The sequence below is a fragment of the Mauremys mutica genome, chromosome 6 (genome assembly GCF_020497125.1).
Source record: "Mauremys mutica isolate MM-2020 ecotype Southern chromosome 6, ASM2049712v1, whole genome shotgun sequence".
NCBI classification, from domain to species: Eukaryota; Metazoa; Chordata; order Testudines; family Geoemydidae; genus Mauremys; species Mauremys mutica.
In genome coordinates, this window is record NC_059077.1 from 31,848,023 (window position 1) to 31,992,201 (window position 144,179).

At 39.6% G+C, this 144,179-nt stretch overlaps 2 protein-coding genes across 5 annotated transcripts in view; both read left to right on the top strand.

Moving 5' to 3' along the window:
- FST (follistatin) overlaps positions 1–3,267 on the top strand; it is a 6,688-nt gene extending 3,421 nt beyond the window's left edge. The window contains exons 5-7 of one of the 3 annotated variants that reach the window (XM_045020207.1): positions 4–228; positions 1,256–1,486; positions 2,206–3,265. In XM_045020207.1, the coding sequence (XP_044876142.1) occupies positions 4–228; positions 1,256–1,486; positions 2,206–2,288 (539 nt within the window). In that variant the 3' untranslated portion in view covers positions 2,289–3,265. Of the gene's footprint in view, positions 1–3; positions 229–1,255; positions 1,487–1,962 lie in introns of all 3 variants that reach the window. The other 2 variants (XM_045020208.1, XM_045020206.1) reach the window with 2 other exon arrangements.
- Positions 3,268–28,664: 25,397 nt separating this feature from the next.
- Positions 28,665–86,686, top strand: NDUFS4 (NADH:ubiquinone oxidoreductase subunit S4). 2 transcript variants are annotated; one of them, XM_045020076.1, is made up of 5 exons: positions 28,682–28,856; positions 57,138–57,216; positions 78,282–78,454; positions 82,420–82,493; positions 86,470–86,686. In XM_045020076.1, the coding sequence occupies exons 1-5, from the start codon at positions 28,768–28,770 to the stop codon at positions 86,571–86,573; spliced, it is 519 nt and encodes a 172-aa protein (XP_044876011.1). In that variant the 5' UTR covers positions 28,682–28,767; the 3' UTR covers positions 86,574–86,686. The 2 variants fall into 2 exon arrangements, with proteins under 2 accessions (XP_044876010.1, XP_044876011.1); XM_045020075.1 differs by lacking the exon at positions 57,138–57,216 and having other exon boundaries at positions 28,665–28,856.
- Positions 86,687–144,179: the final 57,493 nt, after the last annotated feature.

Sequence of the window (144,179 nt, forward strand, 5' to 3'; positions counted from 1 at the left end):
CAGAGACCTGCAGGGATGTTTTATGTCCAGGTAGTTCCACGTGTGTGGTTGATCAAACTAATAATGCCTACTGTGTGACGTGTAATCGGATTTGCCCGGAGCCTACTTCCCCTGAACAGTATCTCTGTGGGAATGATGGAATAACGTATGCTAGTGCTTGCCACCTGAGAAAGGCTACCTGCCTACTAGGCAGATCCATTGGATTAGCCTACGAGGGAAAATGTATCAGTAGGTATCATTCTTTGGGGGTGCTTATGGGGGGAAGGGAATAGCTTTTCAAAACTAATTGTTTCACAGTTTTGTAGCGGGGTTTCTGGATGCAGATTATTTCCTAGAACTGAATGTGTTGTCCAGTCCTGCAGTTTTTACTCAAGCAGAAGGGGAAATTTTGCTTGAGTGACACCTGAAAGATTTTGGGCCCCAAGCGGGGACAAAGGGTTCAATCCTTGATATCAGTGTGAGTTTTGACCCTGTTTTCAGTGGGAGCTGGAGTCAGGCCCTAAAATGTATTATGATATGTCAACAGAGTAACACAATCTCAACATTCAGCTGAACTGGGTTCTTGGAAACGTTTGTCTTCAAGAGGTCTTGGCAAATGTTATTTAATGTCAATCAGATACATCTGATAATTTTTCCCTCTTAAAAAGTTTTTGGAGTGATTGGGGAGTGCTGTTGTGGATTAAGATAAGAAAATAACCTCAAAACAAGCTGGTATTTTATATGAATTGTTATTCTTAACAATGTTTGTCACCACAATATGTTTGTTTTTATCATACACATTTCAGGTAACTTCATGTCTGAAAAATTATCTTTACAAGTTAAAGATCTCAAATCTAGTTCCATTGTGATAGCATGTGGTGAATTAACATTTTAATGACATAAACAACTATTTTATAAGGTTTAGCTGGAAAAATAATCAATTTAGAAATGTTTAATTAATTGGCCAATTATAGACCTCCCATTTAAGACACCGGGGAGAGGGGATTCCCATTGATTTCAATCAGAGAAGGTCAGGACCTGGTGTCATATACAATATGCAAATTTAATTCCGCCTTCCTGAGGCCAAATTCTATTGCTTTGCTCCTCCATACCTCCCTTCCCACACACAGAGACCCACTGATTTCCAAAAGCACTATGTGCTTGAGTAAAGTGAGCAGGATTTTATCCATAAACTTTATATTCATTTTCCTATGAGTTCTTGATATATGAGAAGAGAGATTCTGCTTTACTCATGTCTGGTATCTTGTATTTTTAGAAGCCAAATCCTGTGAAGATATCCAGTGCAGTGCTGGGAAGAAATGTTTGTGGGATTTCAAGGTTGGCAGAGGTCGGTGTGCCCTCTGTGATGAGCTGTGCCCTGAAAGCAAGTCAGATGAAGCAGTCTGTGCCAGCGATAACACTACTTACCCAAGCGAGTGTGCCATGAAAGAAGCAGCCTGCTCCATGGGTGTGCTTTTAGAAGTAAAGCATGCTGGATCTTGCAACTGTAAGTGAGATTTTAAACCTTGCAGATATTTAAGGCTTCTGAAGGCAATCCCTAGGTAATGAAGACTTATGCCTTTAAAAATGAGAATTTCATGTAAAGATTTTCCCTTAGAAATATATATATATATATATATAATATATATTATACACATGTGTGTGATTGGTAAATTGCAACAGATAGTCAACAGTCTGTGGCTTGGACACTTTCAAGATACCTGTTTTTTGAGGAAAAGTCCTGTTATCAGCAAGGGGTTGCCCTAAGAGCATCATGCTAGCTATTTTTCCTAATTTGTTTGCTTTAGTGTGCTTCGCTGTTTGCTTTATTAACACTTGGATATAACCTAACTCCAGCCAAAAAAACAAGCTTACTGTTAGCACATGGGCTGCTGTCTTAGAGCAGTTGCCTCTACTAACTTTGAATGAAGGACACAAAGCAGTTAAACCTAGAACACAAGAGCACTTTTTATCTGATTTCAGGAATCTGCCAATAAAACCTGAGCCATTGATTCTTCAGAACTTTCTGCAGTTATGACTTCATAGCTTATGTATAAAAAACCATATTACATAACAGCAGATGCCAAAGAGCATCTCACTACAAGTCACGTAAAATGCAACGCTGTATTATGGCTGTTCAGAGGGCTTTGAAAACATGCACTGAGCTGCTTCTGCGCTGTTGTTGTCCTTATTTAAACAACAGCTCCCCTGTATTCCCCCATCTAGCCATTAATGAAGACCCCGAGGAAGAAGAGGAAGATGAAGACCCGGACTACAACTTTCCTATATCTTCCATTCTAGAGTGGTAAAACCTCCATCACTATTGGAACAGCCATTGGGCAAGAAATCAATGTCCATACTGTAAATAAGTGTATGCTTATTTATTTTGGGGAGAAAGAAAAGTATACATATAGTTGAGTCTTGTAGACATTTATTTATACTGTGTCATGTTTTATAATTTATACATAAAATGTCTGGTTGACTGTACACCTTTTTTGAAGAAATTTATTCGTTACGGGAAGAGCAGTGTTATTTATTGTGAGGTCTCTTGCTTGTAAAGTAAAGCTTTTTTTTTTTGTAAACTATAAAAGTCCATTCCTTAGAGCTTACCCATATGACTCTCATCTCTTCTTTTCACTGATGTTAACTCCTCTCCACTTTCACAAACTTGCATGTCAGTTTCTGTTATGTTTATTTATTGGATTTTCTTCTTACCCGTTCTGTACATAAATGATCCCTCGGGTTTTTGTTTACAAGGAATCTTGACTGACCAAAAGGCGCTGTAACTGATTTAAATGTACTTTCTGGGTGCAGTGAGACAATCTTTAAGGACACCTCTTCCACTTCACTTTTCTCTGCTTCTAATCACTTCATGTACTGACATGCTCTCAATGTGCTGAGCATTTATACTGTACTATAAGAGTTCTGGACCCAAAGAAATCGAATTATGAAGGTTGTTAATAACTACATGGCTAACAATAATGAGAACAAAGTTCTTATTCTTTTTTATTTTTTGTAACATACATAAATGCTTTATCAGGTGGTTCCTTTAAGATGGTCCTGCAATACCACTTTTTAAAGTTCTTTTAAACTGTCACTAAAAGGTATATCAAAGCTTTATCAGTTCAAGTTTCTTGCTTTTCATAATACTTTTTTTCTGATGCAATTTTATATTTTCAAACATGGTGAGTTAAATATAAATTCATTTAAATATATAGTTTTGTACTTTTCTACCATGTAAATGTGCAATGTATATAAAAGTTATAATGTGTATTTGTAAATAAATGATGAGTGAACACAATAGAAAAAAATGGAATTTTCCCTGTGTGCAGTCCTCAGTTACTGGTTGTAAAGGGTTTGGGGAGATTTGTCCCTGTTATTCAGAATGGTAGTGATGGTATTAGGGGAAAGGGAATTGTGAATGGCATTGGGATGAAGTGGAGTTGTTCAAGGATACAGCTCTCAGCTGAAACTCAGTATCCACGACACTATAATTCCAGCTTGCTAAATACATTTCCTTGATCAGTGTCACCAGTGCACTGACAGCAAATAATTGTAAGTCCATATACGCTTCTGAATGAGAATAGATATAACCCTTTTTTCCTTCTCTCTATGGTAATGAGATAGGTTTGTCATTAATTGAACCTCTTTCATTTGCATCTTTCTGGGATAGTTTGAATATCTATTTACATTCTTGCTAAGTTTCAGATACATGCCACGTTTCTAAGGCACTGTGTTGAAGCTCTATCCCTAGTCAAGGTGACAAACACAAACATTCAAAGGTGTTCCAGTTGACCAAACAAAAGTTAAAGAGAAGAACCAGAACAATAATCAGAGAACATGAAAAAAATGCAACTGGCATAATACCTCTGGAAGGTGATTTGCTTTCAGAAGTAAAGTTCACTGGGGGATTTCTTTTAATGAGCTAATACTGTATCTTATGCTCCTGGTGAATGTCTATAAAATGTCTATATTTAGAACACTGTAAACTTTATCCAGTGAACTGAGCAGGAAAAAACAATGGTAATTTCCACTAGTATTGCATGGACCAGAATCCATTTTTCAGGTAACTTCACTGGGCTATATTGTGCTCTCAACTAAGGCCCCCATTCTAAGCACATACTTAAGTGCCTTGCTGAATAGGAATATATTTTAGCATGTGTTTACGCAATTTTCTGAATCGGGGACTAAGAGAATGATTTGGCTCAATGGTTTTAAGTCTTCACTGTCCAAATACAATCACAACTAAGGGCCAGTTCTTGCTCTCATTACTCACCACAGTACTCCCCTGTATTCCATAATATTTTAGCTCCACAATTTCCCTCTGTTAGGATTAATTTAGAGAATAGTTTTCATTTGTTTGGGACACATCAATTATTCCTTTTGTAAATTAAGAAATAAAAATGATGGGTTTTTGGTTTTAAATAATGTAGAATTTAAAAATAAGAGCAGATATTTCCCCCCTCCACTTTATCCAGACAAGTAGTCCTTTTAGAAGAGGGAGGCTGGGTCAGGGTGCTAGTAAGCTGAGCAGGTTTTTGCTCCACTGAAGATATCACCTGGAATAGAAAAGCAGGAGGGAGGGAAATCTATCAGAAACAATGCCTGACTAGGAAGAGAAAGGCAAAAAGCCTAATGGCTGAAGAAGAAAGATATAAAGCTATATCACATAAATTTTTGCCTGACATGTGGACACCTTAGTCATCCAATGATGTAATCACTACAAACTCTTACATCTGTAACCTCTCAAGAAAAAAAAAGCATGATAATATAAGGAGAAGTAAATGTTTTAAATAGATACCTAGAGTGATCAGAGACGAGAAAGGAGAAATTCTCTGGAAATTCAGTTAAGGTGCATCTTATTTCATCTCTGACAAGAAGACAAATTAAAAAGGCTATATTGTTATTTTAGTTTTAAACAAGAATTTTGACTGAACATAATCAGAGGGAGTGCAGACTACGGTTACAGTAGTCAAGCAGAAGTCTAGACTTCTTAGTTTGAAGTTTCAGCTTTGCCACTGACTCACAAAGTAACGGTGGGAAAGTCACTTACGGTCAAATGAAAGTGGCTGGCTACTAGTTCTGGGTGTCTTAAAGTTTGAGTATGCAATTTTAGTCACTAGGGCCAAAATGTACAACTTGGATATCTGCAGTTAGGCTTCTAAGACCATATTTTGTCACCTAAATAATATCATGCTACTTCTTGGATTTAGGCGCCTAACTTTAGGACCCTAAATTTGAGGTGTTTGGCCCATGAGTTAGTTAATTATAAGTATCAGGTGACCATGTTTGTTTTTGTGTGCATATGTATATGTGTGGGTCTGTAAGTGTGAGTGATTTTGCTAAACATGAAATACATTTCCTACATCTACATCCATGGGATAAATTCAAGAACCATATAACATGGTTGTACCTTTTACCTCTTTCCTTTTACTTTACTCACTATTCCACCTCAGCCAGATATTCCAAATGTCTCAAAAAATTTCAAACAGCTGCCATGTTTTTTTTTTCAATTATAAAATAATATGACATGAAAATGATTCCTTTTTTCACTCCACATGGGAATCAGGTGAAATTAAATTTCTATTTTTGCTTGTATAGAGTGCTGTATTCTAGACCATGACGTTTTAATGTATCATGAATCACCAGGGCTAGAAACATCAGTACATTTTCACTCTGAAGAGATGGGATTCCAGGCTTTCTGCTGAAACGTAACGTTTGTTTGAAGACCTGAGAGTTCACAAGACATCAGACTTTAAATTCATAACTCCCTGATGTAAAGGTGCAGGATTTACATTTGTATTTTGAGATTTCTGTAATTCAGAGGCCCGCCTTTACCTGATCACTAAGACAGCTTTTGCAGATAGAAGGATATGAAAAAAACCAGTACTAGTAAACACTTTTAAAATGCTCTGAATTTTCTAAAATAACATTTCTTCCATACATAAATGCATAATGGTGTTTGATGCTAAGAAGGCCTTGTTAGCATTCATTTGGGAAGACCTGAATAACTCATGGCTTCACTTCTCCTGACTAATATGACCAATCATGTGCTGTGGGTATCAAAGGCTGGGGAACGCTGAGTCTCCCCAAACAACCTTGTGTGTCCCTGCACATGCTCCGCCCGCATGCTCCCGCCTGCTTCCCAACACTCTGCAGCGCTTCCCCTGTGGCCTGGGCCCTGGGCTGGGGCTGGAGCTAGTGGGAGCCAGCCTGCAGTCAGGGACTTTGGGCAGCTGGAGTCAGTCCACATGCTGCCTGCCTGGCACTCTGGTGCTGGGGGCTGTGCCACTCTGGTGCTCGGGGCTGTGTCACCCACCCACCCGGCACTCCGGGGCTGGGGGGGCTCTGGGTTCCGGTGGTGGAAAGGGGGCAGGAATGGTGCAGCCTCAGGCACAAGGGGCAGGATGGGCTGGAGGCTAGCCTCCCTGAGCCCACGGTTCACCAGTCACCCATGTGGCTAATAAAGCCATTGTAACATCACATACTGGAGAGATCAGGATGAAACCAAAGGGGTATTTAAGTCACTCAAGGTCATGATGTTCAGCTCTGAGATTAATTTGGGGTGAAAGCCATGTTGCATAGCTGTTTTTCTTGTAATTTAGAAATATCTTGTTTTGATTTCTTAATCTTCAAATGGATTTTGCCATAAGATTGAAGAACACTCTCAAATGTGTCAGAAGACAGAAAACTGAGGCGAATTTTAGACTTTGATGCTAAAAAGTTGGAAGGTAATCAGTTTTTTTAAAATGGCTATAATTTTCAAATTTGAGTGTCTGAAATAAGGCTTCTTAATTTACATATTCATATTTTCATGTATGAAGAGCACCTAAATCTCCCATTGACTAGTGGGGATTTGTAGATATTCAGCATTTCTGAAAATTGGGTCATTTTTATTGAGGTGTTTAAATGTGGATTCAGGAACCTAACTCGGGTTTGAAAATTTTGGCCTAAATTTTCTTACAGGTAATTCAGGAAATACCAGACATTGAATGGAAGATGCGCAGCGAGGCAGCATGTTAAGAAATCACTGTCCTCCAGTGAAGTCTGATTTTGCACCAAACACCATATCACATGGCAGGGTCTAATCCTTAGCTTGAATGGTCAATTTACTCTTAATTTGGCTGATTATATTCATAAGCACAATTTTAATTTGTTTCCCATTGGGATCCAAATGGACCGCTTAGCACCATGTAATGTTGTATTCAAACAAACATTGCTTCCATCAATCTTCTGCTGAACTTCATGTAGGCAAATGTATTCTAAATTTCAATCACTTTTTATTTAAGAGACACGTGAAACCAGAAGCATGCCACGTAGGAAAGGATAGCTATTGTAAAAACATTCTATTTAATCGTTTAGAAGATACTAAAATATGCCACCATTTGACTTCTGAATTAGAAACATTGCTAACAAAGGTCACAGGACAAGATATGTAGCTAAACAGATAGCAGAGCACAAAGGTGAGACTGATGACAGTATAGTATTCTGACAATGAGAACAAGCTTTCAGAGGGAAGATCACATGTTCCAATATTCCAGCATACAAATATGTTGTTACTCTGTGTCAAATTTAAGGAAAAAGTATTGTGAGTATCACTTGGAGGGAAAGTCTGTTACTCAAACCTGCACATGACAACATGGTATCTAAATGAGAAACTGTTAGTTAAACTGAAGTGCAATATGCATGAGGTTTAAAAATAAAATCAATGTTAACTCCTGAGACTTGGGGACTCCAAGATCATGGAGAAATAACTAACTGATAATAAACAATTCTTAATAGAAAAATGTGCATGCAACGTTCCACAAGAGCAGCTGAATACAAATAAAAGGATGAAGTATGGACTTTCAAAGGGAAACATACAGTGTTCCTTCTTTTACATTTCTTATCCTTACAGTTTAGGGACCTGGTCCTGCATTCCTTGTATAGCCCATTGTTCCACTGGTTTCACTTGCAGTTTTTGATGAGCAAGGAATGCAGGATCCAGTCAGTCCTGATACATGCATTGTTATGCGTACTGTTAATGGAACATTTAAATTCAAACACAAAATTGAGTTCCAATTTGTATTTTAAAATTTAAACAAATAAATAAACGCAAAGGAACCAAGTAGTAGAAATATGTAATTTAAAATGAGGAAGTTGTTCAACTTTACAAATTTGTTAAGTCTGAAAATAATTGTGGAAGAGGCAATAATGAATGAGACCTAAACTGGTGAGGACAGCAAGAAGAGCAAAAGAAAACAAGTACAGACACTTTGAGAAATCATGGATAATGTTTCACACAATACTTTTCAGCTGATAGATGATTTAGGCAGCGCAACTGAAAATTCTATTTTACACACTGGCCTCATCAAAACTGCAATACTCATGAAATGGATGGAATAAAGAAGGAGCCAAGTTACAAACTGTTGCATGTGGAGTAACAGGATTTTGTACTTAATTTTGTAGTGAAAAATTATACTACAAATATGTCATCTGCTTAAGACGTCAAAATTGAATGTTTCATTATTTCTTCTTTTGGAATTTGACTTAAAATTATTAACGTTCTCACTCCATTTATGCGAAGGTTGGGGGGGAAGGGAGAACAACAAATTGCACTTCCCAATCCAATCTTCAAAGAAATCAAGTAACGTAATGCTAGTCATGTAGATTTCCTACTTTTTAAACATTTTAAATATTGGATTGATTTAGTCCTTGAGTTCTGCAAGCCGAGCCCAGATTACGGTCTGTGGCAGTGGAAAGTTTGTCCAAAGTAGGGGTGCAGTGACCCAACCTGCCTGCAATACTATTCTGGGCGGGTGAGATGGAGCAGGTATCCCAAAGACAGGTGGCCAAGCCAAGCCCACCGAGTGTGCAAGACTGGTAGGGGAGGTGGGGCAGAACAGTATGTCTGGGAGTTGTGATGATTCATTTAATGTCCCAAGCATTCTCCACTGAGCAGCTGCAGCTGAAAGCTGTCTTCCACTGAGTGTAATACAGCAAATTGCATCCACGTGCGTCCACTGGGGTGAATCAAACCAAGGCCCAAACCAGAAGCCTAGATCTAAATCCTCACTCCTAACTTGCTGAAAGTGCTTTATCTGGATCTGACGTGTGCAGTTTGGAGCTCTCTCTAGAGAGGGCCCTACATGGAACCCCAAATCTATACCCCTCCAAACCTGAGGAATGGCTGCATCTAGATCTGGACTTTACAGCCCATGTCCATTTCTTGTTTACATTTTGCTTAGTTATAAAGGAAATCAATATATAATAAAATTAATCTGTCTGGAGACATGCTCGTTTGCATGTTGAGCTCATCCGCATGGATACTGTAAATCAAAAATAACTTAGAAAGCATAGTCTTTATCTTATTATTGCAAAAATATGTGGTGCACAGGCTGCAGGACCCATCCCTGAGGCAAACACCATTTTTGTTTTTAAATACATTACCAGCCTGCCTGGTTATAATTTGGTGGCACATTATGGTGCTTTGTTAGAACTAAAAGATCAGATACATATCCTTAGGAATTTAAAGACATCAGATGTTTGAGGCCAAATCCTGCCCACCTTGCTCACTGGAGTAGCCCTAAGGAGTATATTGTACAGTACCTAGCGCACACCCTTCTGAACAATTAGTGGAGGATAATGAACACCCGTCTTATAAGGTTGTTCTCATACTGTCTCTTCTCTCAGCCAAAGAAGAAAGTGGCATTAGGGGAAAAATGAGGACAGGAGAGGGCCCTGAAAATCAGAGTGTGAGGGAGACAGAAAGAAATGGAGAAGTAGTAGAAAAGATAGTGTGGCAAGGGCAAAGAAAAATAGGAAAAGGGAAGAAAGGTCAAACAGGGGAGAGCAGAAAAAGGGATTAAAAAAGTACAAGCTGCATGTAAAGAGCTGCACAGAGGAAGCCACAAGTTTTATTGTTCCCAGAAAAGATGTGAACAATGCTAAATACTCTTGAGTGCCATCTACTGGCACATTTGCTATTAGTTAACTGTATTGGCTAGACTGCAGCTGGACGGGACTGGTAACGAGGATACCAAAGTTCTATTTACTGGCCTGCTGGATGTTCTTGGGCAAGTTACATCACCTCTCTGTGCCATAGTTTCTCCATCTGTAAAATGGGGATGGGTCATGATACTGAGCTCCTTTTATACAGTGCTTTGAGATGTATTGCTGAAAGTGCTGTATAAATGCTAGGTATTATTAACTATTACTATATATATCCATTGTACAGCACTCTAGTAACAAAAAGTAAAAAGAAAGAAAGAAGCAGAAGAGATAGAAGAAAAAAAGGAAAGAGTGGAAGAGGAAGAAGGTAGGAGGGGAGAAAAGAACAATAGGGTAGATGAGGGGGAGAATAGATTAGGATATAAGTAGTTAATTGCTAAGGACAGCACAATTTCCACCGTATATTCCTCTGTTTGTTTTACTATTTATGTGTGGGGAACAGTAGTGACCCACATCTATCAGAGGAGGCTTCTGGGGAAGGCTGAATACATGGAGTTCTGAATAGAGTGGGATGGGTTTTGTTCTGCTGCTATATTTACTGGCTGATGTGTTAGCTTTATTGTGAATGATATCGCTTTAGGGATTGTGAGTTTAACTATTGTCAGGTGTCAAAGTTTTCAAAAGCATCTAAGTTTCTTAGGAACCTAAATCCCATTTTCAAAGGTGACTTAGGCACTGATGGCCGGATTTTTAAAGATATTTAGGCACCTAGAGCTCAAGCATATTTATATTAAGACTAAATAGTAAATAGATATAATATTGACTCATTCTAATATCCTTACTGTAATTACAGTCCCAAATTACAGCATGCATACCCACCAATAAAATGTTCTTGTCCTTTTTCTACTGAAACATTTTGAGATGTGTAGCATGTCACCTCAGTAAAGTGGCAGGCATATCACAAGCTGATTTTTGGTTGTGACATATCACTGTTTCTAACATTACTTACATTGAAATACCAGGATTGATTATTGATTTAGATATACTATCCATATTTTTGCTGTCACAAGTGAAAATAAACCTGGATAGATATGAATAATCCATGGTTTATGGACTGTAACTTCCCCAGAGAGCATCAAATATCCACCTGCTGTCCCTGAGCGCTAGATTTTGCAGGTAGATCTCTGAGTTAGCAGATGTGTACAGTCACATACAGGTGGACAGTCCCTTATCGGCAAGTATCAGAGGGGTAGCCGTGTTAGTCTGGTTCTGTAGAAGCAGCAAAGAATCCTGTGGCACCTTATAGACTAACAGACGTTTTGCAGCATGAGCTTTCATGGGTGAATACCCACTTCTTCGGATGCAAGTAGTGGAAATTTCCAGGGGCAGGTTTATATAGGCAAGCAAGAAGCAAGCTAGAGATAACGAGGTTAGTTCAATCAGGGAGGATGAGGCCCTGTTCTAGCAGTTGAGTGAAAACCAAGGGAGGAGAAACTGGTTCTGTAGTTGGCAAGCCATTCACAGTCTTTGTTTAATCCTGAGCTGATGGTGTCAAATTTGCAGATGAACTGGAGCTCAGCAGTTTCTCTTTGAAGTCTGGTCCTGAAGTTTTTTTGCTGCAGGACAGCCACCTTAAGATCTGCTATTGTGTGGCCTGGGAGGTTGAAGTGTTCTCCTACAGGTTTTTGAATATTCCCATTCCTAATATCTGATTTGTGTCCATTTATCCTTTTCCTTAGAGACTGTCCAGTTTGGTAAGGCATGCGAGGAGGCTCATGAGCAAGTTCATAGGATATATTGCACTCGTAAAATTTTCTACAGCTCTACTAATGTCAGGATGGGATAACTAGATGGGCTAAAAGAGCATTGTGACAGCCAATTTTCTCAGTAGTGCCAAAACACAAGTGTTCAGAAATCATGAGTCAAGCTCCAGAAATCATGAAACTGACTTAAAAATAATGAGATTTTTAAAAATAACAACTTTGGGGTTATTTTGTTTACCTTCTGAGGTTTTGGGGGGGAGTTGGCTTTGAGGTTCATGTTGTCAAGCTTGCCTCCACAATCATGACTGCTGGAACCTTTTATTCTTTTTTTAAATGAAAGCTGAGATTCTCACCTAACCATATCATTCCTTGAGCTGGTGGTGTTTTAAGGACTAACAATACATATAATAGACTTGTGATAAAATTGTGAGAATGGGTAACACTAACTGCTATGCCAATGTAGAGAGCACTATCTCTGTAAAAGTGTTGCCGCTCTATGAAACCAAGGTTTGTCTACACTTAAAAGTTTTTCTGCTTTAATTATGCAGCATAACTAAAGTGGAAACTCCCAACTCTAATGTAGACACAGCTGTATATATCAGTATGAAGTGCTTATAAAGTTATAGTTTATTAAGCTATAATTAAGCTAATAAGCTATGCCAGTATAAAGTGCCTCCTACCAGTATTACTGAATCTGATAGCACTTTTACCTATGTCTGTAGAAAAGCACATCTCTAACCAATATAATTATGCTGGTAAAACTTTTTAAGTGTAGACCAGACCTGTGTTCAATATTTTCTGGGTCCTGCAGGAGCCACAAAACCCAAGCTGACATTTGGGATTTGCTATTTCTGAAGAGCAAGTAGCCATAGATGCTTATAAAGTTTTAACAGCTTTGTTTTCCACTACAGTAGCAAATCATATATTAGCATATCAAATAGACTTTTACTGTAGTCTCACAAAATAGTCCACAAAATGTAACAGACCAAGCACAAAATCTGCTCACCCAGTCTCTGTCTTGATTATTGTGATTATGAACATTTTTATATTTTATGTGCTTAAAATATATATAAATGACCCAGAGAAGGGGAAGAGTTGAATTTGCAGTGACATTTTGATATTCTCAAATCTCCTTTTGTAACAGGCAGCAAAGTTCTCAGGTTCAAATTTTTGCAGCTGCACATGCAAAAATGCATGCCTAATTTGCAAATGAAAATTAAGTAATTAAACAATCAGTTAGACACACAAATAGCAATTTACATGGGCAATTCCCTGACTTTCACACTCAGCTGCAGTGACTTCTCATGCTAATTAGGTGCAAAACAATATGCACATAATTCTGGAAATCAGGTCCTTAAAGCTTTACTAGTGTGCACAGGACTTACTTCTCTGAAACTGTGAATCCTATATGATATCCATGAATAAATTCCCATCCCAAACCCCATTTAAAGCTTTCCTGGTGCTGAAATATATCATTGCAACAGAAAACAAAGCACCGAAATTGGTGCAATTCCACTATACAAGGGTAGGAGTGCTAGATAGAAAAATGGGGCATGCAGGGATTGAAATTCATTGCCTTGGGTCTGAGGGGTTGGGCAACCCAGAAGATCTGTTTTGCCTGCATTGTCTGTTTCTTCTCCAAAGGCAGTGGGACCTGTTTTGGAGTTGTTTCACAATCAGTAAGTAGCCTTAAGATAAGAATTCCTTTTCTTCCCACTCACTAAGTATGGACCCTCTCACTGTCCACCCCAGCTACTTGGGCTGGACACTGGGCAGTGTACTTGGGCCTAAGTTCCTCAGGGCTTGGCTACACTTACAAATTTGCAGCGCTGCAGCAGGGTGTGAAAACACACCCTCTCCAGCGCTGCAAATTGCGGCACTGCAAAGTGCCAGTGTGGTCAAAGCCCCAGCGCTGGGAGCGCGGCTCCCAGCGCTGTCCGTTATTCCCCACAGGGAGGTGGAGTACGGACAGCGCTGGGAGAGCTCTCTCCCAGTGCTGGCGCTTTGACTACACTTAGCGCTTCAAAGCGCTGCCGCGGCAGCGCTTTGAAGTGTTATTGTAGCCAAAGCCTCAGATAGAAATGAATCTAGAATGGTAACCAAAAGCAGTGTGGTGGGTGTTCATGACCCACTAATGGTTGAGGGTGCTATGGAATCTTCAGGTTTGTCATTTGTTTAAAGTGACAGCACTGTATTTTATCAGTATGCTGACTGTGTGAGATACTTATTTTTATGATCTAGGGGTTGACTGCATAACTTTTGAGTGATGGAATGAAATGACTCAAAGCCACAAATGAGTTGTGCGTGATATATGCATGTTAATTTTTCAGCAAATGCATAGGCAACTGTTCCATACTTTATTAACACTAGGGAGATTTTTCTTGGAAAATCAGAAGGTGGAATCAGTTGGGGGAGGTGGGAAGAGCAAGTAAATGAATATACTCAATTAATACACTAATAGCATATTATTTGTATAACAAGAAGTGAACTTGTTATTAGTACACTTGGAAACACAATTCATATGGCCATCACCGTTGACTGAGATCCCTTTCACACAAGAAGCCTAAAGGAAACTACTTTTCACAATTCTGGTGTTTATCCTGACCAGAAAATTCAAAATGGGAGGTTTACCAGAGCCATTCAAACCATCTCATTTTATGCTGCTATTATTAAGCAATTCCATCTTGGTGTTCTGAATAACAAAACACTTTAATCCAGTTCCTGTGGTTTACAGAATCACCAGATTTCCTCCAGAGTATTACACTTCTCTAATACATGATTATGTAGAATAAGATTGGTACTGTGTTTTAACCAACAGGATTGCTGCATGCATAAGGAGAGAAAAGAAGCGAGCAGCATGGGGAGAGGAAAAGAAATGAAGGGCTACAGGATACACTTCTTGGGGGCCTGATAACACTGGTCTACAATTTTTGAGAAGTCGTCTGCTTCAGAGATAAAATGTGCTATTTATTATGTATTTTGATGTGCTGAATTCAAATATGACAAAATAACTGATTGGCTACTGTTTTAAAGTTATTTACGTTTTTACATTTTATGTCTATGTATATTGTGTAGATAGTAGAGTTTTAATCATAAATTGTAAACCTAGGTCTTTTCATGTGTTTATGGTTGCTTTACATGATAATATTTCACCTGTCCTGTTTATGTAACACTTTAAAAATAGCAAAAAGGTTATATAACTAAAATTTATTATGAAACAAAAGGCAAAAAACTATTATGTACATAGTTTAGTCCTATTCAGTGTCTACTCAGCGCTTCTTGGCTTGTCTCTTGTATTCATTAAATGGAGCATCTCTTGTCACTGTCCAGCAATCGTCTGCAAGCATTGATGGGCTCCATTTGCCCTGATAGCGTTTCTCCATTGTTGCAATGTCCTGGTGAAATCGCTCGCCGTGCTCGTCACTCACTGCTCCGCAGTTCGGTGGAAAAAAATCTAGATGAGAGTGCAAAAAATGTATCTTTAGTGACATGTTGCAACCAAGGCTTTTGTATGCCTTGAGGAGGTTTTCCACCAACAACCTGTAGTTGTCTGCCTTGTTGTTTCCGAGAAAATTTATTGCCACTAACTGGAAGGCTTTCCATTCTGTCTTTTCCTTTCCATGCAATGCATAGTCAAATGCATCATCTCGAAGAAGTTCACGAATCTGAGGACCAACAAAGACACCTTCCTTTATCTTAGCTTCACTTAACCTTGGAAATTTTCCACGGAGGTACTTGAAAGCTGCTTGTGTTTTGTCAATGGCCTTGACAAAGTTTTTCATCAGACCCAGCTTGATGTGTAAGGGTGGTAACAAAATCTTCCTTGATTCAACAAGTGGTGGATGCTGAACATTTTTCCTCCCAGGCTCCAATGACTGTCTGAGTGGCCAATCTTTCTTGATGTAGTGGGAATCTCTTGCACGACTATCCCATTTACAGAGAAAACAGCAGTACTTTGTGTATCCAGTCTGCAGACCAAGCAAGAGTGCAACAACCTTCAAATCGCCACAAAGCTGCCACTGATGTTGGTCATAGTTTATGCACCTCAAAAGTTGTTTCATGTTATCATAGCTTTCCTTCATATGGACTGCATGACCAACTGGAATTGATGGCAAAACATTGCCATTAGGCAGTAAAACAGCTTTAAGACTCGTCTTCGATGAATCAATGAACAGTCTCCACTCATCTGGATCGTGAACGATGTTGAGGGCTGCCATCACACCATCGATGTTGTTGCAGGCTACAAGATAACTTTCCATGAAGAAGAAATGGACAAGATCCTTTTGACGGTCACGGAACATGGAAACCCTAACATCACCTGCCAGGAGATTCCACTGCTGTAGTCTGGAGCCCAACAGCTCTGCTTTACTCTTGGGTAGTTCCAAATCCCTGACAAGGTCATTCAGTTCACCTTGTGTTATGAGGTGTGGTTCAGAGGAGGAGGATGGGAGAAAATGTGGGTCCTGTGACATTGATGGTTCAGGACCAGAAGTTCCATCCTCTTCCTCTTCCTCATCTGACTCAAGTGAGAATGATTCTGGTGCATCAGGAACCGGCAGTCCTTCTCCGTGGGGTACTGGGCGTATAGCTGATGGAATGTTTGGATAATGCACAGTCCACTTTTTCTTCTTTGACACACCTTTCCCAACTGGAGGCACCATGCAGAAGTAACAATTGCTGGTATGATCTGTTGGCTCTCTCCAAATCATTGGCACTGCAAAAGGCATAGATTTCCTTTTCCTGTTCAACCACTGGCAAAGATTTGTTGCACAAGTGTTGCAGCATATGTGTGGGGCCCACCTCTTGTCCTGATCTCCAATTGTGCAGCCAAAATAAAGGTGATAGGCTTTCTTAACCATAGTGGTTATACTGCGCTTTTGTGATGCAAAAGTCACTTCAGCACAAACATAGCAGAAGTTATCTGCACTGTTCACACAAGTACGAGGCATCTCTGCTCACTTTGGCTAAACAGAAATGTGTGCCTTTGCAAAATCAAACACTCACAAATAAGAGAGCACGACACTGTATGATTTCTAGAGCTGATATAGGGCAATTTGTTCAGCAGAGTGATGTAAGCTTCGTTATGATTGCATCATCCATGACTTCTAGGAATAACATGATGCAATTCATATCATGTATGACGCAATACCAGCTTCAGATTGCATCATTCATTGTTTTGCCTAAAAAGCAAGTACTGTCCAAACCCAGTCATAGATTTATTCATAGATCCAGTCAAAGATGTATTTTAGTCATTTCTGGTTTAAATTGAGATCCCTTCCCTTTATAACTCACTTATCCTCCGCTATTCCCAAGTCAAGGGTCGTATATACTGACCCAATAGCATAACTTGAAAACTAGAGTCAATCAACAATTTTAAGCATCATTTTCGTTCTCAGTGACCCAGAATTAGTAAAGTTTGATTACATTTATTTCAGAAGCATTTTGGCTGTAGAGCAGTGTAATATTATGATAACCACAACAGCATAGCTCATAGTCTAAAATGTCATCCAAAATATGGAATATGGTTACAATATTGACATTTTCTCTCCTGTGTGTCACTGATCTGCTTCAACTTTTGTGAGCATGATTTCTCTGACCTTTCTCCACAAAACATAACTAAATCACACTACACTTTTTAAGAAGAGTCAGAGCAAATTTTTACAAGCTTAACCCAAATATCAGGAACTATCAGTGCAGAATGGAAGGGAAGAGACCATGTATAACGATAAATTACATTAGACTAGTCCAATGGACTACCAGTGCTAGCAATATGTGTAAACTGAGTTAAAATCTCCAATGAGTCTCAAGCTTCATCTTCACTGCCCAAAAGGTATGGTTTTAGCACAGGATAACTAATGTATGTTAGCTGTCCTGCTCTAAAATCTGAGTGGAGAAAAGGCAATGTAGTCTTTACTATGAGATAGCTAAACAATGTCAACACTATGACCACACCCAGGGTTGACCAAACTGTATGGTTGTTGAAAAGGGAAAAAATAATATCAAACTAAGAACTAAATTGGACTAGGGTAACACAAACTTGCTAATAATAACATTCCTAGGAAAGTCTGTTGTTTAGAGCTTATTTTTGCATAAGAGTATTTCAGCTTTAGCTGATATTGGAAGTTGCAGACATCCAAACACTAAATCTTTTCTTCGCTGACCCAGGGCTAAAGACTGTTTCACATAATTCGGGTGGCTAACATATCAAATGGCAGAAATGTAGGCCATAGTGAGAAATCTACATCCAGAAGTCAGATTTTTTAAAGCTTTGGTAAAAAAGGCTTCAAGTCTCATGAAGTGGATATGTAGATGAGACACTAAGAAAGACCATAATACCCAGTGATTACCTCCCAACATGTTACTTACCAGCACAATAGCCTGCAAGTAACACTCATTCACCAAATCTGGCTTTCTGTGGAATTCATTCTCTTGTCCTAGATCTTCTCATTGAAAAGCCATCTTTGCAAAACCTTGTGGGCATTCAAGGCAAGGGAAATCTGAATACAGAAGTCCTAATTGTGATGGAAGATTTTGAATCTGATGAAGTGACAGACAAATCACGTAAAGTTAGGAACCAAACTATGAACTTTGCGCTTTTGGGGAGATCTTTATAACCATCTCCATCAACACTACTTTCCCCTTTAAAGATTATTATTCCAGGCAGAGCTCAAAGTAGAGGAAAAGGAAGTTTCTTACTTTAATCCTGAATTTCCTAATTAGTAGTAAATCAGTAGGAGACAAATAAAGTTGAATATGAAACTCAGAAACTCTGTTTTGTTGGTGAGTTAACCATTTTCCTTGTTGATAAATCTAGCATGTTCATTAGATAACCCTGGGATCTGTTGATTTTGTGGATGGACTTTATAATTTTGCAATTAGCTGACTTTTTTCTAAGTTAGAGACTGAATACTTATAGCCACATTATATCAGATTTCAGCACTTTGAAACAGATGTAACCAGTGTTTTGGATGGCACAGGAACAAGGAGGGAGAATGTATAATGGGAATGTCTATGCATTGTTTCCTATAATATGTGACATTGGTCACACTTGGGTATTATAAATCTCAGAATTTGTGAATAAAGAAGATACTTCAATTATTGCAAAACTCTGGTATTTATTTCATAATAACAGGGGGAAAAGTTTGTTTTTAATGGTGACCTTTTTCTTTAAAGAGCCATCTGTAAATTGATATAAATTGATTCCCATATCTAAAGATCAGAACCAACAAGGGAAATTAAAATTATAGAATTTTTTTCTAGAGGTCTGTGTTATCTTTTAGAATTCTCATGACTCTCTCTGTAGTTCAAACTCACAAGCACTTAAATATAGTGTCCATTTTATTAAGAAATGTATTCCTATATTTCATCATGTGTTCCGTTTTCTCAAGGCAATCACCTCTCCTGCAAAAAAGGAAACATCTAATAGCATTTCCTCCAGTGAACTCCAATAAAAGGGGGCAAGGAATAACAGAGGTAAAGATTCACGGGCATTACCATGTAAAAATTAATCTTTATGGCTTACTATGAATTGTTGGAAACACCAAAAAGCTCTGAAAATTATTAGTTCCATGTTGTTGTTACAAAGCTACTGTTCAGGGAAAGCTAAAACAGCCTTTATTTTGTCAGGCTTGCTCTGAAACTAAGCGTCTGGGAAATGTACTGGGCAAGTTAAATGATAAGCTTAAACACACACACACCCCCCTACACACAGCACAAAACTCTGTTATCCCTATGTAATGTTTCTCGTAACAATTTCTCTGGCCACTGAAATATGTACATCTTACCAGGGCAATTTTATTACAGCAGTGTGATATTTTAACTCTTCTCTTTCCCAATATAAAAATGACACAGTATACAATTATAATGGGAAATGAAAATTAGGAAGGGCATTCAAAGACAAATAAAAATGCAAAGAAGCAAATGTGAGAGTAACAGTGACATTTTAGTATGTTGTATATGAAGAAAAAAGAAATTTGTAACTTAAATTACTGTATTAAAGTTGTCTGTTTTTTCCACTATACTTAGATGGTATAAGAACAAAAAATAAGTGAGAATAGTAGTTTCAACGTGATGAGTTGTTTGTCATTAAATTCTCTGAATTGATGGGTTAGAGTACACAGACACAATAGGGATTACACAAATCTCTTGGTTGAAGTCTCCCTCATTTAAACCTGTTTCTCCCTCCTTCCTGGAAAAAAAGATAGTTTCCCTGAAATTAATATTTCCAGCTTTTGAAACAATGACTTAAACAAAAGATAATAGGCAAAGTAAGGTTTAGAAACCAGAGTCAATACTGGGGGGTGGGGGGATAATAAATACATACATAATCTTGGCCCCCTGCTAATTTTATGAAATTCCACAACCTAATGAATCTGTCAGCTGAGTGGCTGCTCCACTGAGAAGCCGGAAGACAAAAAGTACAGGTTGAACCTCTCTAATCCGGCACTCCCTGGTGCAGCAACATCCATGGTCCGGCTCAGGAGCTGACTCCAGGGGTGCTCCAGGGCTGGAGCACCCAAGGGGAAAAATTAGTGGGTGCAGAGCATCCACTGGCACCAAGCTCCCTCCTCTGTCACTCTCCCCCCGTGCCTCTCGTGTGCTGGCGGCCCTGCACTTACCACCTCCACCTCCTCCTCCCTCCCAGCGTTTTGGAGCACTGCAAACAGCTGATTCGTGGCATTCAAGCTCTGTGAGGGAGGGGGAGGTCAGTGACTGGACCCCAGGCAGAGGGACAGTGGCTGGGACCCTCCCGCACCCCTTCTTCCGGCGCCTGTGGAGACCCACTGGCATTCTGCATTGACTTCCCATGGTTCGGCAAATTCTCTGGTTCAGCACCGGTCAGGTCCTGAGGATGCAGACTAGAGAAGTTCAAACTCTTAATGAGTATATAACCTCTTGTAATTTACAAGTTAAGATCTTGCTTTGACAACACATGGATCAATTATATCCTCCCGGATTTAGTTTTGACATGTTAATGTTCGAATCAAAAGAGGCAAGTGTGAATAACTTAACTGTTTATATTGGCTAAAACTGAACTCACATAGGATGCCCTGACATACTGATCTGGAAAAAAAAAGATGTATATGGATCTTTCATTTTCTGTTTCAGATTAAATGTGAGTTTAAATGGTTGTAGTTGTGTTGCAATACTAATGTCTTTGCTGAAATTAAATTTCATAAAATATCTTAGTTAAGCAAAATGTAGCAGAAAGTTACCCTAAGTAGGCAACTGTTTTCATATATGATATATCTCAAAACAATAGTTCAGTTTCATTTAACAGGGAATTAATGTCACTTTTGCTTTGCCAGTGCTTCCTGTTGCCAGTGAGTAGTCTATTCTTCTGTATGACAGAGTCCTGCAGTTGAATGACTGATAGTGTCAAAGGGCTATTAATATGCTAAGCCTTTTAGTGGCATGGGATAGCTCCATCCTATTCTCCCCAACTAGGGTGACCAGATGTCCTGATTTTATAGGGACAGTCCCAATTTTTGGGTCTTTTTCTTATATAGGCTCCTATTACCACCCCCCACCCGCGTCCCGATTTTTTACACTTGCTGTCTGGTCACCCTATCCCCAACTGTTGCAATAGTGTGCTGTAACTCATCACTTGATTTGAGGAATTTAATGTCTGATTTTGGTATTAATTTAATCTATAGGCTCCAAAAGTAAGAACATTTTTACTGTATAGAAATAATGACAATCTAGTGTTCCAAAGTAATTTCACATAAACTTAAATAGAATAAATTAGTCATTTCACTCCATTTTTATATTATTTTGTATACCATATTCGCAAACCTACCTGTGAGATAGAAACTGCATAGCTTCTAGAATGATAATCCCATCAGTAATTTTTTATGCTAATACATGATTCAGTTTAATTACAAAACAGATTTCAGGCCTGCAGAGAGAGAGACTACACTGAAGTGCATGAGTGAGTAGTTCACTCTTTTCTGATCTTCATTTTTGTGATGAATTAAATACAGGTTACAGAATATCACTTGGAGGAAAAAAGTGTAGAAATTACATCATAAATGACACTGTGAGCAAACACCTGCAATACAACTAAATATGATTTTAACTATAGCTTTTTAAAAACTAAATCCTGTAAAGATGATCTTAAAATATCCTTTAACATAATCTCAAGAATTTAGGGGAGTACACATTGTATTGACCATTTCATAAACAGGTGAGGGTCCTACTCTCTCAAGATTTACATCCTTCATAGTTGATTTTTCAGATACATGGGAAAGTGATAGAACACAAGCCTCCTATTTAACATTCATGAAATTAGCACTCCCACCTGGATTTTTTTTAATACAAGATTTTTGACCAGTAAGAAGAGAGGCTACAAAAATCTAAAGAGGGTCTGAGAAGGAGCAAAAATTGGAAGATTAATTCCAAATAAACAAACCACAAGCACTGATTTACAAAAGCAATGAATAACAAATCTTGGGAAAAGTGTGATGTGCAAATTAAACTACTCTTGGCCAGATTCCAAATGCATGAAATATATTCATATAGCATGAAACCTGACCTTCAGGCTATTTTTTGGTAAGGTTTAAGGATTCTTTTACCAGTGTATGAAGCAAAACCAGATTTCTTTTAATGTTTCCTTACTGAAGCTCTGCAAATGTCTCATTAGAAACTTTGTAAATTTTATTTAGAAAATATTCAGTTCACAAATAAGATTTTTGATTTTTTTTAAATTTTTCTTTCAGTACTAGGGATAGTTGCATGAAAACAGTACTGCTATTCTTCAAGAATTTATCAATCATTGTCCTACAGGAGTCTTAGTCTCTTTGTGACATCATAATTCTCTTTGCAAAAACTAATTGTGACACCACAAACACAGACTGCAACTTCAAATGCAGTTAATCTGGTGAAAGTCACTGTCACCATTTAAAATATGTGAGGCTGGATTTTAGTAAAAGATTCTGATTGCCCCTGCTTGGGTACACCAGGAAGGTGAAGAGGCTTGGGTGGCCTTTTCCCCACCCACCATACCAATGCATGAAGGAAGCAGCCAGAATGTTACTGCTTACAGTCCCTGAGTGGCAGGATAGGGAATCAAAAGCACAGACAAATGCAAGCAGTTCTCCAAATGTGGGATTGCCAAGGTATTTCGCTTATGACCCTCTTTCCCTCAGAAGTCCAAGCTGAGTGGGGGATGCACCCTACTCTTCTATATAGGAGATGTTGCAGAGTTGCCAACTGTCACAATATTTCATGATTTACTTAAATTCCAGCTTCTGGAGGCATGTGATTAGGAGAAAATGTCAGTTTTTATTAACATAAAAAAAGTTTCTAGCCCTCACGGTTGTGAAGAAAAGCTTCAAACTGCAAGGTGCAAGTGCACCCTAAAGGCTCCAAAGGAAGAAGGCTAATAAAATGAACCCAGACATTTATCATTTTAAAAAATCTCAAGCTTTTAAAACTAATCTCATGAAATTGTGGACCCTGACTCCAGACTTTTAAATTTGGGATTGGCAAATAGGGGCCTGTCACATCTAAATGTGTTCTTTCCAGTACTCTTAGATACATTGGTCCAAATCCTAGCCCACACTACAGACTCCTTTTCACCTCGATAGGTAGCTGGGGATTTCCCTTGCATGTGGGAACCCTAAACTGTTATGCACCGCCCTCTTCCAAGGCACCCCAGTGTAGGAGATATGTTGGGGACATGCTAGTGGTGTAAGCGGCTGAGGATGAGGCTGCATTGTGCTGCATTCAAGTGGGGAATCAAAACTGGCATTTTCTTCAGCCTGATCCACAAGAAGGAGCAAAATAGCTTGCAACAGATGGCTTGCTTAACCTGGAGAGAAAGCAAACACATCCATCTTAAAACATCTCCTGTAAGCAGTGCAGCAAGATTGTCAGTTTCTCAATTCATGATCCTATTTCTGAGTTTGGTTGGGCTGGGGTGGAGAGAGACAATGAGCCTTGATATTTCTCCCCTTCCTCTGAAACTGAAAGATGGCATATTCAAAACTCAGAAGAGGAAATATTTTCCACCAATAATTAGACTGTGGAACTCACTGCCACTGGATGTTGTTGAAGCCAAGAATTTAGCAAGATTCAAAGATGGATTGGACATTTGAGATGAAACCTACTGTTTCCCATCTTAAATAACAGAGTAGGATAAGACCTTCATGCTGGGAACAAAACACCTGCCTATTTTGAGGTTTCTTTAACTTTCCTCTGAAGCATTTGGTGCCAGCCACCGCTGGAGCCAGGATGCTAAAATAGATAGACCCTGAGTCTGACCTAATATAGTAATTCCGACGTTCCTATATATCTGCTCTAATATAAACTAGACAAACAAAAACTTGTGCAAAGATACGATCAATGTATACATTTAAATAACTGATCGGTTAATCAGGGAGTCTTTTCTGTTATTTATTTTCTAAATACTCAACTTTTTTTTATTGTTTATTTACATCTACTTTATATGATATAGAAAAATCTGCTTTTATGGCACTGTGTTTGTAATAATATTATTTTATTCAAGAACTCAGAATCCCTCTCTTTCATATCAAACTGTGTTCTCTTACAACCAATGCCCTTTGTCCCAAACCACTTGTGACCTCACTGGCCAAGTTTAGTTTTGACAATATATTCTTAAACGGATCAGTAGAGATTCTAAAGATGGATGAACTGAAGAGGTTCCATTTAATTTGGGACTGAAAATTGGTAGGCAAGGCTCTAATCAAATAGCAGTTTTTTTCAATATTGGATAGAAACATTTCCTGAAGTCTCAATTTCAAATGAAGAACTAGGCAAGGGTTTCTTCTCAGAAAAGATGGTGATCAGATAGCATTATCTATCAAGGTGTTTCTGATCTGGGCTGCTTACAGCACTAGAACCAATACGAATTGCTCTCCTTTTATTGCTCTGAGACATCCAAAATGGCTCAGTCAGGGAACCAAAATCTTCCAAAAATATGAGAAAACAGATGGCTATAAAAATTCAGACTAAACTCTGCTTTGCCTCCTGCTTCAAGTAAAGAAGAAGAAGCAGAAATTATCCCACAGACGTTAAAGTTGTGCGCCCCTGCCCAAATAAACAATACAAAAAAGATTAACTGATCTCTGCTGACGTCAAACAATAAAAACAGTTTCTCAGCATTGGCAAGCTAGACAAGCCTGAGGGTTTCTATTGTAAATCCCAGTGGCTTGACGTCACTCACTGGGATGGTGTGTGTGGAAGGAGTTCTCTCTCCACCATGGCAGCAATATCCGCCTGAAAGGGATTTTTAAAGCCCTGTGGGTTATGTCACTTGCGCCAGTGGTGGATAGTGAGATCTCTCAGGATGGCAGCTATACAAGCCTGAGGGAAGTGAGCTGCCATCCCAGCAGCCTCCCATCACTCACTCTGATGTTAGTGGGTCAGTTGGGATTCCTTGGCGGCCTTCAGGGCAACAGTTAAAATGATTTTGGCTCACATGTCAATGTATCACTTGAGAGCAGTGGGTACAAAAAGTGTGTGGAGGGGGAGGTTGCTTTTGTTTTCAATTTTTAGTTCACAAGGATGGACATGCAGGGAATAAAGGGAGTTTTTCTGTAAGTCTGTTTGCATGTTAGACTTACAATGGAGCTGAGATTGCCTGGTTTTAATTTTTTCCCCTCCTGTATGAGCTGTGGTGTTTCATTGAAGACCCCTACAAAAGGGAAAAAATTAAAACCAGACAACTCCAGCTCTATTGTAAATGTCACATGCAATCAAACAGACTTGAAGAAAACTGTCCCTTTCCCCACCAACCTGGCTACCATTTGAGGATTGCACTTAGATACACCATATCCTCCCACACCCCACATTTTTATATTCACTGATCTTTTAAGATAGAAATTGGCTTCTGAAGCAAAATCCTCCATTAAATAGCATCTTGGCACGCACACTTTAGAAGGGTTTACAACAGGAGAAAAGACTTTCCTCCACTGCAAACACTTGCAAAAAAACTGCAAGTAGAATTGTGGCTGACGTTTCATCAGTGAGATAAAGTTTTCTGGCTACAAATGGGACCAAAGAAGCCAGTCTTTCAAAGGAAAGCCCCAAACCCTCAAATACTTATGCATGTGAGTAACTTTTCACATGTGAGTAGACCCATTACATTGGGACTTCTCACATGCTTAAATGTTTGCAGGGTCAGGGCCTAAGTCAGGATGGCCACTTAAACTACAGTTTCCATATATAAAAGCAATAGAACAAACAAATAAAAACAGAGCTAATATTCACATTAACTGTCATCACTGTGATTGGTTTACTTGTATGTTGTATCCTTCCCTCCCAGTCTTCTTCTGTTCTTTGTCTCTTTAGGTGGTGAGCTCTTTGAGACAGGGGCTATGTCTTCCTACATGTTTGCACATTGCACAGCACAAATATTAAATAATAATAATTTAGGAACATCCGTAGAATTTTGCTTTACACTGGTTACTCTGCTATCTATTTGCAGCATTGAATTCTCTGTGTCAGATTGATCTACTTGGATGCGGAGTAAAACCATCTGCATGAATCTTATTCCTACAGAAAAGGAATAATAATAAAAAGTTAAATTTTCTTCTTGAGTACTTACAAGATGTGTGCAACAACCAGTGAAATCAATGGGACTTGCTCACGCATATTTAAAAGGAAAATATTACCTAAATCTTTATAGAAAACAATAGGAACCATGAAGATAAATATTACTCAGCACAATTAGTGCTGCCATGCAGACTGTTTCAGTCTTGACGGATTGTTTTTCATAGTACAACTGTGATAACAGACCAGCCTGTAGCCAGCATTATAAATGAAATGTTTAAGTCTTCATTAGAGTGTGGACGTTCCCAAAGTAATTCCTGTTTTGCTGCTGTCTCAAAAATAAAGACTTTAGCTGAATTCTCTTTTTGGATGCATGAAACACATACATTTTCTAAGTAGTTAACTTAGGTCTGGACTGCACATAGAAGTTGCATCAGTTTAACTAAAGGAATGATGTAGCACTGGTTTAGTTAAAGTGGTGCAACTTTATGTGTGGATACACATCATCAGCTAAACCAAGGTAAACCTGTTTGAAAATGATGTAAGAGTGTCCACAATAAACTGCACCAATTTAACTAAATCAGTACAATATCATATCTTTAATTAAGCAGGTGCAACTTCTATGTACAGCCCAGACCTAAGTTAAGGATTTGCTATGGATCAATCGGTCGACTTAAGCAATGCAAAAAAAAAAATTATGAAATTTTGTTTGACTAACCTCAATACAGCCCAGTGCAACAGCATTGCAAAACTCTGGATCTGACTCTAGGATACTACTGGATCCAGCCAATTTTTGACAACCATCCCTTAAATTATAATTCCTAAACAGAGAACACATATAGCTGCTCCTACTGCACCAATAAAATTAGTACACATCCTGGCATGATGGGGTCACAGAACCCTGGATCTGGCGCCTCAATTTTTGGTTTCATCCCTCCTAATTCTACTGCACAAATGTAGAAGCAACTCCTATGGGGTAAAAAAAAACTTTACCCAGCACATCCCAGTATGATAGCACTGCATCCCAGTATGATAGATCTGTCCAGTTGTGGGTCTCACCTCAAAAAGTCCATTGTTTAAAAAGAGAACAAGTGTGGTTGTTCCTGCTCCTACTCCCTCAACAACAAAATAAAATACCCAGACCCCAGCGGATCCCAGTACAATAGTCCCAAAGAACTTGAATCTAGCACCTGGGCCCTGCCAGTTTTTGGTTCCAATATTCAAAGTTCCACTAAATAGATCTTTAGCTTTAGCTGCTCCGGCTGCACCTTACAAATATAAACACTGGTATGCCCCAGTAAATCAGCACTGCAAAAACTTGGATTTGGCATCTGGGTCCTTTCAGAACCTGCTAAATGCTGGCCACAAACCCAGAAGTTGTATCGTCAATTTTGAGAACAAGTGTTGTCCCTACTATTTCACCAAAAAAAATCAGGACACATCACATTCTGGTACAAGAAAGCTGCAAAAATTCTAATTTGGCACCCATATCTTCCTGGTCTTGTTAGCTTTTTGGCAGTATGGCCTCATTTTTATCATCTAAATAATTCCCTCTAGCCTTCCGAATAATTCAGATCTCAGTATACGATGGTACCGCAGAACCACACAAACATGTATCCAGCCACTGAATCTGTCAAGGTTCACCTGGTTTTGGCAGGGAAGACCCAAATAGTATTATTACTAACCAACTGCATTTGAGTTTTCCTTTACAGGAATTCTTCTATATTTGTAGCAACATACTATGTTCTTGGCTACAACATATATATGTCAGTAGTGTAATTTACCTCCCTGGTTACGGTGATGAAGTAAAAAAATTCACTCCACTTTTAGAGATATTAGTGGTTCTAATGTCATTCATTGTAGAAAGTGAACCACAACATGCATAGGTGCTGGAACTAGGGCTGCTGGGGGTGCAGTAGCACCCCCTAGCTTGAAGTGGTTTCCATCATATACAAGGTTTATATAGTTTTGTTCAATGACTTTCAGCACTCCCACTATAAAAATTGTTCCAGCACCCCTGTCAACATGTTGAAATATGGATTATTTTAGTCGGCTAGGAAAAACTGCACATCTACTACATTTAGATGGTAAAATGAGTTTGTAGCCAAAACTTAGCCGGATCTGGCAGGAGCCAGGTGCTAAATCAGGATATTTGTAATGCTGTTGCTTCCAGATGCATCAGGGTCTGAACTGTTTGTGTAAGAGGAGCATTCTTTTGTTCTCTGTTTATGACATATAATTCGGAGAGGAATAGGCCCAAAAATTCCTAGGTGCCAATTTGCAACAATTTGTAGTGCATTTGCACCACACTATGTCAGGGTCTGGGATTTTCTGAAACACAGAGAATGCCTAGACTTCTTTATTTTACAGATTAGGGGCTTGGATGTAAAGAGTCGGAAAGATCCAGGCATCTCCCTGCCTGGTCTCCCTCCCCGCCCTCTTTGCCATTCCCTCTTCCCCTCCCCACAGCCCCCGCTTGCCGGGAGGGGGCTGATGATTGGCGCCTTCGCGTTTCCTCGCTGGGCGGAGGAGTTTTGGCCCTGGGAGGCCGCCGTTTTGCAGCGGTTCTGGCACCACCAGCATGGCGGCGGCGGCGTTGTCAATGTCAGCGGCTCGGAGGCAGCTTGCGAGGGGGAGAGGCGCGTTCGCTGCCTGCCTGACTCCGGCCAGGTAACAGGGGCCCTACACACCCCTCCCGGCCCGCGGGGCGGGGTCTGACGGCCTCCGGCCGCGGCCCGTTGTTGTCAGCGGGGCGCCTGCTCCGGCCCCGCCGGGGAGAGCGAGCAGCCCCGTGGGGCTCAGTGTGAGCGGCGCTCGCAGCCCCTGTACTGGGGGGGAGGGGGTTCCCGGGGCCTGGCCTCAGCGCTTCGGCCACCTGCCACGACTGGCCCCTGGGCTTTGCTCGGCGCTGCTGAAATACAGGCCCAAGGTGCCCGGTTTCCGCGGGCGATGGCCGCCTGCCGAGGGGTGAGGAAGACGGAGCGTGGTGTTGTTCCGTATCCCGCCCCCCGGTACGATTCCCCTGCCCTCCTGCTGTGCTTTGGCTTTATCTCACCCTTCCGGTGTTACAGATCAAACAGAGCGGCTGTTCGCCTGGGCACTTCCTCTGACCAAAGTTTCTTATCTTGGTGCCCTTTCTTCTACTTCGGGGGAGAAAATGAGCTCCACGCGGCTCGCTGCGAGGGAGGTCTCTCCCCAGATGTGTCTCAAAAACAAAAAGAGCCTCTGTGGAACATCAAGGATCTATGGTCTTTTCTGGACGAGTGTCCTTGGTCATGTTAACCTTCTCTCTTTCTCTCTCTGTTGTTTTGGTGCGCTGGTTGTCCTTTTACTCGGTGCCCTCCTCCTTGAGGTGACAGCGGTTGAGCACTGTGTAAAATTATTCCTGCATCTGTTGTGAAATTCTTTAGAATCTGTTAATAAAAACTTGACTTATTAATACCTTCTCATGCACAAAGGTGAAACTTGAGTTAAAATTACATCTAGCAAGAGATTCTAAAATAAAGATAGCACTGAAAAATACTTCAGGTTTTTATTTAACTATGCAAAATGACCTTTGTTTATACTTAAGAAGAAGAAGGATGGTGGATAGTGCACTGGCCTGGGACTGGGAGACCCAGGTTCAATTCTCTTCTCTGCCTTTAACTTCTTGTACGTTATCTTGGGCAAGTCACTTGGTCTCTTTGTTTCTCAGTTTCCTATCTGCAAAATAGTACTTTCCTACCTCACAGGGGTGTTTTACAGACATGAGGCACTCAATTACTGTTGTAATGGTGGAGGGAGTCATATAAGTAAAAAAGGAAAATAGAACCTTTATTCTGTGAGGAGTTCAGGGTTTGTAATACTTTACGGTACACAGTTCGTTGCATGATCATGGATTGCTATGTGCACACAGAGCCCCGTTACATTTCTGGGGCTCTGCATGGGCACAGCAGTAGACTGGTGCACAATGAATTGGAGGATGAAGGCCTGATTCTGAATAATTTTAAGATTGAGTTTAAACACCCACAATCAAGGAAATTCTGAGTTCAGCCTGAAACAACATTCATGTTTTTTTATCTATTTTTTTTTTTAGACCCAGCAAAACACAGGGTATCAGAGTCCCAGAAGATTCAGGACCCTCATAATTCTTCACAAATAAATTGAAATTAGAGCATCCAGCTTCATATATACCAAGTTGTGACCATTTTCTGTCCTGAGGTTTTTTGTTTTGTTTTTTTAAACCCTTCCATTTGATTTTATCTTTGTTTGAATCAAGTGGCACTTAAGTAGAATAAGAGGAAAGTGGAATGCATATGAGAAGCTTATTGGAGCAAATTACATAAAAATTCCTCAGGAGCCCAGAAAAGTGATGCTGGAAGCAGGGCTGCCCTAGACCAAATGACATCCCAGAGGAGGAGTGTCTTCAGTATGTTCCCCTCCCACTTGTTAAAAAATAAGGCATTCAAAAGTTTATTTTATTTGCAGCCCATTTCACGACTTTGCATAATTAATCCCTGTCATATAAGACTGACTGGCAATGCCCCGCCCCTAATATACCCACGAGGGGATGGCTGACAACATTCTAGGAGGTTTGTGGAAAATGTAGTTCTCAGAAATTTTGGAAGGTTCCACAAGATTCTACAAAGGTCCAGAACATTCTAGGACGTTAGTGAAAATGAATCTACATACGGAATACTTGAAACATTTTACTTGGAACATTCTATTTTCCCTTTTGTCACTAACAGCAAAAATAGGACCCTGAATCGGCGTCCCCCAAGCCCGGCACCCCAGGCAATTACCTGCCTCTAAATCCAGTCATGGTGGGAAGAACTTACACTTTAATAATAGTAGTTGTGAAAATTTTACTCTGCTGTTTTACCCAATCTTCCCTTTTTACATAAGAGTATGTGTGGGTGTACGGTGGTGGAATCTCCTAAAAATAGCATTTCTTAATTGAAATATTGTAGCATTGCAGTGAAATGCCACCCAAATAGTTGTATGAAAACTATCTTAGCTGTAGGAATTTTAACAGCAGCCGCATTCGAGTCCTTCAATGAGCTCTGCATGGGTGCACCCATATACAGCAACTTTCAGGATCAGGGTCCTGGTATTTTGACACACACCCCACCTGAAGAAGACAATGTGCCAGAAAGATACTGAATTATGATGCTAGTGTCAGTACACCTTCATAATGAGCTTGATTTTAAGGTGTTATATCTCAACTCTTAAACTTTGCTGCTTTTAACAAAATAATAATAATTTGCATAGACCTCGGTCGTCTAGATGTCTTGTATTGAAATTGTCATGAGATGAAATTTTTTGAGGGCTTGGAAGAAAAATCTACAGAGACTACATCTAAACTACATTTTTTCTAGGATTTTCTTATTCTAGTTGAAATGCTTTGGTTTTGCTTCCTCTCTCTCAAGAGATGAAGATAGGAATTTCAGACTTCACATGATATTTATACAAGGACTTTTCTGTCTTGTAGCTGGATGCAGCTTTTGTCTATTTAATTAGATATAGAAATAATGTAGCAGGCTTTGCCAAAATCTTCAGAGCCTGAGGGTGGCAAGAGTTCTCTTAAGTCTTGATCATGCACTCCTTTTATAACTAAAACTTTTTATTAAAGTAAATGAGAAGTTTTGTCCTGCATACAGGATTGGCCAGTACTGGCTTCTTTTAATAAGTTCCTGGACACTACATTCCCCTCGGCCTGCCTGTTGTCTTGGTTCTCCTTTTAATAATTTCTTGATATATATATTTGTACCTTTATATTATGAATTGTCTTATGTTAGTGCAGTGTGGCATTCTCCTGCTTTTCTTCTGGCTTTTACTTATAGAAGAGCAGCCAATTTAATTTTGTCACCATAATCTTAAAGGAGCCTTAAAGGAACACTTACATTTTTTTTTAATGTAATAGATGTCATAAGGTCCTGTGGTAACAAGTGACTTGCCTACTATATTTTGGGTCCTCAATTTAACACTACCATTCAGAGTTGGCTGAGTTTTAGAGAAAATGTTTCCTATAAGGAATGTCAAATAGGATAGCTTAATATCCTATTCTGGAATAATTAGTTGGTAAAGCATTCAGATACCACGATGCTGATTCCTCTATAAGGGACATACTTAGGTGGACTCTGGAACCTTCGATTCAGTTTCTAGCAAGGTTGACATCATCCTTCATCTTTCATTGGCAGATAAACTGTATACCTTGCAGTTTATTGTGTGGGGATCTCTTTTGGATGAGAATTTAAACTGAGATCTTAGCTGCTCTGCATGGATTCTGAAGTGTCATAGTGCTTTTGGTAAGAATATGGGTATGCCATTGTCCTTGGTTGAAAAATGTGTTCCAGGCCTGACTAGGGCCACTGTCATTCCACTAAAAGGTAGTGTTTTTGTCAAGAGAAAAAGATGCTAGAATTTTAAATTATGAGGGTATTTGAATGATTGGCTTGATGGTCTTGTAGCAGCACAATGCTTTCTCTTATCCAAGTTCAAAATAGGGTTTGGTCCATACTGATAGAAGCTTGATGCAGTACAAAAGTGCCTAGATTATAAAAAGAGAATTTCTCTGGTAGTTTGAATTGAAGCTGTCTAGAATTAGAATGAGTAACTTCAAGCATCAGGCTCATTTGCAGTGGCCTAAACGAATCTTACAGTCTTGTGCACATGAGGCTTCTGATATTTCTCTCAGTTTTTGGGCAGGACAATATGGGTGTCGTCTGAGTTTGAAAATTATTCTTGGGATCATTTTCCAGTAATCTGATGAGAAGTTCTCCTCTGGATTCTCTAGATGACCTTGATTGTTACTTATGACTCCAGTTGAAGTGGTTTATCATGCCACAGCAGTTAGGTACTTTGCAAAACATGTGCCATATTTGAACTTCTCAACAACGTTGACCTAATCATTGAAAGCACAAGGTCACAATACTCGACTATCAGTATGTGAAAGCAGAGATGTATTTATGGAGGTGGTGTAGCAGAAATTCTCCGAGCTTGTCATTAAATGCATGCTTTGCGTCCAAGCAAAATAGGAAACCCAGAGTAGTAGTTGAATCTTGTTCTTGAGTTTGTATGTATTGTAGCTATGCAATATATGTTCACAATAATTAGAAACCAATCTTGAGAACATAGAGCAGGAGTTGGCAACCTCTGGCACGCGGCTCACCAAGGTAAGCACCCTGGCGAGTCGGGCCAGTTTGTTTACCTGCTGCGTCCGCAGGTTTGGCCGGTCGCGGCTCCCACTGGCCGCGGTTCACCGCTTCAGGCCAATGGGGGTGGCGGGAAGTGGCGTGGGCTGAGGGATGTGCTGGCTGCAGCTTCCCGCCGCCCTCATTGGCCTGGAGCGGCCAACCATGGCCAGTGGGAGCCGCGATTGGCCAAACCTGCGGATGCGGCAGGTAAACAACCTGGCCCAGCCTGCCAGGGTGCTTACCCTGGCGAGCTGCATGCCAGAGGTTGCTGACCCCTGACGTAGAGGAATGACAAAATAAAAAGAAACCCTGTTCATTTCCTCTCTTTCTGCTCTGCCAATCACAGAGGGAGAGCATGGTAATGAATATAAAAGGTAAGGTAATCCCTTAAAATTTGTTTCCATAAACATACTTATCAGGTAATTTCATTGTTTTTGTTTGTTAGTTTAATGGAACGTTGAGTGAAGAAAGTGGATTATATTGAATGAGCTTCAGAGATCTGGAGCTTGGTAGACCATACAACTGTGAAAATTATCTGGTGGTATACAAGGATATGAGCAGGCTTAACTCTCCCACCCCATTATTTTTTTTCTCTCTCTCTCTCCTGATTCTACTACCCCATTCTTTTCTCTCTGCATCTAGTCTCTCTCACTTCTTAGTTTGTCCAGTTTAGAAGTTGAAGAAAGAATCCATTTGCATAACCCTCCGATATTCAAACACTTCCAGAGATGTGGTTTCCAAGATCAGACTGATTAGCAATATGCGTTTCTAGTTATTTTCTAGGCTAGAACAGTTCTTATGCCTAGGATTTTTGAGCAAACTGAACTGATGGATTTAAAAATCTGCTTATCTGTGCTCTACTAGTGCCTGTTTGAATGTCTATTTTATGTGGCTATCTGTATACATACAAACGAACCCTTGGAACTGGTGACAGCTGCCATTGCAAAAACAACGAGTCCTTGTGACACCTTAGAGACTAACACATTTATTTGGGCATAAGCTTTCATGGGTTGTAACCCACTTCATCAGATGCATGGAGCGAAAAATACAGTAGACAGGTATAAATATACAGCACATGAAAAGATGGGAGTTCCCTTACCAAGCGGGGGTCAGTGCTAACAAAGCAATTCAGTCAGGGTGGATGTGGCCTTCTCAACAGTTGACAAGAAGGGGTGAATATCAACAGAAGGAAAATTACTTTTTGTAATGACCCAGCCACTCCGTCTTTATTCAGACCTAATTTGATGGTGTCAAGTTTGAAAATTAATTCTAGTGCTGCAGTTTCTCCTTGAAGTCTGTTTTTGAAGATTTTTGTTGAAGAATAGCCACTTTGAGGTGTGTTATGAGTGTCCAGGGAGATTGAAGTGCTCTCCTACTGGTTTTTGAATGTTACAATTCTTGATGTCTGATTTGTGTCCATTTATTCTTTTGCATAGAGACTGTCCAGTTTGGCCAATGTACATGGCAGAGGGGCATTGCTGGCACATGATGGCATATATCACGTTGATAGATGTGCAGGTGAACGAGCCCCTGATGGTGTGGCTGATGTGGTTAGGTCCTATGATGGTGTTCCCTGAAGAGATATACAGATAGAGTTGACAGTGGATTTTGTTGCTGGAACAGTGGTTCCTGGATTAGTGTTTCTGTTGTGTGGTGTGTAGTTGCTGGTGAGTATTTGCTTCAGGTTGGGGGGGCTGTCTGTAAGTGAGGACTGGCTTGACTCCCAAGGTCTATGAGAGTGAGGGATCATCCTTCAGGATAGGTTGGGGGCTGTAGGTGATGGCTAGTGGTGTTCCATTACTTTCTTTTTTGGGCCTGTCCTGTAGTAAGTGACTTCTGGGTACCCTTCTGGCTCTGTCAATCTGTTTCTTCACTTCCCCAGGTGGGTATTTTAAGAACACTTGATAGAGATCCTGTAAGTGTTTGTCTCTGTGTGAAGGATTGAAGCAAATGCGGTTGTATCTTAGGGGTTGGCTATAGACAATGGATTGTGTGATGTGGTGTGGATGAAAGCTGGAGGCATGTAGGTAAGTATAGCGGACAGTAGGTTTCTGGTATAGTACACCTCCCATAATTCCCAGCACTGCTCCAAACTACAGCACAAAGAGAATTCTTTCCTGGGTGCTAGCTGGTGACTCTTGCCCACATGCTTAGGGTTTAACTGATCGCCATATTTGGGGTCGGGAAGGAATTTTCCTCCAGGGCAGATTGGCAGAGGCCCTGGAGGTTTTTCGCCTTCCTCTGCAGCATGGGGCACGGGTCACTTGCTGGAGGATTCTCTGCAGCTTGAGGTCTTCAAACCACAATTTGAGGACTTCAATAACTTAGACATAGGTTAGGGGTTTGTTATAGAAGTGTATGGGTGAGATTGTGTGGCCTGCATTGTGCAGGAGGTCAGACTAGATGATAATAATGGTCCCTTCTGACCTTAAAGTCTATGAGTCTATGACCATCGCATATTTGCACTGTAGTGTCCAGGAAGTGGATCTCTTGTGTGGACTGGTCCAGGCTGAGGTTGATGGTGGGATGGAAATTGTTGAAATCATGGTGGAATTCCTCAAGGGCCTCCTTCCCATGGGTTCAGATGATGAAGATGTCATAAATGTAGCACAAGTAGAGTAGGAGCGCTAGGGGATGAGAGCTGAGGAAACTTTCTAAGTCAGCCATCTGTTGGCATACTTTGGGGCCATGTGGGTACCCATAGCAGTGCTTCTGACTTGAAGGTATAAATCGTCCCCAAATCTGAAATAATTGTGGGTGAGGACAAAGTTCAGCCACCAGGTTTGCCGTGACATTACTGGGGATACTGTTCCTGATGGCTTGTAGTTCATCTTTGTGTGGAATGTTGGTGTAGAGGGCTTCTACATCAATAGTGGCTAGGATGGTGTTTTCTGGAAGATCACCAATGGATTGTAGTTTCCTCAGGAAGTCAGTGGTGTCTCAAAGATAGCTGGGAGTGGTAGCGTAGAGCCTGAGGAGAGAGTCTACATAGCCAGACAATCCTGCTGTCAGGGTGCCAATGCCTGAGATGATGGGGCATCCAGAATTCCCATGTTTATGGATCTTGGGTAGATGATAGAAAATCCCTGGTCAGGGCCCTAGGGGTGTGTCTGTGTAGATTTGTTCCTGTGCTTCTTCAGGGAGTTTCTTGAGCAGATGCTGTAGTTTCTTTTGGAACCCCTCAGTGATATCAGAGGGTAATGGCCTGTAGAATGTGGTGTCAGAGAGTTGCCTAGCAGCCTCTCATTCATACTCCGACCTATTCATGATGACTACAGCACCTCATTTGTCAGCCTTTTTTATTATAATGTCAGAGTTGCAGTAATTTGTGTGGGTTTAGGTGCCCAAATATGAAAATTTGGACCAGATTTGTTTGTTGGTTTGCCCAAGGTCACAGAGTGAGTCAGTAGCAAAATAACTCACATTGCCTAGCTCCAAATTCTGTGCTCTCAATTCTATTAAGACATGCTTCTTTTCAGATATATAAACTTCTGTGCCAAATTTTATTTTTTCATTTGGAAAACAGATTTTTTTTCCACTCTTTTTTGTGTTTAATGAAGTTTTGGTTGCTTTCTTGTTTGTACTCCAGTATTACCAGTCATGTTGGCACACCTCTTAAAATAGTGTGTGTTAGTTTGTGCTTCTCCCGTTGTCTGGAATAACTACAATGTCAAACAAATCACTAAATACTGAAGTTCTACAAGTAGTGACGTCGTTTTTTTCTTAACTATGGCATAGTGGATTTGTAACAATATTTTGACTCTGAAGGTAATACTCAAAAGGTAACTATAAATCATAGGGTAGGACAAATATTTATTCCAATTTCTCTTTTAAAATATGGATATTTATATATATATGTAAAAAACCCCACAACAACAGCAAGAAAAGTGTGTTTGTTTTCTCACTAATGGCTCACCTCAGCACACCCAGAACTAAGCCTAGGTAGGTTAACTGTGCCTGAGATACACCTGTGCATATCTTGCAGTTGGATGTTTGATATTGTGGTTGTAAAGAAGATCTTGGGGACCAGAATCACTGATAGTTTATGCACAGAGAGAATAGTATTTATACAGTGCCTAGCACAGTGAAGACCTATACCAGAATACAAATAACTAGTAATAAGCAATCAATTGACATGTCATTCTCTGCCAGTTGGCAGATGAATCATATTCATGTTCTCTTGATATCTGGTTATCATAGAATCACAGAATATCAGGGTTGAAAGGGACCTCAGGAGGTCATCTAGTCCTACCCCCTACTCAAAGCAGGACCAATCCCCAGACAGATTTTTACCCCAGTTCCCTAAATGGCCCCCTCAAGGATTGAACTCACAATCCTGGGTTTAGCAGGCCAATGCTCAAACCACTGAGTTATCCCTCCCCCACCTGGTTATTGATGGACTATTTAAATTTCTCCATAATTGGGACTTTGAGGAGATAGTTGTATCTAGTATTAAATGAATTCAAGAACCTGTGGCTATCTTGGTTTTTACAATTTTTTCTCTTTAACTTAATAGGTAGAAGAATATTGGAAAGGGGTATTGGGTCACTTACCATAGCTGAGATTTTTTCAAGTTGGGAATGGCTAGCATGTTGCAGGAAGTACACAGCTGCATCTAATATTAGTGTATGACAATTGCTAACCTGTTTCAGGTACAGCATCTTAGAGAAGATGTGCCATCATCAGATTTAGAGTGAGCACCAGGAAGCCTTTCTTAATGCAAATGTAGACATAGGCTTTGAAAATATCTGCTGTGTCAATAATGCAAAAGACACATCAGAGGTTTTATTTTTATTTAAATAAGATTGTTAGAATACTATTCTTCAGGAGAGATTCTTTTAAAATTGTTCTTTTGTAAGAGGATATAGCAGGAACAGCAGATAAAGTTAGTAATGCCCCCCCCCAGATTTGTTTAACACTATGGGTATATCTGTTGTAGTTGTTAGTGTGTCTGTAGGGGTGCCTGTGACTAACATTCTTTCCATTTGGCATTGTCTGAGACGAATAATAAACACTTTATATTTTCATAACATTACATAAACTTTAATCCTCAACTCTCTTCTGAAGGTCAAGTAGCTATCTTCCGTTGCAATTGAGAAAATAAAGATACACAGTGCCACACAAGTCCGTGACTGGATTAAAATTGAAGTGCTGGAGCCTGGATGAGACGCATACTACAAACTCTGTAAGAGAGGAGGGGGGCTCTTGCCACTCCAGATGGAGGGTGGGTGAGGCTCTGGTGCGTGAGGGAGCCATGCAAGGCCCCATGTAGTGGTGTTCTCAGGACTCCAGATTGCTTTATCCAGCCCTGCATATTTGCATCCTATGTGAGACAGAGCTCTGACCGAGACCTTCAGCACATTGGCTTGGCCCTGCAACTTCCATGTTCTCTCCTATGGTACACATCTTGGTCCTGATGAGCCAGGAGAGCTATTGTCCTGCTTTTTGGCTTCCGCTTTTATGGGCAATAAGGGTGTGAGAATGTTCTAGTTATGTAATTCATTCCCTCTTGTGGTAAAAGCTGCATGGAAAGAAGAAACTGTAGCCATGTTCTGACCCAGGAATAGGGGGAACAAAATGTTGAGCTTATAGCTTCAGTAAAATAATAAATTCAGCAGCCAAAATTTAGAATTCTGCTGCCATTGGGCAAATTTCCAAATACTTTCAGGGGAATTGGAATCCCAGCATATGCAGGGCCCTGATGATAGAAGTTAGGGTGATGGTAGAACACCTTTTATGTCATCTATTTTACTTCCTTGGTAGTACAAATTTTTCCAAACAGTCTATTTTCTAGTGCTCTCTGTGTACTAGATCTTAAATTACTATAGTATTGGGGTTTCTATCATTTATTTGGAGGAACTATTTCACAGACTGATAAATCTGGCCAGAAAGAGATCTCATTGTTTTCAGGCTAAATTTCCTTTTCTTAACTACTTTTCATTACATCTAGTTGCACCTTTTTGTCTCCCTAAATATCCTTAGAGGGGCAAAGACACCAAGTTTTTAGTTTATAGTGGGAAAAATATTGCCTTTTGGGTTACAAAAATGACCTTCAGTAGATGTCTCCTGTGGCCTTGGGCATTATAACTCAAGTCAACTGTGGAGTCACAGTTTTCCACTGCAGATTTCAACTCCAGACAATATTTACCTCAATATGTAATCAGAAAAGCTAAAAAGACAGCTTTTTGGGTGCTGCTTGTCTTCAGTGACTGGTAGGAGCTGTTGCCTCCAAAGCAATCATTTTCCAAGTAAGGTTAGCATCAGAATTGTTATGGCCCAAAATAACTTTTAATGGAAATTCTGGATAATTAAATGTAAAACGTGTAAGAAACAAAACAGTGCTTGCTACCTCTTTAGGATGCTTTTTATGGCTCGTCGCAGCATGAGACAGAACAGGCTGTGGATGAGTATCTAAAATTTTTATTTTTATTGGAAATAAAAGCAAACCAATGTGATAACTGTGATTGTGTTAATACCTATGTACTCTCTCACGACTGTCACCTCAATATGTTAAGATGATATGGGAGTAGGACAAGGCTGTGCTAAAGTGTTAAAAATTTAACTCCTTGGCTGTGTCCTAAGTTATTTGAAAACAGCTATCATGTTGCCTCTGTATACATAATTTGTACTACAGATAAGGCAGTTAGTATGGTACTACTTCCATGTTCTAAACTTTAAAATTTTCCCATTTATTTAAGTAAGCTTCAAAACAGGGTTTTACATAGCATAAATTTGTGGAAATATTAAAGAAATGGGTTCTTTCTTACTTATACTATTTATATATGTGGATGAAGGGAAGACTTAATCCTGTTCATAGCTGTTTCACTTATTTTTGATATTCAGATCATTTGTATACCAAAATAGTTTCCTTACAGTGCTTTTTTGTGCATTGCTGGTACTTTAGAAACTAAAAAATGAACAGTTTTCATTTAGACTCCATATTTTAACATGGGGCCAGTGTGTGTGTGTGTGTGGGGGGGAAATCACCTTTTGCACGTACTGTTAACTTTCCTATTATTGACTGGATTGTGGGAATGAAAAACCATGTTTACTGTAATCCTGAGAAGCTTTACATACTTTTATAGGGAAGCTTAAACCTAATCTTAATATAAATAGACTACTGAGTGAAATCTGTGCAGTGCCTTTACTCTCTGCACTATTTTATCTAGCAGTCTTAGTAGATTTGGTTGAGTCCTGTGGTGATATAAACATTTTCTTTAAGAATTGTCTGCGTTTACGTTACTTTCATCCTGTTACAAAAATGTGAGGAATTTCAATTTTTAAAAAAAGTTTTAGTTCAATTAAGTGAAAGCAAGGCACTGTCACACGGTTAAATGTTTTGTTTCTATAATGAGGTTCATTGTTGTCTTCTTGTAAGAACTTAACTCTAACTACTTTACAAACGTGTATCTCAAGGTTGGCCAGAAGTGTCATATATATAGTCTTCTGTAACTAAATAAAATAGGTCAATCTAGGAGGGGATAAGGTCAAAAATGAATTTCACCTTCTTAATGTATATTCAAATTTTAAAATTAGAACTAAAGTTTATATCAGATGTACTTAGGGACCTGAGAGGTCTCTCTTTAAACTAAAAATATGTGTAAATTTATCTATTATGTATTTCAAGGTGACATTGTTCCTTGCTGGTCAATATGGTATATTTAGATACCATTTTGATAACAAGCCACCTCCAGCTGCTGTGATTTATTGCTGTCTGAATCTTCCCTAGACCTGCAACTGATGTAGAGAAAGTAAATTAACTTTTGACTGTGCTAGACAGACTGTAGGCAGCCACAGAATTCGTGTGGGCAAACATTTCTTGCAGCTGTTTATAAGACTGGACTAGTAATATAGAAGTTTATTTTCATACTGAACCTTAATTCACTATTTTAAAAAATTGACTCTAAATTTACAGTTTACTTTTAAATAAATATTTGAAGGGATATCTTTCATGAAATTTGTGCTCCTTAATATTTGTATACTTTTCCCAGTTGCCATCTTAATATCAATCTAACAAAGTAAAAAGCCTCCCACAAAATGCTAATGATAAAATTTGTATTAATGTAAATAAATATTAGGTTTTAATTGACATTTAAGTAGATCTTTTAATCTTTGATAATTCATGCACAGAAGCTCTTTGGGAGATATTAAAACAACATAATTGAGAGACTGTACATGATTATAGTAATGAAATAAGGTATTCTTTTTAGATATTTGAAGGCCTAATGCAATGAAAAAGAGTGACTTAATTTTTTTTGTAATCCTTTTTTAAAACAACAACAACATAGAGCTTTTTCCTGCAGTAGTCTGACACTGCTGTGATGCATTCAAGGAATCTTTATATGCTCTCTGAAAATTGTCTGAAGTGCAGTTTCACAATAGTGATGTTTTATCTAAATGTAGATGTGATTGTGTTGAAAATGAGAAGCCACAGGTTAGACTCTCAATATTGTTGCCTGTGTTTTGAATTGGAATTTATAGTAAGAGTAAGCTTTGCATCCTGAGCACTAGTTTTGCCTTAGGGGTTTATTCCACTTTGGAAACTAGTCAGCATTAGCAGGTAGTCCTTTTAAGGAGCTAATAGCTGCTCAAAAGGCAAGAGCATAGAGAGAGAATACAACAGAGGGAAAAGAAAATACAAAGAAAGATCAACTGGGGTGGAGGAAGGGAATAATGCAGTAGAGAACAGGGGACCATAAGAAAATATAGAAAAGTAAACTATTTGAGTTTTTTTTTTAAATGTGTCTTTCTCAGTACTCTAGATTAAGCAGAAGAGCAAGTACAGAAATTAGCTGTAAATAGAAAATAAGAAGGGGAAATTAAGATACATGAAGTCTGGAGAGGAAAAAGGTGGAGTGAAAATATAGTTTAATTTGTCTCAAAATAAACTACAGTAAAATCACCTTATGTGCTAATAACATACAATAATGTATCCCTCATCTGTCTAAAGTATTATTGTCCCAAGAGAGTAGATATTTACATTATATAGTGTTCTCCGTTATATATATCAGGCTAGTCTTCTGAATTAGTTTTACATAATGATTATTTTCAAATGTGTCCTAGAAAGTTTGTTGTATCTAGATGTTTGATGTAACACTCTGTAAAACGATAATAGGAGACCCTAGCAGGAGGTAACTTGCATTGCAATTGGTCATTTGTTTCAAGCCAAAGGAAAATGTGCATGATAGAAGTTAATTATTTCACAGTTTTGCCCACAAGAAAAGAGCATTGTGATTAGACTCTTCGTAAAGAAAGATGTAATACTTTTTATATTCTATGTTATCTCTGACAGGTTTTAAATCTTATTGATACAGTGTAATGAGGTTAAAGATCAAAAGCAAATATGCTGCACACCCTAATGTTCCACCAGAAGTCCAACTGGAACTATTGACTACTGTAGTCTGGCCAAATTCTGTCTTAAGAACTCTAATGATATTTACAACACAACCTGACTTTTATTGGATGTTCAGTTAATTTTAATTCCTGGATGTGGGATTGCACCATTGTGCGTGTTGTCTGGATGCAACACTAAATGAAGCATACTAAAGTGTCATGATGGTTGATCCACTCTCAGTACTGTAAAATGCAGGTCTGCAGCAGCTGAACAAACTGGAGCTGGAAACAAATCCACAAATGCATAATAAGGCTTAAAATCAAATGTGATGAGTAAGCAGCAAGGTGGATAATTATGGTGGGAATAGTGACAGAGAAATAAGGTTGGGGTGGAATTGAGGACAAAAGCTATAGGTCAGGAAGGAAACCAAAGGTTGGGGGAGAAAAGCAGGACAAAGGAGATGGAATAAGAATGAAACAGGACAGGATTTCAAGGGGGTCCATTAGCTTGATAATCCCACTGTCATGTCTAGAGTGAACTCTGACTGCAGACAAGTCTGCGAAATGGTAAGTTTCATTTAGTTACTACTTCCAGAATGCAGTGCATTTCTTCCTTTCATTGATTTTATGAAGTATTTCAAAGTGAAACGCTGTGTGTGTGTGTGTGTGTGTGTGTGTGTGTGTGTGTGTGTGTGTTAGCTGTCTTTGCAATTGTGGCTCTCTCGCCAAACAAGTTGGCTTCACTTGCGGACTGAAAATGTGAAACCAAGAAGTTTCTCAATAACATTTTAAAAGATTATTTCACACACAGTTAGCTATATGGTTTTTAAATGGGACTATTCTGGGGATATGGAAGGCAAGGATGCACAAATTTACAAGCCAGGTTTTGTGGCCCTCACTATCTTGTGTTATCTCCAGACCTATCAATACAGTGCATGTTACTATAAATGCTCAATGAAATGAAAAGGAAGGCAACATCAAGAGGAAAGGCTAGACATGCAGTAATGTAGTATAACCTAAAATTTATATAAAGTTTCTAGTAGTTTTTTTGGTATTGTTTTTTGTTTAATTTTATACAATTCAGGATACATTTTATGCCAGAAAAAGAGCACAGACTTTCCTGCTACAGAGATGGGTTATAGATAGAGCCCTGCGTGGATACAAAATCTGCGATCTGCAAAAATGGTCTGTGTATATTCGCGGGTGCGGATATAAAGCAGATATCCACAGAGTTGTAGGGCTCTAGTTGTGGAACTTGAGTTTCTTTCATTCCTTGCAGTGTTGGCATTAAACCCTGGGACTTTTGTTCTTTTTACTACATAGAGAGCACTGAGCAGTTTTTTATTTACATTACTACTGATGTGGCCTGAATGTATGTATGTGTGTGAGGGGAGAAGTTTGACATTCAGAAAACAGACATAGCATACTTAGATCACCTGTGTTTTAATTGAAATTCCCTCCACCTTCAGCCTTCTCCCCATTTCTCGACCCTTTCCAAAAATAGATAATCCCCAAATCAATTGATAATTAAGATGCTGCTGCATGGGCCAAATTAATTAAATACTAGTAAATGTTTCCCCTCTAACATCCAAGTTTCCACTATTGCATTGAGAATCTGCCAACTCAGGATTATGATCAGAGATTAATTTCCAGACGTGTGTCTTCTGGTTTAGGGAGTAGTTGCATAATGCCCTTCCCCAGTTACACACCAAATTGCTGATCAGAAGTTATACTACAACAGATCGCAATAGTGAAAAACAATTCAGTCACTTGACATCAGTGGAACATCTTATAAATGATCCCATTGCTAAAGAAATTAATATCCACAATCTTGTCCTTTTTACATCACATGTTCTGTGACAGCTACTATAGTAATTTAGAATTGGTCTCAGATTGCTTCATTCTTAGTGTGCTGAGCCATACTGACGAAAGTGCTTATTTCCTTTTTAATAAAGTATTTAGTACTTACAAGGTCATGAGTTCAATTTCCAAAGACAGGTGATCTTCTGTACTAGTTGGCTTTGATATATGATACTTGGTAGTTAGTAGCCAAAGGTCAAACAATGTTAATTTTTTTTTTATTTTTTTTTTTGTATTTTTTTAGGCACACTCCAGATGAGCAACACCTGTATACCTAAAATGCAGTCTTCTCTAGCAGAAAAGCAAATTCAGTTAGTCCATGTAAATTGGGATATATATTACATTATACATCAACTCTTCATCATAACTGCTTATACCTGCTATACTTTTGAATGTTTTCATTTTCACAGTTTGGATTTTTTTTCCATTTTAAAGTAACAATTTCTGTAGTTTAGATTAGACTAGAACAGTTTTCCTTTCACCTATCTCAAACTCATTTTTCTGTTTTTTTCATTTAACCTAATTTTGAAGACAGAGGAGAAATTATGATGTGCAAGTATTGTCTAAGAATGTAGCTACTTTTAAATGGGGGACTTGCTTCTCCTCCAAAACCAAGTTAGTCATGCACTATTGTAATTGTAATACACAGACTTCACCTAAGTTGTTTTATAAACAGATATATATATATATATATATATATCAGATAGATAGATATATATAGATAGATAGATAGATATATATAGATAGATATATATATCAGATATATATATAGATAGATATATATATCAGATATATATATAGATAGATATATATATATATAGATAGATAGATAGATATATATATATATATATATATATATATATATATATATATATATATGAGAGAGAGAATTTTTAGATCCATAAACTCAGTGTTTACTAATAATGTTATTATATCATAACATCCTACATGAAAAAATGCCCTAGTTCGTTTTGAATCTACTTCTTAATCATAATATATTTCTAGCTATATATTATTTTACTTTTAGAATATAAAATGCACCATCCTGGAGCTTTTGAGCTCATGTACAATAAATACTGCTTGGTGAGTTACATTGGTTTAATGTATAACTTTGTTTCACATTCACATCCTTTGTCTAGCTTTTTCTTAGATTATTTCTGCTTTGTCCCTTTCTATGCAAGGTTCCCAAGAGTAACTTTCTGTTCTGCGTATTCAAGAGTTCTGTTTTGAATTTTATTTGTTCTAGTACCTACTGTTATTCAGGATTGGTCTTCTTAAAACTCCCTTAACGCTTGATCAGAATACATGCTTTTTCATAAGTGCTTTCAAAACCCTACTATTATATGATTAATGAGACATGGGGTTTGATTTCAGGCTTTCCTCTGTCTTCCTATTATGATTCAATTTTCCCTTTTCGAAACATCAAATTTTCTTCAACATACCTCCAACCATTGACCAAAAGGCAGTGCTAAAAGATCAGTCGGATGTCTCTAGTGGTTAAGTAGCAATTTTTTTTACAGTGAATTCAGTCTTACCTTATTGATTAGATCAGAGGAGTATGAATATTCTGCATGTGGTCATTCTGTGTACCAGCCAGGCAAGCACAGTAATTTGACCTCTTCTAAACATGGCTTCTTTACATTTTCCTTAATTTTTTTAGATAAGTCTCTATTACTTCAGTGTCTGTATCAGTCTTCCCAAATGTGTAAGTTTTTAATTTTTTTGGTTGTGTATTTAAATGCAAAAAAAGAAATGGAGTCTTCTTAGTATCATCTAAAATCAGTTAGTTGAATCTTAAAATCTGATTAAAAATAACACATTTTCAAGACTTGTGTTTAGGCCAAATGCCTTGCTTAATTTTAATGCAAAATTTAGCTAAAATATTTATAAAATGTAACATGTTTTTCCATATTTAACAAATCTGAGGCAAAGCTCAGGTCTGGTAACTCCACTTGGCACTTCTTGATCTTGAATGGCACAAAGTGGATTTAAACTAGCCAGGAACGATCAGCAGAGAGTTCTCCTTTACAGCAGAACTCTCGGATGGTGATGGTATCAGCAGAGTTGGCTCCTCCTTCCCTGATGTAAGGAGGGAAAGTGGTCATGTTGGGAATGAGCGCTGCTGTGCCTTATTTTCCACAGATATAAGGTTGCTGTTGGACCTTACACCAATGGTGTAAATTAGAGCTACTGCTTGGCCAGGATTAGGAAATTTGAAATGACTCCCTGATGGGCACCCTCACTTCCTGCGCAGGTGAAATGGAGAAGCTGGACCTCTATCACATGATAAGACGGTTTTAAAAAAATGTTGTAAAATTAAATTTTAAACAAACTACATATTACAATTAGAATCAGCATTTAAAATTTAATCCAAAAAAGACATCCAACAGGATTTAAGGACTGCACACTTCTCAATATGAAAAGCTAAGTAGGAGTTAAGATAAGTTGAAGCAAATCAAAATAAGCAAGGACTTAAATAGCTTAATCCTAGCTGAGGGCTCATAATATAGGCAGTGGATCTTATTATGCATGTCAAACAATATTTCTGAATTTAAGTGTCTAACTTGTTAATGTTTGAGTGGTTCTGTATCTTTCCACTTGGTTGCTGATTGACATAAGAGTGATTCTCACATCATAGTAGGAGTGAAAAAAAATTACTACTTGTTATGTCTGTGGTGAATTGGGGCTATATCTGTACAACTGATGTGTTCCATGTTAGATTATCTACACTGTGTGTCTGTCAGGCTGCAAACTTCATTTTGAATATGTAGCCTTTTGCTGTCTCCATGATTTGTTTGCCTCCAAGGTGGGTTGAAAATTACAAAGGCTGATGGAATTATCTAGTCACTGGAAATCTATTCACTTTTAATAAGACTGGTTCCTTCCCAGAAGAACTGGCTTAACGGGGGGAAGTCACCTCAGCAGCAATCATCTGACAGAGGTTCATGCTGATATGGGGGCACTGGCCAGAGTGTCACCTGACATGAAGCTGAAGGTTTTAAAAGGATAGAAGCTGATCTTCTCGGGGTCAGTTCTACAGTCCAGGTGGGAGAGACCATCCAGCATGTAGAAGTATCATGGTACAGGGGGGCCCTGACTGCTTTCCTGAGCCCAGATGGCCTCTGACTGGACAATCCGAGGGACTCGGACCTCGGGCTCAAAGAATGCCCTGGAGTGATGAGGAAATTGAGGCAATCACATGTGTTTAGCATTTGTTGTTTTGTATGGTTTGTACTGTCTTTTGCTTTACATAAGTATAAAACAGCATAAAACTGTTAGACCGTACAAAGTGTTTGTGTATATCCTTCACAAACTACTGCATTCTCTTGAGAGAATTAAACTCCAAACCAAAAGTTTCACACCTTTGAGGTGGAGTTTGGAAGAGAGGTGTGTTTAAGTACTGGGAAGTTTGAAGGATCAGTGCTCCACTCAGAGGGGCTAGGCAACTGGACAGTAGGTCCTAACTCTCAGAGGAGAGTGTCAGATAGAAGTCTGTGCCCTGAGAATGTGCCTAGGGATCTTAACATGGGGCAGTGGCTGAGCTTTGTTGAGGCTCCAGAAGCTTAATGCATCCCAGAAGATTCAGAGCATATAAGCTTGGATCCCCCCCTCAGAGCAGTCCTAGTGGAAGGTCAGGAGGGACTCTGTCACAGATCCTAGCAAATGTCAAATGGAGGAAATAGAATGTGTGAATTAATAGAAACCATTGCAGTACACCATTTATGACTTCACTAAGCAAACTTGTACATGGAGCAGTTGCAAAAGGGAATAGACACTCTTTGCAATAAGAAATGTGCCTGATTAGTTGATCATTTGGTTTTGTCCTTTGAATAACCAAGGGTTTGATGACCTCTAAAGACCGAAGTTTTGATTAGTGTCGCTTTAACTGTTGGTCTTCATCTGTGATGTTAAAAGCAGCTGCATTGCCAGGTAATAATAGACACCATATGCTTGGGAAACTATCTAGTGTGGGACAGATCTGCAGTACTAAGAACTGGACATTTTACACCAAAGTGTCAGTGAGCAGTGGCTTTATCCATGTACATTTGAGAACATAGTTACAATGCTTGTGTATATAAATGGTAGATGGCTACCCATTTGTGCATAAAAGGGCAGACATATTATTGCTTGCAGACCTCTGGCTTCTTAAAACCTTGTTTAAAATTGATCTCTTTATGCTATGTTGCCAAGAATCTGTACGGTGCTTGTGTAGGATACCTACCCTTTTGACATTATTTGAAGTGAAAACAGAAGTTCTTGAAAGAATTCTTAGATCCTCTGGAAGAGTTAAACCACTAGAGTTAGCAGCAGGTTTATGTCAGACAGATGGTTATGTTGTCACTTTTACCAATTAAGTTTAGAAGGCTCTTTAGCTAATCTGGAAATAAAATATAATGCCAGTGGTCTATAGTAAAGGTTCCCAAACTGCTATGATCTAGAGATCACAAGTATTCCATGGAGAGTGGCAGGTCACCTGGTGCTGGCTGCTTCATATTTCCAGCTGCTAAATTGCAATAAAAGGAGCAAAAAAATTTATTTATTTATTTTTTTACATAATCAAATAGATATGTCACAAAAGTTACGTGATTGCAAATGTGAAGGAAGTCTGGGAGATAAATCATGTGGTTATATGGTTCACCTTTATGAATAAGGTTTGAGTACCCTGAACTATTGCAATTTTGGGGTATCTTTCCAGCTGTCTCCTGTAACATTTTTAATATGGAGTCCACATTTGAAAATTAATTTACTGGGCCAATTATTTAGTCTGTTTATTTTGTGTAAATATTTTGTATTGCAGTGATATCTAGAGGCTCTGTTCATGGATCAGGGCTCATTTAGACTCTGCACTGTACAAACAAGTGAAACAAAGACTGTCCCTGCACCAGATAGATAAACACAAAAATGAGGGTGGAATGGGATAGTGTGAGGACAAGGACCACATCTTGGACGATGCCACTCAAGAGAAGAAAGGGTGAAGGCAGGTGACCTGCCAAAAGAGACACTGAAAGATCAATAGGAGAGGGAAGGAAAAGCCATGCAAGGATGAAGCCATAAAAATCAACAGAGGGCGTGATTTTTAAAGAAGCAGGGATTTGTCAATAGAGTCAAAAGCCACCAACAGGTCAAGGAACATGTGGATGGAGCAGAGTAGAGGTTTGGCCAAGAAGTGCATCCAAGAATTGAGTGAGAGTAGTTTCAGTGGAGGAGATGAAAGATGGAACTCGAAGAGGGAAACTTCAGCAGTGTTTTTAGATGGCATGTTTTGTTACTTTGGAAGTGAAGTAGGATAGGGAGACGGTGTAGTAGAGGCATGCAGAGTCAAGATTGTGCTTTGCTTTTTTTGTTTTTACGAGGAAGGCTGAGATGTGCCTGTATTTTGAGGGGAATGAACCTGAGGATAATAAAAAGTTGAAGGGGGGAGAAGTTTTTGAAGCTCTGAGTACAAGTAGCACCCTGTGAGATCAGTTTAGTGAGATTTTTTTGGTATTTGACACCTTTGAAATCAGACCAAAACTTGTTGCGATGATTGTGAACTTTGAATAGTCGGGTTACTCCTACTCAAATTATCAAATACTGTAGAATCCAAATCAATACCAAGTCCCACAAGTTAATTTCCCATGAAAGATAAAAATCAGTCAATAGCTTCTATAGTTCAAAAAATTGTTAAGCCTGAAAGATATGCTAGTATCATGTATTCTACTGACACGAAAGACTCTATATGCTTCTACTTCAAGTTCCAGCTATCTCTTCTCTTGGATGTTCATTTTCAGCCCCATTTCAAATAAAGAGCTCCCAGACTGTTCCCTAGCCTGGTAGCAAGCAAGAACAGATTCAAAGAGGTCATCTGACTGAGGAAACACATAGGCTTATGATCGCTATGATTGCCAGTCTGTTTGGCTGTAAATCCTTAGTACAGGGAAGATAGTCATGAAAAGAAGCAGAAACTGGCTAGAGACCCAAGCTATTTGACTAGCTCATCTTTCTCTTACAAAAACAGATGTAACTTCAACCTGTCCGCTATGATGGACAGCACTATCATGATGGCCTATACAGACAAACAAGTGTAACCTCTTCTTGGGGTCTGCATAGCAAAAAATCAGCACAGCACAACTGGATAAGTAGACAAGAGGTGAACTCAGTGGAGTCTTTTTGTCCATAGCAAAACTGGGGTCTTTTTGTAAACAGACTGAAATGACAGAACAAGAGTTTATTCCTGACCTATTAGGCAGTGGCTCTGAATATACTGTTTCAAAAGTAGTCAGTCTGCCTATTTTACTCCTTCCACTCCTGAAGAAAAGTAATGAGTAATTCCAGTAGCTCTCTTCTGGGCTGAGAGTTCATAGTTTCTGGACCTTGTGGAATTGTCCTTGCACATTTTTCTCTCTCATTCCCTAAAGAGAGCCCAGAACTATCAGCCAAACTTAAATAAACATTGTCAAAAGGTTTGGATGTTGAATGCAAATAACTGGGTTGTGGGGAATAGTCCTCTGTAGTAACTGATACCCTTTCCATCTGTGAGGAATAGATTTGGAATATGCTTTATTTGGCTTCCATTTGGTTTATAGTATAGAAAAGAAAAAATATATCGAACTCCAGGCGATATAATTCCTCAAACACTAGAAGTTTTGCAGGTTGATCTGCCATTAGTTCTGAGTGAAAACATCCTAAAGATTCATGAGCCATGCCCACAAAACAGAGGTAAACAGGGTTTATTGGATTTTTTTTGTTTTTGTTTTGTTTTTTTGTTCTCGTATCATAGATTTGTAAGGCCACAAAAGACCATTGTGATCACATAGTTTGTGTTACGTAGGAGGTAAGACTATCAATTTCCTGCCCTCCTTTCCCCCTAGTAATTTCTGCATCAAATGTAATAACATTACATTGCATTAGAGCATATCTCTTAGAGAGCCAACCTTAATTTAAAGACTTCAGGTACTTTCAAGAGAATTCACCAGATTTCTTGATGTGGATTACCCTCGCTGATTGAGTGATTGATTACTCTCACTGATAAAATCTTATGCCATAATGCAAGTTTGAAATTGTGTAGTTTCAGCTTCCAGCCATTCAATCTCATATATGTTTTTCTGCTAGATTAAAGAGCCCTCTAGTATGAGAGATCTTCACCATGGGTAGCTTTGTTAGCTTGGCCAATGCCAGCCACTCCTTTTTAACTTAATGCACTGGTGATCTGTCTGTTCCATTTTTTTTTTTTAGTTTTTATTTACCTACACAAAGAAAAAAATGATTGGGTGTCTGTGTGAATTTTTCAGAGAGGAAAAATCCTTAGAAATTTCAAGACCAAAACTTCATTTAAAAATGAGCTAACATTTAACTACTCATAATTTCCTAAACACAAACTTCCTAAACACAAACTTAAAAGCAAGGAATTGGATTGGCTCTGAACAATTGGTGAAAACTCATGATCAAATGCCATTTGGCACTAAATTTGTAACAACTCTGAAAGAGTAAAGAAACTAACATGGAAATTATAAAGATATAATATAAAATGAACATACATTAGCAATATTTGTAAAAGTGGAAAAATTGTAGTAGTGTAAAAGAAACTTGAGAATATTTGATATGCAAATTAAAAGAAAAAACTTTGGCATCCATTATGCCATTTTTAGAGCCACCTTTTAAAGTAAAACATCAGTTTAAGTCTTGGTTATCCACTGATCTCAAGAACAACAGATTTCTGCTGGTGCTTCATGATCAAAATGCTATTGCATTAAAAGAATTATTTATCTAAGCCAAAGCATACCTAGACTAGTATGCATGTCTTATTAAAGTGAAGTAAAAAGTTTTTTTAAAATCAAAGATTAAAATAGAATGAATACTGAGTTCATGGGTTTTCAGTGGTCTTCTAACTTCTTTTCCTATATACCAGCAGTTGATATAATTCCTTTTCGCAGTTGATGAATGCAAAAATAAACAAAGGACTTGTAATATTTTTACCACATAGGGTTGTTTGAACACACTCAGTACTTCTGTTTCTAGCAGGTACAGCTAGTTCAGTTAAACATTTTTCTGTTTTTTTTCTCTTTAGTGAATCTTTATTCCTATTTGAAAATACAATGCTTTGTTGCAAAGTTATTTTTCTTTTGCTCCTCAGGAGTGCTCTGTGGGCAGCACTCTATTGGCCACAAAATTGTTCTCCAACTCCTATACAGTTTCTTTCTGACCTAATAGATGGGAGCATTTGAACAGAAGAGTAATTGCTGAAAACTCTCTGTGACACTATACCCCATATCACTGTGTAGAATATTATTATATGATTATGGTATAATTATGATGTATTTTGTACAAGACAGATCATGTGAGGTGTCATTGGAAAAGTGATAGTTTGCTGAATATGATTATCCTATTCGTTTGCATGTATCATTTTTGTATCTAAATTAGGAATATTGACTATTTATCTGCATTTCAATTATGCTTACTCTGGGTGACACCCACAACTAGCCTTTCTGGTACAACAGTGAAGAAGCCAAAGACAATGGACCCTGGAAGAACTTAACCTTCCTGTGAATGTTCTAGACAGCCTGTAAGTAATGGCTGCTATAACTCAGGTATGCAAGGTCATGTGACCAGACCATATGTCTTTGGACTCCATCTTGGGATGTCAGTATTTTTCCACAAACCGGACTGGGAATCAAGTTTTGAAACAAAGGGTTCCGCCATATGCTAAAGCTATATAAGGCAAGGAGTGACATCACTCCCCACACAAGAACAATCCTGGATACACTTGAGGAACAAAGACTGAATTGAGGGAAGTTCTGGACCCAGACTAAAGGGATTTCTAGCCTGTGTATGAAAGACCTGGGATTCTAAGCTGTAAAGCAAGTGCAGTTTGTCCCTTAAGAATCTGCAGCCTGCTTGTATCATCAGCCAGGGTGAGAATTCGCTAATTCATATCTTTTGAGGTTAATAAACTTGTTTTTGCTTTATCTAAACCAGTGAGTTGGAGTGAGGTGCTTGGGAATCTTAGCTCAGAGAGGCTGTTGCATATTCCTCTCCACATTGCATGGTGGGGACTCTATGAGCTTACACCGTGCAGTTCCCTGTGCAGCACAAGACAGTATAATTTTGGGTTTATGCTCCAGAGTGCCTAGGAAGCTGAGAGTTACTGTGGCTTTAGCCTTTCTACTGTTGGTTGGTTTGTGCAGTGGCTAGTCCGAGAGCCTGCATGTAACTGCAGCTGGGTGTGTCCCTACCTGTGTGCATGCTGGTGGACGTGTAAGACCGGGAGCAGGTCTGCAGCTTGTCACAGCAGCACAGTCTGAGGAGCCTAGGCTGGTGGGTCAGAGGGCTCAGTGGTACCCCAGTTCCCAGAGGGAACCTATTACTCTCTCTTCCTGGTAGCTTTCAGAATGAACAGAACTGAGAAACTTCAGTAACTAATCTACATCTGCAGTGTCCACAGGTGTATCATCTGCACTTCGTGGCCAGTTGATATTAAAAAATGGCTGATGCATCTCAAAATTTGCCGTGGGTGTATGATTTTCATCATCATAAGATGATCCTCAACCAAAAAAACCACGGCCTTCTGTGTACTATACCACATTTGAAGATGTGTGGGATCAGAGATTGGAGGACCACAGACAATGCTGTAGTTGCCTTGCTAAACCATTTTAAACTTCTGGTATGTCTGTTTCAAATCAGAGTGAAATTGGACTATTGTCGGCATCAAAATGGTTTCTTGAGCAAGGGTCAGATAGCCTTTTAAGCAGAGCTGATATCTTGCTCTTCTGCAGGAAGTCGTAAAAAATCTGTTCCACTGGCGGTTTTCTTATCTCCCCACTGTCCTTCACCAGCCAAGAGAGACCTGGATCTGACTAGCATGTCTTAGTGTGCACATCCCTAGCACTCCAAGAACCTCAGGAAGCAGCAATAGTTGAAACCCAGGTTGTGTACTGACCCTCCCCACTCTCTTCCAGGCATACCTTTCCTACCATGCAGACAAACAGATCAGTCTGATCTATGTGATCTTATTGTTAAAATAGCTTGAAAATTCTTTAACTTTCTGGATGTAAACAGCTTTGATTTAACCTGGGGGGGTTCATTCTCCTGGACTATTCTGCTGATTGATATTGTGAAGGTGAAGATATCCATATAAGCTCTTTAGTTTCATTTATTCCTATTTGGAACAAGACTTCTCCCCCCAATGCTCCACCCGTATTTCCTTCTGCTTCATCTGAAAAAAAAATACTATTGTGTAAGATGGAACCAGAGAAGGTTGTGTTCATGAGTAAAGGATGAAATATCATTAAAAGGTCCCAGTAAGCCATTCCTTTATTAGCCTGCCAATTTCCTTTGAGCCCTCTGAAACCCATTGGATTATAGTTTATTATTCGTACTGCAGTAGTATCTAGGAGCCCCAGTCATAGATCAGAACATCATTTGGCTAGGCACTGTACAGGCACATTACAAAAGGCAGTCCAGTAAGCCTGCAAGGTCAGACCATCAAGAAAGCTTGACAGAAGTAAGTGCTTCAACCAACAAAACAGAGGTGGATAATGGTCAGTCTTTAAAGGCATATCCCCTTTCTCTCACCCCTCCACCTCCAATGTCAGTCCCAAAAACAAGATCCAGAGTTCAGCCACTTGCTAGAACTGAGCCAGAAGCTACCTGAGACAGACACACAGTTGTCACTATAGCCAAGAGATCTTAAGCTAATTAAGAAGGTTCGTCATCTGCATTTATGCTGAAGTCACCCAGAACAATTGGTCTCTCTTATTCCAGTGCTGCCACAGAGGAAATCTGTCAGCTCAAGCAAGAATTATGAGTTCACGTGGTCAAGTGGGATGATGCAAGAATTTTTGTACTTAAAAAGGCTGCATTATCATGAAAAAGTAAAAATAATAAAAGAAGGAATTTGTTTTGTAATTGATGGCAAACTGCTTTTTTGGCAAATCAAATTTAATATAGTTAAATATGAACTGCATTAATGCACATTAAATAACATAGACCAATGGGAATACACAACTGAAGTAGAATTGCGTTGAGCTTGAAATAATAGTAACATAACCTCTTGGAATGTTGTTGTTTTCCTGGATAAATGGAGTTGGATCCTACTAATTCCAATTATAACTTTGCATAAAATAGTTGTGGCTTGACCTGTGCTCAGAGATCTCAAACTCTTCCAAGCAATAATAGCTAGAACTTTGTCAGCATTGTTAAAATAACTTTTTCAGTCACTTTAAATGTCAATTGGACTGTTTTCTCTAAAATGGAGGAATTAATGTAGTTGATGTTACAAAGTGCAGTAAAGCTGGTTTATTACTAAATTTTGGGAATAGATGAATTTATAATAGCCATTTGGACCCTATACCTTCAAAGCACTGTACATCATTATAAGACGTGCTTTTCAAATTTGTTCCTGAATGCTTGTATGAAAACTCATAGGTCTTAAACTGTATTTCGTATTGTAGCCTACTAAACAAATGTACATAGTTGTTGGCTTCTATTTTTGGCTTAGATTGTATTTTAAAAAAAATATCTGAACATACTGTCATTCTGTTCGTGAAAAATTTGGATTTCAGAATGTACTCATATCGCATGGTTGGCTTTCAAAAATTGTGTAATGTAGTGATAAAAGATATGCCAATAAATCACCAGCAAGTCAGCCATGACACCTCATAAACAAAAATCTCATAAATTTCATTTGCATTATGAAGTGTGTCTAACTTTCTGAATTATGTAACCTCTGAAGGACAATCGAAAACTACCGTAGTCTGGTCCACTCTTCTATATTCTCACACTTTAATGCGTCATTTGTTTAAAGCAACCTGAATTAAACATGAAGCACACTATGAGTTAGCAGAGAAAACTGCCCTTTCACTTGCTGTTGTACTGTTTTGCCAAGGGACTAACTGCTTTTGTAGGGCCCAATCCTGCTCCCAGTGACTCCATAAAAATTAATGGCAAAACCATCACTGAATTAACTGGGAGCAGGATTGGCTTCGTAGTTTTGCCCATACTTAATGTTATGGGTTTTACTAATTATGCTAAAAGGTTAACCAAAATGTTCGGAAGTTACTAAACAGATCAACAGTTGAGGTAGAAATGAATCAAAATGAGCTGTACTTAGTCATAAAGACAGAATTTGTATCTGAATTATCAGTTAAGAGGAGTGAGTTTGTTTGTTTAATATCCTGTTATTAAACGGTACAACTAGCTTATGCCATTGGGATAGAATTAAGATTGTTTTCCTCTGATGCCATCATTTAGGGATCAGAGTTCCTGAATACTTGCAGCAGCTTTGTGTTTTTGTCTGTTCGTGACAAACCAACTACTGTACATTCATATAGAGCAGTACAGTCCTTGCCACTGGCAGTCTCTCTGTGACGAGAGCCTGTAGGCTGACATAAAGTGCAGCCTGTTGTGAACTGCTAAGTGGGAGTCTGCCAAAAACTCAGCAGACAGAACTAATTGGGGAGAAAAAGGATTTTTGTGCCCTCATCTCTCCCTCTTCCATTTTTTTTACAAGATGGATATTGATAAAGTAACTTGTTTATGTAAGATTTGTCTGCCTCTATTTTCTCATTGCATGAATCATTTTTTAACTTCAAGTCTTGCACTGCAGGTCACTGAGCACTTCCACATGGCGGCTGGCACAGGACCAAGCTCAAGACACGCAACTCATCACAGTTGATGAAAAATTGGTAAGGGTTTTCTACTGCACACTGCTATGATACTGCCTTCAGGGTTATTTCTACACAATAGGCATTCAGTATGGTATTCCATGCTCTTGTAGGAAAGCCATATAAATGTAAACTACAAAGCAAAAATCTCTCATACATTTTAAAGTGAGAATATTAGTGAGCCATAAGGAAATCTGTATGTGAAAGAAATTCATGGTTACAAATATTAAACAATACAAAATCATGAAACTACCTTGGTGTTGATTATTTTGTGGTCAAGAAACAGTAAGAACTCTATTTTTGTAATTAAAGTGCTATTTTTGAAAGCCATACATTTGCCTTTTTAGTGAAATCACATAGAATTTGCCACTGCTTCCTAAAATTAACTTTACTGGGTTCTACAGTGCTGAAGAAATAGTCTAAAGAACGATGCAAAGTTAGTGTTACTTTGTACCTATACTCGGCTTTTGAATATGCATGAGGGTTAGATTACAACTAGGAACAAATGCATAGCATTCTTCTCCTAATCAGTAGCAGATTAGAATTTTGGCAACCTTCTCTTATAAATTTTGCAATGTGTGGTCCGTTACTTTAGATGCAACCTGATACTTATGCTTACAATATACAATAGCATAAGTTTTGTAAGACTTCCAGGACTTCTGGTGGGAATGTGTCATAGCAAAAGCATGTTTTTCATTGGCTTTCTTACCACTTTTGAATCTTAATTTTTAAAAAAATCCCATAATAGATGGTTCATATTGTATTTACCTTCAGGCGTACAAAAACATCTTAACTTTTTGGGAATAAAAAGAAATACTTGAATTTTTTTTATCTAAATTGAAAATGTGTAATAGTAACTTCAGTATTGAGACATTTTAAAGCTTTTGAACATCTTTTTGAAACTTTATTTCCCATAGTTTCCATAATATAAATATGGGTCATTCTTTCCTTTTCTATGTCAACAGGTAACTGTTCAGATTATCTGTAAATACATTTCAGTAACCTTAATCATTTTACCTGAATCTCATTTTCAAAAATAATAAACATGACACTAAAGTTTATAAACTAGAACTAAGCTTTTTTTTCTCTATTTTGGCAGATCTGGTTATTCAGTTGGACAAATGTGTAACTTGTTGTGCAGCATGTGCCATTTTATGTATAGAAACTTAAATACAATATTTTCAGTATATGGATAAAAAGTCACTGGATGCTGCCTAAATACTCATGTTCCTGTTTTTCCTAGATTTAATAATTATCTTTTGAATTGCATTTCATATAATTATTGTAGCACTGTTCCCTAATCTAAAGATTTAACACTGGAGTGGTAATTTGTATTGTAGCTACATGTATCTTGGCTACAAAGGGGTCAAGTTCAATTTATACATTTTGTGGACTTTTTGGTATTATGTACAATACTTTCAAATTTGATAATGCAATCCCTGATTAATTCTGTAAATACAGTATTAATCTGGCAGCCCTTTAAATAGTAAATAAGATGATTAAATGTTCATTTTGTCCAGGTCTTCCCAGTACTATGGTAATAGGTCTAACCAAATACTGTCATTCATTTACAATTTATTTGTGGATTTTACTGGAATATTTTTCTTCTGTGCTCATATAGGGCTTGAGATTAATTTTTGTAATACTATGAATCTTTTCAACTATTGTGTCTGTAGACTTGGTTACAGTCTGAATTAGATTTGTTTGTAATGGAGTCAATGTAGAAACCATTTCAGAAAAACACACACCTGAATAAAAATAACAGGCCTTTAATAGTTCATGTTTATAAACGAGGAGGGGTTTCAAGTGAATGTTTGATGTAGATTAGGTTGCTGTGTAAATAACTTAATTTTGGTTGTTGACACGACTTCATTTTTATTAAATCATACATTAATTCAGTCGTAAATTAGGATTAAATCCCTTATTTATCAGCAAATCACTTTTCAGAGACTTCAATACTAAATTTTCTGTTAGTTTTTTCAAAAATTAGTGCTAAGCATAACGAAACCACGCTGTATCTATGCATAATTATATAGTTAAATTACATTGCAGAAATTGATACTTTTTTCTTCCTGGAAAAGTTTCACATTTGCTGCATGTGTAGATATCTCCTCATCAGAACTCATTAAACCAAATTGTGCAATATGAGTTGAACTCTTATTCCACCACCCCTCCCCCCAATTTTGTCATAACCACTGTCACAGACTCCCAGGACTCATGCTCTCTCTCGGCTCCGTACGGTCCCTGGGAGGAACCCCCTTCAGTGTCACAGCCTTTCTCGAGGGTTCACTCTCTCTCTGGGGGTTAAACCTTGTGCTTCAGCGCCTCCTGGATCCGCAGTTCCCTGAACCTTCAGCATGCATGTCTCCTGCTGTGGGTCCCCTCAGGGAGTCCCCTCGCTCTGGACCCCCAAGACCTTCATACCCAGAGGGAATAATGCAACCCCGATCTCTAGGCTGCAGTGACTCTCAGCCAGCGTAAAACAGAAGGGTTTATTGAACATCTGAACACAACACAGGAAGTTCTCAAAGCCCTTGGGCCTAGCAACCCTCAACACAGTTCATCTAGGTCTTTCGCCCATCCAGGTGGGCTCTGGTTGCTCTCTCTCTCTCTGCAGTCCAGAAGCCCCCTTCTTTCAGCTGACCATCCTATATCACCTCCCTGAACAGCCCCTCCTCTGTCCTTTGTCTTCGGTCCCAGATAAACAGGCCACCTGGGCCCTCTTTCTTCCATCCTTTGTTTCCCCACTGGCTGGAACCGTCTGGTCAGGTGACGGGGTACTCTCTCCTCAGCCCATTGTCCTCCCACTGACCTGAACCAGCTGACTTCCAAGCTGGGGTGGTCTTCCTGGTGACCAGTCACTAGGGTACCCAATCTCCAGGCTGTTATCCAGGGTCCCGACTGCTAGGCGAGGTCACCGCTGGTCCTATGCAACAACAAACCCCCTCTCCCACCACCTCATTAAACAAGCAACACACAGGGAAACCAAGTCTGTATGCAAACCATTGAAAAAATAAGAAAACCCCTCGCTTTGTTACAACCACATTCCATACATCTGACACATCTTTCTCAGTAGATCAGTTGCATATATGACAATATCTAGTAGGGAAAATGTAAGATTACTATAGGTATTGCTGATCTACAAACATATGGCTGTAATGTCAGTAAGGCATTTTGATTATAATCCACAAGAAGAAAATTAAAAGTGCTTTATAACTACACTGCAGCCTGAGGATGGAATTACTTTGATCATAGAAATGTAGGACTGGAAGGGACCTTATTAGGTTGTCTAGTCTAGTTCAGTGCACTCGAGGCACGACTAAATATTATCTGGACCATCCCTGGCAGGTGTTTGGAGGTTTTTAAGAACAGGTTAGACAATGATGGAGATTCTGCAATCTCCCTAGGTAATTTGTTCCAGTGCTTAACTACCCTTGCAGTTAGGAACTTTTTCCTAATTTCTAACCTAAATCTCCCTTGCTGTAATTTAAGCCCCATTACTTCTTGTCTTGTCCTCAGTGGCAAAGGAGAACAATTTATCGCCCTCCTCTTTATAATGTCCTTGTACGTACTTGAAGACTGTCATCATCTCCCACCTCAGTCTTCTGTTCGCCAAACTAAACAAATCCAGTTTTTTCAATCTTTCCTCCAAGGTAGAACCCTACCAAATTCACAGTCATAGTATTTTTAAAATAATAAATTTCATGATTTCAAATATTTTAAATCTGAAATTTCATGGTGTTGTAATTATAGGGGTCCTGATCCAAAAGGGTGCTTGGGGGTGGGAAGGGGTTACAAGGTTACTGTAGAGTGTCACAATATTGCCACCCTTACTTCTGCGCTGCTGCTGGTGGCTGTGCTCCCTTCAGTGCTGGGCAGCCGGAGAGCAGCGACTGCTGGGTGGGAGCCCAGCTCTGAAAGCAGTGTTGCCACCAGCAGTAGTGCAGAAGTATGGATGGCAATACCATACCATTACTTCTGCGCTGCTGCTGGCAGGGTGCTGCCTGCAGAGCTGGGCATCTAGCCAGCAGCCGCCACTCTCCGACCACCCAACTTTGAAGTCCGTGCCGAAATAAGGTTGGCAATACCATGACCTTCCTACGATAACTTTGTGACCCCCCCCCTTTAGGGTTGGGACCCCCAGTTTGAGAAACACTGGTGGTCTCCATGAAATCTGTATAGTATAGGGTAAAAGTACACAAAAGACAAGATTTCATGGGGGAGACCAGATTTCACAGTCCGTGATGCGTTTTTTTATCACGGCTGTGAATTTGGTAGGGCCTTACTCATAGGTCATGTTTTCTAGAACTTTAATCATTTTTGTTGCTCTTTCTCCAATTTGTCCACATCGCAAAGTGTGGTTTCCAGAAGTGGATACAGTACTCCAGTTGAGATCTTATCAGTGCTGAGTAGAGAGGAAAAATTACATTTCGTATCTTGATTACAACACTCCTGCTAATACATTTCAGAATGATGTTCACTTTTTTTTTGCAACAGTATTACATTTTGACAGGCATTTAGTTTGTGATCCACTATAACCTTCAAGAAGTGATGATGCTCTAATACCCCTGTCATGATTATCACTTTCATTTCCTGTGTAGTCCAGATGTTAAGGTATTTTCAATGAATAACCAAAGCCAAAACAAAACAAAAAGTATATATAAAATAAACAAAGCTAAACAAAATCACGGGTGTTGCATCATATCCTGAATCTGTGGTCAAACTCAGGGTCACCAGCACGGTTTAATTCCAAAGGCCTGGCGTTTTACCCAATAAGTTTACAGCAAGGGCATTCCATCTCTTCTCAACTGCTAGGATAAATGGCAGTGAGAGAAGGGTTCTGAGACCCAGGGCTGTTACTGACAAGGTCTTTTAGCAATGGATCTCCCTCAAGTGATGCTTAAAACAATGTAACTGCAAATATAGACGGGACAACATAGTTTGAGCATCATTGCAGAAAGTATGATTAGTATTGCATAAATTAAAAAATTCCACTATTGCAACTTACAAGCTTCATTTGTACTGTTGTACGCCTGTTTAGTGTGTCTGCCCCAAGCAGGCCTTGCATTTCATAGATTCTAGGAAGTCGAGAGTTCATCGAGTCCAGTCCCCTGCCCTCATGGTAGGTCCAAATACTGTCTAGACCATTTGGCATACTACCATTGTATAGTGGGTACCTATTGCATAGTTTCCAGCAAAGCATAGTTCTGTGGAAGTAGCTGTCCACAGTTGAAGAGGTGCTGTACCAAAATTTTCATAAAGTTTTTTTAAATGGATAAGACTGGTTGACATCAGTATTGCATAAAATATTTTTAAACAAGAAAATCCATAATATTGCATACTTTATACCGTTAAAGAGAAAACTCATATAACTGTACATAAGTTACAGTAGCGCACAAAACAAGAAGTAAAAATACAGGAGACATGGCAAGAGTCTCTTCTAGGTGGACCATAGGTGCTGCACAAGCTACAGGTGCTACACAAATGCCTTTTGTTATGGAGCACAGTGACCTGCTGCGGGATACAGCAGTGCGAAGCCTGGCTTACAGTTGCAATTGTGCTGTGAACACTTTTTACATTTTTTTTCTTTTTTTGTACATAGACAGTGAGATGTGTTACAAGCATGACCAGCTGCTTGCAGTGGTGCTTGTAGTGACAAAATCCTGTATGTGGCTATGCTATTGACATTTCAGCAAGTATGCTGAAATGGCTTTGCCCTGTCTATATATGATCAGTTAAGCTGTTTTCTTGGAATCGGTTTAGAAGAACTTGTTACTGAAAACTGTCAACGAGTCAGTTTCCTTCTGTAGACAGGATTTCAGAGAACTGGCATTTGAAGTAATTGTACATGTAAGTGAACGGGAAGCCAGTGCAAAAATGTAAGCACTTACTCCAGTCAAGAGGTAGACAGTGGCATACCTCACCTGCTGTGACTTTTAAGAGGTCTTCAGGTGTACAGCACTTTACAACAGTCCAGCCTTGAAATAACAGATGGATGACTACAACAAAGGGGAGTAATAGTGGCAACCTATTGGCCATCCATAGGTGGTAGTGATGGCCCGTAGTGATTTTTACTATATGAGAATCCAGAATTAATGATGGATCAATAGGATTCCTAGCATGTGAGCCATTTTGGCATGCATATACTTTCAGTAACCAATTGTCGAAACCATCCCAGTCCACTTCTCTAGAAGCTTGCCCTACCAGCAAGCATCATTTAGCCTTGTCAGCTTGTAACCAGTTTACCTTCATTCATTTCCCTGGCTTGGAAAGTCGTGAAACTATAATTTGGGTTTGATTAAAGAAGACGTAGTATGGAGTATATTAAACAGTGGTGACACTGCAGCACAAAATAGAAATATGTACCCATATGTGGAAAATTATCATGAAAAGTTAAACTTTTTCAAATGTCTCATATTGTCTAGCGTGCTGTTGTATAAAGGACACAGCAATAAGAGTTTTAGCACACCCTTAAAAGTTTGGATCACTTTCCAGCAGATCCAAAAAAAAACCTAAAAAATGTGTGGTGGTATAACTTCTTGAAAACAAAGCATGAGTATACTGCAAAGTTAGAGGCAAATCAGTGTGATATCATTTCTGGAATTTGTCTTAGAAGCTATTGTGAATTGAAAGGAGAGACATTTGGCAAAATGCAGCTTTATTAAATATAGGCTTACTGTACTTTCAAGAAGAGGAAATCTTACTTAACTGGAAATTCTCTGAGCAATACTACAGCATTTTACAATAGGGATACTGTGGACATGCTGTATGTTGATTTTCAGAATGCTTTTAACGTAGATCGCTTGGGCAGCAGTTGAAACTGCTGCTAACTTTGTGCATTTTACAGTATCTGGATAAAAAAAAATTAAGGTAATCTTTTAGTCTTTTGTGCTTTCTCCTATACTGCCTCTAATCTGCAAAACTACATCATTATCCACCTTTAAAATTCTCTTTTGTTGTGATACCTACCAAAACTTGACAACCATTAGGTCACTGGTTTGCTGAGACCGCTGGCTATCATAGTGACTGGTATTATCTCATTATTTTCTTGTACTCGTCATCTGTCTGTATTGCGTCATCTGTTGTCTCTTATCTTATACTTTAGTCCCTGCCCCAGAAATATTACAGTCTGTCTTATTTTGTATTTGTACAGCGCCTAGCACAATAGGGCCTTGGTCCATGACAAGGGCTGCTTGGTGCTGCTATAGTATAATAATTTAGAATGGATCCACATCCACAGATTTAATTTTAATTTTAATTTTAAATTTAATTTTAAAATTATATATAGTTAATTAGGGTATGACCCTATGCTATTTCCAACAGCGAGATTAAGGGAATTGCTGCCTTAATTAAATAATTTGTGCTTTCATAGTATAAGCAACACTGTGCATGCAGAAGAAGCCTCGCGATTACCTGCAATTGGTTTCTTGTTATAAGATCTTTTCCTTAAAGCTTTACAGGGAAAAACTTATTAATAACTGAGTGCTGGTCTCTTTTCTCCAGCCAGTTTGTTGAGACCTGTTTTTTTTGTGTCCAGTAAAGTGAGGGTTCCAGAGATAAGAAAAGAAAGAAACTCCACTCACCAAAATGCAGTTTCAATCCACCTCACGGGTGCAGAGAGTTTTCCCTCTTTTTAACTCTTCCCTCCTCCAATCCCTTTCCAATCTTAGTCCTAAATGTCCCTCAGATGAATGTGTGCACACAATGCTGGGATCACATGATCTGTATGACTCTAGTTCTGTATACAAACTAGGAAGTGTGTGTGTGTGTGTGTGTGTGTGTGTGTGTGAAAATACACACACACACACACACACACACATCTCCCTCCATAACCATGTCAGCATCATAAGTTTTCTTCCCTTTTCCTCCTCACACCTGTGGTGTAGAGTGCATGCCTCTGTCACATGAGCAGCATTTCAGATCTGGCTATGTAAACTAATTGGAGATGAAAATTTGAGGTAATAAATGCAAAAAAGGGTAAACGTGCAACATAAAATAGGCAAAAGCCAGAAAATTGGGAAACCGATCCGTTGCCTTTTTGTCAGATCAGTAGAAGTGCTGATTTTCACTTCCTTCTTTTCCTTCCCTCAAAGTACAAACAGTGAAAAACTGAGAGTCTGTCTTTGGACAATCAGATTTCATGACTTTTTTTATATTTACAAACATACAGTCTTATGGTTCTAAATTCTATCTTGATTAGGACAAACTTTTCACTAAATCTGGAGGGTGACTCACATTTTGATATTCTGCTTGCCTTGTGCATGGAACTCCCCCTGATATCAGTACAAGTTCATCATGTTCATCATATGTAAGTGCAGGCTGTCAGAATTGATCAATCCGATCTATTTCTTTCGTGCTAGCTGGACTGGTACAGTTATCCTGTGGAAGAGGAGGCAGAGCTAGAGATGTATACTATCCATTCTAGTTAGGGATGTAAAATGTTAACTGGTTAACCGATAAGCATGAGTCTTATTGGTAAGGTATTCCAATTAATGTCCACGGCAGGACTCTGCTGCCAACCCCTGGGATCCCGGCTGCCGGTCCCCACGCCCAGATCTCTGCGCACGGTGGCAGTGGAGCTTAATGTTTAAAGGTTTAACTGGTGCAATTTTAATAGTTTAAATGTTTTTAAAAGTAAACACTATTAGCATCCCTAATTCTAGCTTCCTGCACAACTGGAGGTGCTACAAGTGAGGGTCATGGGCGAAACAGGGCCAAGGTATAAACTACTGCTTGGTTTTTCAGTTCTTATTAGCAAATAGACCTGGCGGAAGCTACTTTAGCTTGTAGCCTGAACAATGTGGCTTCACTGAGGCTCCTGTGGCATGGGGCCCCAGGCAGTTGCCCTGTTTGCCACCCCCTGACACCGACCCTGGCTTTTATATGCAGAAAACAGTTATTGTGGCACAGCTGGGCCATGGAGTTGTTATAGCATGTTGTGGGGGCCTCAGAAAGAAAAAGATTGAGAACCCCTGTCCTATTAGATTGATTGGCTCTACTGTTTGGGGGAGGATCTCCTCCCATCCCCACTGCATCTAATCATTAGCTGACCAGACTATTTGAACCAGATCCTGGGCTCTGGAGTGAGCCTAAGTGAATAATTATTTGCTAGTGGACTAGAGAAGACGTTGACTATATAAAAAAAAAAAAAAAAAAGTTTAGTACAGTCAGTATTCTGTTGTTGTCCATTGTTGTTCTTAGGATAGTGTTTTTATTTGCATTCTGTTGCCTCTTGTTCTGGTGGTTGTCACTTTAACGTTGTAAAACCTGTAATGCAAAAGGTATTTCAAAATTGAACAATCTCCCCCCGAATGATTTTGAAATTAGATGTATCCCTCCAATAAATTTGAAAATTAAGAAATGGAGGACAAAATGAAAATAAGATACATGCAAGTAAAAATGCATATGCAAAAAGTGAAGGTGGTAATTATAGTGAATATGCATTTGCATGGTTAACCTGAAGCCCACACACTTGGATACAGTTATTGTTTATGGTGACATTTTGGTGCCCAATAGATTTTGTGCTCTTAAGCAAAAGCTGTTAGTGCACACAAGCACAATTGCTTACTCAGTTAAAGGCTGACAATTTTTGCTATGTAGTATTAAAGAAAAAGAGCCTGAATTTGATAGATTTGTCAAGCCATTAATATTATTTAAATATAATCTTTCATTGTTTGAGAGTTTTTTCTTCTGCAGAAAATATCAACCTGTTGTAAATGTACGCTGGTGACACACTTGATCACCAGAACAAACATTTATTGCTAAAATAGTAATTTATATTAAAATGTTGTTTGGTTCTTTTTTGTTTGGTACAGTTGCTGCTAGAAATATCTTAAATACAGCACACATTTATGTTTACAGATCATCTAATATATTGATTGTTAGTTCATTGCATTTCGCTGCCTGGCAATTAAATCCCTCTTTAATTAGAATAACCTATCTCAGTTCAGCCTCTAGTGCTTGCTGCAACTTGCTTTTGTAAGTAATTACTGTTTGATTAAGCATGCAGTGGTGTTAGCAAGCTCAGTTGGCTGATAGTGATATATATGGAGCTTTCTGTAGAATGTCTGCAGGAAATAAGTTATTCACCAGCAGAGAGGAGAAGCTTTCTGTAGCTCTGACAGTGCAAGTAAAGAAATTACTGAATCATCCTCTTTTGTAAAGAAGAAAAAATTGATGTGAACAAGCTTTGGGGAAAAAACAACAATAAATATTGTTACATGAATGTATTGGTGTTTCTAGGATTAGGATAATTTTATTTCATTATGGAAAATACTTATAATGCTAAATTTGCAGAATTTTTAAAGTAGCCCCTAATTTATTCAGAATTAATTTCTACTGAGCTATCTTGAAACAAATGTACCGTAGTTATGCTGATGGGTTACATTCTCATGTGCATGTTTTTGAGGAGAAGGTAGAGGAATTGGTTTTCTTTCTGAGATCCTTTTCTTGTGGTGCATGGTAGCACTATCTCTGCTAGATTATTGGAAGGAGGAGTGTCTGAGATTGGGGTTATACAACCTTCTAACATCTCAAGTGTCTGTTTTGTCTGGACTTCCCTCATGCAGCATTCTTGTGCAAAAATTTCAAGGCTTTAGTCTGAAGCACTGGGTCAAAGGATATGTCTCTTTGAGGGGGAGACAGGAGGGTTTTTGTTTTTGTTCACTGTGTAGTATTTCATTTTACATCAAAGAATACTGGTCTTCTAGAACCTGTGATGGTGGCAATTTAGTACAGCTTTTTAAAAGACATATACTAAATATGGCAACATTTTACAGTTAAGAGTTTTCATCTTGCAAATACTTGTTTTGGTTTTATAACTAAATATGCAAACAGTAATTTGACTATATTGTAAATAATTTAGCCAGCCATATAATTCATTCAAAAATGAATACTTATGACTCAGTTTTGTTTTAAAGAATAATTGTGGCTATTTTCACAACTCCAAATACCAATGTGACTAGCCAATCCCTTTTCAGAATTGCTTTAAGTAAAGGCTCTGTCCATGTTGCTGTTGCTTGCCCTAATTTACTCTTAAGTATCTATTCCATTCAATATTTGTGTCATAAATACGAGGTAAAAGAACAACTCCAGGACAAACTGCTTCCTATACAGGAAAATCTTGCATAAGGAACAAGAAACTGTTTCCACTCATCATGTTTCCTTTTGAATCATTCTGTTGGGCTTGGATGGGAGGAGCATGATTTACCCCTCAGGAACAGATTTAAGGGCCTGAAACCTGTAAATCCCCATCTCTCTTGGTGGCTCTGTGCTTCTGCATTAGTTCTGCCAGCTATCTCCACTTCCACAGTCAATGGGAGAATGGCTATAGTTGCACCAGTATTTTTTGGCATCTTTTAGTTACTTTTGAACCACCCTCTCAGGGCTAGTTTCCCACAAAAGGGGCAACCTTATAATGTATAATGAGGCTGGATGGATGTGGCAGAGAATATCAGTTTTTCAGCTCACAGGCTCTCGCTGTGAGGCTTACGCAGTGTCTGTCTTGGTAAGAATATGCTTCAGAGAAATTGCTCCTCCCCTTTTGTATGGTTAGTGCCTCTTTTTTTCACTCCATAAAGTAGAACAGAGCATGTGGCCCAGTGTCTCTACCTTTTTCATGAGAAAATAATCTTCACTGAAGCTGGAAAGAATTGTTACCCTTTTCTGTGACCGTTGGGTAAACAAGTGAGAGAGGGTATGCTACAAGTGATCTCCACTAAGTGCTGACAAAACATGTTGAATGTGGTTTCTGTCTCTCTTTAAGAGGATTAAAATTTGCCACTAATCATAAAAACTTGCAGGTATCTACTGTAAAGACGTGTATGATATTACTGTTCTTGCATATGAGGAACTGTTCACTTTTCTTTGCAAACAGTTTAATAAATAATCTTTTATTCACATAAGTATGTATGCATATGTAAGTGATTTTTGCAGTATGGAATAGTTTTGTGCATCATTTGACATATTTTAAAATGTAGCAGTCTAGAGGTAATAAATCCTATAGGCAAAAACTTCTTTAGATTATCTATAGATGTAAGGAATCTTCATTTTACATTACTTGTATACATTGTAACATTAAAATATTTCACTTGTAAATGACCAAAAAGTTGTTAATGCAACCATATCTGTGTCTGACTGAAATTCACCTTCAAGCCCATTAATTCTGTCTTTCTCATAAGCTAGTAGCTGAATATTGCAGTACTAAAACAGAAATGTATTTTAACATAATCATCTGTTTTTTCCCCAAACTCAACTTTTCATGTTTATAAATGAATTATGAATATACAATTGGTGTAAAACATATTCTTCTGTTTTTATTGTTCTTTACATAGCAATAGAAAATTAAAGGCAAAGATACTGTATATGACATGTCTAACTTCAATACCTGTTAACTTTTTAGACCTAGATTTTTCTCTGTTGCATCACAAAAATTGCATGGAAACAAGATTTGTTTCTGTCAGCAACTTGAGAAGGATAAACTCTGAAAAACACAACTCTAACTAGACCTTAGCTTGACCATAAGGCAAACAAGGAATAATCAATAGGCTATATTAGTGCACAGTTTTAAAGAAATTGCAAAAAGTTTCCAATTGACTAATCTAAATTAAACAATCATACTGTACATACAATAAGTTTGTTTTATTTTGCAAGATAGTATTCAACTATAGCTTTCATCAGTGATGGTTAAACATTGAAGCTTTGTTTCTTTATTTGTATGGAGAGAAACATGACTGTCAGAAAATAGAACCTTCTAAAACATGTTAAAAGCTTAAAAGTTCTATGCACTAATTAACAAAATACAGTGAAAGTTTAAACTGTTAATAGCTGCAACATCCTTGATGCATAGAACTGCAGTATACCAACACTGTATAACCGTTCTCTATTTTGTACCCTTTTAACTAGGGTAACTGTGTCCATTTTTTTTCTTTACTACCTGCTGTATATGGAAATTGTGCACACTATTTGGAACTAGCTTTCAACATTTAAAAGCTATGCATATTATTGCATGGAAGAATTACATCTCACATTACAGTTGGGGACAACTTTTAACATTCTGAGGGGTTTCTTATAATTCCTAAAATTTAATAATGCCTCTTAAACAGAGGTACAAAATGCCTCCTTCAACATCACTGCAATTTGTAATATTTGATTTAGGATTTACTTCCATTCACTGTTCTCTCCCAAATTTTAAAACTGTTTTACACATTGTAGCCAGGACTTACTACAGCAGTAGGAATTGCTTTCTTTATTGTGAGAGAAGCAAAGAATGAGGAGCACATGTGCCAATAAAAAAGGGTCTTGGTTTACATGGGAGTAAGGTCTTCTGGGAATTATACTTAATTGAAGTGAAACAGTAGTATTTGCTGTTATTGACAATATTGGTCTTTAAAGTTAAAAATATCCATTTTCACTTTTGTTCCTGCTAGCTCCTGTGGACTCGCTCAATGCACTACTTTTTGTTTAAATAAGACTTGTGCAAGGACCTGGATAGCTTATTGAATTAAATTCCAAGCCTTTGAGTTACGACTTTACACCTAGTTATGAGTTGTTCCACAATTGCATGAATCAAAGAGGTGATGATTTTAAAAGCATTTCATTATTGTGTAAATATAATAGACTTTTAATAGACTTTAAGGTCAGAAGGGACCATTATGATCATCTAGTCTGACCTCCCCCTGCACAACACAGGCTACAGAATCTCACCCATCCACACCTGTATCAAACCTGTGTCTGAGCCATTGAAATCCTCAAATCATGGTTTAAAGACTTCAAGATGCAGAGAATCTTCTTTTTACCATATTCCACACTATATCATCTGACATAAATTAGCATTAGAATTCTCTGATTTTTATAGGTTTCATCTATATAAAATGGAACTACTTTAACATGGTGCAGTATGATTTCTTAGAATCAGTATTTAGAAAAGACCATTTAAGGTCATCTGGTCCATATTTGGACCAATTTATACTGGTGGATGCCTGGGAATGGATGCAGAAAAGGAAATGCCATAGGGCTCACTATTGTCCAAAGAGGAACAAAGTAAAGCAAAACCTGCTCAATTTGTCTTGCTTCTGATTTTATTTCCTATGAAGTAGTGACTTGATATGTTAATATAGGCATGACATCTTAGTGATTTGTTTTTCAGGAGTTTTGTCTGACTGCTATTCTAGTCTCATGAGAGGGAGATCGTTTTTGTTTTTTTTTTAAAAAAAGGACATACTGTGTGTGTAACACCTGTAAACTTCAGTGGCCATTACATGAGCCAACAATCCTATTACACAAAGTGCTGCTGGACCTTTAATGGAAATAAGTGGTCGAGACCTTAGTTTTGCATCTCATCTGAAAAATGGCATTTTAAGCTAGTGCCTGTGGGTTACTGGTTAGTAGTGTCACTAAGGCCTGGTCTACACTGGCGGGGGGGGGGGGGGGTGTCGAACTAAGGTACGCAACTTCAGCTACGCGACTAGCCATTAAAAATGCTGTTGCATTATTATAAACTAGAGAATAAATTCTACTCACAATGGCAAAACTCCAATTGACTTCAGTGGAAGCAAGTTTGGGCTCTCTCTCTCTTAGAGAATACAGGCCTAGTTTTCTATTTTTTTTCCATACAGTTTCACAGAGATTCTCTTCTTTCCACTCAAGTAGAAACATTCATAACTTCTTCCAGGAATTAGTCAAATCAGGCTGATACAATTTTTCTTTTTAATTTCACTAAACTTATCAGGCCAGTTTTAACAAAATTGGAAAGCAGAATTGTAGAAATTAAAAATGATTTTATTTCAAAATAAAGATTTCATTTCCTTTGCTTTATTCTTGCTGTTTTGTGGTTCCCAGCAAAAATATATTTGAGCGCGAGATCTCTTTATACCTCATGTGGAAATAGGTGGAACTTACTGCTTACATTTCCAGATACTTTATTTTTAATTTCTCAGACACTATTATTCTATCCAGCAACAGACTGAACCCGTTATACTTTTTAGAGCTTGCCTTGTCTGATGCAGTTTTGTTGAATATACTTTGATACTTCACTATGAAGTTTATCAGGACTCCGAGGGAAGCAAAATATTTCTATTTATTTTTATTTTTAGTACTGTCTTTAAACAAATCTTTAAAAAAGAGAGACACTTATGTAAATATCTTTTTTGTGATTTTGTCACAGAAAACCAGCCTTTGATATGTACATTTTTCTATGAATATAGTGCAGTGTATAAATAAGGTAGTTTCCTGTGTTCAGATTAAAGCATGAATTTTGAGGGGACACCATTTTACACCCTTCTCTTCCCTTCATGTTTCCCACTTGAGGTGAGAATTAATGTATGGAATTAATGTGGATCTGCAGTCAAATATGTTAATGGATTAGTGGAATGTTTTTAGAATGGTAATCAAACATGCCACTGTTTGCCATTTTATTGCTCTCTCTCAGGACAAAATAACCACAAGTGATATTGACCAAATGGTCCAGGGAAAGGCATGTTATACTCTAGTTTTGGAGTGACTTTGCGTGCCAGGCTTTTTTTTTTTTTCTGGTTAGACAGAAAACAGAGTAACTGTTAGATTGGCATATGCATTGAAACAGGAGGGGGAAAGGCTGCTCAAAAGGAGTGGGTGTTTGCAAGCTTCACTCAAACCAGATAACTCTGCTCAGAGACCTCTTCTGGATGATGACTGCTCCTTTGGCATATGCTGTGTTAGGGTACATCTACACTGCAATTAAAAACCTATGGCTGGCCCATGTCAGCTGACTTGAGCTTGCAGGGCTCAGGCTAAGGGGCTGTTTAATTGCAGTGTAGACATTTGGCCTCAGATTGGATCCCAGACTGTAGGACCCTGCAAGATAGGAGGGTCCCAGAGCTCAGACTGCAGTCAGAGACCAAATGTCGACCCCTCACTTAAACAGCCCCTTAGCCCAAGCTCTGTGAGCCCGAGTCTGCTGGCATGGGCCAGCCACAGGTGTCTAATTTCAGTGAAGACACGCACTTAGTGAAATAAAAGATATTGCAAGAGGAGCTTCTATCAAAAACAGATTAGAGCCCAACTGACAACTCCCACATCTCTCACAGACATGCTCTCCAGAGTATGTCTTTTGTAGATTCATCACCCTTCTTTCTTTACTTGAATATTTTTCACTTTTAGCAAAAAAAATGTTTTTATGTAAACATGAAATAAGAGATTAGTGAAGGTATAGACTTTAATTTTTGTGCTATGGTACTGTATTTTTCTTTTAAAATATAATAGTAACGTCATCCTGCTATGAATATTTAGATGGAGGAACACATTATGGGTAACACATGTTGTCCACAGAATTATTATAGTAATGCAAAAATATTCTGTATGCCTTAAAGAGAATGCTGTGTTCCATGCAGTATGGAATTTCCAAAGAGCAAATATGTTCTCTCCCCGCTTATGTCTATATCTATCAGATAAATGTTTTCTGCCCATATTCAGCTTATTCTGCTCCATCTTTCTACTTGTGCTTCACATTGATTTATTTTCTTATATTTGTTTCAAAAGGACCATAATGAATTCCAGAAATGTACATGTTCTCCTCACCTTTATTAAAACCCAAACAATTTAAGAACAGTGAATAAAAACTCTTATTTACAGCAACTACATAATATATGCGATTAAAATTGCCCAGTGGCCTGTTTTTGTGTGTTAAGTCATAACCATGTTTTGATTTAAACTTAGAAAATGTATTGCAAAGGAAACTATGATTTTATAGCAAAACTTGATGCAATTTATTACTGACCTGTCAAAACATATGGGGATTGGGGGAAGAACAAACTCTCTTAAACTCCTGTAAAGTGCAGAAAATGTCTATTTATTCTTGTTTTATAACAAGTGTAAACTGTGGAGGTTAAGTAGGGGGGGGCAACCGGAAGTAATTACTAAGGCCAGTGGCATTTCTGTGGTTTAATACAGGCAGAAGCTAATTATTCAGTTTTTATTTAAGTGAAATGATGCCAAAAAGGAGGGTCCTGCAGAGCAGCTGCACTCCTTCAGTATTGCCCTAATTTACCACAGACAACTGTCACAAACAGAACTTTTAAACTTGATATATAGCCACGAAAGTAAGGAGCCTTTTGTCTGGAGTGCATGCAGAAGAACTCCTTTATACAAATCAACCGGCAGATGACGGACAATGATGAAAATTTGATTCTTTGAAGTCATAATGGTCATTGAAATGTGTGAAATTCTGGTATTGAAAAGAGAGCGGCTAGCAAGACTCTAAATCCTGGGTGGCTCCTGGAAGCTTACTGGGAGGTTTTTCTGCATTTTGACATCAACTTCCCATTGCTTGTTCCCTGCTTCCTTTATTTAAAAAAAAGGGGAAAAGTTAAACAGTAGATATTTGATAGCAGTATTTCACACAATTTTTTCATGTATGTATGAGAGTTTTCATAGTGGAGAGATGAAACTTATGCACACCTGATTCATATGAGCCAAAAATGCTTACTTTCATAAATATTAATATGTTAAAAAAATGTTTTGCTTTCCTCCCTTGCCTTATTAGTTTCTTTTTTTCAAGACTGTCACCTTTGGAGTTTGCTATAATAGTGGGGTACTTTAACAGCCCCCTCAGAAATGAAGTAGGTCACTTTCATGGTGAATTCTACTTCCATTAACCTTCAGTCTGTGAACCAGTTTTTTCCTCTTTGGATTCTGTAGCTCATCAGTAGGAAATGATACAAGTGTTCAACGGCCTGGATTTTCAATACTACAAATCTTTCTAAATAGCATAAATGAAAAAGAAACATCTTTGATTGGATAGACAATAAGGATTTTTGAGGGGGGCTAAAGATAGACATTACCAAAGTTTTATGATCTGTTGCAATATGCTGTCAAAATGATAAATCTTTTTTTAAAGTTATTTTCTTTAAAAAAAAAAAAAGAGAGAGAGAAAATATTGTATATTCATCATGCAGTACAAGTCCTAATTTGTTTTTTGTATGGTCAGATAAATAACATCAACTAAAATCTGATTCAGTTTTGCCAGCCTACTTAATTTTAAGCATTGAAAAGTTCATCTCTTTAATCTCAAATTTCTCAGGTTTTTTTCTACTTTTAATATTTGATACCTTTATCATTTTATTGTTTAAAAAACCCTAACACTAAGTATATTAATACAAAAGCAAAAATTTGTAAGAAGCACAATATTAAAAAGAATGAGAGCAAATTGAAAATAGCTGTCAAAAACATCTTTGTTTTGGAGAGTTTGTTCACAGGTAATTTCAATGAGAACTTGAACTCAGAACAAAGCACTGAAGACACAGAGAAAGTTCAACTTAGTGCAGCATAGTTCTTTTCAAGTATTATATTGTTTTAATGGAATCTTTGAGCGGGAGCTTTAGCCCATTGAAATGTCGCTTAAAGGACAGGTTCTTCTGTCACTAGCTGGAACCGTGTGGATGAAATGATCACAATAGAGTGTTGTAATGCATTTTAAAAGTGTGAGAAATCAGTTTGTCTAGACTAAGAGTGCGCCTACGGGGAATAGGAATTTTAGAGCTTCTGTGCTCTTTAGGTGTCAAGTATGTGATAGATGCCAAGCCTTTTTATTCCATATCTTTGGCAACAGCTCAGCTATGCTACAGTACCTTACATGTCTACTGCAAGCAAAAACAGTGATTCTATGTCAAGACGACTTGGGCTTCAAAATCCAGAAACTCATTGTCCTAACAACTGTCTGTTCAATTGCCAACTTTAAACTGGGGAAGATATCAATAAACAATTGCTAGATTCCCAGAAGGCATGGAAACTTTAGCTATAATGAATCAAAAGTATGGAGAGCTAGCAATATCATATAGCTATTTTAATGTCTTAAAACAGGCAGTTTTTATTTGCACTTTGAAAAGATCTTCATAGGATGAATTGCATGCTGCTAGGAAAGTAAATTTTATTATTTGAAGCCAATCAAGTGCCCCAAAACTGTGACTTTTTTTTCTTTCAGATAAACTAGACTGGACATTTATTACAAGAAATTTACAAATACAGTAATTACTGGGTTCTGAGGGCAGCATAGTGGAATTTTAAAATCATATTCAACATATGCCAGTTTTAAAATTATTGCATTATATGCAATACTTCTGTGTTCTTTTTGGGGTGGTGTTTAGGGCTCTGGGCGGAGTTTACTATCACCAAAAGAGAGAATTTAAAAAGTGTCCTTAAGTTTATTGTAATCTCATTTAATAGAACACCTTTTTATCCTGGAGGATAGCACTTGCAAACTTGATACGCCATAGATTTGGTAGATACAAGAACTGTTTAACCATCATCAAAATCCAGACATCTCTCTGAATCACTGTAGATGAAAAAATTAGTTACACCCAATTTGTGAGTGTCAAAATAAATCACAATTGTGAAAATGGCAATATTAATGAAATTAAAAATGCTTTTCATTGTACAATTTTTGTAACTATCTTTGCACATAGTAGGATCAATATTATTTCATCAACTATAGTGTTCAGTTTCTCTGTTGCCCACACATACTTGCCCCCGTGTGTGTGTGTGTATATATAGATAGATAGATAGATATAAAAAAGTATGGTTTACTACTTTGTTTCTATAAACAGACAAGCCGTAACAGTAAAGCCGCACCTAATTTTTGCTGCAGATGAAAAAGTATTGGGTTGGTTAAGCACAAAATTTGTTGCCAACTCAAATAAAAACTTCAAAGTATTTCTTTTTTAAATTGTAGTTTGAGATTTTAGAAGAATTAGAAATGTCAGTCTGTTACAGTATGTTTTGTGTACATGTTGCAACATTTGAGTAATTGTTAGTGGTGGTTTTTTAATATCATGGCTAGACTGGTATTCAAAATAAACATTACTTGGGCTTAAGGAAAACACTTATGATTAAGTTGTTAAAATATTTTGACATTTGCTTTAGGTATAGTCTGAGCTCAAATTTTACAAGTTGGAAACTTCCTGTGTTTTTCTTTCATTCTGTTTTAGTTATAAATGCAGGACAAACATTTCACTCTCACTCCCTGATTTAGTTCAGACAGACTGATCTAGTTTATTTTGTGAAGTGAAACAAAAAATGAAATTCCTCATTTCTAGGGATGATCTGGTGACAGCATCAAAAGCTTCTAAGTTTGCCACAGAACAGAATCCTATGGAGTTGGTAGCTGAAGACTTAAACCCAAAATGACTTGTTTGCCTCTTCAATTCAAGTCCTGTCACCACTGGCAAGATTAGTTCAATATGCCCGAAGTTCAGCTGCACATTTCTGGACCTTCACCAAATGAGCATTTGTTCCTGGAGAGAGACAAGGAGAAAGAGTCCAAGAAGCTCCCATTGGCATTAAACTTAAAAGTATCTGAAGTCATGAGTTGTTAGCTGGCTTCTTTCAGCAGCTTTGGATGAAGAATTTGATGATCCACTTTACTCTGTTCAGCAGGTGTCACAGTGCTAGGATGAATTGACATGCTAGTTATATTTAATTGCTGTTTAGTTTTTAAAGTGTGTTCATTTCAGTTATATCCAGAAAAATTACTTTCACCGATGTCTCTCTCATGAATAGATTGATTCCTTGATGATTATTTTTTTGTCTATTTTATTTTTGTTACCTATTAAAACTTTGTCTCTCTTCATGGTCTTTATCTAGTGCTTTACTGTTGAGTACAGTTAAATCTGGTTACAAGACAATAGCTTAATTAGCTACGGCATTCTCCTACTAACCTCTTCCACTAAAACTTGTAAACAGTTTTGCTTTTTAAATTATAAGGTTCCTGCAGACTTCTTCCCCTTATAAACAAAAAATATAATCCCAAAACATCAATACAACAAACACTGCATGAGCCTTAGTGAGAGATTTCCCAAACAAAAATGTCAAACAGAATATATCTTTAAGTGAAATGAGTCATAATATCAGAAACTCATCAAACTGAGCCTGCTGTTTGAGGAAAGATGAATTTACAGGGTATACCTTCATGGGGTTTTTTATTATAAAAGGTTAAAGGAACATTCCTTCTAAAATAAAGAAAAAAACTGTGTGGGAGGTAGTGAACATTGATACTTATATTAGCTTCTTTAATAGAGTAGTTTTAAACAAGTTGCGTTTTTTTTCTCTTTCTGTAGGATATCACTCCTTTAACTGGTGTTCCAGAGGAGCACATAAAAACCAGAAAAGTTCAGATTTTTGTCCCAGCGCGTAATGCCATGCAGGCTGGTGTCAACAACACGAAGAAATGGAAGCTAGAATTTGATACCAGAGAGCGCTGGGAAAATCCTTTAATAGGCTGGGCATCTACGTGAGTTTGATTTTGAAATGATTTCTCCTCTCATATCTGTGCAGATTTGACTTTGAAATGCCCTTTGTATCTGTAAATCCATGTGTATTTAACCATAATTATAATAAATGGTTGATGGGTCACGGTGATCATGATGAAATTTTAAACATAACAGTACATGTGCTACTCTCTCTGTTAGCATAAATAGGTTTAGAAACAGATTTAGATTGCATTGCTCCAGGCTAGAAGAGGCTGGAAAAAAATCTTCAATTTCCTTCTCCACCTAATTTAAGTGTATGACCCAAAAATCAAAGATTATGTTTGCACATGCAATGTAGTAGCAAGTTGCAGTCTCACTGTAGTTGAGGGTCATTAATTACATCTGGTCCTAAACCCCTCTGAATGGTCCATTTTAATTAGCCCAAACTTCAGATAAATGTATCTAGTTCATGAACAGTCTTTAAAAATATTTCTTCAGAAGAATTTACATCACTTTACTCACCTTTCAAAATTATGGTCTATTGCTTGGTTTGGTATGCTTTAAGATGTTTTGTTGACTTGATGAAATAAAAATTGCAGCAGTGATAACTGTACAGTATCACCTGCTAAACAGTCTTGTCCCCATTTTGAGCCTGCAGAATTTTTATAGCATTTCATAGGCACTTTAATCAGTGGTATCAAATTTTATAAATTATGAGAATTTGGCACACTTCTCCTAACATCACTGTAAATTACCACTGAAATATCATTTGCTACAGACCTATGCTGAAAAGTTAGCACTTACACATTGTCACCAAAACTTGTTTCAATATCTCACCCATTCCAGAATTTTTTTTGAAACATTGAAAAGAGCACAGTCCACATTAAAGTTTCCCCTAGCAACTATTTTATATTACGTTAGAGCTTAGTACCAAAGCGACTGAAACCAAACCCTTAATTACCTTTGTCCTATGTGTTTAAAAAAAACACACCTTAAAGTTGAAATAGTATAGATTGGATTTAGAATATTAAAGAGCTAAAACAAACAATCACCAATATATGCATAATTTTAAAAATAGTCTATTTTAAAATGTATTTTTATTTGAAAATTAACTCTGTTTACTATGTTCCATTTCCTGTACAGTAGTTGATACGACCAACATCTATATCAGCTCCCTGATGCCCAGTGTAGCAAGAAAAATATGGAATTCAGAAGTGAGCTCTTAGCTGGTAGGAGAAGGAGAGAATGATTACTAACCAGCATATTTTAATACAAATGATTTTGAAATGTTAAGCCTATGAATGTAGTCTATTAATGATTAAACAGCTCCCTCAGACTCCATGTTTTTCACCTGTTGGGCTGTAATAGTCTTAAACCAGTTTTTAAGGGCATCAGGCTTTAATAATAATGTAATAAAATAGGATTGGGCTGATTTCTATACTGTACGTAACCATTGAACTGTCATCAAATGTTTAAGAGGTAGCCGTGTTAGTCTGTATCAGCAAAAAGAACGAGGAGTACTTGTGGCACCTTAAAGACTAACAAATTTATTTGGGCATAAGCTTTCGTGGGCTAAAGCCCACTTCCTCTGATGCATGCAGTGGAAAATACAGTAGGAAGATCGAGAGAGAGAGAGAGATAAAAATACACACACACACACAACATGAAAAATTGGTTGTTGCCATACCAGCTCTGACAAAACTAATCAATTAAAGTGGGCTATTATCAGCAGGAGAAAAAAAACTTTTTTGGTGATAATCAGGATGGCCCATTTCAAACAGTTGACAAGAAGGTGTGAGTAACAATAGGGGGAAAATTAGCATGGGGAAATAGTTTTAACTTTGTGTAATGACACATCCACTCCCTGTCCTTATTCAAGCCTAATGGTGTCCAGTTTGCAAATTAATTCCAGTTCTGCAGTTTCTCGTTGAAGTCTGTTTTTGAAGGGTTTTTTGTTGAAGAATTGCGACTTTTAGGTCTGTAATTGAGTGTCCAGGGAGGTTGAAGTGTTTTCCGACTGGTTTTTGAATGTTATAATTCTTGATGTCTGATTTGTTCCATTTATTCTTTTGCATAGAAACTGTCCGGTTTGACCAATGTACATGGCAGAGGAGCATTGCTGGCACATGATGGCATATATCACATTGATATATGTGCAGGTGAACAAGCCTCTGATGGTGTGGCTGATGTGATTAGGTCCTATGATGGTGTCCCTTGAATAGATATGTGGACAGAGTTGGCAACGGGCTTTGTTGCAAGGATAGGTTCCTGGGTTAGTGTTTTTGTTGTGTGGTCTGTGGTTGCTGTTGAGTATTTGCTTCAGGTTGGGGGGCTGTCTGTAAGCAAGGACTGGCCTGTCTCCCAAGATCTGTGAGAGTGAGGGATCGTCCTTCAGGATAGGTTGTAGATCCTTGATGATGCACTAGAGAGGTTTTAGTTGGGGGCTGAAGGTGACGGCTAGTGGCGTTCTGTTACTTTCTTTGTTGGGCCTGTCCTGTAGTAGGTGACTTTTGGGTATTCTTCTGGCTCTATCAATCTGTTTCTTCACTTCAGCAGGTGAGCATTATAGTTTTAAGAACGCTTGATAGAGATCTTGTAGGTGTTTGTCTGAGGAATTGGAGCAAATGCGGTTGTATCTTAGAGCTTGGCTGTAGACAATGGATCACGTGATATGGTCTGGATGAAAGCTGGAGGCATTTAGGTAACTATAACGATCAGTAGGTTTCCGGTATAGGATGGTGTTTATGTGACCATTGCTTATTACCACTGTAGTGTCCAGGAAATGGATCTCTTGTGTGGACTGGTCCAGGCTGAGGTTGATGGTGGGATGGAAATTGTTGAAATCCTGGTGGAATTCCTCAAGGGCTTCTTTTCCATGGGTCCAGATGATGAAGATGTCGTCCATGTAGTGCAGGTAGAGTACAGCCAAGAGGAAACCCCTATTGCAGTTCTTGCCATTCAGCCTTTGGCCTTCTCAGTGATCCACCTCCCACTTTCTTAAGCACTTGCTGTCTCAGAAAGGCAGGACGCCATATTAGGTTTTGTGCTCCAGTAGCGTTACCCCAAATTTCTTCCTAGAATTGCTGTTAAATTTGCAGGTTAATTGATTATTTAGCTTTAATCCTTTGTTTTCAGTGCTCTAGATGGAATTTTTATAGCTGCTAAGTGGACTCATAGTTTTTACTATGGTTGGACCCACTTGTTTAAAAAATCATTTTGCCATTTTGTGACTTCAGAAATGAGACTAAGACAACTGATCTACAAGTAACAATTAGCTTATGTGTTTGGGCTTCTGAACTCTACTCGTTTAGCTCAGAGGTCTTCTGGACTTGTTTTATTAGGGTAGAGATGGCTTCTGTTGCAATTAAATGCTGCTCTGGAAACACTTGTGAATGTGGAGATCATCATAAACGTAACTGTGTCAATTTTCAGGCAGTTCTAGATGCCAGGTTTGCTCAGGTATTCTCTAAGTATTCCTGGCCTACTTGCTGTGAAGTCCTGCTTTCCCTTCTCCAATAATGTAGATTTCACAAAGCAAATAGACAGGCTCCTTGTCTCTTTACATTGTTCAGTAGTTACATCTTTCACCTTTTCAATCCCTCAAAATCCGTCTTCCTTTTTCAAACAGTTTTAGAATTAAAAGGTTTTCATAGAGCACTGGTTGCTTATGTCATTGGCATATGCTTAGGAACTTACATAGTTACAATTTTAAAATATCAGTTTCTGAAAATGAAATCAAAAGTTTAACACAGATTGTTTGAAATACAAAGAAAAATCTTCCCATGGGAAAATCTTTTAATATTGAAATTAAATCCTAACTTAAAAGTAAAAGGACTCAGGTGGCTCTGATTTATTTGGAGATGATGCATTTTCTTCATGGTGTCTTTAAATATGTATACATAAAGTGGCATTAGGTTAGACCGTGAGGTGCAAACATTATTATACAAAATACTTAGTGTTACACTTCAAATATATATATTAATATTTTATATTTTACATCTTACAGTGCTGATCCTTTGTCCAACTTGGTTCTAGCTTTCTCTACTAAAGAAGATGCTATTGCTTTTGTTGAAAAAAATGGTATGTATTTGAGAATTCTAGGTCATAGCAGTATTTGTGTTTGAGTCCATTTTGTTTAGATAATCTTTACTTTACCATTTGGGAAGAAAATTACATTTAATAAAGTAAGCAATAGTGTTTTGAAACTAACATTCTTTAAGTGCCAATTTTAATTTTGCTAATTACATATTAAAAATCCCTCTTTAATTATGTAGTTACCTCATAGTCAGTAGCAGATCTGAAAACTTTTGGTTGTTATGTATGCCTACTTGTGAATTTGGGAGATAGGATTTGATAGCATATGATCGGTGTTCTATTCTTGACTCTGCTGCGTCTGACCTTGTGGGAGTCACTTAACCTCTCCCTCAGTCTCCACATCTTTTGAGATGTTTATTTCACTGTGGAATTGAGAGGCTCAGTTCATGTTACGTGTGAGGCAATTATGTTCCATTTGTTAGAAGGCACTAAAAATGCAAGTATATTAGTAGTAGTCATTTTTAATGTTGATTTGGCAGTCTAATGGACTGCTCATATGCATTAATATAAGCACATGCTTAAGTCTGTAAAGGATCTGGGCCTTAATCTTCTAACAGGCCATTAGAAGTACTATATATACAGTAAGCAGTCTACAGTTTGTTAAATAACTTTTCAGACATTTTTCTAACAATGTCCTTTGCAAGTGGAATTTGCAACTGCACAAGGAATTTGCTCCATTACTCCAGCTTTCCCACACAGCTCTGCCAATGAACTTCAGCTTGGCCTACAAACGATTACTATTTTCAGTCCTAGGCACCTCATGAGTAGGGAGTGCCTGTCAGATCAAATTGGTGCCAAATTATGTGGTATTTATGATGTGTGCACACATGCAGGGAACTAGGAGAAGCCCTTCAAAGAGATTTTCACTTAATTCCTGTCACTACAGGTCATAACTTGTATCTCCAGAGGTGAAAGACTAGGGTATTAAACCACAGTGTTGCCTAATCTTTCCCTGTTCAATGTATTTCTGAATTTAGAGTGGTCAGAGTTCAATTAAAAATAAACTGAATTAATTACCCTCAAAAAATCTGCCTGTTTCCATTGGGATACACAAATTACCATTTCAGAAAGTTAAAGAATGCAGTAGTTTTCACTCAGTCATCACAGCACCTTCATCTCCCTCAAGTGCTGCAAGGTATCCAATGCTGCATGTATAAAGTACTGGATGAAAGGTGATAAGCAAAGCAGGAAATCAGGAGAACCCAGAGCTGCCTTAATGATAGCACTTCTGTTCCACTGCCAGGTTTTCAGCTTAATAGGTGCAAAACCTAATAGGGGAACACATACTTACTCATCTCGTTAGCATGAAAGTCAGGCTTAAACCCATCTCCTTGCACATGCCTAGTCTCCACTCACCCCCTGTCCTTTTAATCTGCGAACTTGAGTATGATGCCTGACGTTTACTACTGCTCAGTGTGGAGGACTGTGCCTTCCAATTTACCTTATTTGTGCCTCAGTGGCAGTGGTGCTGATTCAGCCTTTAGCAGCATGTAGGGGATTGAAAGATCAAGGCATAAAGCCTTGTCTAAACTCAGAAGCTGCACCAGTTTAACATTGGGTGGGATTTTTTAAAAAAAGTTTAGTAAAAACAGTAGAAACCTCCTGTGTAAACATATATATCTATTTAATACCAGTTTGGTTTGCACTAATACACTTCCCAATGCAAGTAAAATCAATATAAAGTGTCTACACAGATGTTTGTACTGGCTTAAGTGATTTGATTTTAACATCACACCTTTAGTTAAAGTGGTGCAATTTTATGTGTAGTCCTTATCTGTCTTCAGACCTTATTAGTTGAGGATCTTAAAACAGGAAGACCTGGAAACTTAAGTTATTACTTTGTGTGGGTATAAATATAAATAAATAAATAAATATATATATATATATATATATATATATATATATATAATATATATATATATATTATATATATATATATATAGCATGTGTATATTGAGAGGGGATGTGTGTGTCTATTTTATAGATAGATATAGTGTGCGTGTGTATATTTATAAAAAAATAAATTAGGGAATAGACTATGTACCCAAGTTTATAATTTAATTTACTAGAGTAATTGCCACAATTTGTTGGTCTGAACACTAGTTTTGGTTCAGCTTAGAAAAACCTGAGGAGATTCAGCAGATATCTCTTCTCTTAACAAGTATTTATGAATGTGTTTTTTAAAGTAGAATGAAATACTGTCACGGAGTTGGGAGAGACCAGGCCTTGCACCCCCCGGCTTCCTGTGATTGATTGATTTGATCTCAGCCAGCCAGTAAAACAGAAGGTTTATTTAGACAACAGGAACACAGTCCAAGACAGGTCTTGCAGGTACAGACAACAGGACCCCCTCAGTCAGGTCCATCTTGGGGGGCCAGGGGAGGCCAGGAGGTCTGTCTGGCCTCCCCTTCGTTTTCCCAGCCAGCTCCAAACTTCAGCCCCTCCTCTGCCTTTGTCCCTTTCCCGGGCCAGGAGGTCATCTGATCTTTGTTCTCCAACACCTTCAGTTGGCATCTTTGCAGAGGAGGGGCCCAGGCTATCAGGAGACAGGGTGTCGGCCATTCTCTTTGCACACCCTTGCACACCCCTTCCCTCTAGGGTTCTGCAACAATCGCACACCCTAATCCCACCACCTAGATACTTAAGAAATGCATAGGGGAAACTGAGGTACCCACACACTATTTAGAGAAAATACTAAGAACATTCCCACTTCGTCTCACTTGTGTATCTCAAATATATCTTACATGTAGGATAAGAGATGCTTAGAGCAAATGCAAGACTGGGATTCGCTCAAAGGGGCTTTGCACAAAAGTGTATTTTCTATTCTCTCTGAGTGGCACAAAGCTAACTGTATGTATACATTAATACTGTCATGTTATAAATGTTAAAAAGGTTCAGTTAGTAATTTGGGGTTTTTTAATTTTCTTTTTTAATTTAACTTTAAGGAGGAAATTTACCCTTTCATTGGCATCAGTGAAACTTCTGCTTCTGTAAATTTCTAACTTAAAAATGGAAGTATTTCAACTGTTTAGTGATTGAGTGAAATCATGTTGCGGAAAGAGAGCCCAAACTTCATAATACCAAGCGTTGTATGGGCAACTTTCGAGATACCTGGAGGCTATACCTAATCTGCATATTGATTTACATAAACCCTATTGTCCCTATCTCCACTTTTCTGACTTTTTTAGCATTTCCCTTGCAGAACTATCATATTACTTGTCTTTTAATGTTTTATTCCTTTCTCTCTTATTCCCATTTTATTGTGTGTGTGTGTGTGTGTGTGTGTGTATACATTTTAACATATATATATATACACACACACACACACTTACTTTTCTTTTTACTCCTTTCTATTTAGCTTTGATTACTTATTCTTCTTTTTCATGGCCTGTTTTCTCCCTCTTTCTCCTTTGCCTTGCAAAGTCTCCCTTCTCTGCAGATTCTCTCCCACCCCCTTTCCCTAGGTCTCCTTTATCTTTCCTCACATCACCCAGTCTCTCCTTCCCTCCCTAATTTGTCATTTCCCCTCTTGCTGAATTCCCCCCAGCCACCCTCAAGGGCACTTGCATTCCCAAAGTCTTGGTGTATCAGTCTGACGTAAAATATAGAGATGTGGATCCATGAGATTATGGGACTATATACCTCACAGTCAAGGCTCCCTTTTGTGCTTTCCCACTGAAATAATGCCCCAGGAAGGAGCAGTGAAAGTTGAAATATGCAATATCTGAGATCTGACAAACCTCAGAACAGGCGTAGGTCACATTTAGGGCTTCTCTATGTTATAGCATCATTTTCTACTGCTGATTACAAAAGAATAAGTACATACATATTATATATCAGAGGTGTATATATTTCTTTTCTGTTAAATATTTAAAGTTTTAATTTATATTTCTTTGTTCATTTGCTCCATATTATATGCTGTGTGTGTATTGTTTAGAATTCTCTCCGTGTTTTTCCCCAGGCTGGAGCTATGATGTTCAAGAGAGGAGGATTCCAAAGCCTAAATCCAAGTCTTATGGTGAAAACTTTTCTTGGAACAAAAGAACAAGGGTGTCCACGAAATAGGTTGGCATTGGCTATCTCTCTGTCTGACTGTGAATAAAGTCAGCTGTGCTGTATTTATAGTCCATGTATAATACATCTCTTAATCTCCTAATAAATTTGACCTTTAAACTACAGATGCATCTTGTGGTGTCTATTTAAAATGTTTTTGATGTCTCCAATTGAACCTGTTACAGCCTTCCCTATATAGTGAGGAGATTTGGGGTGTTCATACCTCTAGGAAATTGCTGTACTAGGAATCCATTAAAAGGAATGTTTGAAATCAGCTGCAACATTAAGGATTGTGGCTTGCCTTTCATAGTAATTTTGTAGTTCAATAAGTTGTTTAAAATCACCACCCTTTTATGTAGATGTTCTGTTAACAGGAACTCCTCTGTTTTTGTTGTCATTGTGTACAGGAGAAATTCATCAGTCTGACAGCATGGTATGGCATGCAGAAGTCAGTATCTGCTTATTATTTAAGTTGTTTGGTGGAACTGCATGTACTATAAGCTCCTTTCAATCCAAATTAATACTGTGCTGTAAATGTGACTTCTTAGAAGCATTCATAATCTGAATAACAAGCCAGCATTGTGTGGTTGTGTTTAAAAATATTGTATATTCCTGTGAATTTGAGCTGTAGTCTAAAAGATCAAGATAGTAAGCCCTCCTGTTTGATATACCTTCAAAGTACAACTAGATGGGAAATTTTCATACTTAACTCATACTTACAAATTAAATCAGAGTAGTAAGGTAGCAGCTATAAGGTGCTCTTGTAACATTAAATATATGCTAATATACCTATTTTATCACACCTAAATTTTACTTTTAATAATATAGAAAGCAAACACTTACCTAAACTGAGGGTTCCATAAAAATACTACACGTTTCATCAGCCTTACTACTAAAACATGTAACCCAGCGCTGTCATGGTGCATTATTTAATTATTAGAACGTTTGTCATGTAGAAATCTATATTTGTAGTCTTTGACTTACCAGTGTCTTTTATTTGCCCTTTATTATTTTTCAGTAATTTTGTAATTGACAAGTTGAGACATCAGCAGATAGTCGCTGATGAGACTTATAAATGTTGGTATAAAACTTGTGTACAACAAAATAGTTTACCCTGAGTCCCACAAAAGAGTGTTCAGACAAGTTCCATTTTTCAGATGGCTGCTGCTATTTAAAGGACAAGACACTTGAAAATGGTGCAACTGCAATCCATTGGTACACTGACCAAAGGAAAGCACAAACAAATGTCTAGGGTGACTCAGACTCTGTGATATTCTTGTAATATCCCTATTTCACAAAGTTGTTCCAATGTGCTGGCTGACATTTATTTAAACCATTGTTTTTTACCCAATTTCAGTATAATCAACTGGCTGGGTGATGTTGCTGCCTTCTAACCACAGAAAGCACTCATATTCCAGCCACACGTAGTTCATTCTCTTTCTATTGCATTGTGCATGCAATGATGTGCAGTGGCATCTGAGTTACTCCAGAAATCCCGGTGTGCACCAAACTGGAGTTTTGAACAGCCCAGATTCCATTGCGTTGCTACATCTTTCAACCCGACTAGCACTCTGTCCTCCACCAAGGAGACACTGGTAATAAAATCCATCCAATAGAATCTTTTGGTTTCCTTTCACAAGCCATGAACAGCAAGATCCAGCCTCCACATAGTGGACCTGGGGCTCCTGCTTCAACCCTTGTCAGTACACTCTAACCATCGTGTGCTAGATTTTTTTTGATTTTTTTTTTGGTGCCTGAAATATGCAGATTGGCACCTATTGGGGTTTCACCTGATTTTGATAAAGTCTTCAGTCATTCTGAAGCCCAGACCCTATCCATTTTCTCCAGTCACATTCCCTGCTTTCTTTTCCTGCATTTGGTTGCAAGCCATTAAAAGTTACAGGGCTTAAGTGTCTCAGGAACAAAGACACTGATCATGGTGGGAAGCCAGTTATTGGCTGAGCCTGCCACTATACCATCACTCCTTACATTCAACTCAACAGCATTTCTCTGTATAGAACGCAATAACTTTTCAATGCCACATTTGATCAATATGAAAATGTCAGGGAATGTTCCAGGCATCAAGGGCCAGAACCGTATATTTTGGAGAAAAAGCGGGGGAGGGGGCATATGAAGACTCCGCTTGCTCTTAGCAAAGCGACAACCTCAGACACATCTTGTAATTGTCAATAGATCAGACTTGTTCCTGGCACCCATTAATGCCTTTCAGCATAACAATACTCCTTGAAATAGTGTTTTACATATTGACATCCTGACTGACTTATCACCCAGCCAGAAAATAGAATAATGGCTTTTGGGGGAAGGGGGAATGGAGGTGTGCACACAGCCCCATCATGGAGGGGCAAAATGTGGGATCCTAGTATGGGGGGATGGGGAATAGGAAACACAGACCCACTGGTGGGGAGAGATTGGAAAACCCTCATATGGGGTGGAGGAACAAAATGGCCCTTGCATTGGGGGAAGGTGTGAATTGTGAGGAGGGAATGGTGGGGCAGGTAGTTCCTGGCATGGTGAAGGGGGGAATGAGGGTGTAAACAGAGCCCCTTTTATAAGGGCACAATGGGGGACCCTTGACTGGATATTGCAGAATAAGGGCACAGAGCCCCTATTATGAAGAGAATGGTGGACAGAGGGACCACACAGACCCTGACATTGGGGAGAGGGAATGGGGCACAGAACCCTGGTAGAAAGGAGGATGGAGGGAGAATAATGGGGTGGCACACAGAGCCCTTGCATTGGAGGAGGTTGGGGGACCCTGGAATAGGAGGAGGGCTTATAGGGGGCACAAAGAACCCCTGCTGGTGGAGACTGGGGGGACCAGGAAGAAGGGGGATTACACAGGCAGCCTATCATGGGCGGGAGGGGAAAATGGGCACACAGAGTCTCTGCTATGGAGGGCATAGAGCAAAGCGAGTGGTGAATTGTCCGTAACTTGAAATCAAGGACTTCCAGGACTCAGCCAGAGGTGGTGGGCCTATCGCAGGAGTGCGGTGAGTGAGGTTCTGTGGCCTGTGATGTGCAGGAGGTCATGATGGTCTCTTGTGGCCTTAAACTGACTCTGTGAGCATGCACACGGAACTCCTGGCAGAGGGGAGATTGAAGGAGTTGCAGGGAGTCCCTGAAAACAGGATGGGAAGGTGGCACACAGGGAACTTGTGTGGGAGGGGAATGGAGGAATGCAAGGGGCCCCTGGTTTGTGCAATAATCTCAATCTTCAGAGTGTCTGCCCCCCTAGTCTTAGCTATACCCACTAAGGCCTTCAAGTTCTTTGCTCTGCTATGTGGGACATAAATTTATTTTCAAAATCAAATTGGATATAGGAGCCTCATAGGAAGAACTAAGCACAATCATAATGTTAGAGATAGGAAACACCTTTTAGATAATTGGCCCCAACCCCTGGCTAGTGCAACATCAGAAGATGGTTTGCTGTATGATTCCAGGTTTGACCTCAAATTGCACCAGATTACATGACTATGGCACCAAATTGATGCTAAAACAATGAAGAAAAGGACTCCAGTTCCAGCTGTCTCTGTATGAAGTGTAGTTCATCTCTTCGCTGAACTGTGCATTAATTGCTCCAGAAATTCCGGAGTAGATAAAGACTAGATCTAAACAGGTTACTTGTCATACATTGGGTAAGTACTCTGTAACTAACTGGGTGAAGTTGGGTATTCTCAATCAGGAGTGGTCATCAGTATGACCTGTGAAATCTAGAAACAGGCTTGGGGATTCCCAAGAACTACCCAGTTCCTCATCAAGCTGTGTCTCTAAGACAGACAGTATAATAGACTAGTCAGGCTTTCAGAAAAGTTAATTGTAAGTGGTATTTTTTGTTAAAAGTTGGTAAGTCTTTTAAAGATAATTAGGGTGTGCGGAATCCAAATATGGTTGTTACCAAGCTGTATGTTGTGTATAAAGACTTCTACAAAGAGGAAAAAGTAATACATGGAAATCACTGAAGTGTAACTCTTTATTTTCTTTTCATTTAGGATTAACATATTTCAGTTGGATCTTAATGAGCTGTAGGATGTAAGAAAAGTGTCCAAAATGTTATACAACCATGAAAGATGTGGCTCTTATAACTTGAGCATTAGCATCTTGAAACAAAAGTATACAAGCTTATTTAATTCTCAGATACGATACGTAATCTGAAAACATCTGTTTTAAACAGGTGAAAATATTTTCTTGATTAAACATTAAATAAACATTTTTATATACACAAGTTAAGCACAGATGTTAAACATTGGTATATAGTGGCAGAGTGAATCAATATGTTACTAGGTCACTTACTATGACACATCTACATAATACTATCCATAAGCACTAAGTGTTAGGTGCATTGACAGAGCCCTGGTCTAGTTCTCTGCATTTGTATGGTCCTGTACAAACAAGTGCTGGCCTGCACTTGCATCACTGACTTCTGCACCCCGTTGTGCAGCCACAGTATATTGCCTCCATGTATTGGTGGCAGTGACCTGAGCTGTGCCATCAGACCTCTGCCCTCCTGTTTTCCAATTCACTGTATTTGGAGGAGAAAGTATTGGATTTGGGCAGCGGGTGTGTCTTCAGCGAAAGAATAAGCACATCAGTGTCTCTGGCTGGAACAAGCACACTGTAGGTATACTCTGCACAGAATGTAACATCGTTCTTGTCTGCTTCTTCCTGAGGAGCACACAACTGATCGGTGTCAGCTCTTGCTGCCGAGCACCATATTTCAGCCTCAACCTGAAATCACCAGCCAAAGTGACTATTTTATCATGTGATGCTTAAGTCATTAGTTGCTCAGATCAAATAAGGAGGCCTTGCAATATTTTTCTGGAAGCTCAATGAAATTCATCTAGTTACTTTGGAGAGGCTCATAGTTTCAGGTGGGACTTGAACCTCTTGAGAGTTTTTGCCTTATACCATGCTTAATAGATTCCTTGTAGTACTAGTATCTATTTTGTGAAAGACTGCTCCAGTCCTAAGTACTATTTTTAAAAATGTGCCTGCAAAGTCTCCAAATGTTTTGGCTCCAGACGGCTTTCCTATGGCTTGTACCAAAGCCTCTGCATCTATCACAGACAGCTTATCCCAACAGGGGTAACTGTTGATGGGCAGTGGACATCATTCAGTACATCACCCAGTATTGCTTTTGTGCTGTTCTTAGGCTGCCATTAATCTGTGCTAATGCCAAAGGGACAGGTATTAAGTCATGATTCAAAATCTGTTCTAAATGCACAGTTCTGCTGGCTTTGTATCCCTCAAGAAGAGATTGTCCTTCATACAGCAGATGGAGGACCCATGTGCAGGTTATCTGAAACACAAGCAGCTGCACCATCCTCACTGACACTGAAACATTTGTAGCAAAGTATCTCCCCAAATTTTCAATGCAACATGTACCAGTGACAGAAATATATTTTCTTAGGGATGGTAAATGGGGATGGCCATCTCCTCATCTTGGCCAAGAATCCAATCTTTTGTGAGATGGGTACATATTTATACTTGGCTGTAACTAACAGTACGTCTCTCAGCAGATGATCGATCAGGCAATGAAATGAACTGAAATAAATCCCCAATATGAGCTTGGAGATTTTCCTTGAATAGTGATCTATTTCAGGAGGTACTGGAATTCCAATGCCAGTTTCCTTTGCAAGATTGCAGTAATAATGCCAAACCTCAGATAGCTCCAAAACATGGCCTTGATTGGCTGCATGCTGAAGCGCATTTTGAAGAGAAAGCATTGCTGTGTCAGTAATTTTGGTGCCCTCACTCTTTTTCATCCCAGATCTCATAAACGGGATGTAACAAGTCAGGCGGTACTTGCCTTCAGCAGCTCTGAGGTCATTTACTCCAGCTAAATGAACACTCATGTTGTGGTCAAATACAGCTGCCTTCATTATCTGTTCACTCATCTTAAATGTACTTCCAGTTATGAGTCTCTGTTTAGAGTGCACTTCACAAAACATGCAGCATCTCCAGTCCGTAGCTTTCACAGAACTGGCCTGTTTTGTATTATGGACATTGGTGTTTTTATTGGGATCCCTACAGCTTGCCACACATGCTACATCAATTGCAGATGCTCTTGCTTTCTGTAACCTCTGATTTTACCTTTATCAGTGTATTGGGCATAGCACTATCAGTGCTACATGACTGATACTGAATAAAGTGTGAACTCAATCCTGTCATTGTCCTCTCTGTATTTGTGGCAAAATTTGCAGATGATACAAAACTACTCCAGATAGTTAATAAGACTGGGACTATTCAGTTTGGAAAAGAGACGACTAATGGGGGGTTATGATTGAGGTCTATAAAATCATGACTGATGTGGAGAAAGTAAATAAGGGAGTGTTATTTACTTCTCATAACACAAGAACTAGGGGTCACCAACTGAAATTAATAGGCAGCAGGTTTAAAACAAAACAAAGCAAGTATTTTTTTTCACACAATGCACAGTCAACCTGTGGAACTCCATGCCAGAGGATGTTGTGATGGCTAAGACTAATAACAGGGTTCAAAAAAGAACTAGATAAATTAATGGAGAACTAGATAAACTACGTCCACCAATGGCTATTAGCCAGGATGGGCAGGGATGGTGTCCCTAGCTTCTGTTTGCCAGAAGCTGGGAATGAGTGACAGGGGATGGATCACTTGATGATAACCGGTTCTGTTCATTCCCTCTGGAGCACCTGGCATTGGCCATTGTCGGAAGACAGGATAGTGGGCTAGATGGACCATTGGTCTGACCCAATATGGCTGTTCTGATGTTGTTCTGACATCATGCTGTTTCTTTCTAATTGCTGTTGTCTCCCTTATTTTATGCAGTCCCTTTTCACATGCTTCACACACATATTCTTTACTTGATTGTTGCCAAATAATGCAGGGACTGTAGGAAACTGGCTTGGATCTCTTGAGACTTACTACTGGATCCATGATTTACCTACAACTGCAACCGATATGAGTATCATAAACCACCGCTCCATCTAATCACTGTTGCTCTCTCTATTTGTAAAAAATGCCACCAAATAAGTATATAGAATGGTCATATTAGGTCAGAACCAATGGGCCATCTAGCCCTGCATCCCATCTTCTGACAATAGCCAGTACCAGATGCTTTCAGAGGGAGTGAGCAAAACAGGGCAATTATTGAGAGATCAATCCCCTGTCATCCAATCCCAGCTTCAGAGGTTCAGGGACACTCATAGGATGCGGTGTCTTGGCTAAATAGATGGATGGACCAATTCTTTTTTGAACCCAGTTATACTTTTGACCTTCACAATATCCCCTAGCAATGAGTTCCACAGTTGCCAGTGCATTGTGTGAAGAAGTATTTCTTATATTTGTTTTAAACCTGCTGCCTATTAATTTAATTGGGTGACCCCTGGTTCTTGTGTTATATGACTGGGTAAATAACATTTCCTTTTTCACTTTCTCCATATCGGTCATGATTTTATAAACCTCCATCATAATCTCCCTCTGTGTAATCTCTTTATAAAGACTGACTATTCAGCTTAGAAATTTCTCATCATGTGGCAGCTAATCACTTTTGTTACCCTTCTTTGTACCTTTTCTAATTCTACTAGATCTTTTTTGCGATGGGGCAACCAGAGCTGCACACAGTTAAAATTGTGGGCATGCCATGGATTTATATAATGGCATTATGATAGTTTTTTTTGTTTTATTATCTATCCCTTTCCTAATGGTAACTAACGTTTAGTTAGCTTTTTTGACTGCCACTGCACATTGATATGTTTTCAGAGAACTATCCATGATTACGCTAAGATCGCTTTCATCTACCTTAGAACCCATCATTTTGTGTATAGTTGGGATATTGTTTTCCCATGTGCATTACTTTGTACTGATCAACACTGAACTTCATCTGCCATTTTGTTGCCCAGTCACCCAGTTTTGTGAGATCCCTTTGTTACTCTTCATAGTCAGTTTTGTACCATCTGCAAACTTTGCCACCTCACTGTTTATCCCTTTTTCCAGATCTTTTATGAATGTTTAACAATATTGATCCCAGTACAGATTTTTGGGGGACCCCACTATTTACTTCTCTCCACTGTGAAAATTTACCTTTTATTCCTACCCTTTGTTTTCTGTCTTTTACCTAGTTACTGATCCATGAGAGGACCATCCCTCTTATCCCATGACTGCTTAGTTGGCTTAAGACCCTTTGATGTGGGGCCTTGTCACAGGATTTCTGAAAGCCCTAGAACACCATATCCACTGGATCGTCCTTCTTCACATGCTTGTTGACCCCCCTCAAAGAATTCTAATAGATTGGTGGGGCATGATTGCCCTTTACAAAGGCCATTTTGACTCTTCCCTAGCATCATATTCATCTAGGTATGTGATGATTCTGTTTTTCACTATAGTTGTAACCAATTTGCCTGGTACTGAAATCAGGCTTTCTTTCTTGTGATTGCCAGGATTGTCTCTGGAGCCTTTTTAAAAAATTGGAGTTACTTTATCTATTCTCCAGTCATCTGGCACAGAAGCTGATTTAAGTGGTAGGTTGCATACACCACAGTTCATAGTTCTGGAATTTCATATCTGAGTTCCCCCAGAACTCTTGGGTGAATATCATCTAGTCCTGGTGACTTATTACTGTTTAATTTATCAATTTGTTCCAAAACCTTTTCTATCAATGCCTCAATCTGGGACAGTTCCTCAGATCTGTCACCTAAAAAGAATGGCTCAACTATGGAAATCTCCCTCACATCCTCTGCAGTAAAGACCAATGTGCAAAGAATTCATTTAGCTTCTCTGCAATAGCCTTGTCTTCTTTGAGTGCTCCTTTAGCACCTGATTGAATTTGTAAATTCAGAGAAGTGCTCCTTCAGTCACAGACATTATAATACACACAAGTGCAGTGGCTGATACAGCTCAAGAGACACATACAGCCTTGAAGAGAGGAAAATTAGAGCGCTTGTTCTATCAAATGCCATAGTGTATGTAGGTGAGTTTCCATCATAAAGTCATGACCCTTTTTGGGAGTCAGAGTCTTCCCATACCGCTTTTTCAGAGTCTTCCCATACCGCTTTTTGCTGTGATCCGATTAGATCTCCAAAAAATTAAGTGAAGTTGAGGCAGGAGGTCAGACTAAGTCATCTTAATGCCCCTTCTGGACGTAATTCCTAAGGGCTTGTCCTTCACAGTGCTGTAGGCTGGTCTACCAGGGTGCAATTTGTAAAGTGTTCTTATATGTAGAGCTCTAACTGTCCTGTGTAGACCCTGCTGGTGTGAACTAAAAGGTTCACACTGATGTACTCCTGTTTCAAGGATAAAATGGAACAGTACCCAGAGGTAAATGAGACCCAGGATTTTGCTAGCCTTTTGCCTATGGGAAAGGGGGAAATCTGAAGTCTTTTGCAGACTGAGTTCCTCCATTGGGAAACTCCACCCTCCTTCCCCTTGTGGGGAAGTTGGAGAAGATTCAAAGGCAACCTGAGTCCTGCAGTGAGGATAGGGTGCTCTACTCCAAAGTTTATTGGTTGTCTGGTGAGAGTCCTTAATGTCACATGGACCCAGTTAAATGCCTGGTTTGACAGAGTGGGACACAGGGCACAAAGTGCCCCTCCCAATGTTAAATAAAGTGGCAACCTCCTGCTTAAATCCATACCATGTCTTGCACATTTTTCTACTCATTGTTTTTTGCAAGAGTGCTATTTGGACGAGTGGATGGTAACTTGCTACCTGTGCAAAGTTATAGAAAAAACATTTTCTAATTGTTAACATAAGAACATCATAAGAAAGGTCGTACCGGGTCAGACCAAAGGTCCATCTAGCCCAGTATCTGTCTACCGACAGTGGCCAATGCCAGGTGCCCCACAGGGAGTGAACCTAACAAGCAATGATCAAGTGATCTCTCTCCTGCCATCCATCTCCATCCTCTGACGAACAGAGGCTAGGGACACCATTCTTTTACCCATCCTAGCTAATAGCCATTTATGGACTTAGCCACCATGAATTTATCCAGTCCCCTTTTAAACATTGTTATAGTCCTAGCCTTCACAACCTCCTCAGGTAAGGAGTTCCACAAGTTGACTGTGCGCTGCGTGAAGAAGAACTTCCTTTTATTTGTTTTAAACCTGCTGCCTATTAATTTCATTTGGTGACCCCTAGTTCTTGTATTATGGGAATAAGTAAATAACTTTTCCTTATCCACTTTCTCAACATCACTCATGATTTTATATACCTCTATCATGTCCCCCCTTAGTCTTCTCTTTTCCAAGCTGAAGAGTCCTAGCCTCTTTAATCTTTCCTCGTATGGGACCCTCTCTAAACCCCTAATCATTTTAGTTGCCCTTTTCTGAACCTTTTCTAGTGCTAGAATATCTTTTTTGAGGTGAGGAGACCACATCTGTACACAGTATTCGAGATGTGGGCGTACCATGGATTTATATAAGGGCAATAATATATTCTCAGTCTTATTCTCTATCCCCTTTTTAATGATTCCTAACATCCTGTTTGCTTTTTTGACTGCCTCTGCACACTGCGTGGACATCTTCAGAGAACTATCCACGATGACGCCAAGATCTTTTTCCTGACTCGTTGTAGCTAAATTAGCCCCCATCATGTTGTATGTATAGTTGGGGTTATTTTTTCCAATGTGCATTACTTTACATTTATCCACATTAAATTTCATTTGCCATTTTGTTGCCCAATCACTTAGTTTTGTGAGATCTTTTTGAAGTTCTTCACAATCTGCTTTGGTCTTACCTATATTGAGCAGTTTAGTATCATCTGCAAACTTTGCCACCTCACTGTTTACCCCTTTCTCCAGATCATTTATGAATAAATTGAATAGGATTGGTCTGAGGACTGACCCTTGGGGAACACCACTAGTTACCCCTCTCCATTCTGAGAATTTACCATTAATTCCTACCCTTTGTTCCCTGTCCTTTAACCAGTTCTCAATCCATGAAAGAACCTTCCCTTTTATCCCATGACAGCTTAATTTACGTAAGAGCCTTTGGTGAGGGACCTTGTCAAAGGCTTTCTGGAAATCTAAGTACACTATGTCCACTGGATCCCCCTTGTCCACATGTTTGTTGACCCCTTCAAAGAACTCTAATAGATTAGTAAGACACGATTTCCCTTTACAGAAACCATGTTGACTATTGCTCAAGAGTTTGTTTTTCTATGTGTCTGACAATTTTATTCTTTACTATTGTTTCAACTAATTTGCCTGGTACCGACGTTAGACTTACCGGTCTGTAATTGCCGGGATCACCTCTAGAGCCCTTTTTAAATATTGGCGTTACATTAGCTAACTTCCAGTCATTGGGTACCAAAGCCAATTTAAAGGACAGGTTACAAACCTTAGTTAATAGTTCCGCAACTTCACATTTGAGTTCTTTCAGAACTCTTGGGTGAATGCCATCTGGTCCCGGTGACTTGTTAATGTTGAGTTTATCAATTAATTCCAAAACCTTCTCTAGTGACACTTCAATCTGTGACAGTTCCTCAGATTTGTCACCTACAAAAGCCAGCTCAGGTTTGGGAATCTCCCTAACATCCTCAGCCGTGAAGACTGAAGCAAAGAATCCATTTAGTTTCTCCGCAATGACTTTATTTTAAGCGCTCCTTTTGTATTTTGATCATCAAGGGGCCCCACTGGTTGTTTAGCAGGCTTCCTGCTTCTGATGTACTTAAAAAACATTTTGTTATTACCTTTGGAGTTTTTGGCTAGCCGTTCTTCAAACTCCTCTTTGGCTTTTCTTATTACACTCTTGCACTTAAGTTGGCAGTGTTTGTGCTCCTTTCTATTTGCCTCACTAGGATTTGACTTCCACTTTTTAAAGGAAGTCTCTTTATCTCTCACTGCTTCTTTTACATGGTTGTTAAGCCACGGTGGCTCTTTTTTAGTTCTTTTACTGTTTTTCTTAATTTGGGGTATACATTGAAGTTGGGCCTCTATTATGGTGTCTTTAAAAAGGGCCCATGCAACTTGCAGGGATTTCACTTTAGTCACTGTACCTTTTAACTTTTGTCTAACTAACCCCCTCATGTTTTGTGACTTGATTCCACAGCACAGGCAACCTTCCTAGTATGGGTATTGCAGTTCACTGGGCGAATGGATTTGTATAAGATTAGAGTAGGATATGCTAAATGTCCAGCTTTAGAAGGAGTCAGCTCAGGTCTATTGGATTGGGATAGAAGGCAGCAGCACAGTGGTGGATATGAAAACTCTTCCGTGTGATAGGGTGCCAATTTACTTGATTACACCCTGATTAGAGCAATGACACTGAATAAAACAAATGTCAGAATTTCATTTTAAAGCTATTAAGTAGTTCCAATTTGACAGCTCTGGCAATGGAAGTCCTGTTCATACACAGGGCAGTGACCCGGAAAACTTTCCCCTCATCATCTCATTAATATGCCTCAGTCATATTGTTATAGCGTCTCATCTAAAAGTAACTCTCCATGTTCATTTGTCCTCAGTCACTGTCCTGAGACTACTAATAAGGATGATATTGTGAGAGTATTTGGTGCTTACTTTAAAACTCATCTTTCCTTCCCTGAAATGTAGATGTAGAGTTGAAACTGTGCTTAATTTTTAATTTATTTTTGCACAAAATAAGTGTCTATTTTAGAACACTGACACTTTTAAAGAACAAAATTCTTCAGCATGCTAAATAATTCTGAAGTCTAGTGATATCTGTACTTTTTCTTCCAGTGAACAATTTCAAGTCTTAAAATTCTGGAAGTTGAAATGAAACGTAAAGGCTGCCAGGAAGATAAGAGCACAGTTCCAGATTTTAGCAGTATATTACTTCACTACACGATTTAATGGATAATTTAAAACAAATCAGTCCAGTAAGTGATATTGTGAAATGGAAAATGTAATCACCCTTATCTGCAAAGTTTTGGCATAGTGAGGAGAAAAGGAAAGCTAAAATTCAGGCTAACTTCAGTTTTGCTTTGCTTGGATTTATTACATGTACCATTATGTTTAACTACGTTATCTTTGGTTACTGCTCATGCCAGCATATTTTGTCATTTCACAAAGGAGTAAATTGCAAAAAACATAAGCCAAACATGCAATGAGCTAAAAAAAAAATGTCATTCCAGACAAATAGACAATTATAACAAACTAAGACACAATGGAAATCAAACTATGGCATGCTGGTAATGCAACTATCTTTCAAAAGTCATTGCTCTAATATTTCTGCAGTCCACAATGGTCTTTTACAGTAGTTGAAATAGCCTGTCAAAGCATGTGTTTTCTTCATTACTAAAAAAACTATATCAATTGATTAATTGGTTAGAATATAAAAGCACAAAAATCAGAAATTCCTAATTAAAGCTTCAAGAAACACTAAGCCCGTCACATTATTTTATTTTAATATTTCATTATATTGTATCAGACAATATACAATTAAATAATAGTGTGATATGTGTTTTAGAATGACATGGCGCAAACCCTGGCTGGGATGATTTAGTTGAGGTTGGTCCTGCTTTGAGCTGGGGGTTGGACTAGATGACCTGAGGTCTCTTCCAACCCTAGTCTATGATTCTAAGGTACCTGATCCAAAGAACTTCCATTCTTATGTGTCAGATCTTGCAGAAATTTACTACTGGGAACAGTGTTTATTACTGTGAGTAGGCCCTATTGGACTAATCACAGTCTTCAGTGCTTTCTGGATTGAGCTTTAAGGGCATGTTCCACTTCCAAAAGTATGTATTACACATATCCATATGTAGTATTTTCAATCAGTGTTTATGCTTAGCACATATAACTAACTCAGGCTGATGTGCCCTTTTAGTTACATGTTCTGAGATGTTTTTCTGTGGGGCTTAAAGTGTCAGAATTAACATTGCTATGGGAATCTTGTCTTTTGAAATTCCTGACACTTTGCACATTTACATTTGAAACCTCAATATTACATGTTACATATGAATTTTTGCACTAATTTCACTCTTCCTTTAAAAAAGAGAACAGAAAAATGTATGTTACAAACCAATGCATCAATGAAGTGCATTTATTTAAACTGATAAGCCAAGATTTTAAAAAATGGGTGCCTAAAGTTATACCTCTTAAATCCTCCTTTAGGCACCCAAATACATGACCAGATTTAAAAAAAAAGCCAAGTCCCCTGAATGCTTATTTAGGTGCCTAAAATAAGGATTTGTTAAAATCTTGGCCACCAGTCCTGCCATTGGCTACCCTCCTTGGTGAAGTACAGAATCATGTCCATGGACCTCATGTTGTAAGAAACTGTTGGAATTTGTGCACTTTCTCAAGGCACCAGAACTGGTGGATGCATGGGAGGAATCAAGGAAGGGGAAAATAAGGTGGTTTTTAATGCACAGATATTTCAAATGTTTGAAAACTGCCTAACGTATACAAATATATAATTTTGAACAGTAAATTGCTTCTTAAACTTGCAGTTGTAAACTATGTATGGCTATCTGGGCTTCATTTAAAAATGTGTATTTATATGTAATATGTATAATTTACCCTTCTAACGTATTTGTATTCCCATAAAAAAATTCTTCTTAGCTAAAGCATGCTTTACTTAAGTAAAGAAAAAGTGAAGACAATTTGTGAAAGTCCTGTTTATTCAGAATGAGAGCTTTTAGTTTTCCACTGTTTTGTAAGATTACAAAATCCTTAGCATGCCTATTCAATGAAGCAATTGTCCTCTACTCTGACTTAGTTTCCTGTTGCAATAAGCATATGTAAGTAATGCTGAATACAGTTGATTCAAATTATTTTTCTAATTGAATGTTAATGAGTCATTATTGCCTTGTGCTTTTAACCAGTTATGTGAAGTAAAGCATCAAACTGAGAAACATTGTAATTTTGACGCAAGAACACATAGTTCATTACGGACAGCAGCCAGATGTCCCAAATCAGATTCTCTGCTTACTACAGCACTTTTAGATGTTGGATGTTTCATTATTTTGGTTAAAGGGCACTCTGATATTGTGTGGCTGAATGGGCTTTTTCTAAAGATTACAAAAAATGTTTCTCACTATGTGCCTTTTTTGGTTAATAATCACCACTGACAACCTCATTTGTGAAAGTCTGGATAGTACCTGAGAATAACTTTGTATTCTGGACATAAAAACTGGGGCTATGTTGCCATTATAGCACCTTTTAAATGACATACTGTAGCAAAGTTTCACTGATAAATCATACTGAAGGAATATGTGCTTTTGAATCCTTTGGTAGTGTTTTTCATGCTTTTCAGGTCTGAGGCAAGACAAACGTATTGTTCAAGGAGTTTGGAGAGGGGAATTCTCTAGCTCCTGCATCATACAACTTCCAAAATCATACAGTATTTCTAAGTCTAGTATGTGTCTGTAACCATTAAACCAATTAGCTGCCAAGCCAAATTTGTAATATGTGGAGAAACTCCTCTGAAATATCAGAAAAGAAACTATTAAAGAAGAAACCCACTTATTCAGCTGTATAAAGTTTACTATAACCTCAGGTTCATGATTCAGCATTTGCAATTTGTTTGTGAAGTGTTGCATTAAACAACAAGAATGCTAGGGACAGAGCTGACTTTCTTCTAAATTGAGTGTTGTGTATTTCTCCTGGTCTTGATACAATAATCCTTAAAATAATTAACACTTTACAGCACCTTAAATCAATAAAAGCAAAGTAATTCTGAGTTAAGGCTCTGTCCATAGGTCACCCCTTTGAGCCAGATTCCCCCTCCCTTCCATTCCATTACACCTGTGTAAATTTTTGCAGATTAACTTCACTGAAACCAAGTTACTTTGGATTTACGGTCCTGTAACTGAGCAGAACCTGGTTCTTGGGGATTGATCCAAATCCAACTGAAAAGTGTAAGTCAGGAATAACTCCTCTGAACTCATTCCATTTACAGTGGTGTGAAACTGGTATTAGTGAGATCAGAAAATAGCCCCTTTGTGATTTGGTGGGTTTCTGAGCAGTAAAATGTTTTGCAAACAGTGGATTGCATTGGGGTCGGGGATGGACTTGCAGCTTTCCTTCTAAATCTCTCTATTTTGTACAACCGAAGTTTGATCCAAAAGCTTTATTCTTCTTCGTGATACTTGCAGCTTGGGGGCAGAGCCAGACTTGTCAGTCACTGGCAGCAGGGGAATGCCTCACCTCCTAAAGTTCTCTAGGAGCTCAGCCAGGCCTCCCAGCTGCAGAGCTTTTCTGAGGGAAATTCCAAACTTTATTTCAAATTTTTAGACAAACAATTTGGGTCAGTAATGTATCAAATTCCCAGCCATAGCCTACGACTATATTAGCTTTCCCTTCAGCTCCGCTTTCCCCTCTGTGAGGCACTGGTGGTGGCTGGGGCCCTCTCAGGTTGCAGGGGGAGAGGCAAGGCCAAGAAAAACCAGAGGCAAAAGGAAGGGCCTGTGTCTTCTGCTTAATCCCCTTATCGAGTCTCTCACTGGGGACCTCTGCAGGCAGGACACAATTTCCCTCGAAGCCCAATCTCTGTAGGGGTCACTCAGTCTCCTCTTCCCCCTTCAGGAGAGGAGCCAGGCAGAAATAGTGAGGCTGACTTTGCTGGGGAAAAAACATAGCCCAGGCCGGCTGAACCTTCCCTCCCCGGCAGGAGTAGAGGCAGGCAGGACTGGAAAAGAACTGGCTCCAGAGTAAGCACCACCCTCCTCTATATCCATCAGGTGAGTGAAGCCAGAAGGACAGTGTGTCAGATGGAATATTGTACCTGAGTTCCTACAGCCTGCCCCTGCAGCCAGATCTCTGTAGAGTTCAATTGCCATTTCGCCATGTATAGAGGGTACTGGACACAGCATGGGCACTGCCAACACCAGAGCGTGCAGTAAGGGGCCTTTGTGTCCAGCTCCTTCCCTCTACTGTCCCAGGGGATCCCTATTCCTAACCCAGGGGCTGAGATCTCCAAGGGGGAAACAGACCTATCTAGCCCGTGTGGATCTCATGCAATAGAAAGGGGTAGAGCTTCTGAAGAGCCCATCATTGAGCCTCAGGCCAGTACTTTCCTTGAGAGACTTAGAAGGGATCCCTATGGGAAAGAAGAGACAAATAAGCCCAGCTTCTTTCAGGCTAGGGAGACAACAAGCCACTTGAAATAATTTCAGTGCAATATCTGCGCCTAGTTTCACCACCCACTCTGAAGCAAGAGTATGGGAGAAATACATTCATAATAATCAATGTTGTTCCCCTGCTGCCCTTCTCAGAATACAGCAGTACAGATACACCTCAGTGCTTGGTTCCCCTGCTCACTTTCATGGAGTGCAGCCTACGGGATAATCATCCATGCCAGGTTGACCGCCTCAAAGTGCAGCATGGCAGATGAACGCAGAAAAGGACAGGCTATGGACCTGTTACAATTCCTCTGGGCATGCCTATGTCCACCCCCACAAAGGGAAACCTAACTCTAGCATTCCGAATCAGAGTTACAGATCAAATCAGTAAAATACTGGTACATACAAAACCACAGAAGATAGACTTTCAGTCAAGAGTATACTGAGTACTGTGAAATGATGGTTAGGAGGTCTGTAGCTGCCCTAGACAAACTATAGCCATATATCCCCATCATTCCTAGCTGCCCTGTGGGTCCCCAGGCCCTAATGTCTAAATTATGTGTCTCAGCTTCTCTTGCAGGTGCCATGCCTCGCCTCCAATTCCATCTCCCCCCCCCCCCCCATGGATGCTATGAAGTGACGAGAGAGACAGTCCAGATGTGGAAGAAGTGTCAGGCAGTAAAGGTCCTCTTGGCACACCATTTATCTCATTGGTGTCATCAAAGCTTTCCCTTTTCACCACCCTCAGACAATTCTTACATTTTGCAGCTAGATTGCAGTCTTTTCTCACCAACTTCCATTGTTACTATTTGATCTTACATGCACTCCTAGGCTCTAGTTCCAGAATCATGGAGCTGGAAAAATATTGGCTTTAGGGAAAACATAAATTCACTTTTAGCTTCTGGACAACTTTTCTGATCAGAGTACAGAGAGAGAGCAGAGACAAACACACAGTTATATGTTTCCTGGAGTATGTTGGCTTCAGGACAAACACCTATACATGGTGTCAGAAAAACACTATCATGTACAGCATCAGATCTCAGAAGATGAAGATGACCATAATGAAAAACAAGTGGAGTCACAGAAACAAAAATCCAGTTTTTACTGAAGCCTGTTGGAAATGTTGATCTGATACACACACACATCACAAACATGCTTCAGTGATCCAGACAGTAATTCCATGTATTCCTTCCATATCTCACCCGTTGGAGAAATCTAGCTTTAATTGTATATTCTATGCTCCCACAACTGGTGAATTTGAAAGAATCTTCTTGACTCAGAACACTGCTCCTTCTGTGGATAACAAATGTTTTCTGGCCACAACAGTCCATGTGTCTAATAGGGTTAAACAATAAGTAGGAAGAACACAATCAGTCCTACCCTTGAGAGCAGTTCCTCCTGGGTGGAGCAAGGTTTTCTATCAATATGTGCATTTCTCACTGAGGGGGAGAGTAACACAAAAACATATGTCTGATTGGCAGAGCAGCTGCTTACACAGTGTAAGTCGATTTAGTTGGGCTGGTGCTTATCTTCTTTGCACTTGGAAACCTTAAATAAAGTGTAATGCAGCCTTCAGACTCAGGATTTGAGTTGGGGAATGACATCTTGCAAAGCTGGGTAACTATGTCATCCCACTTTTCCCACTATTTTCCAGGCCAGTACAGGAATGAGAGAGCAGCACTGATACTGTGTATCCCTTTCTGGCTGTAGAGGCTACGGCTCTTGGAAGCCTAGCATTGGATTGTCAGATTTGTCTATCACATAGAGGATTGTAAGTCTCACCCGCATCCGGACCCAGACTGGTTTAAAATGAATACTTGGATGAAGGGTTTCAGAGGGGTAGCTGTGTTAGTCTGTATCAGTAAAAACAACGAGGAGTCCTTGTGGCCCCCTGAGGCCTGGTCTACACTACGCGTTTAAACCAATTTAAGGAGCGTAAAACCGATTTAACGCCACACCCGTCCACACTAAGAGGCCCTTTATATCGATATAAAGGGCTCTTTAAACTGGTTTCTGTACTCCTCCCCGATGAGAGCAGTAGCGCTAGTATTGGAATTACCATATCGGATTAGGGTTAGTGTGGCCGCAGATCGACGGTATTGGCCTCCTGGTGGTTTCCCGCAGTGCACCACTGACCGCTCTGAACAGCAATCTGAATGCGGATGCAGTGGCCAGGTAGACAGGAAAAGCCCCGCGAACTTTTGAATATTTCCTGTTTGCCCAGCGTGGAGCTCTGATCAGCACGGGTGGCGATGCAGTCCAAAATCAAAATAAAAAAAGAGCTCCAGCATGGACTATGCAGATGTGATCGCAGTAAGGGCAGGCAAATCTGTTCTATCAGCGCTCCGTTACAGAAGACGAAATTCAAAATCATTTTTAAAAAATCTCCACACTGACGCCATAGCAGGGACTCAGCGCACTGCTGCATGACAAGCGTAACGGAAAGCCAAAGAATCAAATGGACGCTCATGGAGGGGGGACTGGAGCGGGGACTGGACGACTCAAGCAATCCCACAGTGCCTGCAGTCTCCGAAAAGCATTTGCATTCTTGGCTGAGCTCCAAATGCTTCTAGGGTCAAACACAGTGTCCGCGGTGGTTCAGGGCATAGCTTGGCAATTTACGCACCCCCCCACCCACCCCCAGAAGTGAAAGGGAAAACAATCCTCTCTTGACTCTTTTACATGTCACCCTATCTTTACTGAATGCTGCAGATAGACACAATGCTGCAGCAGTCAACACCAACATCCTTGCTCCCGCCCCCAGCCATGGGTGGCTGATGGTGCAATATGGCTGATATCCATCGTCATCATCAGCCTATTGGCACATGGGGCAGTGCAAAAGGACTGGTAACCATGCCAACTAGCATTCAGTGAGGTCAATCATAGGCGCCTGTGTAAAAAACTCCTGATTTTTCCTGGTAGATGGTGCAGTATGGCTGGTAACCGTCTTCATCATAGCAACAGGGGGCTGAGCTCCATCAGCCCCCGCCCTTCATGTGTAAAGAAAAGATTCAATTGTCCCTGGACTAGCAGTGGGATGCTGGGCTCCTCTCCTCCACACTGCTTAATGTCCTGTCTGGACTATCATAGCAGCTGGAGGCTGCCTTCCACTCATTTCTCACTAACAAGTCACTGTGTCTTATTCCTGCATTCTTTATTACTTCATCACACAAGTGGGGGGACACTGCTACGGTAGCCCAGGAAGGCTGGGGGAAGAACAGAATCAACAGGAGCACCCCCTGTGAATAGCAGACAGCTCATAATTTCTGCTGGATCTGACACAGAGCAGCTGTGCTCTCTGGTTCTATGATACAGTGGTTCTGTAGTACACTTGCCCATATTCTAGGCAGGACTGATTCTATTTTTAGATATCAAAAAGGAGGGATTGACTCAGGGAGTCATTCCCAATTTTGGCTTTTGCGCCCCTGGCTGATCTCAGCCAGGGGCACTTATGACAACAGCAAATGGTGCAGTGCAAAAGGACTGGTAACCATGATCATCTTATTACCAATTTATGGATTGGTAGATGGTACAGTATGGCTGGTAACCATCTCTGCTGTCATGCAAAAGCAAAAGCATGCTGCTGTGTAGCGCTGCTGAATCGCCTCTGTCAGCGGCATCTAGTACACATACGATGACAGTCACAAAAGGCAAAACAGGCTCCATGATTGCCATGCTATGGCATCTGCCAGGGCAATCCAGGGAAAAAAGCCGCAAAATGCTTGTCTGCTGTTGCTTTCCCAGAGGAAGGAGTGACGGATGACATTTACCCAGAACCACAGTGCAACGCTCCAGAAGTCGACGCTAGCCTCGGACCGTGGACGCACACCATCGATTTAATGTGTTTAGTGTGGCCGCGCACACTCGATTTTATACAATCTGTTTTGCTAAACCAGTTTATGTAAAATCGGAATAATCCCGTAGTGTAGACATACCCTTAGAGACTAACACATTTATTTGGGCATAAGCTTTCATGGGATATATAACCCATTTCATCAGATGCTTATGCCCAAATAAATGTGTTAGTCTCTAAGGTGTCACAAGGACTCCTCGTTGTTTTTACTTGGATGAAGTGATTATTGTTTTGATGGCTCCCAATATAGAAGATAACAAATAGAATATACTGGTGCAAAGTCCACACTTTAACTACCATGCTGGACCAGTAAAATGCATCTTTAGTTCTTCTAGGAGGGTTTTATGGATGGGGCTAGAACAGTGTTCAAGCAAAATGGTCAAATTTCTATAGTTTCAGAAAAGAATGTTTTTTGTACATTTCCCAACATTAAATGTTTCTTTAGGGCATGAACTTTATTCCAACCCTAGAAGGTCCTAGAACATGACCTTGGAATCTCATTTTGTCCTTAAAGCACTCTCCAGAGTGAACGTCTGCAGGAGGGGGGGTCATTGTACTTCTGAGCCATCAGATTAGGCTACTCTCTCCAATCAGATGAGCTTTTTTTTTATTTGAAATTGGAAACTTTCTTTGAGACACAATCTTGTACTTTTAATTGACAGGTAGTCTTCACAACTGTCATAGCATTCATTCCCTAAATCAAGTAAAGAAATATTCATGGTTCCTTTATTGAGATCTGCTACACAGCCATATGAACATCAATATATAAGCTCAACTAATTCTGCATATATATATATCTTATATCTGCATATATATATATATATACACACCTCATTTTGGGTATCCACATTTAAGGGATGATCTTGCTGCCCATCCGGGAGGCAAACTGCTATGAAAATTCCATTATACCAGATCTGTGAACCTTAGCCCATAGATCGGAAAATGTACCTGCAATTTTCCTTTTGTTGCGTGATAAGATCCGTAGGGCTGTCCCATCCTGTAGACAAATGGATCATCCAGAACAGAGATGGAAACTGACATCCAAAGATTTGGTTTCTGGGCCTTTGGTGGAATGTACTATGCTCTGCAGAAGGAGAAATAGTTATGCTTTTTCCTCAACATATATTTAATACAATCTGTAATTTAAATGATCCGGCTGTGGAAATTATCTTAACTAGATAGCATTTTAGGAAGTGGGGCGCCACTTACTGGTCTAGTCCTGCTCTCAAACTGCAAGGAAGCCAGAATCCCATTGTAACAGATCTGTGGCGTTTATTAGTTGAAGAAAGGAAATTTTCATTTAGGCATGGTGACATCTTCCTATTAGAATTTATTTGCTTTGTTTTTAAGAGAAATATAACCATTTAAAAAGTAAACTGCAATTAAATATGAAAATTATTAAAACACTCAATCTTACTGCCTTATAATGGCATTGAAACCCTCAGAATGTGTTAACCTCCTTAATGAGACATTTCTGATGTATACAATAAAAGGGAGAACATCAGATTGGTGCAGGAAGGGAGGTCTGACTAGGTAGAAATGTAAAGAAGCTTCTCACAATAAAGGAAACTTTGAGCACTAATCTTTAAAGTGACAGAAACACAGTGAGTTGGATCTAGTTAACATATAACAAATGGGGAGGGTTTTTTTGTTTTGTTTTCTTATCAGAATGACAGTACTCTTGGTGGGGACTGTACTGCTATTGTTTACATTCCATCTTGCTGAAAGCTGGTCCAAAGATTTGCAACTCAGCTTGCTAATTTGATGATTATTTGTGTGCAGTTACATACAAGATGGATGAAGAAGGAAAGGAAATTATCCATCAGGATAGCAGACTGCAGTGTGAAAGTTGTCAATTTAGAGCATGATTGCAACTGTTGAAACAAATGAGAGATTTGTTGAACCCGAACTGTTAAGAAAACAAATGTATTTTTTGCCGACTCAACAGTCTGGTCATCAGAGAAGGGATCAAGGAAGAAAAGGGAAAAAGAAATCTTCCTATAATAAACTGTTTAAACTTCCATTGAAACTATGTGAATGTAACCACGTGACTGAGTAGAATATAGCCTGGCACTTGAGTTGAATATCAAATCCTAGTTAATTTCCTGGAATTGGCTAAAAGTAATGGGAATCTTTGATAAAATCTGTTAAATCATCAAACCTGATGTTTTTAAAAGATGCAAAGTTAGAACTATACAAGCTTTGAAGAAAAAAAAAACCTGTGGGCTCTGAAAGAAGTAAAGACCATCTCAAAGTTAAGATTCATCTGGTTCTTAGTGGGAAGTTGAGTCTCAACTTGATCCTCCAAATCTCAGTGGAAAAATATAGCCTTTGAACTTTCTAGATCTCATGAGTTAAGAACAGATCAGCACTGAGCAGGTTACTCATACTTGGCTTAATCAGACAGTTGCTTTATTGAGGCATCACTCATGAATAATTTTTAGCTAAATATATTGCACAACAATGACCACTGCTTAATCAGGGCGACATTAGTAAAAAATCTGATTTTTGGCCAAGCATTCAGCTTATGTCAAGAGATCAAGTGGTTGTTTACCAAGACATTAAATTGGTGTGAAGGCGTGAACTTTGATCTTATGATACAGAGATTGTAAATGGTGAAAAACAATACCAAATAGATTAAATGTAGTTGATATATTTCTTGTATTTTTATTCCGCACACTTAAATTGTTTCTTGACTTTTTTAAAAATAGTCTTCTCTCTGAAAGGAAAAAGCCATTTTATTGGAACAATACACAGTTTATTAGATGTCCCAAGGCAGAGGATTTTGTTGTCCTTGGATGGAGCAATCTCTTGTGCCAGGAACCTATATTCTAAATTCTTGAAAGTAAGAAGTCCAATTCAGCCTGTTATATAAAATAGTTTATTAAAAACAAGGAAACATTGCAGATAGTACAAAGTGGAATCTGTGATTAGGGATGTTCAAGGCTTCTGGTAGAGCCGTAGGTTGATATTTGGAATGAGCTGAAAGATTAAAAAAATTGGATGAAATGTTTAAAGTTGAAATCACCTAGATGTGTTTTGATTGCTTAATTTTCTGTATGAGGTGGCCCCCCATTTTTGGACCTGCGTCACTGAAAGGGACAGCAAGACTGATGGATTGGAAAGAACAAGCCACACCATCCTGGCAGCTCTGGCTGCCCCTACTGTCTCTGGGCTTAGAACTGGTGAGGAATTTTTGATGAAATTTATTTTTCATCAGAAAATGATGATTCTCTGAACCAGAAACATTTTTGTGGGAGTGTCCCAGCTTTGATGAAACTTTTGCCATTCTTTTCTTTCCTGTCTCATGAGAGAGTTTATCTTGTTTTCTCTTAAAGGAAACTGGATCAGATTTCAATAGCAACAGCTCAAGACCGTCTAAATTGACTTTCTCTTTTTCCCAAAAAGGATATTTATAACTAAAACAAGGCTGTCAAGCAGGCAGTTTTCCTCTCTAAAAGACTATATAGCTAAACTAAGAGGGAATAAGGGAAACTGTTAAAATGGAAGCCTTACTTAATTCTATAAGTTCAAAACACTTTAACTGTTTTCCTTCTCTTTTGGTGTTTAGTAAGAGGTTTAAAAGATAGTTGATTATTACAGTGGGAATAAGCCAGTGATAACTTGGTATGAAACCGCCTTCACTCTTTAATGTTGTGTCAGTGAACAAGGGTCTTAACATTTTATCTCTAGGTTGGCCTGAGGCACCTCCTTTTCAACATAAGCTTGGTGATTCAGTAGGGGGCACTCTTCACATTTGACTTTCCTGACCAAATGCCCCAGAATTTTTGCTGAGGGTACACTACTTCAATAGATATTATCTTTCAAATGAAACCTAAAACTTGGGCTCCTGATTGTCTGTGGCTATAAACCCTCCATCCCCCCCCCCCCACCCAAAGCCCCCAACAATAACAAAAAACAAACAGCAAACAAAATAAAGAAACAAAAACCACACAAAGTGCATTTATTTCAAAAGTAGGAGCATTAACCCCAGTTCCATGGCCAAATTGCAACTCACGTAAATATATTCTGCCTCCCTAAATTATCCTTGCAGTTTAGGATAAGCGATCTTTCACTTTCTAGCTTAAACTGCGCCATAATGATATACTTCTTAAAGACTGATTCCTTCCATCCATGGGGTGGTAGTAGGTCCGGGATGAATGAAGTGACTATAAATGATATTGGTCTGAATGCATTTTAATTGTTAATATGAATGAAATTAAATATCAGTAATCATCATTATTATGAAATACGCTTAACTAAGGCATTGTGTTAGAAATGACCACGGCGAAGCAACATGTAAAAACATATCCATGAGGAGGAAGACAAGAAAAGAATCATAAAACTGATCTGTAATAATTCTCACAAGTCACAGCTGATGTTATAAAATGCCATTTTCTCAGAGGCTGATAAATCTGCTGTTTAAAATCTGCTCCACACAATCTGCTCTTACACTATGGGCTATTTTTTACGTAAAATGCTATGTTAAAGCATTTCTGTTAAGGCATTTGTTGGTGGGGGGTGGGAAGGTCTGTTCAAACCAAAACATATGGGCGGGGGCCCTTGTCTCTCACGTTATGGGGGGGTGGGCGGAGGAAAGAAAGGCTAACATAAAATTCTGTTTAGGCCGCCATCTTTTCAGATAACTTAGAAATAAAGCCAAATACTATTAGAATTAACATTTTAAACTTTTGTTCCAGGTAGATAAAATGTTGTCGTCTTAATATGGATTCCAAAATATGCCACATTTTCTGACTACAAAATTATGTAAGGCCCTTGCAAAGATTTGTTTATTGATATTCATCCGTTTGGCATGATTTTAATGTTAAGATACTTTTCTTGCTTTGAGCTCTCTGAAGTATTTGTGTGTGTTAAGATTAATTGTCATTAATGAGAGGGTTAGCTTTGAACGGTATTGCTTTTTATTAGTTTGTGAGACTTTTACTGCAATATTGGGGTCTGGTAAATCTAAACGTGACAGCAAAGTAGACTATTACAACTGGGTAGAAAAAACCATTTTCAAAAATGGTCTTTAATTTTGAGAGCCCATTTTTAGACACTTACCAGAGTGCTCTGATTTTCAGAGGTACCGAGCAACTTACATGGGAATGACTCTACTACAGTTCAACACCAGAAAATGTTGCTATTTCTATTTAAGGGGGAAAAGAGGAACATAAAAAGCTGATTGTCCAACGACTACCTATTTGTAAAATGCTTCTTCAGGATAACTGTGATGGACATACGAATTCCAGCTAACCCAAAGAATGAGACAATATTTAAGATCTAATTTGAAACCTAAGCATTAAATGGTTGGTAAACTAAATTTCAAGTTCTGAGACAGGACTACCAGAAGATGTTATACCATACTGTGGCCTCTTGGGCGACAACTCTCCTTGATCTTGACACAATATATTTGAGTCAGGTTATAACTATCTATTAATCAGCAAGGCCATAGGCTTTGTGCAATAAATAAATAAATAAATCAAATTAGGGATCCAATTTGTCCAGTACTAAGCACTTTCACATACTGACCATCTATTTCAACAGTCAATTTAGATGTTTCCCGTAAATTTAGATTAATTTTCCCAGTGTTCTTTACAGAACTGCCACCCCAAATTGAGGTGAGGAACACAGTGAGCTTGTTATGACAGCTGTTATTCACAATGTTGTCTCACTGCTTCCTGAAAATTTAGCTGTATTTAAACCTCCAATCCATTACTTATAATCTGTTCCCCCTGAAAAGGACTATATCTGAAGAGCTTTTAATTTAATTCTTAGCATTCTGTTATGAATTAGTGTATTACTGGGTATTTTCTTCTATTTGTTCTGTGACTTGAAAGATTTAAAATTCGCTCATCATCCCCCACAATGATTCAATAAAAGTGTATTTAAGGCAAGAATTAGACCACATCTCTGAGCTTTGCCACAAGCGACACAAACATGCTTGGAACATGCTGATCTAAAAATCATTGAGAGAACATGATGATCTAAAGAATACTATAAATAAATATTGATAGTGGAACAACATTCCTAATGTATTCTCCGCTGCCAAAAGCTTACTTAAGTTTTACTGATAATGACAACTGAAGCATTGTTGAGTATAATATGTGGATAGATTGGATATTAAACATCACTTAATTTTCACTCTATTGAAATTTGAGTAAATCTTGCCCAGGCAATAATTGCTGATAAATGTTTGGAACAGCAGTCATCTCAGTTATATGCATTAGATTTTCCTTCCTCTAAAAAGCAAGCTTCTAAAATTATAGATCTAATGGAGATTGAAGAGAAGAGGTTCTTACGGGGGAAAAAAAAGGAGACTAAAGATCAGTAGTAGTCTAGCTTCATCCATGTAGTGCTACGTAGGTGTCACTGGGAGAAAGAATTAAGAAAAATATCCCTTCAAATGCCCTATAGGCCATCTGGAAAAAGCACTTCTAAACCACAGGGTGCAGCTTCTAATTAGATGTATTTTTTTTTCACTTTTCTCTGTCTTGCACTACAGACAGGGGGATACATTTTTATAGGGGGATGGAAGCTAGAAAGTAGAAGAAGGGCAGAAATCTGACGGAAATGTTTCTGTTGACCATTTGGTATTTCCTATTGTCTGGGATTATTTGTTGACATTATAACGAAACAAGATCTATTGTCTGGGATTATTTGTTGACATTATAACGAAACAAGATCTATTGATAAAGATAGAGTTATGACACTGGAGCAGATTTGATCTGCATGTTACACTTAAGGAAAAGGAATGTTGAAAAGGGGAAAAGGATTACATCTGAGCTCCAATCCTCCTGGGAGAAGACTTCAGAGGCCCAGAATTTCCCTACTTTTTACAAAACTAGTGTAGTGAGAATTTTGGACAGAAAGTTGGAGATAAGCTTAAGGCTTCTAGGGCGAGTTGTATGTGTCATCAGTATGGGTTGCATCTGAGATAACAGTGATTCCACAAGTCAGGATAATATGATGGTGGGCAATTGGATTAAATAGAATTTTTTTTAAAGGTCCTTGCATTATCCTGCACAAGGCTCTGCAGACTGCTTCAGGCTGAAGGTAACACGGCCAGACAAGGGCCCAAATCTGAAAATGAGGAGTTAGTTGTGAATAAAGGAAAGGTGTTGAAAAGAGTGAGGGAAAGGGAGTTTGGGTTTGGAGCTTCTGCAATATAGTGAAAGATTTTAATGGAAGGGCCAATTACAGCAATGAAAAAGTGAATATTTTCTGTGGAAATGTGGCTTCAACAGAGGTTGAAAGGATATTATTGGCCTAAGCATAACATAACTGTTCTGAACAGAGAGAAGGGAATCAGTCAAACATAAGAAGAAACAATTAGCTATAAGAGAGAAAGAGAGAGACTGAGAAGGACATATAAGAGGGAGAGAGAGAATCAGAAAAGTAGAGAGAAATGCAGGAATGCGTACTGTGAATCTACAGAAGGAGGTAAAAGAAAGTATGAAGGGAGTAAAGTGCATGGGAAATGAAATGTTCATAGAGAAATTTAGAGAGACATAAGAATGGCCAATGGATCAGATCAATGGTCCATCTAGCCAGTATCCTGTCTTCTGACAGTGGCCAATGCCAGGTGCTTCAGAGGGGATGAACAGAACAGGTAATCGTCAAGGGATCCATTCCCTGTCACCCATTCCCAGCATCTGGCAATCAGGGACACTAGGCTAGGGACACTTCAGAGCATGATTTTGCATCCCTGCCCATCCTGGCTAATAGCCATTGATGGACCTATCCTCCATGAACTTATCTATTTTTTTTTAACACTGTTATAGTCTTGGTCTTCACAACATCCTCTGGCAAAAGGACATTTTAATGTCCTTTGTAGTGTGCATTTACAGAAATCTGTTGTACAGAACAGACATCTACTGCATTTGTTAGTAAATATGCCAATGAATTATAGAGGTATCTAATGCAAAAACAATTTGTTAACAATTATGTAAATCATGAGCGGGGAATGCAGGCAGGCTGAGTGGGGGGGGGTGCTGAGAGTGTGGATATAGCTCAAGTATTCTATTCAGCTCTTACACCAGGCCCACCACAATGGTCTCAAATGTCAACACCATTTTTCCTACTATGGCTACTGGGTATAAACCAAAAACTACTGAAAACGTAGTGTGTTAGTGTACCTATTGGAATGTGCTTGTTGGAATGCAGGTTGAATGAAGGCTGCAAAAGGTAAGGGACTCTATTCATTTAACAATATTTCCTAGAAGCTTCTCACTTCAATGCTTTGAAATAGCCATCTTGGGTTAGCTCACATAACACGGAACTCTAACACCAGAGGTCAAAACACTGGCATTTACAGGATGAAATCAAGTCCTTTCCTCGCTTTCATACAGGTTTCCAATTCAATTCACCCAACCTTCCATTTAAATAAAAATAATTATCTCAATGAGACAAGGTCGGGTGAGGTAATATCTTTTATGGAGGCCAATAAAATATATTGTCTCACCTATCTTGTCTCGCTAATATCCTGGGACCGACAGGATACAACAACACAGCATACATTATTCTAACAAGTAAGCCTGTAATTTCAAAATTATCACTTTATGGAAGAATGTCTTATTACATGAGAATCTTACAACTTCAGAGAGCTCTGTATCTCCAGGCAGGTATATGATCACTGTGATGAGCATTTACTCTCTGTTGTTAGTTCTCTGGAGAGTTGTTAACGCTAAGTTGTTACTGCTGCCAGCATTGCTGTTCTTGGAGCTCCAATGTCAGCAGTACTAGCAGAAAGTGCAACATGTTAATTCAGCAAACCTCCATGTTACTCATAAGAAAAACCATAGTCTTGGTTCGTTGGTGAAGGCGCTCCACATGGTTTATTGTCGACAGAGCATGGTACTAGCGTGCCATAGGAGCTGGAGGTACACTAAAACATACATGTCCCCGACAATGGTACCACCTCAGTCAGCACACCAGAATGCGGTCTCCTCGGCAAGTACAAAGATGCCCTGCCTATGACTTCTCCTTTCATACATGGATACAAACAAGTTATGTATTACACTCCAGATGTTGTTAGTGGCCACCCTTAGCCTTGTACCTGCTAGTTTGAGCAAAACATCCCCATCCATTATCCTGTCATTATCTTACAAGGTTTCAGCATGTTCCTGTACAATCTCTTGGGAATACATTTACATAGTTACTTGAGAACGCTGGGTGCTCTTAAACCATCCTTTCTGGTCAGGAATGTGCTTATTTGGTTAGCCAGTACTTAGTGTGTTGTTATTTTGCCAAGGCCAGGTCTACTCACACCCTTTGGTTCACACTGGTAGTTATGCCTAGGGCTCCAGCAAGGCCTACACTCTCATACAGAACTCTTACTTTTCTCTCCTGTAGCCAGTGTTTTAGCTGATCAGTGTTTTGTCTTCTACAGCAGCTTCTTCTACCGCTTCTTACTCTAGCAAATTTCATTCTGTACAGGGCTATGTCATGACGTTGCTTGCGACTTCCTGTTTTGCAGCGCAAATAGTAGTTTTAAATACCCTTCCTCCCGTCTTTTCACTCATTTTTGGCTATTTCTCTTCTACCTAGCAGTATTTTGTAAATTGTTTTTACTTTTTCACACAGCTTTGACATGATACAATCCCTCTCCCTCACTAGGTTCCTTCCCCACAATAAATACAAGCTTTTACATCCCATTTGCTGTGTACTGCACTGTCTGCATACAAAGCTCACTGAGTGTACATACGTTATCACTCAGGCAGTGTTGTATAGTACTGGGAGAATGAACACCTGCACAAGACTGGTATAAACTCACTAGACCAACTCATCCATCAGGAGGATGAAGTACAATCTGCACTGTAGTCAGCTAGCCTCACAAGACAGCCATTTATAATAATGATTAAGTGCTGGTATTCATAAATATAGGCTGGGCTAAGAAACTAAATATACAGAGGCACATAAAATAGTAACATGCATAGGTAGGCATTGATAATGTTATATGTCAAGTCATGCCTACTAAGTAATGCTAAGGGTTGTTAGTTGTGAGGGATTAATGGAGTGAAGTCCTACCAGTTAACTGCCCACTTCTTGATTTCGTTAAACAAACAAAAATGTTTGTAGTAGCTGCTTTGTTTTTTCCCTTCTCTCCTGCAGAACAATAGGGAGAGCAGCTGGGGCAGGGGTAGTCAAAAGGTGGACTGTGGGCCAAATCTGGACCACCAGACACTTTCCAACGGTCTGTGCAGGCTCAAGCCAAGCCGGGGCTGGAGCTGTGCCCATTTCCCGAATGCAGGCCCCCTCCCCTTAGCAGGTGGCTGGGCTGGGCTGTGGGGTACAGTCGTGTCCCTAGGTAGCTGCTTGTGCCGTCACAGTGCCAACTAAGATTGCCAGGCATCCAGTTTTCAACCAGAATGCTGAGTTGAAGGTGCTGACCAGGCATTTAAAAGTCCGGTCAGCAGCGCAGCAGAGGTCTGGGGCTAAGACAGGCTCCATGCAGCTCCCGGAAGCAGCTGCCAGTTCCCTACAGCCTCTAGACGCATGGGCGGTGCCCAAGGAGGCTCCATGTGCTACCCCCACCTGAGGAACCATGACCAATGGGAGCTGTGCAGGCAGCACCTTCAGGTGTGAGGGCAGCACATGAAGCCTCCCTGGCTGCCCATGCGCCATGGGGCCACAGGTACCTGGCGGCTGCTTCCTGGGAGCCATGGTAAGCGCCACCAAGCTCCCGCACCCTCTCATTCACCCTCACCCCAATCCCCTGCCCCAGCCCAGAGCCCCCTCCCACACCCAAACTCCCTCCTGCAGACCGCACCCAGCACCCTCCCAATACCTCACCCCAGAGCCCACACCCCAAGCTAGAGCCCTCTCCTGTGGGGCATGGGCGAGGGCAGCAGCTCAGAGATTGTGGGGGTGGGGGGATGATGAGTGGTGCCAGTTGCAGGGGGAATGTCGCCACACACACACCCCCTGCGGGGAGCCTGATGTGGCTCCATTACACCCTGCCCCTCCAATCAAGGAGTGATGGGGTGTCACGTGCTCACGCTGCAGCCCAATCAGCGGGCGGTGCTGTAGCTCAAATTATTTCCTGCTTGCTGTGGAGACAACAGGGCTCGTTGGGCCATGGCGTTGTGATTTGTTGGCCCCAAGCCTTACCTGCAAACCTGGCTGGTAAGTGCCTGATGAGGTTGCACAGCCTCCCCATGTACCAGGGCACTGAGCACGCATGCCTCCCTTCTCCCCTCTCCCCCCTCCTGCAGACCCCCCCCACACACCAGCCTTGTCTCCCTCCCCACCCCAAATGGTCTCCAGAACCCCCTGGAGCCCAGACCTTCTGCCCCCCTCACCCTGAACTGTCTCTGGAGCCCCCCCTCTCACCCCACCTTGTGGTCCCCACCTGATCTAGGGTTTGTATACACTGCAATCAGAGGTGTGACTGTGGCACCTGTAGAAATACCCATTTAAGATAGCTATCTTGAATAACAACAGTAGTGATGCCCACAACAACATGGGCTAGCCACTTGAGTACATAGTCAGGGTCCTGGATGGGATTGTACAGCCCTGTCTATGAATAAAGACCAAAGACTGTTTCACTGTAACACCAACTGGGGAAAGGCACTCAGGATCCATTCACCCAGGAGACAGCTAACAAGTGGGGCTCTTTTTTAATGACAGATTGGCTCCTGGTTCCTGTGAAGCCAGCTCTGCAGCTGAGTGAACTCTGGAGGGGGAGGGGAACCTCCTTTATTAGCTAGGAAAGATAACTATTAGTAAGTGTAAGTCCTAGTTTGCATTTTATGGTTTTGTCTTGTGTTGTGTCCATTTGTTTCCAATCCATCATTATTGCTTGTTTCTAGTGCAGTCTCTATTCTCTCTTAAATAACCCTTCTTTGCTTTCATTACAAGAGTTGTGTGTTATATAGGCATGGTGATTTAATTAAAATGGGTAAACTGGGGTACACTGCTCCTTTAGGGGCAGAGGATCTGGGATTCCTATGAGTACTAGTGTCAGGGGCTGGATACCACAGGAGAACACTTCAAGAGGACTCAGGGACTGTGGTGCACCTTTTATTAACATCCAAGGCAAAGACAGGGCTGGCATAGCCAGGGGAGAATGCTTGAGTGACTGAAAGGCTGGTGGTGTTAGGGTACTAACACCCAGTTATCACAAGCAAGACTTTCTCACGCTAGAGCCAGGGGTAACAAGGTGACTCACAGTCGAGGGTACTGAGTCCTGAGGACTGTCACACTAAAGAAGAAGTAAATTGACTATATTTAGAAGAAATGTATTGCTAAAACATTAGGCTTAAATCAGCGAGGGCAACGTTAACGTTTCCATTTATTAGCCCTTATATGTGTTTGAGTCAGAAATTATGGAAAAAATGAAATATCTAAAGAGCTTCAACTGCTTCTATTTAACAGATAATGTTTCCCTTCTGCTTTTAATATCAGGAAGTGGGATCTAAAATCTCATTTTATATAAATGCATCAGGAGTCCACTAGACAATATAGGGAACCAATACTGTAAGCTTGAGGCATTGCTTTTAATAGAAGGCTCTCTGAAGGGAGCTGAGTGAGTGTCCCACCCAAGATGTGGAATGGTCTATAGGCCTCCAGGGAAATGACCTACAACGCCTACAATAGTGATGTTGCTCCAAGCGTTTCAAGAAAAATCATCAGCCATCTCTACACTTATCGGAGATCGATGTTACTGTGATTGATGCAGAGGGGTTCGATTTAGCGGGTCTGGTGAAGACCCATTAAGTCGACAGCGGAGTGCTCTCTGGTCGACTCCAGAACTCCACTGGAATGAGAAGAGTAAGGTAAGTCGATGGGAGCATGTCTCCCATCAACACAGCATGATGTAGACACGGTGGTAAGTCAACTTAAGCTACGTTGACTCCAATTACTTTATTCACATAGCTAGAGTGGAAGTGTAGACAAGGTCATAGAGGACCATAGTGATCATCTAGTCTGACCTCCTGTATAACACAGACCATAGAACGCCCCCAAAATAATACCTAGAGAAGATTTTTTTAGAACAACATCCAATTTTCATTTTAAAGTGCCAGTGATGGGGAATTCACCATAACCCTTGGTAATTTTTTTCCAGTGGTTAATTATCCTAACTGTTATAAATATATGCCTTATTTCCATCTGAGTTTGTCTTGCTTCAACTTTCAGTGAGTGCTGGTGCAACAAAATATGGATTTGGAAGGCCCCCAACCCTGAAGAAAGGTGGAGTCAGGAATGCAAGAAGTGGGATTAGGTGAGGGGTAGAGTTGCCTCCTGTTGTACGTGGTGTTTGAATTTTCAACACCCTACTGCATGCTATACCGTGATCTGAGAAATAGCGTAGTCATGTGCTGAATTCAAACACAAGATGTAGCAAATGACAGAAGGGCAGCACATGTAGCAGGCCAAGCACTGAGGCAACAGGGCCCACTAAAGAGAATCATAACGTGAACTGACACTTGCAAAAACCTTTATCTGAAGAGGACAAGAGCTTCACCACTCACTGGATGGTGGTGTGAAAGAGTAACTACAACATGAGCAACTACTACCCTGCCCATGTTTTTCTCTCCTTTCGCTAGAGGGTCTTACCTTCCCTGTCTGCCTGGGAGACTGATGCTGTCTAGTCAAGGAGAAACATATTTTAAAAATTATTTATGATGCTTTTATATTCAGCCATTTTCCTTCTCTGTCTTACTTTTCTTTCCTACTCCCTTGCTCTTTCCAGAGCCCCCTTCCCCTTTTCTCTTTTTACTTCCCACCTTGCAGTGCTTCTTTTGCCTAATCATTCTTTGGCCCCTGTGCTTTCTTTTTGCCCTTCCAACCCTCGACTCGTGTGCTCTTTGTCACTGCATGAACCCCTCTTGTCCAATGTCCCACATTCAGATTTTTGGATTTGGCTTCTCTGAGTTTCTGCCAGCCAGAATGCCTCCTCTGTGATATCTTCAGTACATGTACTGGAGGTTATCTACACTACCCGACACAAGCATTATACACCCATGCCACAATCAAGTCCTAGCTCTAGGCTAATGCCCCCTTCCATGTCTAATTACTAGCAAAAGTTCCTTCAAATTAATTCTACAGACAAATGCCTCCCTTCCCAATTTAAGGTCAGAACAAACACACCCCATGCCCAAACCAGAAGACCCTATGAGAAAATGTCTAGTAAAAATGCTACCTATGGACAACAAACCCACCACCCTGTTCTTTTTTTTTTTTCTTTCTTTCTTTACTTCAATCTTTCCATGGAACCAATGCCTCATCCAGTTCCATCTTGGTTAAACAAAATCCCCATCCTAAGTTACTGCTACCACCATTTCAAGAGCTGGGGTTCACACTGGGCCAGATCTGGCTTCCCACTCTGCCCAATCAAGTGGAAATAACCCAAGAGCAGCTGTTAAATAGAAGTCCAGCACTGAAAGGGTTACTGGAGAGGGGACGTGATGGGGAAGAAAGGGTTAGCGGAAAGAAAATAGCCCAACACTCTTCCCAGCGTGTTTGATGGAGATGCGACCTGGCAGCATTGAAAAGCTTCAAGATTAATGGAGAAAAGGCGGAATCTGACAGCTTTTCCGCTGGTTTCACTCCTCCTGGGTGGGCCGATTGGTCTTGAATGTCACTCGCTACTTAATCTTGTGTATCTGAAACAGACTGATGTGTTTGGGGAGCCCCGCTTGCTCTGTATAGACATCAATTGGAAAGGCAGATAAAAGGAAACTGCATTGAATTACTCTCTTATGCCTTTTATAGAGCACTTTCTGACTACAAAATAATTAGTAGTGCCATCCAGCACAACTATCATACTTAGGATGCTCCTTAAATACCAAAAGTGGTGAGGCAAAGTATTCCATGTTTATCCCAGTCCAACAGCTTCCCCAAATTACCACTAAGCCTATGTGTGTTTAGACCCAAATGGAAACTTCGCTGGATAATATCCAATTATAGAATCTCACCTCACTGTTTGTAAACACCTTAGATCTACTATTTTTTCTGCACAAGTCTATTGATTGCTGTATGTTTAAAGGTCAAGATATGCTATGTATTTTACATAGCATATTATATAGTCTTGCTGCACAGAACAGGAAAAGAGAAGTAAAAACACAGCAAGCCCTGCTCTTAGTGAATGTGCTGCATTCTCCCATGATAATGGGTGCATTAGAATGACACAAAAATCAGCAATTTCTCTACCTGCTGTGAATTTGGAGGGTGACTGCACTGCTGCAAATAGATTTCATTTTTAAAAAAAACAAAACTCTGAGTCTGATTCTGACCATACGTATGTTAGTGTAACGCCTGATAAAGCAGCATAGAACAGGCATGAGCTAAAAAGCAAGCCCCTTGTGTCAAATTCTCCTTATATGTATAGCAGAGTAAATGTAGGCTCTCTCATGGATGTCAATGGAGCTCATCTAGGTTTACACCAGTGTTACAGCTGGAAGGTGAAGCAGTTCCTTAGTGTATAATCAATAGCAGCTGAGAGTAAGCCAATAAACATTTAACTGGTTTATATTTAAAAGTTAGGAATGTTTTGTTGCTACTGCATGCAATAACTGTGTCTGCTGTAAGGCGACTGTTGAAAGCATCTTTCAAACACTGGACCAATTTTTAAGAGAAATATATTTATTTGAGAGCGTGTCAAAACTTTCCCTTAGATTTGAAAAAAATAATGGACGCACAATAAAGATTTAACTGTTAAGTTGTGTCACATCAAACGCTTGGTGGAAACTACAGTGCTGGCCTTAATCAACAATGACACTTCCAGAGCATTTAGACTAGCACCTGAAAAACAGAGAAACTTACAAGGTAATTCAGATTGTTCCTTTAGCAATTATGAGGACGACACATTCAAACTGGCATGAAAATACATTTCTTGGTACTGAACAAGCTTTTCTTTAAAAAAAGCATAATCTTGTAGGGCTCAGTGGCATTGTATAGGAAGAAAAGGTGTTTTTATATAAAATGTTAATAAAGGCACGTAACAAGCTACGGGAACACCTGCCACGTCAATGTTTATATTTCAACATGCTAATTCTCATGTCCTGCTGGAGGAGACAGTGGATATAAAGTGAATGATGAATCTCTATGGTGTAAATGTCACAGACCTTTGTTATTTATGTATTTATTTATTTTAATAGGGGAATTCCCAGACATCATACTATTTTTAAAGACCAGCTGTTCTTTTCTGGTCAGTTAGCCCTGTTTAAACAAAGCTGCAGGCAAACAATAAGGTTTTAATATTATCATTGCATTGATTCTTTAAAATAGTCTAAATTTTGATAATTGGTTTACCCAATAATTCAAGCACAGGAAAAAATGCTGGAGTTTACATTTTCATTTGTGTGTGTGTGTGTGTGTACGCGGATTGATAGTGCGTTTATGTTTATAAACAGTAACATACACTCATACCCTAATAAGATATAGTCTTCTTAGAGGTCAGATAATTATTTTCCTGCTTCTATATATTTCTCAGCCATAGCCCCTTAATGAAAGCTATAGCAATTGGGGAAAGCTGAGGAGAGTAACCACGTATGGATAAGATGTTGTGTAGTAAATGGATTCCTGTGCTAAGTATGTGCTGAACATGGGTTGGCTTCAGATAAGAAATGAGGAAGATGAACATGAAGTAAGCCACTACTACGTTTTGCAATATCATAAGGTGTCAGGAAAAATCAAATAGAACACTTATAATTACAGAGTCCTCAAACCATTCCTTTTTCTGGAAGGATTACTTTAAAAGTATGAAAACTTATATGAAGCTTTAAAACTATTTAATAAAATTTGTCTAATCACTTATGTGGGGTTTTGTCTGAGTTTTCAAAGAGTGGCACTTACTTAGGTGCTGATCATACAAATGCTTAATTTCTCTCATGTGAGTAGCTCCAGTGAAGTCAATGGAGCTACTTGCATGCATAACATTAAGCATATGGATAAGTGCTTACAGGATCAGGGCCTTAGATTGTAAAAAGATGGTAAAATAAAACTGAATTAAAATGGACTTGAGATTCCCTCTGAGTGCTATACATGGGTGATTCCCACTAGCTAAATGCATGTGATCTTTTTTGGAAGAACAGATCATTATGTGCTCATATCATATCAGTGCTTAGACACCTTAATGATAAGTGCAATATATAAAATTTAGGCAGACAGACTAGATTAAATAGAAAAGTCTATGAATCATTGCCACTATAGGCCATAATAGATAACTTTTTATTTTGTCAAATATTAATGCATCAGCCTGCAACATTTCTTTTGGGACCATTATACACTTCAAATTATTAGGGACTTTAAAGCATGGATTATTGTCACAATAAACTGCAAAGTCTCTTTTGAGTCATAGTAGCTACTCTGTCAATGGACATGCTGCTGCCAAGGCACAATACTTGTGTCTACCTACTGGTACCACCCTTCTAAAATGTTTGACAAGAAACAGGAGTTTGAATACATTAGATATGGTTTTTTATGCAAACACCAGGGAGTTTATTTTCCTTCCACACACAGAAAATGCTGTGATTCCATATGAAAAAGTAATCACCCAAATTTTTAAAAAACAAACTACAGATTTTTAAGTTGTAAGGGTAGATCAAACAAACCTGAATTCTAAAGGGTGTGTTTTTCTGCCATATTATAACAGTTAAACAATAAAATTTTGGGCCTGAGTCTACATCCCTTGCATACCGCAAAGAGACATGATTAGTACCCTGAATCACATTTATCAAATGGGGTGGGTAGGATGGAGTGGGCGGGGTGGGGTGGGGTGGCAAGACCCCCTCAGTTACTAAGGCTTTGTAAATTTCAGCCCACAGCCCACTTTTAAAATTGAATCATGACATCCTGAAAATAAGGGGCCATTTATAGTGAAGAAAACAGCAAAATGTAACTCTTTCTGTGCGATAAGTGTTACTACACTTATCTAGAGAACTGTGTTTTTAAAACCTACCTGTAAAGAACTTTATACAGTTGAGTTCAAACTGGCTAAATCAGGCAATTCAAAGATAATGTTTGCACTCTATCCACTAACCTCAGCCATTGTAGAATAATAAGATATAATCTTTTCATGATATATGTGAATAGTGCCTACACAATGTGGCCTTTACCCAGATTGGGGCTTCTAGGTCCTAATGAAACACCAATAGTTAGTGACAATGTCTCTCATGGCCCATTGTCATGCAAAATTCCTCAAGAAAAAGGCTAAATGCCTTATAAGCAGAATCCCATGTACTCTGTAGCACAATAGGACCAAAATCTGCTGCAGCAACCTCTAAATATGTTCCATATCCATGTCCCTGCCCTGACTCCTGTCCCTGCCCTCACATGAAACTGTAAGTGATGTACAATTTCTTGATTATTTTCAGTGTTGCCAATTTTTACAATTTCATCATGAGTAATGCAATTTTGGTCCCTGCTGGACACAATTTTGCTATGATGAGAGAACTGCCAGCCCTCCCCAGGAGAAATCTTTGGAACTGGCTACCTCCCCCACATCCTGGAGAAGAGCAGCCAATCAGGGAAGCGTGGATAGAGAATTCAGCAATGGACCCAAGGACAATGGAACAGTGTGCTGTGTTCCTGAAGTGAACATATGAGATGTGCCCAGATGAGATGTGGATGGGATTATGAAGGCATCTGGTATGCCTTCACTGGTGATGATTTACATTGGAGCCAATGATTCAGCATCATGTGGAAATACACAGATTAAAGAAGACTTAAGGGATCTTGGAAGGAAGATGAAAAAGAGGGAAGTTCAAATGAGATCCCAGGTGTGAGAGAAGGCAGAAATACATCACAGGTTTCACAGAAGGCAGAAATACTCATAGTGAACTGTTGGCTGCATGATTGTTTTTGGTTTGGTGGAGCACTGGGCGACATTCCAGTGGCGGGCCTCCACCTCACAGGTTGGATGCTAATCTACTTGGCTGAAAACTAGCTGGAGCAGCCAGGACAACATTAACTTGCAATGCAAGGGAAAGGTTCCAAGAAGGTAAATACAGTACAAACTCAAACTCAAGCAAGAGGAAGTAGAAATTCTCGTTGATGAGAAAAAAAATTAATATAATGCACATTACTTAAATCTGTGACAATTCACATGATTGGAAAGTTAAAATCAGTAGTTAAAACCTCTTTACGAAAGATAGAGCGGAAAAAAAGTGGTGGGAGGAGCACTGTACATTAAAGACATCATTGCCTGTTTTAGAGTTATTGAAAACTAAAAACCACAAGATATTGTCTGAATATGGATCAATGTGCAAACTAACACAGCCCAGGAGGGAGTGATGGTGCGGGGTATTACAGACTTTGGAATCAACTGAGAAAACAGGATGAGTTAGTCCTTAAGCAGCTGCCTGTAATGTGTGGGGGGGAAAGTGTGTTGTTATGGAGACTTCAGTTGGGGAGATATATGCTGGAGGTCTCATGCAGCCAGTAGTAAAACATCATTAGCGTTTGCAAAAATTATGGATGATAATGTCTAATACAAAAGATATTACACCCAATATGGAATAATTCTATTTGGGACTTCATTCTGACACATAAAGATGAATGATTCACTGGATTGGAAGTTGCTGATTGCCTAGGGATCAATGATCATTACCTGATTATATTCAATCCTGGCAAACAGAGGATAGTTCCAGCCAATTGCATATATACTTGGTGTTTCAGAGGGGTAATTTTCCAAAAACAAGGTAAATTATGCATGAAATTGGGAGGGAAAATATAGACAGAAAAATGTGAATTAAAATAAGGAGTTCTTTAAGATGAGTTTATTAGCTGGCCAGAAAGCCACAATTCCACAAGCAAGAAAGAAGACAACTTTGGCTAAAAGCTCATCCTGGTTCAGTGGTGAAATGAGGGCAGAATCTGAAAGAAAAGAGCAAGATATAATAAATGGGAAAAAAGGGGAAATAGATAATTGATATAAATCAGAAGTTATGAGGTGTAGAAAATTGGTAAGGAAAGCTAAAGCCATCAGAGAAAAATACAAGGCTGGCAGGGCTAAGAACAAAAAGAAGGTATTTTTAAAATATATGCGCATGTGCGTGTGCATGTTGGTTAGGACTCTTGCCTTTTTTGGAGTGTGTGTGTAAATCTGATTCATGATTTTTGAACTGTTGGGGGTGACAATACTATATGTTTGACTATGCTTAGCTTCAGTACTTTGAACAATAATGGAGCAAATAATCAATCAATTAGTAAGCATCTAGAAGGTAATAAGGTAATAAGTAACAGTCAACATGGATTTGTCAAGATCAAATCATGTCAAACCAACCTAATATCCTTCTTTGACAGGGTAACAAGCTTTATTGGGGTGGAGGGGAGGCAGTAAGGCTTTTGACGCTGTCTTACATGACTTTCTCATGAGCAAAGTAGAGAAATATAGCCTAGATAAACCCGTTATGGTGGATGCACAAATAGGCGCTGGCTTCTAATTTCCTCCGGGGGTGCTCAATCCCTGTTCAGCCCCACTACAACTCCACCCCTTCCCCCGAGGCCCCACCCTGCCTCTTCCCACCCCCCTTCGCCTCCAACACACCTCTTCCCCACTGCTTTCTGCCCACTCCCCCAAGCACACCCAATTCCCGCTCCTCGCTCCTCCCTCCTAGGCCTTCCAGCCTGCTGTGGAACAGCTGGGAGGGAGGGTGAGGCGTTGATTGACAGAGGCCACCAGTAGGTGCAAGTGGGGGAAGGGGAACTTGGCTGCTAGTGAGTGCTAAGGACCCACTAATTTTTTTCTATGGGTGCTCCAATCCTGTCCAGTTCTATTTAGTATCTTCATAAATGATTTTGGATAATGGCATAGAGAGTACACTTAGAAAGTTTGCAGATGATACCAAGCTGGGAGGGGTTGCAAGCACTGTGGAGAACAAGCTTGGAATTCAAAATGATCTTGGCAAACTGGAGACATGGTCTGAAATAAATAGGATGAAAGTCAATAAGGACAAATGTGAAGAACTACACTCAGGAAGGAATAATCTACTGCATACATACAGAACGGGAAATGGCTACCTAGGAGGACATACTGCAGAAACGAATCTGGGGACTATAATGGATCACAAACTAAATATGAATTGTCAATGTAGTACTGTTGCAAAATAAAACAAAATCCCTCCAAAAAACCCCTGAACAACATTTAAGGCTATATTAGCAGGAATGTTGTAAACAAGACTCCAAAAGTTATTCTTCCAATCTACTCAGCACTAATAAGGGCTCAGCTGGAGTACTGTGTCCAGTTCTGGGCACACCATGTATTGGGAAAGAAGTGGACAAATTGGAGAGAGTCCAGAAGAGAGCAACAAAAATGATTAAAGGTCTAGAAAACATGACCTATGAGGAAAGACTGAAAAAACTAGGTTTGTTTAGTTTGGAGAAAAGAAGAATGGGGGGGAGGGGCGTAACAAGCTTCAAGAATGTAAAAGATTGTTATAAAGAGGAGGGTGATAAATTGTTTTCCTTAGCCACTGAGGACAGGACAAAAAGTAATAGGCTTAAATTTCAGCAAGGGAGATTTAGGAAAAACTTCCAAACTGTAAGAGTAGTTAAGCTCTGGAACAGGTTACCTAGGGAGATTGTGGGATCTCTGTCACTAGAACAGGTTAGACCAACACCCATCTCTATTCCTGAGGCCTCAGCTCCTGTGAAATTGCATTGGCTCCCTAACTCCAAACTTCCTTCCCCTTTCGTGTGCCAGAGAAGCAGGGAGCTTGTAGCCAGATTCAGCAGCTCATTTCCCCAGTGTCCCCATTGCTGCACTGTTCCTCAGATGGCCTGGCTTATCATCCGACACTTCTGGCTCACCCTGCTTTCCCCCCTGGGATGACAGCTGGACTCCAGCTCTCACTTTCCAATCCCTTGCTGCCTACTTCCATGAAACAGTGCAGGGAGTGCTCACTGCACTCCAGTTAACTCCCCACAGTGGGGAAAGCAGACGTGCAAGGGGCAGCGGCAGGTCAGGCGACAGGAAACAAAAAGTTGAGTAACCAGTAACAGCAAAATAGTGAATTCCATGAATTCGGTGGCCTCTTGTGAAATACCAACTTGCACAGTCATACCATCGTTGAGTCTCCGGGGCCCTGATGGAGCTGAATGGGGCAATTCACACCCCATGGAGGTATTGTTTCAGGTTCCCTGCAGATTCAGGCAGATGATACTACATCCATTTACACAACCATAAGGAATATGTTTTTAAATAAAAGGGGGTAAATTGCAAACTCCATTGCCATGTAATATATGGGCTTGCTAATAAGCTCCCCCCACCCCCCCAATACTATTGCTGCTCTTTTCATGGATTATTGATGATACAATATAATGCACTTAATTAGGGTGGCCACTTTATCACGCCCATCTGCCAGAGACTCAATTTTTGCATAATGATAGTGCATGTCAATAACTTCCATTCAAAGTGCTGGTATTGGTGAACACCACCATCCCCTAAAAATTCCACTAGCTTTGAAGTCTTTAACTCATTAATCTCACTTTTTAAACAAATAGTCCAGTGTATTGCTTTAGTACTAGATGGAATGTGCTGTAAGACACCCTCCACGCAGTGCACTGGCTCCAGTAGCTCCTAGTGTTTTAAACTATGAGAATAATTAGCCATAGGAACAATTTACCAAGGATTCTGGTGGATTCTCCATCACTGACAATTTTTAAATCACGAGTGGACGTTTTGCCAAAAGATATGCAATAGGAAGCATTGTGGGGCAGGTCTCTGGCCTGTGTTTTACAGGAGGGCAGACTAGGTGATCACAATGGTCCCTTCTGGCCTTAGAATCTACAACTCTATACTGCTGCTTAAAAGAAGATTCTCAGCTGCTAAACTGGAAGCCTTATCCCATCCAGCACTGCCAGCCCCAATCCTGCTGACGACGACTGGATTGAGCACTCATAAGCCAGACAGAAATAAGAGTATTACCTCTGCAATTGGTGCTTATCAGTATGTGGGTGCTATTAGAGTGTTTGCTTATGCTTTATAAAACTGTGAAAAATCTCAGACTCAGCTACCTGAGAGAAGGCCTCTTTTCCTGTGGTCCCTTGGTGCTGCTTCCCTGATCTACTGTGTTCATCTCACTTGACGGTCCTCATGGTTTATCATCTAGGATGAGCAGTTGTGGGATCTCCAGTTATGGAACTGGCATCCTGCTCTGGCAGCCTTCCAAAGCCTATGGTTATCAAGCTTCAGGACACAGTCCAAGATATATTTGTTTATACAGGCCTTGAATTAAATATTATAACAGCCCAAGAGGTCATTAATTTCAGCTGATTGCCTGTTTGAGAGACACTTTTATCTCCATTTTCAATGTTGTTATGGTATCTGAATACGGTTTATTGGGGGGCTGTATAAGTGGGCCTATATCCTCTCTCTTATAATACTTCCTGTGTTCCACTATTGATGCCTGCTTTTAATCCCTCCTGGGTTTTATAGTTTCAATAGACGCACACTGATATTTCACTTTATAAGTCAAAAAAATGTGTTACTCCCAGAACAAACTATTACAGCCAGCTGATAAGTGCCTAAAATGGTGGGCTATAATGGGTTTGCTGGCACAAATTTCCCTTTAATTATTCCTGACAAGATATGATATCCTGAGTAAAATGCTAGCTGTGGTACTTGGACAAATATCAGGACTTGTTTGCATGTGATTTCTTTTCTTTCCCCTTTCCCTGTGTTTCCACCACAGTTTGGAAGGACAACTCGTTGCTGCTTGACTCCATACAGGTCTAGTGTGTGCTCAGCTGATGGTTCTGCAGCATTAGTAGAGCCTAAAGGCGCTCAGATACTACAATGATGAGCACCATGGGATTGCCTATAGATAAAATAAATAGGACTACCAGGGCTATCTCTTGGACGTGAACAGTATGGTTGGTAGACAGCAGCTCTCACCTCCTCCATCCTTCCATCTTCTTCAGTGTTCTGTTGGTTAGACCCTCCTTCCATTCTCTATGCTCTCTCCCCCTCCTCCTTTTTCTGTTTGCTCCTCCTTTCTCCCTTCCAACACATTTTCCTTCTGTTCCACAATCTGCTCCCCTGCTTTCCAAGCACGTCTCCCTCTTGCTCTCCTACTCCTAAGCATGCCCCTCTGTACACTTATATCTCCCTTCTCTATGTCCGCAGGCTCCCAGGTGTGGAGAGTGGCAAATGTTTGGATTTCACACAGAAAAACAAGCATTTGGTGATGCCATTGTCACCCTGGCCCAGACTCTCAAAACAAAACTTGTATTAAGGAAATGCCTGGTTAAAGAGTATGGTCTGGCTTTGTAGCGCTGGTTCTAACACATTATGTTGTGGTTTAAGAGATGCTTAACAAGTCTGTATATTCAATCTGGACCCGTTAGCTGTGCAGCCAAAGACAGCTTTACTTTTCCAGTCCTCCACTCTGCCCCTTTTGTTATTTAACGGCTAGTTCACACCCTTCATTAGTTGCAGGGTGCTTGCTTTAAGAGATTGCTGATTGAGGACTCCAGCTTTCAATTCCCTTACAGTATTTGGATTTTTAAAAGTGTTGCTAGATAAGCATTTTGCAAAATCTTTGATGATTTTTCTTTGTGATTTTTTCCCCCTGTGCAGTAATAGAGCTGGTCAGAAAACAGAAAATAATATCATGATAAATTCTTCCCTCACTGACACACTTTCCCACAGCCAGTTCTATTATTAAACATAATGCACAGAAATTAGACACTCAATCCATCTCCTAGTCAGCGCAGGTTTGTCCCGCTGGCATGGTTTCTAGGGTTTTAACTAGACAAAACGGTCCCCATAATTTCCTCTTAGAAAACTATGTCACAGCTTACTCAGGAAGCTTTTCCTAATATTCAGCCTATTTTTCCTTAATTAACTTGCTATTCGGCAACTATAGCCAATGGGGCACTGCAATTACACTGATTTTTTTTTGTGAAGACGTGAGGCCTGAGCTTGTAATGTTCTTTATGCAGACTGTGTTTTTGCTATGCCGCGTCCCTGTGAACATACAGATAAAAGTAATTACATGAATAAAATGCTCCCCCTTTTTTTACTTCAACTCATTACTTCTAATTACATATAACCATGAACCACCCTCTTCCTCCTCAGTATTTACATCTATTATATATTTGCAGATATCTAATGGTGTTTTAGTTAAGCTGTACATCATTAACTCACCTAATCTTTCCAAGTTGGGAGCAGCAGCAGAAATTGTGTTTGGTGTAAATTCATTGGTATTTAATCGGACACATGCAGCTGACCCTCACACAGCATTGCAGTTGAATAGCAGCTAGGTGCTTACTTTACTTGGTATTAACTTTTTCTGTTCTGAGATATTTTTAAATAGTCTAGAAGGGAGGAAATTGAACCTGGCTTTCAACATTTTCTGGAGTGCATAGCCAGATTCCCCTTTTTAGTGGGAAAGGCTTCCCATGTGGGTGTGTCTAGCCTCTGGTCTGGTCTACACCTAAAAAATAGATTGACCTAGCTACCTCATTCAGGGGCTGTGAAAAATTTCTAGCCCTGTGTGATGTAGTGAGGTCTGTACATGTAGATGCCATTAGGCCAACAGAAGAATTCTAGCTACCATCTCTCAGAAATATGGATTAACTACATTGATGGCAAAGCCCTTTCTATGGCTGTAGAAAGCATCTACATATACAGACCCTGAGCAATGTAGCTAATTCAATTGCTCTAGCTTTTGTTTAGCAGACACACCCTCAGTTTCTTCATTAAAAAAACAAGGGGCACAAATAGTAGAAATCTTTCAAAACAGTAGATGTTTTCTAGACATGCCAGAATTCTCTCACAGTATCTGTGGTTCTTTGAGATCTGTTGTCCACACAGATTCCACCTGTGGTGCCTATGCCACCCATGAATGCAAAATTGGATTCTTTTGGCCAGCAGTGTGCATGGGGGCCATGCCTGTGCCCAGGATCTCCTTGTGTCCCTCTCACTTGAGGGTTTAAAGGAGGAGAGGGCCCAACTCTCCCGCCGTTCCTTTGCCAATACAGATTCCCAGAGGAGTAGGACTTTGTAGTAGTGGGGAAGGAGGGAGAGGCATGGCCTTATGTGGGCAACACAGCTCAAAGAACCTCAGTTATGGTAAGGAAAGTAACTATTCTTTCATCAAAGGGTTGTCCACATGGAGTCCACTCTTGGTGAATAACAAGGAGTTGTCTGCTTGCTTGGAGGTGGGTTCTATGAGTCCTACTGAAGTAATGACTGCTAGGCAGCCCTACCAAAGTGGGCATCAGTCTGGAAGCCTCTACCAAATTACCCAACTCCACGTACCTGCCTTACAAATTTTAGAACTATGGGCATTCTTCAAACAGGCAGAATAAGCTTCCTGAGTACTGGTGGAATGAGGTGGATCTGACATGGCTAACTTGTAGCATGTTCTTATGCAATTGGAGACCCACTTGGATAATCTCTGGGGTGATATTGCCTGACCTTTAACCATGTCAGCAGACAGTCTAGGTGTGTTCCTAAATGATTTTGTCCTTTTAAGACAGTGTGACAATGCCCTTCTCACTTGAAGCATGAGATTTCCCTATAGTAAGTATGGAGAATATTGCAAATACAAGGGTAAGGTTACCTATGAAAAATGTGGAATGTTTCTATATGTGACCATTGTAAGTAAGATGCAATTATTGGGATCACTAAAAGTTGCATGACCAGCAATGATATATTGGTGGTGGAGAGGCCTGGGAAATCATTCTATCTTAATCATTGCTTCCTTGGTGCTAAACATTCAATAACTTCCCAACTTGAATCACAGAAAGTATTTTCTCCTCTTCTATATATTTATTTGTGGTTTACATTGTTGTTTGATAAATATATTTGGACACAGCCCATATTTTTCTGGATCTTCAGCAGCTCACCCTACCCACACATCTAGGCTGGGGCTTCAGCTTCAGCCCTGTACAACAGGGCTCAAGGAGGGACCACCACCTCCACCCCCTGACTCACCTCAGCGAGCCACTCAGACTGTCTGGGTTGGGGGTGCACAAATAAAAATGGCAGCATCTCTGCAGAAGAGAGATCTCTCCCTGCCATCAGAAGGAGTTGCCTCACAGCCATTGACTCCAAAAGAAGGCAGCAGCTAGCCAAGAAGACACACCACTGCTCTGCCCTGCTACATCAGCACTTCAAAGAGCAGGGCCAATGGAAGACAAATCTGGAGCGGGGGACAAGTGACCCAATCAGCATGGCATGATTAAATTCACCCTAGGGTGCTTAAACTAGACAAAGTCATCTCTGAACCATTAGTGATTATCCCTGAGAACTCATGGAGGATGGGCAAGGTCCCAGAGTTTCAGAAAATGGGATAAAAAGGAGAACCCTGGGACTTATAGATCAGTCAGCCTAACTTCAATACCCAGAAAGATACTGGAACAAATTAATAAACATTCAGTGTGTTCAAACCTAGAGGATAAGTTGATGATAATAGCCAATATGTCAAGAACAAATCATGCCAAACCAACTTATTTCCCTTCTTTGAAAGGGTAACCAGTCTAGAGAATGGGTGGGAGGAGGGGGAGGGGGAGAGAGCAGTAGACATGATATACCTGGACTTTAGTAAAGCTTTTGACATAGTTCCACATGACATTCTCATAAACTAGGGAAATATGGTCTAGATGAAATTACTATGTAACTCTTCTTCCAGGTTGAGGCAGCAGCAACAAGGGCCAGGTTCAGTATCTAGGGGTTCCTTTTCAACAATACAACACAAAACAGGCTCGAGCCCCCACCTAATGACCTGAGATATTATACACTACCCCCTGGGTCCCTCTCACAAGCACAGAGTCTGAGTGTAGCAAAAACTTTTATTAAAAGCAGGGAAGCAACTCAGCATTAATTGGGGAAAACACCGCAACTAGGGTTCATAAACATGAGCAAAAGACCCACCCCCAAGTAAGGTGAGCAGTGTCCTTTTCCCCAGGTTCTTAAGTCCAACAACCCATAAATCCCTTTAACGTGCCCATACCTTCTCTGCACCCCACTCACAGTTGCTGTCCTTGGCCAGTGCAGCCCGAGTTCACCTCCCACCCCGGGGTGGAAGGGGGGGTAAGGAAACACCTTACACGCTCCACTGCTCAGCCACACGCTTGTCATCCTGCCAGCCAATTGCTGCACCTCTCTGCGGGGCTCTTGTCTGGCCCTCTCTGCCAGCCATCCTGCTGGCCACTCACCAAGATGTCTTCGTGGCCCACCACTTAACACAGCACTCAGCAATTTCAGCTGTTAGTGGGGAACCCTGACTGCTGGTACACACTGGACAGTCTATTGCAATAGAGACACTGTCCCAAAGTAGGTCTGATACTTAGACCTAGGTATCAGTGATTTCAGCTCTGCAACATGTAACAAAACTCTCAGTTGAGTCAAAATTAGCTCTTTTATTATACCATAAAGAAAGGAAGGGTCAAATGGTGTCTAGGACCCTTAAAGAGGACTCACACCACCAGGTACCTGTCCCCGACCCTCTCTCAACTCATTAGGCTTTGGAACCTATCTAGCGAGTGCCATTTAGTTGACGGTGAGTCCCTCCATTGCGGTATGCCAGATACAATTCTGCTGCCCTTGGGTCACACAACAAGGATAAAAACTCTTTATTACTCCTGCCCCAATAACTAGGAGACTGGAGATCCAATACCAGCCACAAGTGATAGGATTGTTTGCCCAAACTATCATGCTCAGTGGTTTGAGCATTGGCCTGCTAAACCCAGGGTTGTGAGCTCAAACTTTGAGGGGGGGGCCACTTAGGGATCTGGGGCAAAAATTGGTCCTGCTAGTGAAGACACAGGGCTGCACTCGATGACCTTTCAAGGTTCCTTCCAGTTCTAGGAAACTGGTATATCTCCTATTATTACTTTTACCTTTTGGGTGTGTCCATGCAAACGAGATTAACTCCTGAAGTCCTTTTCCACAGCTCACCAGTAGATGTCAGGGGAGAGCTCATTCAGACTCTGCTCACAACTACAAGGAGCATGCATAGCTGTTTGAAATACTGTTTTCAAAGAGTACTTATCAACGGTTTGCTTTCAAACTGGGAAGACATATGAAGTGGAGTCCCAAAGGCGTCTGTCTACCTTGCATCCAGAACAATTCAATATTTTCATTAACCACTTGGCTGATAGACTGCAGAGGATGCCTATAAAATTTACAGACAACACCAATATGGGAGGCTTTGCAAGCATTTTGGAGGACAGAATTATAATTCAAAAGGCTCTTGATAAATTGGAGGATTGGCCTGAAATAAATAAAATGAAATTCAATAAAGAGACATGCAAAGTACTACTCTTAGGAAGGAAAAATCCAATGCACAACTACAAAATGAGAAATAACTGAGAGGCAGCAGTACGGTTGAAAAAGATCTATGGTTACAGTGGATCACAAATGTCAACAGTATAATGCTGTTGAGAAAAAGGCAAATATAATTCTGGGCTATATTAACAGAAGTTTTGTATTTAAGACATGGGAGGTAATTGTTCTGTTCCATTTGGCACTGATAAAGCCTCAATTAGAGTACCAAGTCCAGTTTTGGGCCCACACTCTACAAAAGATATGAATAAATCAGAGTGAGTCCAGATGAGAGCAACAAAAGTGATAAGAGGTTTAAGAAAACATGACTTAAGAACATAAGAACATAAGAAAGGCCGTACCGGGTCAGACCAAAGGTCCATCTAGCCCAGTATCTGTCTACCGACAGTGGCCAATGCCAGGTGCCCCTGAGGGAGTGAACCTAACAGGCAATGATCAAGTGATCTCTCTCCTGCCATCCATCTCCATCGTCTGACGTACAGAGGCTAGGGACACCATTCTTACCCATCCTGGCTAATAGCCATTTATGGACTTAGCCACCATGAATTTATCCAGTCCCCTTTTAAACATTGTTATAGTCCTAGCCTTCACAACCTCCTCAGGTAAGGAGTTCCACAAGTTGACTGTGCGCTGCGTGAAGAAGAACTTCCTTTTATTTGTTTTAAACCTGCTGCCTATTAATTTCATTTGGTGACCCCTAGTTCTTGTGTTATGGGAATAAGTAAATAACTTTTCCTTATCCACTTTCTCAACATCACTCATGATTTTATATACCTCTATCATGTCCCCCCTTAGTCTTCTCTTTTCCAAACTGAAGAGTCCTAGCCTCTTTAATCTTTCCTCATATGGGACCCTCTCTAAACCCCTAATCATTTTAGTTGCTCTTTTCTGAACCTTTTCTAGTGCTAGAATATCTTTTTTGAGGTGAGGAGACCACATCTGTACACAGTATTCGAGATGTGGGCGTACCATGGATTTATATAATGGCAATAATATATTCTCAGTCTTATTCTCTATCCCCTTTTTAATGATTCCTAACATCCTGTTTGCTTTTTTGACCGCCTCTGCACACTGCGTGGACATCTTCAGAGAACTATCCACGATAACTCCAAGATCTTTTTCCTGACTCGTTGTAGCTAACTTAGCCCCCATCATGTTGTATGTATAGTTGGGGTTATTTTTTCCAATGTGCATTACTTTACATTTATCCACATTAAATTTCATTTGCCATTTTGTTGCCCAATCACTTAGTTTTGTGAGATCTTTTTGAAGTTCTTCACAATCTGCTTTGGTCTTAACTATCTTGAGTAGTTTAGTATCATCTGCAAACTTTGCCACCTCACTGTTTACCCCTTTCTCCAGATCATTTATGAATAAATTGAATAGGATTGGTCCTAGGACTGACCCTTGGGGAACACCACTAGGTACCCCTCTCCATTCTGAAAATTTACCATTAATTCCTACCCTTTGTTCCCTGTCCATTAACCAGTTCTCAATCCATGAAAGGACCTTTCCTTTTATCCCATGACAGCTTAATTTACGTAAGAGCCTTTGGTGAGGGACCTTGTCAAAGGCTTTCTGGAAATCTAAGTACACTATGTCCACCGGATCCCCCTTGTCCACATGTTTGTTGACCCCTTCAAAGAACTCTAATAGATTAGTAAGACACGATTTCCCTTTACAGAAACCATGTTGACTATTGCTCAAGAGTTTATGTTTTTCTATGTGTCTGACAATTTTATTCTTTACTATTGTTTCAACTAATTTGCCCGGTACCGACGTTAGACTTACCGGTCTGTAATTGCCGGGATCACCCCTAGAGCCCTTTTTAAATATTGGCGTTACATTAGCTAACTTCCAGTCATTGGGTACCGAAGCCGATTTAAAGGACAGGTTACAAACCTTAGTTAATAGTTCCGCAACTTCACATTTGAGTTCTTTCAGAACTCTTGGGTGAATGCCATCTGGTCCCGGTGACTTGTTAATGTTGAGTTTATCAATTAATTCCAAAACCTCCTCCAGTGACACTTCAAACTGTGACAGTTCCTCAGATTTGTCACCTACAAAAGCCAGCTCAGGTTTGGGAATCTCCCTAACATTGTCAGCCGTGAAGACTGAAGCAAAGAATCCATTTAGTTTCTCCGCAATGACTTTATCATCTTTAAGCGCTCCTTTTGAATTTTGATCATCAAGGGGCCCCACTGGTTGTTTAGCAGGCTTCCTGCTTCTGATGTATTTAAAAACATTTTATTACCACCTTTGGAGTTTTTGGCTAGCCGTTCTTCAAACTCCTCTTTGGCTTTTCTTATTACACTCTTGCACTTAAGTTGGCAGTGTTTGTGCTCCTTTCTATTTGCCTCACTAGGATTTGACTTCCACTTTTTAAAGGAAGTCTTTTTATCTCTCACTGCTTCTTTTACATGGTTGTTAAGCCACGGTGGCTCTTTTTTAGTTCTTTTACTGTTTTTCTTAATTTGGGGTATACATTGAAGTTGGGCCTCTATTATGGTGTCTTTAAGAAGGGCCAACGCAACTTGCAGGGATTTCACTTTAGTCACTGTACCTTTTAACTTTTGTCTAACTAACCCCCTCATTTTTGTATAGTTCCCCCTTTTGAAATTAAAGGCCACAGTGTTGGGCAGTTGAGATGTTCTTCCCACCACAGGGATGTTGAATGCTATTGTATTATGGTCACTATTTCCAAGCGGTCCTGCTATAGTTACCTCTTGGACCAGCTCCTGCGCTCCACTCAGGATTAAATCTAGAGTCGCCTCTCCCCTTGTGGGTTCCCGTACCAGCTGCTCCATGAAGCAGTCATTTAAAGTATCGAGAAATTTTATCTCTGCATTTCGTCCTGAAGTGAAATGTTCCCAGTCAATATGGGGATAATTGAAATCCCCCACTATTATTGGGTTCTTAATTTTGATAGCCTCTCTAATTTCCCTTAGCATTTCATCATCACTATTACTTGTGAGGAAAGGTTGAAATAATTGGGTACATTTACTCTAGAGAAGAGAAGGCCATGGAGGGACATGCAACTGTCTTCAAATATGCATAAGCAGAGTCTGAATGAGCTCTCCCCTGACATATAGTGATGAGTTGTGGAAGAGGACTTCAGGAGCTGATCTCATTTCCACGGACAAACCCACCCTACCTACATGCCAGCATGATGGAATTGCTTGCCCAAATTATCACTTGTGGCTGGTATTGGATCCCTAGTCTCCTTGTTATTGGGGCAGGAGTAATAAAGGGTTGTTATCCTTGTGTGACTCAAGGACAGCAGAACTGTATTTGGCATAGCCCGATGGAGGGACTCACCCTCAATGACACTCGCTAGGCAGGGGACATGGATTCCAAAGCCCAGTGAGTTGAGGGAGGGTGGGGATAGGTAGCTGTACCTGCTGGTGGGGGCCCTCTTTAAGGGTCCAAGACACCATTTGACCCTTCCTCTCTCCACAGTATAACAAAAGAGCTAATTTAGACTCAACTGAGAGTCTTGTTACACACCGCAGAACTGAAGTCACTGATACCTAAGTCTAAGTGTTAGACCTGCTTTGGGACAGTATTTCTGATGCAATAGACTGCCCGTGTGAACTAGCAGTGAGGCTCCCCCACTAACAGCTGAAATTACTGAGAGCTGTGTGACCTGAAGACAGCCTAGCAGATCTGCTGGCAGGGCGGGCAGTGGAGAGGTGTGACAATTGACCAGCAAGGCAGCTGGTGGAGAGGACCACAGCAAAGCCTCACAGAGAGGCGTGGCAATTGGTCAGCAGGGCGGCTGGCAGAAAGGCGCACCAATCGGCTGGGAAGGCAGCCCGTGGAGAGGATCAAATCGGAGCCCCACAAAGAGGTGTGGCGATCAGTCAGCAGTGCGGCTGGCAGAGAGGATCAGAGGGATCCTGGTGAAGAGGTGTGGTGGTCAGCCAGCAGGGCAGCTGGCAGAAAGGATTGGCAAGTGAGTTCCCAGGCAGTGTTGCGAATCAGGTGTCTTCTTACCCTGCCTCCATCTAGGGTGGGAGGTGAACTCTGCAGATGCACCTCTGGACTCTGGGTCTGCACTGACCAAGGACAACAATTGTAAGTGGGGTGTAGAGGAGGGTCATGCACATTAGAGAGACTTTTTGGGTTGCTGGATTTAAGAACCTGAGGGAAAAGGACACTGCCCATCTTATTAGGGGGAGTGTCTTTTGCTCATAGTTTACGTTTATGAACCCTGTTTGTGGTGTTTTCCCAAATTAGAGCCAAGTTACTTCCCTCCTTTTATTAAAAGGGTTTTTTTGCTACACTCAGACTCTGTGCTTGCGAGAGGGGAAGTATTGCCTCTTAGAGGCACCCAGGGGGTGGTGTGTAATTGTCCCAGGTCACTGGGTGGGAGATCAAGCTGATTTTGTGTTGTATTGTTGAAGAGAAACCCCTAGATACTGAACCCAGTCCTTGTTGCTGCCAACGCTGCCTGGCAGAAGGGTTACATATGTAAAAGGTTGTTATAAAGAGGATGGTGAGCAAGTGTTTTCCTTGACCACTGAAGGTAGGATAAGTAGTAATTGGCTTAGTTTGAATCTAGGGAGATTTAGATCGGACGTTAGGAAAATGTTTCTAACAATAATGATAGTTAAGCACTGGAACAAGTTACTAGGAATGTAGTGGAATCTCATCAAACAGGTTTTTAAGACTCTGTCAGGGATGGCCTAGGAATACTTAATGCTGCCTTAGCACGAGGGTGGGGTGGAAGGAGAGAGGGATGGATTAGATGACCACTTGAAGGCTCTTCTGTGATTCTATGACCATCAGGACAAACTGCACAAGGTTCTTTGCTATGCACCAGCTGAGCATCAGCCAGCACAGTGCTGTTAGCACCATGGACTGAAATGACCTGGAGCAGAGTACTTGCTTTGCCTGAGCAGCAGTAGCATAGCAGTGTCAATGAGCTACGGGTGCCTGAGCCAGTCAAAGAAGCATTGTGTTTTCTACAACTTTCACAAGATGTAATGGGGGTTGGGAATCTACTGATTTCCATTTGTAGCAGAAAGAACCTTTTCAAGATGAATATTTTCCTCTAACACGCACAAAGAGCCACCAGTATTTTGGCGGGGGGCCGGGAGGAGGTTAGAGGAGGGAAAAGTGAACATGAAGCTACTAACAGGAAGGGGGGAAAAAAGCTTTTTTTCCATTCCAGTAAAATAGATTAAAAGGAAAAAGAAGGAAAACCAGACCCACACCCACCCACACACACACGCCAAGCAAAGAAAGAATTGACTTTTCAAAAAGTCAGTAATTTTGTGTCTCAGAATCTATGAGAAAGAAAGGGGGGGGGAAGCCATTGTGTTCTGGTGCCTAGAAAGGGGTGATTGGCTGACTGAAGAAGGAAGTACTTGCATTAGTCAGATTGGCTGCAAGGTCTGGCTGGGCGATAATGTATTCAGCAGTTAGATGGCTGGCAGAAGAATGGATCACTTGAACCAAGAAATAGTAAATTGGGCCTCATTGTTTTGTTTGCTTTGTTCTGAGTTTTAAAATGGACTCATCTAGGTATTGGATGCCTCACAGCCACTGCAGACGTGACTAGTACTTGACTTTTTGCTAAGACACTAGACATTCTTTCGGAAAGTAGCAAGTGTGTCTAAATCCACAATGACACAAACAGTCATATTACTGCAATAAATTTTCCTGACAGCCATTTGAGTGCAAATTTAACAGAAAGAAACCCTGTTTAAATAGGAACTAGGAGAAAAATCTGGAACCACCTAGTGGTAAATAAAAGTGAATAAATAGAGTTAGTTCTTATTCCATAAAGTTAATGACAGAAGGCTTTTTTTTTAAATCACCATTAAAGAGCTCCAGAGGCCTCTTTAGTTAATTTTTCCAGTTATAAATGCATTGATATAGTCAAGACAGTGAAACATACTTAATCCATTTCAATACTGTAAACAGGCTCTGCCTGTTATGTTTGTGTTTGTTTTCTTTCCTTTTATCCTCAAGAACAAAAACTCTTTAATTTAAATGATAACTTTTTGCAGAACAAAACTTGCGTCATATGTTTAGAATGCGGAGCAAACACATCTCCGCTTGGCAAGGCTCTTGCAGCTTCTAATGTTTGCCCCGGTGTGTATGTCCTCCAGAAGATAGATGACTGTTAGAAGATTTACAATATGCTACATTTAATCAGTCAACCAGTTTATTTTTTATTTAAAATTGTGAAGCAGGGCAAGGTTTATAAAGTTTCAAAGACTGTGCTAGATATTTAGACTGGGCTTCCTTGAGAAAGAGATACATTGCTCAGGGCTAACATTGCTTCCCTGTATGGCTCCTCCTTGCCTTACCGCAAACACAGGCTGTAGCACTGATTTTAAATCCAAATGTAACACTCATCTCTCTGCGGCTCTGGGCAATGGGAAATCCAGCAGCTGAACAGTACGTTTTGGATACGATTCCATAACCTAATACCCCTTCTCAGCTCTTTCTATAGCATTTCGTAATAAGGTGCCCACATAGAAGAACTGCATATCAGGAGTGACTTTAATTGTTTCCCTTTGGATGTTGGTAACTTTTGACAACACAGTGAACGTATGCCCGTGCATTCTAGAGTACATGACTCAGTCATTCTAGGTTGACAACACTTTGATAGGGAAGGGCAAGGGAACTTTCTATGACTTCCCAAATGTGCTGCAACATTTTCATTGCCTGAATATGATGGGAGGAGGGGTGGAGCCAGAGGGTATTATTCTCCCCTATAACCCAGCATTCCCAAAGCCCAGGCTGGGATTCTGCATGTGTATTCATGCATTAGTTGCCTTATGTTATTGCACGAGGGTGAGCAGGGAGGAGAGGAAATTACTGCTGATGGAGGTGACTTTAGGAAAGTAATTTGGTGTGATACAGCATGTCAGTATAAATCACTTATAAAAACCCTTTATTGTCATGGTTACTCCCTTGTCATGCCTATTAGTCCTTACACTAGGACAGGTTCTCAGTCAATGAGCTCACGAGAGTCCTATCACATTATTCCATGGAAAATGAGCCTGGGAGGTTGTGAAGAGGTGTTGGTGATAAGCATGGTATAATATAGACCAAAGGGAGTGGAGAGCTCTCAGGTTCCAGTTAACTCCAGTGGGAGTTCAGACTGAGGCGAAATGACAGCACTCCTTAAAAGGCTGAGGCTTTACACACACTATTTTTCACTCCACGTGGCAGCTCCTCCTCCTTAACTGGGATTTTAAACCCTAATGCTTCATTTCATATCATACAAACCCAGGTCCCTATCCTTCAGCCTTTACCCCAAGTCATCCTTATTCATATATGCAGCCCCACTGACTACATGAGAACCACAGAATGAATAAGGATGTTGTGCATGAGTAAGAGTTGCAGGATCTAGTTCCAAGTTTCTTTCTGCCTTCTGTGGATCACGGGCATTCATCCCAATTTAGAAACCCAGCTTTGACTTTTAAAAATGAACTTTCCCTATCCAACTTTGTAGCCCCTGCCTTTCATCTCACACACATGCAGAATA

Bases quoted from the DNA above. Each gene is read 5' to 3' on its own strand.
- NDUFS4 (XM_045020075.1), top strand. From the start codon at position 28,680: ATGATTGGCGCCTTCGCGTTTCCTCGCTGGGCGGAGGAGTTTTGGCCC. The intron at 78,455-82,419 runs GTGAGTTTGATT...TACATCTTACAG, and splicing joins TTAATAGGCTGGGCATCTAC to TGCTGATCCTTTGTCCAACT. The intron at 82,494-86,469 runs GTATGTATTTGA...GTTTTTCCCCAG, and splicing joins TGCTTTTGTTGAAAAAAATG to GCTGGAGCTATGATGTTCAA.